The 144,179-nt window shown below is 39.2% G+C and overlaps 3 protein-coding genes across 4 annotated transcripts; 1 reads left to right on the plus strand and 2 right to left on the minus strand.

The window, feature by feature from the left end:
- The first annotated feature begins 283 nt into the window (after nucleotides 1–283).
- ufl1 (UFM1-specific ligase 1) lies at nucleotides 284–39,359 on the plus strand. Its single transcript, XM_079639278.1, has 19 exons — nucleotides 284–510; nucleotides 2,502–2,647; nucleotides 2,728–2,756; nucleotides 2,847–2,944; nucleotides 4,735–4,849; nucleotides 5,066–5,196; nucleotides 9,716–9,774; nucleotides 9,867–10,013; nucleotides 11,596–11,771; nucleotides 15,064–15,240; nucleotides 17,461–17,584; nucleotides 24,570–24,692; nucleotides 29,421–29,541; nucleotides 30,984–31,150; nucleotides 31,702–31,829; nucleotides 32,724–32,804; nucleotides 33,256–33,341; nucleotides 37,408–37,588; nucleotides 38,867–39,359. Exons 1-19 carry the CDS (start codon nucleotides 434–436, stop codon nucleotides 39,071–39,073), a joined length of 2,373 nt encoding a protein of 790 aa, XP_079495404.1. The 5' UTR covers nucleotides 284–433; the 3' UTR covers nucleotides 39,074–39,359.
- An 8,522-nt stretch (nucleotides 39,360–47,881) lies between these two features.
- Nucleotides 47,882–58,431, minus strand: gpr63 (G protein-coupled receptor 63). 2 transcript variants are annotated; one of them, XM_079639381.1, is made up of 2 exons: nucleotides 57,925–58,430; nucleotides 47,882–50,446 (listed from the first exon to the last, which is right to left on the minus strand). In XM_079639381.1, exon 2 carries the CDS (start codon nucleotides 50,358–50,360, stop codon nucleotides 49,125–49,127), a length of 1,236 nt encoding a protein of 411 aa, XP_079495507.1. In that variant the 5' UTR covers nucleotides 50,361–50,446; nucleotides 57,925–58,430; the 3' UTR covers nucleotides 47,882–49,124. The 2 variants fall into 2 exon arrangements, with proteins under 2 accessions (XP_079495507.1, XP_079495508.1); XM_079639382.1 differs by having other exon boundaries at nucleotides 47,888–50,446; nucleotides 58,368–58,431.
- Nucleotides 58,432–59,704: 1,273 nt separating this feature from the next.
- On the minus strand, nucleotides 59,705–65,538 carry ndufaf4 (NADH:ubiquinone oxidoreductase complex assembly factor 4). The gene is made up of 3 exons (XM_079639383.1): nucleotides 65,229–65,538; nucleotides 63,763–63,857; nucleotides 59,705–60,289 (listed from the first exon to the last, which is right to left on the minus strand). Exons 1-3 carry the CDS (start codon nucleotides 65,401–65,403, stop codon nucleotides 59,993–59,995), a joined length of 567 nt encoding a protein of 188 aa, XP_079495509.1. The 5' UTR covers nucleotides 65,404–65,538; the 3' UTR covers nucleotides 59,705–59,992.
- Between the last annotated feature and the right edge of the window lie 78,641 nt (nucleotides 65,539–144,179).

The raw sequence follows: 144,179 nt of genomic DNA on the forward strand, positions 1-144,179 counted from the left end.
AGTAATTTGATATAAAATGTTCTTATTTTAAATGTGATTTGTTTGATAGCTATAATAAATTAAATATATAGATGAATCATGCTAACTATTTTGATAATCTTTTTAATGCGTTATAATTCGGTTTGAGATTCCACTAAGATACACGCATTAAATACATATTTGGAACGGAAATAATATTAATATGAATTATATTTGTAACTTATAAGTAAAAATAACATTTTTTTTATAATTTGAATTGTGGGTGTCGCGCGCTCTGAAAACCGTTTGTCCCTTGTGCGTTTCCGTCTGACGTTTACAGTGGAGACTGACGTGTCTCTTCCTTCAATGCGGAACGAGTCTGTACAGCTGCAGTTTCAGCGTGAGAAGAGTTGGAACTACTTAATTAAATGCTTTAATAAAATAAGAACAACAGATTTGCACATTAAGTGAAGTGATGGCGGCAGACTGGGAGGAAATCAGGCGTTTGGCCGCGGACTTTCAGAGAGCTCAGTTTGCAGATACTGTTCAAAGGTAAAGTCACACTGTTGTTGCTGCTTCTGCAAGCTAAACAAATCAAACAAACTGCGCGTTACAGCCCGGCCCTAGTTTCTGCTGTCGTCAGTCACTCGTATAGCTGCTATCGTGCACAAGAATATGCAGACTGAGACGATTTTTGAGCCACTAAACATAGGCAAACTGATGACTAAAGTTTCTGCGACACGATCACCTGTCGCGCATTATAACGTCATTGGTGTATGGTGTTTATTATAACTGTAACGTTATATCGCGTCATAAATTAAAAAAAAAAAAAAAAAAAATTATATCGCGTCATAACTGATCATACACCTGCGTTGTAACATGTTACAGTGTCAAGCTCATATAGTACCATGCTAGCTCAAATGGTACTATATTATCAAAGCTCTGTACAGCCTGACATATGAAATAATAGTCAGAAAATATATTTAAATGGAGCAGTTTATTGAACCTATAGACAAATTATTTAAACAGTATATCTAAAAATAATTTTGCGTATATGTTTTATGTTTTGTATTAGGTCTATATTTGATACGTGATTCATGAGAATATGGAGCTCACAGACAAGGAGGAAACAAATCATAGGCTTTTAAATCATAGGCTGAATCTAAAACACAAATATGTAATTAGGTGTAAATATTATTATATGACCAAAAAGTAAGATGAAATGAAATGTAGATGACTTACAGATAACTTAAATAAAATCTATAGTAAGATAATAAATATTGAAGTGCTTATTTTTATGGCTCTTTTTTTTTTTTCTGAAGACAAACAATAAATAAAGAAGAAAGCCAAAATATTTAAATGTCATGACTGAGTAAATCCACTATTTTGTTGAGGATGTCAAAATTAAAATTTTCACTTGAGATCACCCTGTAAATTGGTACCAAATCACAGGTGAAAAATTTTACCCTCTACAAAATAGTGGATTGCTCCGTAAATAATCATTACATGTAACATTTTGGCTTTCTTCATTTATGCATTTCTTTCATCAGAAGAAAAAAATATCAATATACATTTTTAGCCAGGGACCTCTGGTTGAAATGACAGATAATGATCCAATACAATGATGATTGATAATATTTGATACATTTTAAACGTGATTTTTCTAAAAGATGATGTATAGATAATCCAGTAAACCTAAGCTGCTTCAGTCCAGTGCTCATTGACAATGAAAGTTATTCTTATGTTTACTTTATAAAAATCATTAAAGATTTCGGTAACACTTTATTTTAGGTTTCAATTCTCACTATTAACCAGTTGCTTTGCTTATTAGAATGCATATTACTAGGATATTGGCTGCTTATTAGCCTGGTTGTTATAAAAAAAAATGCATGACCTTATTCTACATCCCTAAATCCTATTCAATACCTAAACTTAACAACTACCTTACTAACTATTAATAAGCAGTAAATTAGGAGTTTATTAAGGCAAAAGTTGTTGTTAATTATTATTAAATGGCTATTAAATTATTAAATGCGGTCTGTTATTTCTTGATAACACACCGTTGCCATGAAAAACAGAGTGTTGCCATGGACACGGTGTTCTTTAACGGAAGCAATACAATAGTTTTTAAATCAATAAACTTCTTTTTAAATTAATATTTTGTGTCAAATTATTGATTTATTTGGTAGGTAGCCATGTAATAAGTGGGATAATGTATAGCGAGGCGGTTGTTATAGCGAATACAACCCCTTCAGGCTGATTCAAGACCCCGACGCGAAGATCAGCCTGTCGGGGTTGTATTCGCTATAACAATCGCCTCGCTCTACATTACCGAAGTAGAGTTCTAAAAGGCCTTTTACCTGCTAATAGAATTTAGCTAAAACACATTTTTTCAGCAAAGTTTTGATCATGTTTAGAAATGCATGTATCACTCACAAATTATACAGTAGGCATTATAGGGTTAATAAAAGGAAGTTCTATTGCACAGCATTCTGAGTAAGATAAGAAAAAAGCTGTATGTCATGTGTGTGTGTTGAATTCAGGTTGTCTGAGAGGAACTGCATTGAGATCGTGGCTAAGCTGGTGCTGGAGAAGAAGTTAGATGTGGTTCACACGCTGGATGGGAAAGAGTATGTGACTCCAGCGCAGATCAACCGAGAAGTGCGCGACGAGCTCTATATGCAGAGAGGTTAGTGAAATAGATCCTGCAGTCGACTCCTTTACCCTGTAATACGTTGAATAATCTAACAGTTTGCTTTGTATCTTAAGGGAGGATTAATGTTGTGGACCTTCAAAAGGTTGGTTTCTAGTCTTCATATTCATCTTGCACAGAAGCTGGGATATTATACATGAATACATTTCCAAGCGTTCTTTAATATTCCTCACAGATCATCAATGTTGATTTGGTCCATGTGGAGGGCAGAGCAAGTGAAATCGCCAAATCAGACAAAAGCACACAGCTCATACTGGGTCAGCTGATCGACAAGTGAGTGACCGACTAATGGCTGTTTCTTGAAGAATTAATGGGAAACTATTGAAAATGCTCATCGGTAGGGTTTTAGTCTTGGTCTCAGACTAAAGCCTCTTTCACACTGCCAGCGACTTTGTCCCTGTATGTCGATAGTCTCTGTACTGTGAAGTCGCTTGTGGGCGTTCCTAGTGCTGTCGCTCTAATGTTATTGGTAGACTGCACATCTGGCCATATCTATACAAGATACCATCACAAGTGATATACAACTATATCATTTAAATTTGACTAGGAATTAGGCTAAAAAGAAACCGTATGCTGTTGGAAGAGTGTTTTTATATTACCACAGCAGTGTTCAGTGGATTAAATCATTTACTAGGTTAATGATGATCAATCAACAAATTAAACTCACTCTTACTGTCATAAATTACTAAAACGTCATTTGAATTAGACAAATAATAAATGTTCTTGTCCCTAACAGTCAACATAATGCAGGGGAAACTGTAAAGTGAACTGCAGCAGTGCAAAACTTGCATCATAAAATTACAACACTCGAACTATAAATGTATGAATTAAACTCGCTGAGACTGTCGACAGTTTCTTTTTTTTTTCATGCATCATCGCCCTCAAAGTCTTCTGTCTTGACTGCACTCGGTGACGTGAGCTCCACAGAAAGTCTTCTTTCCTATTGGTTGTTTCTTGCGAAAATCGCTTCTCATTTGCATAAAGTTGACATTTTTGAACGTTTGTCGCGTGTCTCCCGTCGCTTTGCAAATTTTTTTTTTCTTTTCTTTTTTCTTCTAAATATCGATACAAAACTATTCCGAAATGACGCCGTTTCCATTAACCGATGTTATGCGACTAAAACTTAATTTTTCCGGTAATGGAAACGTGGCTACTGTCGCTCGTGTTGCCGGAAGTCGCCAGCGCTCCATTGAAATGAATGGGATCGTGTCGGTGGCGGTGTGAACGGGGACTCAGGAATTTATCTCAAGACCACAACTACGGGAATATCACGAAATTGCCAGTGCATTGACTGATTTATTTGTTAACATCATTACTTGGATTGGATATCTAATGCCATTAATAACTAATTCCTAATTTTATTTATTTTGTTACTGTTGTGCCTGGTCAGAAATGAATGGGGGATTGTGTCAGAAAAGTCATCATAATTAATACAAATGCCCAAAAAATTCAAGAAATGATCGCAAAATAGTACATGTATGAGATCCTGTTTTTTTTTTTTTTTTATACACTATATGATTAAGCAATATCACAAGAGCAAGAGAGCTGTTTTCACAAAAATGAGCACGATTACAAATGTGATTTTAATTTTAATACATTAATCTGAACATTATTTATGCAGTCGATAACAGCTTTATAGTGTCTTATTATTCGAATTGTATGTATTGTTTAAATATAAGACATTTCTCAGGCAGTAAATGTGGATATTTGAGGAATTCTGGGGCCAGTTGCATGAACACAGCCATTATGTTAAGACTGTTTTGTAAGAACTAGTACGTAACACTAGCAGTTAGTTAGGAGTAATCAGATCTTACATTTCGGTATCAAATTAGACCAGTCTAGGTTTTTATGTATCTGGCTTGAAAGAGATAGGAACAGTCTTAAAGAAACAAAACGATGTCTAATTTGTAAGACTTGTCTTAGCAGTTTATGCAACCGGCCTTGGCTTTCTTCTTGACTTGGGTTTCAACACTTCTCTTTAGTTCTGTCAACGTGTTAGTCTACTTTGTAGGTGGCAGATTGTCATGCACTTTACTGTCCTAAACGCTTGTTCTTCTATAAAGAACATACTTGGATCGGCTTGCTGAGGAGGTGAATGATAAACTACAGGAGGCGGGACAGGTGAACATTGCAGAGCTGAGCAAAACGTATGATCTACCTGGAGATTTCCTGACTGGGGTGAGTCCAGTCTGCAGGAAGGACTGTGATTCACAGAATGCATACTTAGGAGAAAGTCATTTTCATAGTGTGGCCTTTTGGCCTCAGTGGAGATATTTCAATATGGATGAGCTGCCACAAACATATGAGCTCATTTTCTTTTCCAGTTAGTAATTGTATCGTTACACATATGTCATGAAATGGTCTCTAACAGTTGTAACATGTTGCTTCTGCCAGGAGCTGAACGCGCGGCTGGGCAGAGTGATCATGGGCCAGATTGATCAGTGCAACAGGGGAGTGATCTTCACACAAGCTTTCGTCTCGAGACACAAAGCTCGCATATGTGGTCTTTTCAGTGCCATCACAAGGTAAACAGCTCCAGTTCATCATGGTCATTTTGCCAGCTATTTTTTTTATTTAGGGTGTATTCACACCAGGAAAGTCCGATAGTTCACTTACTTTGGTCCGGACCAAATATTTGTTTTAGTTTTTTTTTGTTTGGTACGGTTCGCTTTCACACTGCTCTTTTTGCAAGTGAACCAAAATGTGTAAACAAAACCACACGTGTGCTAAGGTCGTCCATTCATTGGACAAGGATTCTCAAGTAGAGAAATCAGGAAGTGCAAAAAAAAAAAAGGCTCTGAGATATACATTTTTTTTTTTTTTAATTAAAAATAAATTTGGAGATATTTCGTACTGCAATATTTGTTCTTTTACTGTTTTTGTGTTGTTCTCTACAAACGCAATATGAAGAAACTAATGAGTATCATATGACACAATGTCATCTATACAATGTTATAATTCGGATTTTGAGAAGACGACGATGTGCTGCAAGACGGTTCCGGCGGAGAGAAAATGCTCTCATGTGCGCCTACCATGGGATGCTGACAGTGTGTATAAAGTATAAAGTTTAGATTCACAGAGAGGGGCTATGTTCACACATTCAAATAATGATATTCTTATTGTATATACTGCTAACAAGTGCTGTCAACGTTAACGCTTGCGATTAAGTTTGACCAGTTTAACGTAAATTAACGCAGCACCCCCCCACACCCACCATCCCTGTATTGTAACTATCGTTACATTATATGAACTCGCTCGTATTCATGCAAATGCTTTTAAAGCATTTATGCGCGATTAGACTAAAGAGAACGCTCTGTATGTGAATGTCCTGATGCGCACACACTCCATTCATTCCATTCCAATGATCAGTGTTGTGCCAGTTCATACTTAAAAAGAACTAGCTCAAAGTTCAGTTCACACAGATGATTATGAACTAGTTCATGTTCATAGTTCTTTTTTTTTTTTAAATGAACTAAGTTCACGTTCATTTTGTTAAATTCTTTTAGCAAAGATGTAGTCTATTATTAATAATAATGTTATTTCAACACAATATCTCGTTATTTCGAAATAATATGTGTGCGTGCATCTGTAAATCCGGTGACGGGTGTATTGATTTTTATTAATAAACAAGTGTTTTCTCTAAAAGTGTCGACTCGGCTGCAAAGATGAATTTGATGATTGCCATCTCCGTGTGAACGCGCTTATAGAGAGAAATGCACATAAATAGGCTAAGCCTAATGGATTACATAATCAGAGAGTAGCCTTTTTCTTTTTTCGTTTTGAATTATTTAGTTTAAAGTCATTTCAAGCTTTGTGTATTTGGTGTATTTGTCATGTCTGTGTGAGGCATACACTGAGTTTCGTTAAGTTAGGATGTGCTCTAGTTCACGTTCAATGTAAGTGAGCGCGCGGGCGCCTCCGTTATATTTGTTTCGTCTGCCTATTCATTAAATACAGGCAATTGGTTGATGAAAAATTTATTAAAATTAAGATACAATTTATACAAAACGAAATTCACTTTAAAGAAAGGCTTTCTATAACAACTTCAACTTCAACGGTCAAAATCATGTCTTCAGTTCAGCGTTCGGCGAAAATATGAACGCGTTCAGTGAACGTCGTTTATTGAACGCGTTCATGCACAACACTGCCAATAATGCACACACGACGCGCAGAAAGACGCGCAACAGTAGTGGCCAGACAGTGCGCCGGAATGGAATTCTCTTTCGCACTTGAACGAACAATATTGGGTCGATATTGATATTGGGCCGATATTGGGTCGGTTCATGTTCACATCGTAAACGAACCGTACCAGAGTTCGTTTGGAACCGTACCGAGACCACCTCTTCAGCTGGGTCTTGGTTCGATTGTTTGGTCCGCACCAGAGTTCGATTGCTGTATTCACACCTGCCCAAAAGGTCCGCACCAAGAGGGGAAACGAACTAGAGTTCGATTCAATCGAACCAAACAAGGCAGGTGTGAATACACCCTAAATGTCTGAGCATTTTAGTCTAGTTTTAGTCAATGAAAATTTGCTGCAAAATTGTTAAATTGATAATCCCAATTATTTTGCTCAAAATGATAATCAATCATAAAAGATACAAATATTTTTTTCCATTTCAGTAGAATTATTGCACTTTTTTTACCCATAAGCACAAATCAAGAGGATTTTATTTGACCTCATCTAGTTTCCTGATTTGTAGGCTATTTATCATATAGGGCTACTGGTAAAACAAGAAACTTCCCTCAAAAATGAAAATGTTGAAATTCCTAATTGTAATCCAAATTACATCAATGTTTTTCTTTTAAAATGACAGCAAAAAAAGACTTCATTATCACTAATAAGGTTTGATCGCAGATTTAGCCGCAGCAAACAGCTCCTATTCGGTTTTACAGATCAGCCGCGCTTCTTCCGCAGCGTAGAGAGAGCATGCTTGCTAATTTTTAGTAAAACACCGGGTAGAAAACATTTTCTTAACAGACAAGCTCTGATTGGCGTTTTAAATTCTTGAAATCTGGCATCTGTTGGCATGAAAGCTGTAGCGGCTTGTTAACAACAGTCTGTAATGTTTTGTCTCTTTTATTCGACAAAAATAAAGTGTGATTTTGGTAAAGTTTTTATTTTTTAACTACTCTTTAGTCTCGTCTTTTTTTTGTCAACGATATTGCCTGTTGATATAGTCAGGGGTGCACATAACTTTTTCAGTGAGTTACTCAGGTGAGTACCAGGAGATGGTGTTTGGTACTCACCCCATAATGTAGCGTAGCCACAGCTGTCAATCATGACGTCACATTCCCGTTTTTATAGCATAAAATAACTAACTAAAACCAGACTAATTAAAAAAACTAACACTTAAATTTACATCAGCGTGGGGGGGGGACTACCTAAAATGATACCTTTGGAAAAGATTTATTTAAAGTATTATTTGATTGTTCAGATATATTTATTTGTATAAATTAAATATAATGAATCCTTATTAAAGATATTAAACAGCAGTGAATTTTCTCTTTTTATTTTGTTATTTGATCAATATTAAGTGTACAGAAGGCATTAGGTTTATTACGCACTGTCACTTTAAGACCGAGTGTGCAGAATGCAGATCCAATTGCTCTGATGCACTGTACGTTCTGTAAAGACATAACCGACTGTGTTTACGTGAATGCTCTCCAAAACTGACATTTAGACATAATGTTGTGTGTAGTTGTCCATTCAGATGCGAAAGAGAGCTCAATTCAGTCCTTGCGCGCTGTCTGTGTGCAGGACTGCACGCTTCGGGTCGCGTATGTGTGTGTGTTCGCACAGAAAAGCATACCGAATAAAGCTCTCTTTCGCGTCGTCTCTCTTATTCAGATCTATCCATGTCTGCTCTTCTCTTTATCCCAGACGTTTTTTAACGATTTGAGACATGCATCAAGCGCATGCCAACTCGTGTGCGCCGGGTAGATCAGCACGTTACAATTCAAATGTGCGCATCTACCACAAACGCAAATCAGTTCTGACTGGATCTCTTCCCCAATCGTCCCTCCCTAATTTCCGTCTAGTTTTTATTCGTTGACGTGGTCGTCATTTAAAACGTGAAAAAATTAAACGAACACTGCCTTTGTTGCATTTTGGCGACAGTTACCCTCAAAGTACGCAAAGGCGCCTAGTAACACAAGTGGCATTACGCATTCCTGATTTTTGTCGCGCATGCGTACCTGCGTACCAGTTATGTGCACCCCTGGATATAGTCACAGTTATCATTTGGTGTCGTCTCATCATGGTAAAAAAGGTTGATAACGACAAAATTTTCGTCATAGATTTCGTTAATGAAATAATGTAAACCGTGTAATGCTGGGTGTGCTGAAACTTTACTATGAGTTCTCCTGTGCTGTTATCAGCCTGTTGAATTAAAGGGTTAATTCAAGCAAAAATAAAAATTCTGTTATTTACTCGTTCCAAACCCATAATACTTTATTTTATCTTCTAAATGCAAATATATTGAATCCTGAGAGATTTCTGCCCCTCCATTGAAATTCCACTCACCCAAAACATTGACATTTAAAAAAAATCTCATTACTGAAGCTCAGATGTGTTTCGACACGCAAGAACAAACCTAAATAGAGCTTCTGTTTTCTGTTTGCCAGCTCTGAATTGATCTATGTACTTTAATCAATGTTTATATTGCAAATAAAAGCCTGTATGAAATCTGTTTATCATATGAAGCAATCGTGTCTGTTCATAAGGCTTGGGTTAAACGGCTCGATTCATATGACTTACTGTCACCATCTCTTTATGAAGTTTTAGGTGGACATACTTTCTTTGTAAGGACTCTCAGGTTTGTGTTAGGAAGATGAGCAAAAAATCTTATGGGTTTTGATTGAACAACATGATTAAATGATGGCAGAATTTAAAAAAGTGTGTTCAATCTATCCACATGACATTGCTTTTCAAATCTCTTAAGAATCTCTGCTATCGTGAATTTGTCAATGGAATACAATTTTTTTTTTTTAAAGATTGATTTCTCTGGAGTTTATTAACAGCTGTGATTTGATTTCCATCCCTAGGCCTACGCAGATCAACAACTTGCTAAATCTCTATGGTTTCCAGGAGAATTTGTTATACTGTAAGTATTGAAGTTGGCCTTTTTACACAATCATTTCTTATTTGTGCGTCCTGCATATAGACCTTTTGTGTGTGTTTGTTCTTGTTTATCAGCGGTGCTTGAAGAGCTGGTTAGCAGTGGCCGTTTGAAGGGATCCGTGACCGGAGGAAGGCAGGATAAAGCCATCTACGTCCCTGACATCTACTCCAAAGCCCAGAGCACTTGGGTGGAGTCCTTCCTCAAACAGAATGGATACTTAGGTGTGTTAATCTTAAATGACAAAGCCAACGTTTGACTTCGTTTTCAGAAAATATTGCTAATGCATTTACAATTTTTAGTCTCTCTGTTCTAGAAATAGTGACTCAGGAAAATCAATGACTCCCATTGCACTGCAGTCGCCAAATCAAATGCTTTCTAGAACGATAATGTCCCTTACACCCTGAATAATAAATGCCACCTGCCTCCAACTAAAGCTGCGTCCAACATCACTCACTTGATCACTCATTCACTGTTCCTATTTAGTGAATGGGGAGCGATTTTAAACACAGTGTTTGCTTTCAAATTTACTTTCCATTGGCGCAAATTAACAGTAACAGGCGTCATCATATAGTCTTCCTATATATAGATAGATTGTCTTCCATGTCAGTTGTAAATTGCAGTAAAAATTAAAAGGACTTCAGTGTTATTAGTGTAATATTTTTGCAGTGTTTGCTTTGTTCCTAGACCAATTGATTTGTACTTTATGAACTATTTTTCCTTATTGAAAGCTTTGGTTACACTATTTCAACGGTCCACTTTGGATATCCTACTAACTTGTACCTACCTACTATGTGTCTTTGCAACTACATGTCAACTAACTCTCATTAGAGTTTTAGTAAAGTGTTCGTGTTAGTAGAATAAGTTGACATGTAGTTGCAAAGTTACTTATAATCAGTAGAATTTCTGTTTCAGGAGCATCAAAATAAAGAGTTAGCAGATAATAAGCAGACAGTCTACATTTAATCATTTTAGCAGACACTTTAATCCATCTACTAATACTCTAATGAATGCTAGTTGACATGCAGTTTAACAATTGAAAATAGTGTTAGCAAAGCTTTAACATTATATATAGGTACAATTATAAAATTTATTTAACTCAGATGAATATTGTATGTCTGCGTGTTTAGTTATTTGCTGAGTAGCCCTGTATAAAATAGTCAAAAATTCAGTCAGATATTATGTCGTCAAAAATGACAGATGTTTTGTCAGTATCTGGGGTATTTGAAGGACTTGAAGGGTGCATATGCATAATAAGTACTATAAATCATGATTAATACCGTCACCATCTACACACGCACACTTATTTATTGTGTGTCCATTCCTTCAGAAGCCTACTGCTGTACTAATATTTTCAATTAATTAAATATATAGACATTGAACCGTACCTAATCTCAATTTTGACTGTTTTTCAGTTTATAATGAACACTTTTGAGACTATATAAATGTCTCATGCTGACCACTTGTGATCAGTTTATCTGAATTAAGTTGAGCATTGCCAAAAGAGTTTGTGGCATAATTATTTACCTAAAAAAAAAAAAAAAAAAATGGCAGATAAAGTACCAAGTACTAACATTGAAAGTAAACTCTGTTCTGAAGGGGTTAAAAGCCAAATTGTGAATTACTAAACCATTTATAATAATTGTTCAGGAAAAACTCTTTTGTAGTCTTTTGTATTTCATTTTTAGTTTTTGTTTAAATCAGGGACTGGTCAAAATAATTTTCTGTGGCAAAGCTGAATGTATGTTGACCTGAGAACAATCCTTTAAAGCTCTTCTCAGTCCAGTTGTGTCTTTTCTCCTGCAGAGTTTGAGCCACTGACTCGTTTGGGAATACCTGATCCAGTCAACTACATAAAGAAGAAGTTTAAGTCCAGCAAATTGCTTTTTCTCAAATCCGCGTGTGTTGGCCGAACTATTGTAGATCAGCTGGAGGCCTCAGTGGAGGAGGCCATCAACTCAGCCTCTTGGGTTGACCTGCAGGTGCAGTCATGCAAAAAAAAAAATAATAATAATAATACAGTCCCCTCCAAAAGTATTGGAACAGTGAGGCCAATTCATTTATTTGTTCTGTAGACTGAAACCATTTGGGTTAGACATCAAAAAATGAATATGAGACAAGAGATCAACATTTCAGCTTTTATTTCCAGGTATTTACATCTGGATCTGATACACAACTTAGAAGATATAACCTTTTGTTTGAACCCACCCATTGCTCATGCGACCAAAAGTATTGGAACAGATTAACTTAAAATTGATTAAAGTGAATAAGACTTAATATTTAGTTGCAAATCTCTTGCTTGCAATAACTGCATAAAGCCTGAGACCCATTGACATCACCAAACTTTTGCAATCTTCTTTTGTAATGCTTTTCCAAGCTTCTTTCAGTTGTTGTTTGTTTTGGGGGGTTACTACTAGTGATCGACCGATATTGATTTTTTAAAACCGATACCGATAACGATTATTTGCATGTTTACATGCCCGATAACCGATATGCAGAACCGATATTTATTTACTGTTATACTTCTGTTTTTGACACAATTATTAAAACACAACTGAACTGAACTGAACAAACAATTTTATTTATAACAATCACTCCCTCCTGTTTCCAAAAAAATAAATAAACTCATTTATACACCAATAAATAGAGAAGTCTGAGGGCAAAAAATTAAGTGCACTGTTACTAAAGTGTCTTTGTTTAAAAATAAAAGCTTTGATGAGGTAAAAAAAAAAAAAACGCGCTTCATGAGGCACACGCGCACGATCTCTTGCTCCCTCTCCCTCTCTGCCGTGAACGCGCTACGCGGTTTGAAGCACAGTCTCTGTCTCGCGGGCGCGCTCGCTCGTGATTCCGGGATATTTGAACTAATTTGAGATTTTAAAAGGCTATTTTGTTGGTGTCCCCTCAGCACTCGGTGGTGCCCTACGCACAGCGCGTGATGCGCCTGGTGGGAGCGGCGGCGCTGATTCGTGGAAATAATAAATAATGAATTTCCACAGAGCTGTGTTTATTTAGATGTGTATTAGCGAAATAATGGTTATGTAATAAGTGCTAATATCATTTAGGGTGTTTTAAACAAGTGAATATTGTTAAAAGTTTCATGCAGTGGCCATGAGCATTCCTGATCATCAACACAGTGAGTGCTCAGCAATATGAACAAACTTTGTTTACGCGACTAATGGTGAGAATACAACAGAGAGAATTAAATTCAGCGCTTTTATTTACAACATGCACTCATTCACGTCGGTTTTATTTAATTCATGTAAAGATACGTCTTTATTGAGACTGGACACAACGTTTTAGGCTGACTCCGTGATTTTTTTTTTTTTTAGAGCCGCCAAGCTGCATAAATAATTTACATATCAGGCATTTTTGTCTCAAATCTCATTCGTGCATTATGTCTGTTATGTAAAATAAGGTTGAATAATTGAAGCAAAGCAAGTAGTAGGCCTACATATAACCTACTTTACCTGTGCTGTGCACGCAGTTGTTGTCTCGTCTCTCCTCAGACGCGGTGCTGCAATGGCGAAATTATCAAAACGCCCACAAGATGGCGCCGTCTATCGGTGAATCCGATATTACAAAACCGATACCCGATTATGGGAAAATGCTTAAAAATCGGTTAAAATATCGGTAAACCGATAAATCGGTCGATCACTAGTTACTACCTTTAGTCTCTTTTTTAGCTGGTAAAATGCATGCTCTATAGGGTTTAAAGGAACACTCCGACTTTTTGGGACTTTAGCCTATTCAACTTATCCCCCAGTGTACAAAAAACAGTCATATGAGACACAGACATATTTTAACTGTATAAATACTGGGAACTATATTCTCTGAAGGCGAAGCACTGCTACTTGGGCTGCGGTGCTGCGGTTATCACTCCGCCCAAGTAGCAGTGCTTCGCCTTCAGGGAAATGAGGGAATATAGTTCCCAGTATTTATACAGTTAAAATATGTCTGTGTCTCATGTGACTGTTTTTTGTACACTCTGTGACTATACAAATCACAACATGTAAATAGGAAAATGTTTGCGTTATTTTGTCACTTATTTGGATTAGTATGCTAGCTGCAACCATTTACATCCAGTCTTTTTGCTAAGCTAGGCTAGCGGTGGGTGCGTCAAACAGACTTATAGCACGCACGGAGATGAAAAAGGTATGCATGGACTTATCTAACTCTGGGGGATAAGTTGAATAGGCTAAAGTCCCAAAAAGTCGGAGTGTTCCTTTAAGTCTGAAGATTGACTGGGCCAGTCTAAAACCTTCCACTTCTTGCCCTTGATGAACTCCTTTGTTGTTTTGGGGTCATTATCTTGTTGCATGATAAAGGATCTCCCAATCAGTTTGGTTGAATCTTTCTGTAAATTGGCAGACAAAATGTTTCTGTACACTTCTGATATCATTTTGCTGCTGCCATCATGTGTTCCATCATCAATAAAGATTAATGAGCCCATCCCAGAAGAAGCCATGCAAGCCTAAGCCATGACATTACCTCCACCGTGATTCACAGATGAGCTCGACGCCTCTGTACTTTTGTTCATGAAGTCTTCTGTGAACAGTAGATTGAGATACCTTCACTCCTGCCCTCTGGAGGTTGTTGCTGATGTCACTAACAGTTGTTTTAGGGTCTTTCTTTACAGCTCTCACAATCATTCTGTCATCAACTGCTGATGTTTTCCTTGTTCTACCCATTTGAGGTCTGGTACTTAGTACACCAGTGGTTTCTTTCTTCTTCAGGACATTCCAAATGGTTGTACCTGCTATGGCCAATGTTTGTGCAATGGCTCTGATTGATTTTCCATTTTCTCTCAGCTTCAAAATTGCTTGTTTTTCGCCCATAGACAGCTCTCTGGTTTTCATGTTGGTTACACGTCTAATTATAAATGCAGTCCCAACCCAAATCTGAAACTGAGCGCAGACATTCAGTGCTATTTATTGTTTGAATAATCAATGTAACAGGACACACCAGGGCAACAAAACACACCTGTCAGTCACATGTTCCAATACTTTTGGTCGCATGAGCAATGGGTGGGTTCAAACAAAAGGTTATATCTTCTAAGTTGTGTATCAGATCTAAATGTAAATACCTGGAAATAAAAGCTGAAATGTTAATCTCTTGTCTCATATAAATGTTTTGATGTCTAACCCAAATGGTTTCAGTCTACAGAACAAATAAATGAATTGGCCTCACTGTTCCAATACTTTTGGAGGGGACTGTATATATATATATATATATACATGCACAAATTTTACGAGGTGCTTTCTTCTCGTTCAGCCAATGCTCCCCAGCAGTCTGTCTGAGGAGGATGTAGGAATCCTGCTGAATGAAGTGCTGAGGGCCATGAACGTGCAGTCCAGTGCCAGGCTTCTCTCCACTTCTGTAGTCAGCGAAAAGTTCATCAGCGGATGCCTTGCTTTATTTGATGACATCATGCAACAGAAAGCACAGAAGGTGTGTGAGCTCGTCCTGCTACTGTCACCATACACACCTCGACAGGGTCAGAAATGCCAAAAAGTGATTTCCTGGGGCATTTTTTTCCTTTGTAAAGGCAATCTTTATAATTGGTTACCTTATTAAATATCTGTTGTTTTTATGTAAAATACTTATGTAATAAGTGAATTAAATAAATCCGAATACTAGAGTCTGTTACCAATAAAATTGTATAAGCATCTCATTGCCAAGAGGCTACATATGGCATGGCATGTTGATTTACACTTACACAGACTGTTTAATGCTAGTCAAACAGGGCTATTATTATTTACTGAAACAAACTATAACAAATATTTTTGTTCATTGGAATAATAAATAAAATATAAATTAAATAATAAGTTTGTAATGTGGCCTTGGCAGTTGGCAGCTAATAGAAATAGGTTAAAGCTATTTCTGGAAAACCGAATTCAAATTCAAACCGAAATTAAAATAAATCAGACCTAAATAGTAATATAAAAAAAAACACAAAATGACAGAAAATAGAAAAAATAATGAATTAATGAAAACTGAAAATGTCCAAATAAAAGCTAATTTAAAATATTAATAAACAATATAATAGTATATAAATAATAGTAAAGTAACACTTGTTTCAAACCTGTATTACTTTTTTACTACAACAAACACAAAAAATATAAATATGTATATTTTGAAGAAACATGCTTTGTTGACATGGATTCAAGGAGTTGCATGATATCTTATGCATCAACACATTAACAGGAAATCAGTAAAAAAAAAGTAGTGAATACACTGGCTTGAAAGGGAGCGTTGTTTCCGGCTGGCAAGAAATAGCGAGCATCTAGACTAGTGGGTCTCAAGGGGGGCGTTCAGAGAACAACCGGGGGCATTGGTTGCAAAATTTTTGAAAGGGGGGCGTTCACGAGTTTAAATATAACGCAAATTTTTGTTCATTTACTTTTATTCATTTTAAGCATTTAGTCATTTATTTGTAATAAACACTTTAAGTGGGCTATTTAAAAAGTGTTAGGACTATTTATATGTTAAATTATGTTTTTTAAAACATACGCGCACAGTGTAACATATTGTGTGTGCGCAGCTATGCGCGCAGCCACTCAAAAAAAAAAAAAAACATTTGTCCACAGCTGCTCTACTCCTGACCGCAAGTCCACCGTCAGTGTTGTATAACAGGTAGAAAGGCATTAGGCAGGTGTTTTGTGTTCATTTCTATTGCATTACGATGGAAAGCAGTATCAATTATATGCTATGATGTGCAGTCAGTTCGGGTGTGTGTATGCTGTTAAAATTAATGTTCTAACCGGTGTTGTTGTGATTCGCAGAGTTTTGACGAGTAGTATGGACTGGATATTATTTCTTATTCAAAAGTGGTGACCCCCCATTCTAAAACCTGCCAGTTTAATGCGACATGTAAGCTATGTATCGTTTCTTTTGCAACGACTCTATTATTTTTCCAGTCATAGACCAGCGCTCAAGCACTGACTAGAATCCAGCGCTGACAAGAATCACGCAGCGGAGGAATGGAAAGTAGACAAGCCATTAAAATGTATTGACTTAAGAAACACTTATATATTTTCTAATATTTTCTGTAAATCATGTTCCCATTCACTCCGGCGACGAATTTTAAAAATTAACTAAACTAAATTCTATTTATAAGGTAAAACTTTTACATTTTTAGGCAGTAACTAATCTAATGTCAATATCTAATGCCAAAATGTTGTCTTTGTTCACCAAGTAATTTACTGGTCAGGCATTATTGTTAACTCGCAAGACAGTAAGGAGAAATGTACAATTTGATGGATAATTTAAATATATTCTGTAATCACATTTTGGTGTTGTATTAATTCCGCAGTCACATCTGAGCGCGAAACGCTGCCTGGATAGTTTCAAGATGGTTAAAAATAATTAATAATACAATCATAATTGTATTGTTCCTATGTGTTTATTCTTGTTAGAAGATTTTTTTTGTACTGATTATGAACACAAATGAATCATGACAATCCAAATTAATTGTAATTGTATTAATTATACCATTGATGAAAACAAGCTGATACCCAGGTATTTTAGGCCTGCAATTCTAGCATAACAGGGACCTGGATATTGGATAGGGGGCGCTGGCCCAAAAAAGGTTGAGAACCACTGATCTAGACTAACAGGTTTGCAGACGATAGTCACTGGATGCATGTATCTTCTCTGCTCTATCAATAGGAAGTGAAGAATAACCCAGTGTTTCTGATAACCGAGGAGGATGTCAAACAAGCGTCTTTTTTATTGGAGACTTCAGCCTCTTCAAGGAAAGACAAAAGAGATGACCGGCGCAAGAAGGGTACAGGTAAAGAAAGTATTTTTCAGATAACTGCAAAATAGGACAGGAAACACTGATGATATAGATTGATTTTTAAGACCTCTATGAAATCAGAATTGGAGGTTTTTTTATGCTTTTGGTCCATGCCTGCTTCGTAGCCTATATACTAGTGTACACTGTAAAAAAAATAGTAAAATAACATTTAAATAACTGGCTGCCAAACAAAAAACATAAAATTAACAGGGTTCCCGCGGATCCTTAAAAAGTCTTAAATTAGATTTTTTTTTTTTAAGGCGAGACACTACAGGTGAATAGGGAAATATTTGTAACTAGCAGATATCACCATGAAACTTTCCCAGTTGATTACCTACATTAAGATGAGAAAAAAATGTATTACAAGTTTTCTGTAATTTATTGTTTAAATATGCAAATTAGGCATTATCTAATTAAATATGCGCTAATTTGCCTATATTTTAAAAAACGAAATCTCAGAATTGGATAAAGCCAGGTTCAAAATTCTTTTTTCATTGTGTTCACATATTAGATGGGAAAAAAATTACAGAGGGATTTATGGATATCTACTTTTGTTATCCTGTAAAACAGAATATACTGTCAATAGCCTTAAAAAATGTATTTTCGCCATGTTTTTTGGAATAAAATGTTATATAAATCAGGCTAGGAATAATATATTTACAAATCCCTCTGTAATTGTCTTCATAATATAACTAGGTACAAGACTGGAAAGTTTGGTGTGTATAGGTGCTACTGAAGAGGAGATTTCGGACTTAGAGTATGAGAGAAAAGTCATTTTGAGAAAAAGACATTTAAAGATTTGTACTGTAAAAAATCATACTTTTTTAGTGGAAACAACTATTTACTGACACAGTATCTTATCAAATCATTAGCAACAACAATACAAACGACCTAAATCACATCAAAACTTATAAACACAGCATTTATGGCCTTCAACTGAACAGAAAAACAGTCAAAAACACACATCTGAGTGTCAGAGCGCGTCACGTGATGCATCTGAACGAATCAGGTTGTCAGAAATTGACATCAGCCAATGAGATTTCGCTTTTAGGGTTAAATGCCCATTTTACTTTCACGATTGGTTACTGATTAAAAGGAAATGACCATATTTGGACCCGACAGCATTGTACAGAAGAGAGAGAGCTTCACAAACGTGTGCGTGATTAAAAGGAAGAACACAGAGATCGCGGAGCAGCGCGTTGATTTAGAACGCCAACTTTTGTTGAATTTCAGAGAAATCTACTGACGCAAATAGACAAAGTGTAGTGAAATAAAGACCTAAATGTGTATTTTGGACTTTTTTTCAGCACAAGTCTGAAAGAAAACATGTTATTGAAGACAAATAGCCCAAAATCTCAAAATTGACCAGTGAAAAAAAAACGATGTTTTTGCCTGCCGTGTCTCGCCTTAAGGCAATAAAAAGTCTTATTTTTACTTATGAAAGGTCTTGAATTTTAGATGACACTTTGACTTGGACGTATCTAAATGCTTTCCAAATATCTAATTAGTGTAGGTATACAGTGGGGAGAACAAGTATTTGATACACTGCCGATTTTGCTGGTTTTCCTAATGGTAAAGCATGTAGAGGTCTGTAATTTGTATCATAGGTACACTTCAACTGTGAGTGACGGAATCTAAATCACATTGTATGATTTTAAAATAATTAATTTGCATTTTATTGCATGACATAAGTATTTGATCACCTACCAACCAGTAAGAATTCCGGCTCTCACAGACCTGTTAGTTTTTCTTTAAGAAGCACTCCTGTTCTCCACTCATGACCTGTATGAACTGCACCTGTTTAAACTTGTTACCTGTATAAAAGACACCTGTCCACACACTCAATCAAACAGACTCCAACCTCTCCACAATGGCCAAGACCAGAAAGCTGTGTAAGGACATCAGGGATAAAATTGTGGACCTGCACAAGGCTGGGATTTATTTGAAAAAAGAACAAGTTCATATTGCATTTCTGCAGGAGACACACTTGACGGCAAATGAAGCGTGACGGGGTGGGGCAAGTGTTTTACTCATCCTTTAGTAAAAGCAGGGGTGTGGCTATTCTCATTCACAAACATCTTCCTCTATCAACTGTAAGTGTTCAGGCTGATACTGCAGGTCGATATGTGCTGCTGAGTGGAGAAACTATTACTTTATGTACCCCCCATTCAATCTTAATGATTTTATTACACAAATCTTCTGTAAATTTGCAGAATTACAGTGCGAGCACAGCGATATTGCTGGTGATTTGAATTGTGTTCTTTCACCTGATTTAGATAAATCTGCCTCGTCAAAGGTCAGGCGATCTAGCAGGGCTTGTGCCCTGGATGAGACGTGTCAGGAAATCGGTTTAATAGATACATGGCAGGCTTTACACCCTGGGCAGAGGGAATATACTTTCTTTTCTGGAGTACACAAAACCAGCAGTAGAAGATTATATTTGTTCACCTAAAGCTTCCCTTCATAATATATTGAATTGCAAGATAGGTAATATTGTAATATCTGATCATGCGGCCGTATTCCTTAATTTATCTCTCTCTAATGTTAAACATCATCGGGTGCATGGAGGTTTCCTTCTTGGCTTGCACATGACCCAAACTTTGAATGTTATCTTACTAAACTATTTTTCTCACACAATAAAACCTCTGGGGTATCTCCCAATCTGATATGGGACACTGCAAAGGCATATATCAGGGGGCTAATTATTTCATACGTGTCAAACCTGAAAAAGGAGAGCTTAGTAGATCAAAGAAAGCTTGAGTTTAAGCTCCACGATCTTCGAGTTAGAAACAATACATCCCCTTCAGATGAGTTACTGGCAGAAATCAAAACTGTACAAACTTCTCTTGAAGCTATTTTTGCAAAGGCGGCGGAGAAATCATTATTTTTCACAAAGCAACGGATGTATGAATTCGCTAATAAACTAAATAATATCTGGCCAACCTTTTACGCCGGTGCTCTCAGGCTCAAATCATCTCCATTATCAAAGACAATGCTGGAAATTTATGTCACGATAATGAAGCAATTAATAGAGCTTTTAGGGAATTCTATAGAGAACTCTACACTTCTCAGTTGGAGTCAGATACGGGTGAATTACTAACTAAGTTCTTTGCTAATGTATATGTTCCTACATTGTCTGAAGAGCAACGGCAAGTTCTAAATAGACCTATTGAAATTAGTGAAATTCTCAATTGTATAAGTGGACTGGTTAGTGGTAAAGCACCGGGGCCAGATGGCTTCACAGACGATTTTTTTTTTTAAAGTTCAAAGAATCTTTGGTTAATTCTATGCATGATATGATCAGTATTCCTATGAGTCTGGCAATCTGCCTAGTTCTTTGTTGGAAGCTAATATGTGTGTGCTCTTAAAGAAAGGCAAACCCCCTGAAGAATGTGGATCCTATCGCCCTATCTCTTTATTTAATGTAGATTTAAAAATACTAGCAAAAATTTTAGCTACTCGACTCGAGCTGGTGCTTCCCACTATTATTAATATAGATCAGACAGACTTTAAGGGTAGATCGTCATCCCATAACATTAGACGGTTACTTAATATTATTAACCGCTCAAATTTCTGTGCAAAGGGGGGTGTAGTCATTTCATTAGATACCGAGAAGGCATTCGATAGATTTGAGTGGCCATATATATTTTCGGTGTTAGATCGTTTTAACTTGGGGAATACTTTTGCTAAATGGGTCAAGATTTTATAAACACTCCCAACTTCCTCTATTGTCACAAATGGCATCCGATCATCTAAATGTGTCTTATCTCGAGGTGCTAGACAGGGGTGTCTGTTGTCACCATTATTATTTGTAATGGATTGAGCCATTAGCGATTGCCATCAGAGAAGACTGATATTAAAGGTATCGTTTTAGGGAAAAAGATCCATAAAATTTCACTTTATGCAGATGATATCTTAATCTATCTAGACTCACGCAGAACTGTTACTAAATTAATTGATTGGATCTCTGAATTCGGTGCCTTCTCTGGATATAGGATAAATTTAGCAAAATCTGAGACTATGCCGTTAAACAAAACTCACTCTTTGGGCTAGGAAATCTCCTTGCCGTTTAAGTGGTCTCCTTCTGGGCTGACATATCTAGGTATAAAGATTTCACCTAATTTGGACTGCCTTTACAAATGAAATTTTACCCCGATTATCAAATCCATTATTAATGATCTGGATAGATGGTGCAGTTTACTATTATCGTTAATAGGGCGTATTCACCTTGTCAAAATGAACACAGTACCACGTCTGTTATACCTCTTCCAGATGCTTCCCATTCTGCTTCCTGGTAAAGCTCTAAGACAACTACGCAGTTCAATTATATATTTTATTTGGCCAAAAAAAAAGGCCTAGACTTAGGTATAGCTTTCTCCCTCTCCCTAGTAGGTCTGGAGGTTTGGCAGCTCCCTCATTTGAATTATATAAATTATCTGCTCAATTAAAATATATACTGGAATGGCATTTAGACGACCTAAACTCGACAAGGGGTCAGTGCAGAAGTGGCAGGTATTGGTTCTAACCCTCTTCGCAATTTATTATATGTCATCTACTAAGTTGTCTGTTTTTATCAAAGGCAATATAAGTTTCAATAATATGATTAAAGTGTGGCGGATGGCTCGCAAAACGGAGGGTTATGCTACACACCTCTCGCCATACACAATAATCCAGATTTCCCACCTGGGTTGAGTGATGGGCTAGCACTCTGGAAAAAACAAGGGATTTGTGTTATAGGTGATGTAGTGGAAAACAATAAGTTGATGACCTTTGATCAGATTGTTTTAAAGTATAATATTGACAGGAAGCACATCTTTACATATAACCAAATACATAGCTTTGTATCAAAAAAGCTAAAGGACCATCCAGGCGGCCTTGGGACAATAGAAGAACAGCTTAACAAACTGTCATCTTCTCGATCAGTATTTAGCCGTTTTTATAATATTCTCACAAGTTCGAACAAGGATAATTCAGATAAAGTTAGGAGACTATGGGAAACTGATCTTGGGGTAGAAATACACAAAACGGACTGGGGAATGGTATGTGTAACACCGTACTTAGCAGACAATGCATCCTGGGAAATGCATTTTAAAATGCTGCACAGATTACATATCACTCCGGTTCGCAGACACAAAATGAACCCCAACTTTATCCAGCCTATGCAATAAATGCAAGACCGCAGAGGGAACCCTTATGCACTGCTTCTGGGGATGTTTTAAGGTTCAGCAATTATGGGCGGGGCTTTGTCTAGAAGTGGGTAAAATCTTGTCCTGTTCTTTACAATTAGGGCCTAAGATCTGTTTACTGAGACTTACAGAGGAACTCCCTCATGGTTTTAAGGGTGATCATCTCTTGCAAATATTATTACATTGTGCCCGCAAAAGTATTTTGTTACAATCGATAACTGACATAACCCCATCAGTGGCTCAGTGGATAAATATTGTTAAGGGCTTTATTCCTAATGAAGCCTTTTCCACTTCATCAAGAGGCAAACCCTTTAAATTCTACAGGATCTGGGGCCCCTTTCTAAAATACTTAGGGGTAGATGCGGAACATATGCTATCCTTGGGAATTAAAAATTTAGCTTGGAAGGGTAGAGGTAATTTTGGGTTGGCTGTTATTTTATTATACATTTTTTATTATTATGAGAGCTTGGAAATCTAATGTGTAGAGCCCAAATATAATGTGTAGAGCCCCTGGTGATACTTCGAGCACAGTTTTATGTTGTGTCAAGCAGCCTTAGTGTTTTAAAAAACGTGATTTTGATGCTATCATAGAAGTGCCCCATGCACTCCCATTCAAAAGGCATTTTTACCTAAAACGAAAATATGGTCAATCCTAAAAGTTTCTGTTCTAATTATGCTTTTACTCGAAAGTTTAACTCAGGTACATAAACAAAAAGAGCCTAGGTTCAATTTTCGCAACAGTTACCCTTTACAGTTCTGATCCCGCTTCTGTGTCACCTCTGCTCTGCAAAGATGGATTTTGATTTAATGATTTAATTTGACTGGTAACAGTGGTACTGTGTTATTATTCTAATAGAATTTAATTTGAACGTTAGAATTTGACATAAAAAAAGTGATGCATACATATAAATAAATAGTAAAATATAGGTGAAAATGCCCCTGGAAATCAATTTTTAGGTTGCAAATATTGCCCCTTAATAAAAATGTTAATCACTGCTGTGGACTGACCACTGCATAGAATATGAAAAATATGAATATCTTTGAGTCTGCAGTCAACAACGGGCCTAAACCAGCCATGGTACCTGTTCAAAAACACAATCAGTAAAATATCTAATTATCAACAAAACTTTGAAAATATCGATATATATTTTTGTCAGTATTGCGCACCCCTAATGTACGGTATTAATTTTGATTTCTTCAGCTCTTAAAAAGCCTTAAATTTGACTTAAGTGTGCAGCAACCCTGAATTAAAATAAAATATCCTAATTTGAATAAAATGCTGAAACTTTTACATAAACTTTCATTAAATGTTTTAAGAAAAATAGGTCTTTTCTGAATTATTATGATCAAACAATTTCACTGTAAAACGCAAATCTTTTGCAGTTTACTGTTAGCTAGCAATAAAGCGCAGGATCTACTTTCACACACAAAATAAGACAATACAGAAACCCTTTAAATCCCAACAGAACATTCCATATACAGTTGAGTATCCTTCTCAATTCAACAGCCTCAGCTCATCAAGAGGTTAATGGCTAGTGTCTAGACCAGTGTGTGATGTGTTCTTCCCAAACTTCCTGTTTCAATAGTAAAAACACAAGAAAGAAATGTATGGCTAGAAGAGCTCATCAGGCCATACGTAATTATTATAAACCACTCAGGCTGTTTATTATTATTATTATTATTATCATTTCCCTGTGATTTTCAAACTCAGCAGTAGTCATTATTGTAATATAAATGATTGTTGATTAAAAAATGATAATGAAACGCCTCTGCTGTTGGTGTTGTTCTTCTAGAGGGCAGCGGGAGTGTGAAAGGAGGTGGAGGCGGAAATGCCAGAGAGATCCGGATCCGCAAAACAAAAAAGAAGAGCAGGAGGGAGGAAGACAGCGATGAGGAGACATCACACACATCTCAGGGTATGAACACAGTTTCATATGTGCTCGTGTTACAAAAGATTCGCATGCATTTATGAATCTAGGTTACTGTTAAAGTATTGCTCTTTGTTATTTTATGTTAAACAGGGTTCCTACGGGGTTTGGAAAAGTATGGAATTTGATTTGAGTAATTTCCAGGTCTGGAAAAGTATGGAAAAAAGAAAGCAGAGTATGGAAAAATATTTGCATTTCCAGACTATTGCCCGTTTAGTTTTCTATAATAGAAAATCTAATGAATTTAAAATAATAATAATACAAAAATGCTGTGCATTCACGAGTTCACACAAACATGAAATCAGATATAGTAATTGATCCCCTCTTTGACTGGGATAGAAAACCAGCCAAGAGTGAGGTGATGGGGTGGTGGAGGGATGCTGTGAAACTGTCATGATGGGACACAGGTGATACCGGCTTAAATCCACTTTTTGGGGTGAAAATACTGACATGGCTAAGACTTTTGCACAGTAGTGTATATTATAAACTTTTTTGTGCCCTCGAGAAACTATTCACATGTGCACGTGAATTGTTTTGCATGCTTGCGCATTACAATTTCTGGTTTTATATATAACCTATGTCTACTGACACTACAGCAGAATATATAAATAACTGGCTTAAAATCATTTTTGGGGACTGAAAATACTAATTTTGCTTTGGAGATCTCCTACAAAAAACGCTTTCATTTATACATTGCATCAATATACATTGCACATCGCCACATTTTTCATGATTCTCACACAGGTTGATGATTCAGTCTCTTTAAATCCCTCCTTTTCACGAGCCTACTCTGCTGTGATTGGTCTACCAATTACAATGATTGTCGGAAGCCCACACCACTACTAAACCTACCCTAACCTACCCATGCGTGTCCTATGCACGTAAAAACGAATTCTCACGTATAAATTGCACGATAAACACAATAGGTGCTAGGGACGCATTTTGTGTGACCGGGTTGGTTACCCAGTGACGTGTATCCGTCACGGAAGTGGGATTCAAATTCCTGATGACTCGGTTTAGGTGGTTAAAAGTCGATTCTTTCTTTTGAGAAACAATAACTTAATTTATTGCGTGCTCTTTCATTTGCATACCTTTGCAGAGAGCTGCATTACACATAGCATGAAAGGGAATATTTGAAAAAGCATAATAGGGGCAATTTTAATATGGTCTGAAAATCTACAGAGAAGATTTGAAATTTGAGTCTGGAAAAGTATGGAATTTTGAAATGGAAAATGTGTAGGAACCCTGGTTAAAGCTGCAGTCCGGCACTTTTTTGGGTTTAAAAATATCAAAAAAGACATTTTTGAAAAAAAAACGTAACCAGCCAGTGTTCAAAACGATCTGCTTGCCTTACCTCGATTCAAAACGGTAAGCTTGTAATAATGATTTTAATTCCAGTGGTACTGGTGGATTTCCGCGGGAATTTCGAGCATGTCTTTGCGTCATTACGTCACTTCTGTACACATAGAGAAGGAGTGCCCGGCTAGCGTGTGTGGATGATGGAGGTGGAGGTTTAGCTTAGCACTTGGTATGGCGGATCCCGAAAGTTTAAAGCGACAATCACCAGTGACAACTGGAGATTCACCAGTTGTAAAACCCAAAGACTTAAAAAATATATATTTTTCACGTTTTGACGTGATATAAGCAATCGTTAGATTTAATCAGCATGATAGCCTACTGCAATGCTTCCCCCCACCCCCCGAATTTGGTCAGAACAAAAGTGAATGTTACTTACTTGTTCAGATGACATTTTCCGATGAAAATTCTAATGTTGACACTTTCAAAAAGTATACTCTGAGATTGCTGATGACATTAACGTTACAGTATCCACAGCGACGCGGCAGCCTCAATACATTGTGTTCATCCGCGCTGTTTCATGCCGATTTACTACCCACGCACAGTTAATAATTCCGCGAATAACTGCAATTGCAGATTTCTAACAGAGATGGCGACAAAGAGGAAAAACGACGGACTGCAGCTTTAACTATTGTTTCACTTAAAGGTGAAGTGTGTAGTTTCTGCGACACTAGTGGCATCTAGCAGAATTACAAAAATACAAATTTTTTTAAACAACCTTGCAAACGCAGAGACGACAAAAACAGCTCTTATGGGTGCTTATGAAGGCATGTCTCAACAGGTACAACTATGCTACTTTAAAATAAAAGGTCTGATATATTAGGAATACTTTTAGCTGTGTTGCTATGCGTCCTGAGTAAGCAACTGAGAAGGTACTAGCACTAGCAGTCTGTCTAGAGAAAACCTGAGCCTCTTACTTATAATAAACGTAACGCATTAACAGTTATTCAGCTACACAATAGCATAAAGAACATACCTGGGAGGCTGAATAAGCTAAATTAACATACGCCAGCCAGTCCAACAAGCAAGTTCACCAAGCTCCCGCAATCTCATTCCACAACACTGAATCCATTGACGACTTCATCCTCGGTGTCGCTTCTGAACAACTTCGCTAACTAGAGCGCCCTCTCGCGGCTGTAAGACATGGTGTTTGCAAAACTTACATTTCACAGGAATATTCTCCATCTGAAAATCTTAGAAAGTCGTGCAAATAGTTCCATTTTGCTGTAAACTTCACAGAGCGCAATAATTCTGACTAATATACATTTTGCTTGGAAAATGAATAGGCTATGCGATATCTTATAACACCAGAAATATCTTCTAATTATAATAATTTATCTTTAGGATGTTGGATCAGTTGCAGTGAACTTATATCTCATTAAACTCATATATTTTATACTTATAATAAAACAATTGAACAGAAGTAGGCCTAATTCAGGGAAGACATTTTTAAGAAACCAAATATAATAAAGATACAAAATATAGTTTTGAGTTTAGGACCTAAGCTACTTAAAAAAGATTACTTATACTTATTTAATTAGAATGCTGAGAATTACAGCTTTTAAAGCAATCTTTTTTTTTTTTTTTTTTTGGAGAAAGCAAGAATGTTTGGTTAGATTTAGTTTATACAGTGCATTATGGAGAGGATAACATGAAATTAAGAGTAAAAGTATACATTTTGAAAAGATATGTGCAACTCTAAAATCAAAGAATATTCCATAAAATAAATGAATACATATTAGCCTATAACTAAATAACCTTCCCTCCCTTAATTCTAGTTATTTGTTATTTTATTTATTTATTTAATATTTGATATTTAAATAATATTACTTTAATAACTTATTATGAATTATGTGTCATTATAAGAGTTTGATATAAATATGTGAATGTTTGATTTTTTCCATTTTTTTTTCATATGTAAAAGTGTCTAACTATGTACTTAATGGTTGTTCTAATTGTTTTTATGTGTTGGTGGGTATTATCACAAAAGAAAAAAGTAGAAGGAAAAATAAGATTTATTGGGGGAAAATATTATGTCTTTAAAGGAACTGTCCATTTGTATAATTTTGTTAAATGTATTTGAATTGAAAGACATAATAAAGTACATAAAATATATATATATATATATATATATATATATATATATGCTAAAATATTGATTGTTGGACATTAGATGTGCCTTATTTAGAATTTTAAACCTACAATTTAGTGTATTTTTAGGATAATAACTGTAAAGGGACTATTGTAATGGGGTAAATCAAGTGTAGGTTAATACAATTACTAAGCTCAGATTCATCTTACCAATGTATACTGTGCTTTTGTAATTATTTATTTTAAATGTTGTGTTTCATAAATTTTTAAAACTATCTAATTAAATCACAAAACATTCAGCCAGTAAGAAAAGAAAACCTGTAGGATATATATATATATGTATGTATGTATATATGTATGTATATATGTATGTATATATATATATATATATATATAAAATATAAAAACCCCGACATATATATGTTTTTAGGTCTATATTGTCTAATTTATCATTGTAGCCTTAAGTTGATTTTCTTTACTGTATATTTATTTTTGGACTTATAGTGGTCAAATAATGGTATGAGAGATTGTCAGTAATTGTGTTCCTATTGGTCAGTGTTAGAGGATCTGTGTAACAACTGAGGCTTAGCCTGACAGTTAGCCTGCCCTGGACCAGGCTAGTTTCCCAGCATAAGTTGCCAGGGTAACTGAGTTTGAACTATTTTAAGTTTGCTTTATGAAACAGAATCAACCGACAATAAGTCTGACTAACCAAAATAAGTCTGGCTTATAACTCTAATCTTGGTTTATGGAACAGCCCCCTGGTTCCTCTCGTCATAGTCGCGATGTTGCCCGTTACAGTTCAGATCAGAACAGACGTCTTCTTGCAGAAGATCTTCATTTGTGTGTAACAGAGGAATTCCTGATGCTGTTTTGACTCTGTTTTCACATTTTATAAGCTTTTTGTGTTAGTTCTCAGTTGTGAACTAGCTCATTTAGCGCACAGAACATTTTTGGATGTTCCGTGAGTTCTCCTGCAAAATATACATCATAAAAACTGTCCAATCAGGTTGTGACCTTATCCTTATGCCTTTTGTTTTGTATCTTGAAGGTCTGCGTTAAATATGACCGTGTGAACACTGCGTTAAATATGACTGTGTGAACACTAAGCGAACCAGGACTTAATGTATTATTTACTTTTTTGGTCCGAATCAAAAGAACCAAGAGAACCGAAGTACAAGTGTGAACACACCCTTAGTGTAATTTGTAATGGTAGTAGGAAATGAGCAGTTGTAAATCTGGTTTTGTGTGTGTGCATGTGTGTTACAGGTCGAAATAAGCTGGGAGACATGTCCTTCCTCTCAGTGGAGGAGATCATGCAGGTTCTGGAGAAGAAAGTGTGTGACAGCTCTGAGGAGATGCTGCAGGAACTAGCAGAACAGATACTAAGGTTCAAACCATGAGATTCAAGCTAATTGACACTAAAAGTACAGCACTGGCAAGTTCATAATGTCGAAAACAGCTTGAAGACCTATTCACACCAACACAAAGGTTCAGACCGAAAATGCACTCCGATTGTACAGCTCTATATATAATGTTGTATATCTATTCTATCCAACTTTATATGCATGTATACACTCACATAAGGTGATATACACCAAAAAGCAAAACATTTTATTTTGTTGCAAAATTTAACCGTAATTGGCCAGCTCTTTAAATAAAGTTGGAGATATGAGTATGTTCAACTTTATCCGCATGCATACAGCATACTTGCATAGGGTGTTACATACTGAATAGCAAATATCGGCTTGATTACTTGTTTTATTATTACCATTATCATAGCAAAATACAACCTATATTAATGCCAAGCTTTAATCTACCCAATGCAAACTTAAGGAAAGAAGATATAAACATATTATGAACATTAACATCATTGTTTCCTGTAAAGCTGCTTTAAAATAATGTGTTTTGTGAAAAATTAATACATTTTAGTTGACTTAACAACAGTGGCTCCAGGCTTGTGAGCAAAAGTGCAAATCATATTGGTTGGCCAGTTTTGGTCGCAGTGCTAAGAGATTTATCTTTTCACTGAACACGATGTTTGAATGGGACTGGAATTCACCACCTAGTGAAAGATATAATGACTTGTTTGCATCTCCAGTAACAGAGCGCAACAGTGAGAGCATTCATCCTCTTAACATTCACCACGCTTCAATGAATAAAGGAATATAAACAATAAATGAGTTCCTAACAAAGCTTTGGGAGAAACATGTACATTTAATTCCAAACAATCACCATTAGAATAAGCGCATGTAAGCAAAATTGGCATATAGGGCACATGACTGCCAAAACTTTTTGAGGGACACATTAAAAATAATCAAATATAACATTTATAATCTATTACCGGTACTTATTTATCAGTAAACAGGCTTTTTTAACAAGAATGAAGTGTTTGATAAAGTAAAAAAAAGTAATCTCATGCATACTGATTTGACTGGAATACATCATATTACAAATGTTTTAGCACATTCAAAACTCAAATGGGATCTGTACATTCTGCATCTCACACAGCTGCTGTATGACTTCTGATCTACCGGACGCTGTGTGAAGTGAAAGCTGGTGTTAGACTACCTCTCCTTAAAATGACCTCTCACATTAACAGTGTGTGATGTTTTTGGTCTGAACAAAATCTGAGCAGCTGTTCATTCAAATCTCACAGCATTTTTGCACCGAACATTCTTCTTGCTGTGAACAGGCTTTGAGGTTGTTGTTTTTTTAAAGGATTTGCTTTAGATAAAATCAACATCATTTGGAAAATGAAGTTGCCGAACCTCAACTTCTTTTTCTTCTTCTTCTTCATTTTTTTTTTTTTTTTTTTTTTTTTTTTGACAGGCCATTGAGTAAATTGTACCAGGAAGTGGTCAGTGCAGCTTTCATGTCCACAAGTTCAACCGGAGCAGGAGGAAGTCGTAAGAAAAACATGAAGGATCTTCAGGAGGAGATCAACAACTTGTACAACAACATCCGCCTCTTTGAGAAAGGAACCAAACTCTTCTCAGGTTTGCCTGATCGAGTCTTAAATAATGTTAAAAGCATGTTTCGCCTGTAGTGGAATTGTCTGTTTCAGCTTCTCAGTTGTTCTTTAGTTTTAAGTTGGTTCAGGCATCAAGCACACATAAGAGGCGCTTTCCCATCGCGGGGTCAAACAGCGCCGATCCAGCCCAGCCGGAAACGTTTTTTCCGTTTTCCACTGTGGATCTGATAACGAAGCACTTCAGAATGTAATAGACATGTGACGTAAATAAGATGTCAAAGTGACCGCGTTGTGGAATATGAGCAGATATTTATTTTAATTCTATTATAAATTTGTATTTACGTCGCTAAAATAGTGCTCTTAGCCAGCTACAGAGAAACTGGCAGCCAGGCAACAGACAGGTGACCAAACGCATTTCATCTTTCCAGTAAGGAACTGGAACCGTTCAGCTCGACGGTGGAAAAGCAGCTGAAGTTTTCAGCAAATGACTGCATAAAGTTGGCCGTACAGTATGTGTGTGATGTTTCTCTCTCTGTCTTAACGTTTCTGCTTCTTCTTTTTTTCTGCACACACCAGATGAGACGCAGGCTACCATCGCCAGGCATGTTTTGAAGACTGTATGTACGGATGTGACCAATGTGCTGCTGAGCCTTGTAGCAGCTGAGCACATGACCTCGGACAGCTCGACTGCCATCACCAGTGAGGTACAACCAACATTAAACGCCATTCACAGCACATTTAACTTCTGCACCCTGAAGCAAAATATTCATCATGCTGTCAAGTCGTCACCTTTATTTATATAGCGCTTTTTACAATACAGATTGTATCAAGGCAGCTTCACAGTTGATAACATGAAAATAATACAACAAAGTTTGTTTCTAGAAGAAAATGTGATCATCGTCCACCTTAAGTAAGGCAGATCAATAATATTGTTGAATAATAAATGTCCCCAACTAAGCCAGCCAAAAGCCAGAAAACAGTGGCAAGGAACCAAAACTCCATCAAGGTGACAGAATGGAGAAAAAAACCTTGGGAGAAACCAGGCTCAGTCGGGGGCCAGTTCTCCTCTGGCCATGAGCGAACAGTGTATGGTTATGATTTGGGCATTGTACTAGTTTTTCATTTATTCATCAGGATTTGATGGGATTGAGAAGCAGACTTAGGCTTTTCTGATTCCCTGTCATATGTTTGTATAAATTAGATCAGGAGCAGTGCATGAACAAAAACATTCATAATGGAAACAATTAACAAACCGCTCTGCTGAACTGAACCCTATGAAAAACACTCAATCATCATGGGTAGCAATCAGGAGTTGCAATATGTATCTTTATATGTATGAGAAGAAGCTTATCGTCGCTGTGGCTGTTAAAACACACATACACATACATACACACACACACACACACACACACACACACACACACACACACACACACACACACACACACACACACACATACACACACACACACACACACACACACACACACTGAGGGAGGTGGTAGATGAAGTTTACTCCTGGAAATTTAGATAGGAAAATCCTCTAAATATCTATCATTTTTACATGTGTTGTGTCTGTGTTTGTTACCATCTTGCAGATCAGGCTGAAGATTCTGGCTAAGCTCTCAGATGAAGTTAAGTGTCCTCTGATGAAGCTACACAACAGTCTCAATGGAAAGGTGCGTCAGTTTCTGTAGCTTTCCTGTAGCTCAAACAGTAGAGCGTTGCCGTTGGTCATGGGTTCGATTCCCAGGGAAAGCAAGAACTGATAAGAATGTAAATGTGTACCTTGAAATGCAATGCAAGTCGCTTTGGATAAAAGCGTCTGCCAAATGCATAAATGTAAACGTAATTTTCAAGCTCACATAACTTCTCAAATTTCAGCAGTTCTTCTTCTGTAATAATGATGTTTATGAAATATGAGTGTAGAGTAACATAATCAATGAATAATGAGTAAGATATTAAGTGCCTTTACGTTTAAATCCATTTCTGAGAATTCAACAGATTTTCCCCAAAATCATTTGGATTTTTTTTTTTTAATTACATTATATTTTTCAAAACATTGGATCAGCTGAGCTGTCAGTTGTCATAGGTTGTATGAATCAGGCTTTTATTTCTTGACACTTGCAGGCCATTGAAGAGTTTCTGTCATGTTTGGAGACGAGTGCAGAAGAGTGCGGGCTCCTTCTGAAGAAAGGTGACAAGAAAAGAGAAAGGTATAGCCTCTTCCTTTCTCCAACAATGCATCAGTATTGATCACGGAAAAACTGACATTGCGATATTTTTTTTTTCTGCGATACATATTAAAATGTGAAAACAGTTTCACCAGATGAATAGCTCTATTTGAACAGGGCTCAACATAAAAAAAAAATCCCCACTGGCCCCCAGGGCCAGTAGATCAGAGTTTTGCTGGCCCCTTCTATATTTTTACTGTCCCTGAAAGAAATATAAGGAAAAGCATGGGAAACCATTTCTGGCATATCAGAATGGGTGCTGAACATAATAAAACGAGGTTACTCGCTGCAGTTCGCTCGCAGACTGCCGCGCAGGACTTTCTGACCCACAGCAGCCCACCACATCCCACATCATAACACATTGGCTCATTAATGTGCAGAATAATTTTTAACACTACTCACTAATAGTAGTGAACACTACTCACTAATAGTAGTGAATACTCTCTACGCTATAGCATAACAATATTACACAATACAAAAATAAATGCTATTTAAACATTTATTTTAAATAACACAACACATATTAGATAATATTTGTAAAACAAAGGGAAAAACAAACAGAAGAACATTAAGACACACAACAATATTAATATAAATAAATAGTAGAAAATAAATGTAATATTATGATTTCCGTCATTTTTAAAATTTGTGTAGCCTTCCGAGTGGGCCGGCTCACATTGGCCAGTCCGCCCCTACGGTGAAAAGCGAAGTATCACATCTACTTGGCGCCGAAATAGCGAAACTGCTGGGAAAAGGGGCTATAAAGACCGTTCCTCTAACGCAGAGCGAGTCGGGCTTTTACAGACGCTACTTTCTCGTCCCCAAAAAGGGTGGTGGTCTCAGACTCATCCTAGACCTCAGACGAGACGTTTGAACAAGCGCTTATGAAATGCTCGTTCAAATTGCTGACAACCAATCCTCGCACAAATTCGCCTGTGAGATTGCATGTTTATCTCAGTGGATCTGAAAGACGCTTACTTTCAGATACAGATAGCATCCCGTCACAGGCCATTCTTGATATTCGCCTCCGAGGGTCGAGCTTATAAGTACAATGTCCTGACGTTCGGTCTGTCCCTAGCACCTCGCAGGCTCGCACGTTCACGAAGTGCATGGACACGGCGCGCGCGCGCGCGCTCGCCCCCCAACAACGGAGTATGCGAATACTGAACTACATCGACGATTGGTTGATTTTAGCTCAATCGGAGGCAGAGCTTATAATTCACAGCCGGAATATTAAATAACCTGAAGTAACATTGACACTCTTCGCGCCACTGTGTGTGTGACGAATTGCGGTTTGTTTTGCTGATGGCCAATCAACTAGCCCGACATACTCTTTTACTGGCCCCGGGCCATCGGGCCATTGCTTATGTCGAGCCCTGATTTGAAAATGATTCATCATTCTATAATGACTGGGGTGATTTTGTAGGAGAGTGAATCTGCATAGAAAATAATGAACTAATTTCAATCATAGATAAATACAATAGAACAAAATACATAAAAAGTGCTTTAGCCAATGTTTTTCAGGTTAGTCTAACAGTATTCAGGTACAGAAATGTAATAATCAATTATAAAATACAACTGCAAAGTCTTCAGTGTATACATTAAATATAATCAATCTTTGTTAAAGATTTAACAAACCTTTAACTTTGTTTGTTTTTCTTTATATTTTTATTTTGTTTGATTATTTGATTAACATTAATGACTCAAAGTGACAGCAGCCTAATATTCCCGCTGCTGTCTAAGACCAAATGCACGGATCCAATATGATACGCATCCCTTTCGTTCTCAATTGTTTGTTCACGTAAGCCATAAGCAGCTGTGTTTACGAGGATAGTCACCAAGACAGGCATTTTGACATAATTTTGTGTGTGTGTGTGTGTGTGTGTGTGTGTGTGTGTGTGTGTGTGTGTGTGTGTGTCGGTTCAGGCACAAATAGAAGCAAGAAGGAAGATCAAACTAGCTTCTTGTATCCACACCCCACAGTATGAACTGGTAGAAGATACAGAGTCCCAATATGCAACCTTTATCTTTGTGTTTTTTTTATCTTCTTGATAATAGTTTTTTTTATTACTAGTTATTATTATTTTTCTATTATATGTGATGCGATCTGGGAAAACCCGTCGGATGTCGCGCTGGCACGTTTTCAGTAAGGTCTAAAAATAGATTGAATGTCAGTTTTTTGTCAAAATTGGGTTTTCATTAAATTATTATTCTATAACATCTTGTCTATCATCTCTGAATATATCTTAGGAAAATTCGCTAGTTTAGTGCAGAAAAATGGCGATTTATAGTGGCAAGCTGAAAAGACTGTGTCTTTCTCTTTAAGAACTGCACGCACGGCGAAGCGGAGGTGCAAAAAAACGTAATCGCGCACAGCTCTCCTTCTCTTAACACTACAAAGACCATTCACCTATCAAAATAAACCACATACCAGAAAGGTCCCGCCAGTCCTGTGTAAACTACAAGGGCACGCAAGTTTTTATTTATTTATTTTTATCCAACGTTATTGTGTGATGTGGAGCAGAGCACAAGAGAACAACGGAGTCTGAAGTAGCTGCTTGTTTAAAAGATCTTGCTCGCCTATCAATCGTCCAATTTCAAAACGGTTTTCACTGGATGAATTTTGAGTTTATAAGTTTTCGAATGATACCTAATCTATGTTCATTACTAAAATATGTAATATGAAAAAAGGCAAAAAAAAAAAGAGTGCCAGTTGTCCCGGTAGAAGGACGCGACCGTTAATTAAATCTGTTTTCTCAAAATTCCGTTGTTGAAAATCATAGCGATCAGCCGATTTCAGATGACCATAACTTTTGTTACAGACAAACGATAAAAGAAATAAAAACAGATTTGGAAAGGGCTTGAAAACAGCTTTAATATGGGATCAAAACCTGTAATATGTCAAATTTTACCATGTGGTGGGTTTTCCCAGATCACATCACATATGTCTATGCAGCAACATGTAGTCCACAACAGATTTTCTTTTGAGGACAATATAGTATACTTTACTCTTTAAGAGAGCAGAAATCTGTGTTCCAAATTGAGTTCTCTTTCACATCTTTGTGAATTCAGATGGTTTAAAATTGCTTGAATGTTTAAACTGACAGGACCTAAAATATGTTTAAATGATAAACATTAAACTTTGCAGTTAATCTGAGAATCAGGTGCGTTTCGAACAGTGGTGCCTTGTCCGATTTTTACTGATAACCGATAGTTTGCCAACAAGGTTAAAGGAAAATTATACATTGCAAAGTCGAGGATGGAAACTTACCTTTCATCTTAAAGTGTTAGTTCACTTAAAATTTTTAATTATGTCATCATTAGGGTTGGGAATCGAAAATCGATTCCAGTTATGGAATTGGATACTTAAAAAATGTAATTCCGCTTGTCAACTCCTGTGTATGCATTTTAAAGTGATTTCAAACCATTTTTAAGCGCATGAAGATGCGTAAAAAGAACTCTGTTCGGTACTCGTGCGCTGTTGTCTGTGCTGGGCACATCCAGCGCGTGTGCACAGAGAGCCACCACTCATATAGCGAGTTCTTGTGCTTGAACGGACAAATACACACAAAAGGATGTGAAATTATCCTTGCAAACAGTTGATTGTTTTAAAGGTAGGGTAGGTCAGAATTGTCTAAAAAAAACTTTTATTCAAATATGTTTAAACTGTCTTTATATACCAATACATAATTAAAATGCAAGTACTCTGAAATAGAGAGTATAAAAAACTAGTGACTCTAGTATATTTAATCTTCAATAAACACAGCTCATTAATTCCATTCACTCCCACCTAAAAACGGGTGCGCGACATAGCGGCGGTAGTCATGGCGACGGAGAGTACAGTATATTAGATCTGTGCATTCGGTTTTAAAGTGACAGCAGCCTAATAAAACTGCCATCTGTCTCATTACTGTTAATCAAACAACAAAAGGCATAAAAATCACACACTTATCTTGCCAGAATGATGTTTGTAACTTTAATACCCAACCCTATTCATTATTTACTCACCCTCATGTCGTTCCTCGTGTGTGTGTGTGCGCGTGCGCAGGCAGGCTCTCTTTGTGCACCGTCAGGCTCTGTTGGAGCAGTTGAAAGATGCAGAAGACCCCGCGCTTGTGCTGCATCTGACCAGCATCTTGCTCTTCCAGAACGTCACACACTGCATGCTTCATGCACCGGGGCGCTGTGTGCCACATATCATCGGCTTCCTGCAAAGCAAGATTCCCGAGGTAACTGAGTCACTGAAACAAGTTCTTCACAGCTGTATACTACTGCCAACTGTTATACAAAAGCCCATTCAGAATAATCTTACACTGCATAAATGTGTAGTTCTGTTGGGTCACAGTCTAAAAATGGACTGTCTTTTTGTGATACAGCAGGGAAAAATAATGCAAAATATAAATACTAAAAGGCAGCGAATCATTTTCTTGTGCATAGTTAGTCGCCCTATATTTAATAATTGTATCCCTTAAAACTCATCTTTGATCACCATGATCACTTTGATGTTTTTTCCTTGAAAAACAATATCTTCATGCCTTTAAAATTGCTTGAATGTAACTCGACACCCTTGCCTCTTTTAGTATATGTGGTTCTATGAATATGCAAATGAGCCCCACCTCCACTCACTCACAGCAGCTCAGAGATCCACTCGTTGACGATCACACGTTGATCTGATTGGTTACAAGGTAGTTTGTGACGTCAGAAACGCCAGCGATTTCAAACCGTGTTTTTTAGACTGTCTTTGGTTTACTGCAGTTTTAAGAAGAGAATACTCCGCAATGGTGTCGACTTGTGAATTTGCACATGGTTTGTATTATTATTACATATTGCCTTCCCAAACAAAGTATTTTACAAAATGTTAATCAATGTATTGTTTTGTGAATGATTAGGCAGGATGATTTTCAGATCATTTTTAAGGAAAAACTCTAGGCGACAACCTCCATTACTCAAGAGTATTGTGAACACATATTTACTGTGTGTTTTGTGGCGTTATTTCAGACACTTTAATTTTTTGTTTTTTGAATAACCATGCATAAACATTATTCTCTCAAAAATACAAACATGTACATGCATGTTGCTCACATATTATGGTGGCCCTGTTTGTGATAAATAGAGTGTAATTACACCTTTGCCATTAATATGTTTATAAGCAACTGAAAAAAGTACAAATGTCAGGGCATGTCAGAACATCTCAAGGACCCCAAAAACACCTTGGTCCCCAGAGGGTTAAAGCCTTGATATACTTCAAGCTAAATCGAAGAATGCTCTGCTGTGATGCCATTTCGTATAGTTGGTTTGGTGTTTGTTTGAAACCGCTCTGGCTGGTAAACACCTTTAAGCTACGATTGATCTATGGCGATGATGTAATCGGTGGGTGTGGCGTCTTTGACATGGAAATCTTCTCTGGTTTATTTCTTCTGTTTAGTCCTTCGAGGTCAGACATCACAACACAGTGAATGTACAGAAACGCATAATAAACTACATGTTTGTCCCTGTGTGTGTTTTAGGACCAGCTGAAGCTGCTGTCTCAGTACCAGGGTCTGGTGGTCAAGCAGCTGGTAGTTCAGGGTCATGGCCTGGAGAAGAACAGCAGTCTGGGAGAGCAAGACAGTCCTGTTGTTCCTGATGATGTGGAGAGCCTTCAGAAAGAGCTTCACAGTCTCAGCAGAGACGTCAAAGACATCATCCTTGCTCAGAAAAAAGCCTCAGAGTAACCCAGCTGTTCGTGTGTCCTGTACATGATGTATTAGAGCTCGGTTTTAAAAGAGTAAAATTACTGACTGAATTTACATGTCACATTTCCTTTGGAGAGGGTGGACATCTGTATTGTTCTGACAATTACAGTGCTTTACCTGTTTAAAAAAAAGTGCTTAACCCTGAAAGCCCTTCAGCCCAGGCTGAGAATGATAATTATCAGGGAGTATTACCAAAATGATTTAGCATACTTTTGAAATGTTGCTTGTCTGTGACCCATTAAATAAAGTTAATTTAAATATTTTACCCCATTGGGCCTGTAAAATCATACATGACTGCTGAGATGTACAAATATAAAGGATTTACAGGACAGCATTTAAACTGTTACAGCACGGTGTATGTGATAGTTTGCACATCTCAAAACAAAGTGTTTCGATCTTAGGTTTTCTTTTTCCCACAAATAAATAGCTATATCAAATCAAACCTTTAAAAAGTGTATATTTTGCATCCTATTTAAAATGACTATAAACAAGCTCTTTAAAATAATATTAATCTAAAATGCCAATTGACTGTAAAACGGGCCAAATTCAGTATAATGTGAGTGCACAGTTGCTGCATTTTTTGTAATAAACATCAAATTTACCTCACCTTACTTTGTTCCGCATGCCAAGGTAAGTAAAATATAAACCTATTCAAGGGTTCACATCGAGAAAGTCAGTGCATTCCCACCACTAGCGGGATGTCCACTTTTTTCCTACGCCTCATGATGCTTAGTGCGAATTATGGAAACTATCAGCTAAAGTGATGTTCAAAAACAGGGTATAGTAAGATGACATTATTTTACTCACCCTTCAACCATAGAACATTAAAATTACATTTAAAAGTGTAAAAGCATTTACAAATGACTACTACAAACCATCATAACGCCCAAATTAATTTTCCGCAAGAATATTACTGACATGATGTGCATAATATCTGTATGTTATGTAACACGTTGATTAATCAAACATATTAATTACCTGAAACATTGAGTGATTTCAAAGTGCAATTTCCCTGCTTTAGAAACTTTCCAGTAAACTGGCTACATTGGAAGTGAAGGGTAAACAATTACAGGATCCGTGTGAAAAACCTTGAAAGTGAGGATTTGGGGAGAAAAACAAGAGACTCTGAATTCCAGTAAATAATGAATGGGATATTGTAAATTAAGTCGGGAGAGCAGACCTGGATCATAAGCTGAACACTCATTGTTTATGAGCATTCTCTCAAAGAAGGAAAAGGACAAAATAATGATTAAAATAATAATAATCCACTACACAAATATAACAAAGCAAATGTAATGAAAAATAGCGTATTGGGGATTTTTTTTTTTTTAAAGTGACCGCAGGAGTTTAAGTGACCTCCCCTGATTCTGATAGACCACGGCGGCTGCGTCTCAAATAAGTAATAATTTAACGACCGCTAAAAAAGTATGTTCTAGTATGAATCTAATCTGTGTAGTAGCCTATGAATTTATTCCGGACGCACTACATTTGCCATGTTATTATTATCATGTGACCTTCCTGATTTTCCACAAATTCTCTCTGTGGCCTCATGGGATAGGAAAGTGTCCATCGTATGCCGGAAGAAGTTAGGTACTAAGTCCAGGTACTTTCTGCCTACACATTTATGAATACTGAATTCAGACATACTTCTTTTACTAGTTTTTCACCTAGACCTACTGTATAGTAGGCATGTAGCCGGCCATCCTGTCAGCCGGAGCTGGCCCATGTGTGGCAACGATGGGTCTTTCCCCATATCAGGATTGTGACATTGGCCAATAAGTGCACTTAATGTAGTTGACTCGACTGATTTACAATTGACTTCGTTTGAAATGATAATGTTTCATCTGTTATGACCACTTTTCAAAGATACTTTTTAAACCGTACTACATTTAAAATATTGAATTCATTCAAATTTCTGTGATCATTTAACAATTATCATGCAGTATTTAATTAATTTTGTTTCTTATGGAGCATCATTTTATTAATATGCTGTCATTAAATACACCTTATTGTATGTCTGTGCTGCAATCCAAATATCGGGATATGATGCTTTGTGACAAACTTTTTTAGAGTGAGATTTAAAAAGTTTATGTGAATATTATAACAGTCTAATGCAGTTCATCGTAGCTTAAAAAGCAGCAAAGAAGAGCCTGTTGTTTGCATGTGGATCCACGTGTGATGTGGTGGATTTGTTGAACTCAGGTCTGAGAATTGAAGATTCATCATTTACTCTCTCTCTCAAGTTATTACAGGAACAGATCCAAATTCAAACTTTTATTCAGGTATATTTATCTCCTTCCCAGTGGCGCCTCCAGAAATTTTTCATAGGGGTGGCCAGATGGGGCCACTTAAAATCTTGGGGTGGCACACCAAAACTATAAACCATAATTTCAGAATTTTATTCTACTGTTGTAGTAACCCATTCAGAAATGTAATATATGACATATCCCTATATCGCTAGTGACGCCGTCATATATGTTAAATATAAGACAATATATTGCTATCACATATATACATATCTCTACATATATGTTGATATAGGTTTTTAACATATATAAATTTGACATATTAAATTAGTATATTGACATATATTAATATGATGTATATGATTATTATTTATATAATACTGTATGTTTTGACCATATATGTCACCGATATGTTTAATTTATATATGCCAAACTATTTACTATTTATTTCAAGTCTACAGATCAAGTCTACATATCCACATTTCATTTCAATTTCTATCTCATTATCCACATTTCATTTCAATTTCTATCTCATTTTCGAATCTTTTATAAATAAAATGTATTATTTATTATTATTTTACCTCTTCTTGACCAGCTCATAAAAACAAAACAAATACTACACAAATTCTATTTGAAAACTGATAATTATATATGTGACATGTATGTAAAAAAACCACTATTATACATACATCAAATATATGGGCTGGTTTTATATGTCAATTGTTCCATTTTCTAATAGGTTTTATATATGGGCATATATATTTTATATATGTGGATATATTTCATATATGTATATTTCATATACCTAGGCTATGTACATATATATTTCCGTATGGGTAAACTGGCCTGAAGAAAACTACCAGAAAGACTTAAGGAAACTCCCACTGATATACTTTGGTTTATTGTGTTATATTTAACGGACAGTGCATCACGTTGCATGAATTGGGCTACTGTGTGCGATCGAAAGTCAGCTTGCCTGCCTGGCTGTGCATTAGGGATGAAATGCATAACTGATGCTACTAAAATTTATACTGGCCAGTGGGGTGGCCAGTGGGGTGGCCAGGAGTCGGCCAGGGGTGGCCACGGCCACCCCTGGCCACCCCCTGGTGGCGCCATTGCTCCTTCCTCTCTACTGACCGTCAATTGACTCTACTGACTGTCAAATGATTGTCAGCTAAAATATCCCAATTTAAATAAAGTGCAAAAAACTTTAACAGAAAATTACTTTAAATGTTTAGGAAAACCAGTTGTTTTACAGTTATTTCCTGAATTAATTCAAAAGACTGGCAGCAACAGAACAGGCGCTGACATCTTGACAGATCTGTTCAATACAATCCAGTTTGACTTTATTCTCTCATACTAAAGTTCTTTTGGATGTCTTATAATAATAATTTAAAAAAAATAACAATAATAATTTGGTTACCGTTATGTTGATCAGTATTTGCTTTAGTTGGGGTCTTGACCCTTGACTTTTGAACTAGTTTTTCTTTTGCTGCTATAACCATGTGTCTGTTTTACTGATAACACGTTTATATTAGCTGAGTTTATGTAATATGTATAGGGTATATAATTGTATGTATTATATAGAGTATGTATAATTTCACATGATTTACAGTAGCCTTGTGATATTGGGGTATCAGTATTATAACAATCTGGTATTCAGTTTTTTATATATATATATATATATAATTATATTTTGAGATGTTTAGGTGCACAGAGACATCAAGTATCAACATATGAATTTCAACAATGGTGACAATCAACAAAGCTTTTTTTGTGACTTTAGTAGCTTGTTTTGTTGATGTTGAGTTGATCTGAATTGGTTTTTTTATCACCATTGTTACGATTCATACGCTGATTCTTGATGTCTGTGTGTCTACATGGTCCTGTCAACAAATTTGCTGTAAATAACTTCATAAAATATTTCAGAGTAACACAGCACTGTAGGAAGTTATACAGTAGTAATGACATGTAAAATGAACAAACTAATCACTAATATTAAACAGCTTAATCAGAGACTAGACTGGTATCTGAACCGGACCATTAAATGAAGACTCTACCATCAGTAAAAAGTGACCAACATTTGGTCAGATCTTGCATGTTCTGCCATAACAAACATGTGTCAGAAACACACATTTACAAAAGCTAGAGAAAAGGTTATGTTAACGAGTCAAGGTCTTGAGCCCAACTAAAGCAAAACACTCATTACTGGTGACATTAAACGTTACTATTTTCAATTAAACGTCAACATCTAAACCTGTTAATTCTCAATATGAACTTTAGTATTAAGAAATGAAGTCTGAATTGTAAAAAGATACTGTGATCTTGAGAGATCTGTTAGTGTTTAATGTTATTAAATTATTATTATTATTAGAGCCTGTGCTTCAGTCCAGGATAAGCCAGAAAACCTTGATGTTTGAGCAGTTGCTGATGCAGTGACATATAGTTGCATTAATTTGTGCATGTAGATCACTGCAAGAGATCGGCATTTTACAGTGAATGTGTTTGTTAGTTATAAGTCAGGAAATACCTGCGTGAAATAAGTGTTTATCTGTAAAAAAATGTTTGCACTTTATGTAAAATAGAATATTTTAAGGTTTTGGTTTGGCAGCCGTAGATGAGTCATTTACCGGGTTTTTCAAGACCTCAAGGCTATTATTGTAATGCTCTTCTGGGTGGTTGCCCTGCACGCTTAATAAACAAACTACAGCTAGTCCAAAATGCAGCAGCTTGAGTTCTTACCAGAACCAGGAAGTATGACCATATTAGCCCCGTTCTGTCAACACTGCATTGGCTCCCTATTAAACATCGTATAAGTTTTAACATATTGCTGATTACTTACAAAGCACTAAATGGCTCTGAAAGTACTTGAGCGAGCTCTTAAACGCATTATAGTCCTTCGCGTCAATTGCGATCTCAAAATTTCACAAAAAGTCAAAACAAAACTTTCGAACAGTCTTCCATTGTCCGGGAAGCAGACACACTCTGTCAGTTCAAAGCTAGATTAAAGACACATCTCTTTGACCTAGCATTCACATAATACATTATAGACTTCTATAACTCAATGTTAGGCTGCATAGATTAGGTCAGCCGGAACTGGGAACACCTTCTATAAATCCTGATGTACTCGTTACATCATAAGAAGAATGGCATCTATGCTCATTTTAGTGTCTTTGTTTATCCCGAGGGTTTCCCGCAGCCTGCGTGACCTAAATAAATATTTGGTCGCACCAGCAGGAAAAATGGTGGCAAAATGCGACCAATTGGTCGCAGTCTGGAGCCCAGGATATTTTTTTATATATAACACTGTGTGTTTGGCTGAAAGTCATAGATACCTAGGATGGGTTGAGGGTCAGTAATTTATGGGATAATTTACATTTTTAGGTGAACTAAATATCCAGTGAGCAACGTGGGGCTGCCTTCCCGTGGGCTCACCACCTACAGGAGAGACAGCAATGGGTCGGTGCTGAGAGGATCGGGCAGCAGTCGAAGGCGGGGCCCGCGACAACCCGATCCCTGGACACGGAAACTAGCGTATCTTACCCCGAAGTGATAAAATGCTGTATCAACATTTTAAGGCCAGACAAGTTTGTTAAGTCTTGGTTTGTAGGGAATCACAAACTTGCGCAAATATATTCAAATGCGCATAACTATAGAATTAATTCTTAATGCGCACGTGATAGCGCCTTCAGCGTTTCTCACAGGTTCGCGTTTAAAGTCTGTGTAGAGAGAAAGGTGTCGTCTTAGTAACTAATTTAATAACTAATGATCGCTGCGACGGAAGTGAATCAATCAAAACTAACTTTAGCTGAAAATATCTTTATTCAAGAACCGCTATAAAGCCAAAACAATCTCTGTTACCTTAAATTAACCGTTTATCACTGTAAAGCCGCTTTGAAAAAAATTACATTGTTAAAAGTGCTATATAAATGAAGATGATTTGTCTTGACTGTGTACCTTTTTTTCCTTCCTTTTTATTTTTACAGAAAAAAAATTCTACGTGATTTCAGATGCAGTCTACATGTGCTGTGGATTTGATAGAGAGTGAGAGGAGGCAATGCTGTATCTGAAAAGGAACTGAAATCTGATAATTAAAAAGTATATCTGAACTTCAGGTCACAAATAAAATATACACAAAATGTTGTAATAGTGTAGAAATTTTTTTTTTTTACCTAGAAAATGTATCCAGATAAAACTGGAACATGAATTTACATTAGATTAAAGAAACTGAGGACACTGCATATTGTTTTCAAACCACTGATTTATACATGTCAACCAATGTGCACCTGGCAGTGAGTGATTCTGTTTAGAAAGCGTTCATCTCAAGAGAGCCTTTTATCACTACATCAAGTGCCTGCTATTCGCTTCAGGTGCTGATGAAGGCCAGATGAAGATGAAGCCCACAGCTTCAGTAAACTATAATCATCTGGTATAGTAAGGGCATACGCATTAAAGTGTTACAGTCATGACAAGAATAAAATAAATGCCTGAGCTGTAGAGGCATTTGAAAGTGATTTAAAGCCACCATTCAGCTGTACTTAAAATAATGTACAGACCTCTAGCGATCCGTCTATATTCATCGTCGCTTAGGTCTGAGTGAATGTGAATGTGTGCTATAACCCTGTTCAGGCCTGAGGCATGCTGGGACCATACTTAGGATAACCAGGTATAGAAAATGGATTGATGGACAAATAATTCTCAGAAGGACTCATATTTCGGATTCTATAAATACAACAACAAACAGCGAGCCACATAATTATGATTTCACACCCGCCCACATTCCTGCAACCTGATTAAAATGTGCCGTCGTGTAAATGGATATTTTCTCGCAGAAGGGATTAACACCGCACTACATCTAATGGGTTTCAATTATAAATACACCGATTATTCTGAAAGCACATCAAGTACTTTTACAGTGAAATATTACATTTGATTGTTTACTTGATAATTGTAACCAGAAATACATTTTTATATCACTGATTTCAGACTGAAGAAAATTGGTGTGTGCATTGTGAGGTCTGATATGATGGCTCTAGATGGCTATTATTGTACATTGTATTATTATACTGTACACATTTTTGAAAGTTTGCCCTTTTCTTTGCAGTATTCAGGGACCGGTTTCTTATACTCTCTTGCTTCTTGTTGCCATGGGAATGGCAGGGAGATGATGTGTAACTTAGTTTTTTTTGAGAACAACAACAGAAGTTGAGAGTGAGAGTGTGAACGCAGTTAAATACCTGATAAGAACAATGTTAAGACCCTCTCCCAATGGACACACAAATACACTTCTAAAACTATAACACACTAAAGCTCAATTTAAAACAATACATGCACACACACACACACACACACACACACAGACAGCACAATATATGATGAAGCATATTCATAAAATATACTAGAATGAAAGTCATATTATAAACTGGCTCAGTGAAATCCCTGTTCCAGAAACACTCGGAAATGAATGGATATTAACATTAATCACTTTGCCCTCTCATGTCAAATGTTGATTAACTTCAAGACTTACAGAGATAAAAATGGTAGGTTAAGCTTATTAATCTCTGTTTGGACACATTTTAATACATGTGTTACTAACTAATAATTACTAACTATAGGCCTACTATTTCCTGAAACAGATGATAAAAGCCAGAGATTTATAATATAATGATATAGCCTATTTAATAATTAAATGATCAATGATCAATTATCATTAAGTGGTCAGGATGTGATAAATTTCCGGATGTGGCCAGGTTGGGAGGAATTTCCTACTAAATTCTGAAAGACTGGTATACAAATATGGACATGAACTTAGATGAATTAAGGATGAATTTAAAAAAAAAGACTACCCTCATATTGTTTAACCATGACTGACAAAACTGTACAATAACCACCATTGGAATGTAATAATTTACCTGCAATAAAACAACTGCATATTTTTTGCAACAAATTGTATTTTTTAAAAGTTTTGTCAACTATTATTTTCTAAATTCATTTAAATGTGTGTGCAAGATGGGGTGATCTAAATCATTGAATTATTGTTACAGACATTTCAAGATCCCAAAACACCCCTGAGAAACCATGTTAAAATGTCAATGTTATAGTAGCTTCTCCAAAAAACAAAAACTCCCACCAGAGAGTGTGCCAATTCTAAGTAACACAAGCTGGTTGCCAAGTAATACATACTGTTGCTAAGTAATAGAGTTCCACACATTGGGTCTGATGAGCTTCTAAAGCCCACAGCATCCTCATTAGCGGTGGCTGGAGAAATAATCAAGCCCACGAGGGACACTAGTGAAGGAACATTACCTTTCAGACTCACAAAGCTTCAAGGTTTACCTTTAGAAAGAAATCATCATCTGAATGAAGCGGCGCACTACAAAGGCTCACACGGACAACCCATCAGAAAACCCCCACACTGACCTTGTTCCAGTTGCAGCTGACAGAGGGATGAAACAGATCCTCGGATGCCTGCCGTTTGACATTTTAAAAAGATATAAGAAACATATCTGTGGTTGGTTGTTTGTTGTCGTTTTTGTTTATTGACTTTTAAAGCTGCCACCAACAAGCAGTTGGCCAGCTGTTGTTCATATGATATATACTGTATACACCTGTACTGTACTGTACACAAATACTGACAGGGTTCTCCCACTTTTGACCACTAAACTTCTGAGACATTTCCATTCATTCATGACACCAAGGGGAAAACAACCCTTTACAATTACACTCACAACAAGCCATAACTAGAATGGAATATCCATGAATTACGATTTGATTCATTTCCATGATTTTATTCAACTCCAGAAATGGAAATCACAATAAAAAAAAAATCACATAAAAATTATGTATATTTTCACAAAGTCTTATCAGATTGGAACATGCTGAATAGTCACCTCAGTTTGTCAATTGCCTTTTTCCTTTTTTTCACACTGAAAAGAATAGTAGGTATGCACAATATATCGGCCACCACATCGGTAATCAGCTGATATATGTTCCTTTTTTATTGTTATCGGTCCAATAAGTAAATATGACTAATATCTTAAAGCTGATAAATAACTAATTTTCTTATTTTATCCATGGCATATGCAATTTGATTCTTTATATGCAAGTATGTTGTTTATGACTTGTTTGAAATTATTTAAGCAGTTTAATTATTTTTTTTATTAGGAAAGTTGGCCAATTTTAAAACTTTTAAACTGTACTGCATATGTTTGATTTATGTTAAAGTGCTTGGGACATGGCTTTTAATGGTGAGACTTTTGTTTTTTGTAATCAAGCTCTCAAAAACTATATAAAAATTTGGATTTAGATTTAGAGGCCAATATATCAGTTATCGGCTTTCAAATATAAAAAATTGTCAAGTTATCGGTATCAGCAACAATGAATAATCGGTGCATCCCTTAAAATTTTTTTTAAAAAAAGGAACAGCTGAATATAAATAAAATTAAATAGAAATGTTAAAGTGTAAACCGGATCACAAAGCCAGGAAAAAAAAAAAACATATACAGCACACAAAATATAACATTCAATGGCATTAAACAGAAGATTGCACATTTTCACCAAAGATAGCAGCACCTGACTGATATGTACTGAACAAACTTCTAGTAAATTCTAAACCCTATTAAAAAACATTGTGCAATTAAAGTAGTTTAACTGTACAGGCTTCTCATCTGTACAATCTTTTACAGCTAAAACATCCTGCAGTTTTAAGAAAGACTAAACATATCACAGCTTGATTGTACCATACGAATTACAAAAGACGCTTCAGGGTTAAAAGAGGTCCTCCACTACACCACGGAGCGATGGTCCCCGCACACATAAACGGCACTGGGGCGGATCCGTCTCCTCGTGTGGCCCGGCAGCTGCGGCAGGAACTTGAAGTACTTGGGCATCAGGTCAAGGCAGGCGTCGCGAAACTTCTTGATACGCCAATAGTAGATCAGAGGATTCAGAGCTGATTTGAGGTAGCAAATCCACAGCAGCCACGTGCTGATCTCAAAAAAGTTCTGCCTGTAGTAGAAGGGGCGACTGAAGGTGGACAGCAGGCTGTAGGTGGCGAACGGAGCCCAGCACGCAGTGAACACCGAGAACAGAATGAGGATGGTGGTGAAGGCACGTGTTTTGAAACTCATGTCGACGTTCATCTGAAAGGGCTTTTGGAGGCTCATCAGACCCAGTTTGCTGGCCTGGCTGAGGCACACAGAGTCCGGGTGGGAGTGGATGCGTAGCGCGTTGTGGCGGAGTGTGCTCAAGATGCCCATGAACGTGTACAGCATCACCAGGAACGGTACAAAGAAGAACACCAGCATTATCAGCATCATGTAGGCATGGTAGCCCCGGTCCGCCGTGTACCCGAAAACACACTGTGGTGCTCTGGGGGGAATGTCCAGGGCCGGATGGCCAACAGAAAGAGGGAAAGAGAAGCAGAAAGACAGAGTCCACGAGACTGCGATCAAGACTTTGGCCCTGCGCGGACTTAGCTTGTCCTGCTTTTGCACGATGATTAGGAAACGGTCCACGCTGATGATCAGCAAAATCGCTACTCCCTCCATCACGAACATCCAGAAGAACATGGCTGACACGCGGCAAAACACCTCTCCGAAGATCCAGTGTGTGGTCACCATTGTGACCAGGGCAAAAGGCATGTTGAGGACCGCTAGCATCATGTCGGCAAAGGCAAGACTGGCCAGTAAGATGTTAATAGCGGAGCGCATGGCGGCTCTCTGGTAAACCATGGCACAGACCACCATGTTTCCGAGGAAGGCCAGCAGCAGCACGCAGATGATGACCGACCCGAAGAACACCTGAAGGGGCAGGTTCAGGCCCTGAACGGGGTCCGGCCCGACAGCTGGAGGCGTTTCATATCCCGATAGAGTCCGGAGCTCCAGAGAGCTGTTGGCTTTAGCGGAGGAGTTCTCCATGGCTCTTGTACCCGCTGGCTGGGTCAGCACCCTCGGTGGGGGGGGCAGGGTGGCGCTGGGCGGCCCTGAAGCCACAGGCAGACTAGTGGAGGAATAAAGCATTCTTCTTTTTGCAGTTACATGGTAAAGAGAGCAAGCTCAGCCTATCGGACAGGTCACTAGCACACATCTCAGCATGGAGGCAGAGCCTGGGGAAGCAGAGAAAAGGAATTAACTGTGCAAGGATTCACAACGTCACAAACAATCTAACATCTAACACAATATAGAGTCATAGTAAAGTGATGCTGCCAGCTGTTAAAAGCTGGTTTAGAGTATTTATTGTGAAATAGTTATACATCACACTATCCACATTGCATCCAGTCGCTTAATTGCTGACACCGGTCTACACCAGATGTGAGCATTGCGTTAAAAGCAAATAGAATTCATTATAGTCACTGTCTACACTGGAGTATACAGATGCGAGTTTAGTTTCTGATGTACTCCACACACCTGAGTCTGTCAACAACAGGACAAACGGAAGAGTTTATGTAGCTTGTTTTAGACCGTCTCAAACAAGCTACATAAACTCTTCCGTTTGTCCTGTTCCCCACAGGATTCCCCAGATTCAGGAACAAATGGATGGTTCATTTCATCCCAGATCGCATCAGAGGATTATATGCTTGTTCAAATCATTTGACTGCAGATTGTTTTGTAGACAATGAAGAGAGAGTTTGCAAAAAAAAAAAAAACCTAGTTGAAAAATTAAGCAGTCAACTATATTGGATCTGACAGCAGCTACATCGCAAACCGCAAGTAAACAATTTCATAATTATTTGTAAGACAATTTGATATGGATAATGTTTTCAAAATACATTATTTTAATTATAATAATCCGTCATGCCATGTCATCTACATTTAGCATTATTAATCAGTACTTCCTAATAAACAATGTTATAACCCTAGTTTTAGTTCACCACCTAAAAATAAAACAATTCAGTCTTAAATTAGTCTCATGTCGTTCCAAACCCATAAGACTTTCAATCATCTTTGCAACATTGAAATATCTCTGATTTAATTAAAAATATCTCCGAGTCTCCATTCATTGAAAGTCTATTCACCCAAAAGTCTCTAACGGTTAAAAACGGTTAATATTCAAAATTAATATGAAATCCATATGAATAGATTTATAAATGGAGCGATTTAATCTGAGTCTTCTGAAAAGACACGATCACTTTATGATTTAATTCAGGTTTTTGTTCACATAAACAATGATCAACGTCCACGTGCTGCGTAACACGAGAATGAACCTCATTGGTTCTTGAGAAGCTTAAACGTGCTGCGTAACACGAGAATGAACCTCATTGGTTCTTGAGAAGCTTAAACTTGCTGTGTAACACGAGAATGAACCTCATTGGTTCTTGAGAAGCTTAAAACATGCTGCTTAACACGAGAATGAACCTCATTGGTTCTTGAGAAGCTTAAACGTGCTGTGTAACACGAGAATGAACCTCATTGGTTCTTGAAAGGCTTAAACGTGCTGTGTAACACGAGAATGAACCTCATTGGTTCTTGAGAAGCTTAAACGTGCTGCGTAACACGAGAATGAACTTCATTGGTTCTTGAGAAGCTTAAAACATGCTGCGTAACACGAGAATGAACCTCATTGGTTCTTGAGAAGCTTAAACGTGCTGTGTAACACGAGAATGAACCTCATTGGTTCTTGAGAAGCTTAAACGTGCTGTGTAACACGAGAATGAACCTCATTGGTTCTTGCACGTCAAGCCCCTGAAGGGTAATGGTGATGAATTCTTTGTGAGTGAAAGGAAAGTTTCTCTGGGAAATGCAAACATTTTGCAAGTGAACACATTTGTAGTTGTGTGCAAAACCATGGTGGACATTATCGAGTGCACTCTTTTGAATCCCATAATGCATCGCAATGATGAGTGTACAAGCCAATGAACACAGTACACTCAACTAGCCACTAGCGCAGGGGTCCTTAAATAGCGGACCGTGGTCCGGTTCCGGACATCATTGCAACTGGGCCGCAAGACATAATGACAATGGTAGGACCATTTTACAGTTTCAGGAGTTTAAAGTGAGCAGCACATCAAAGCAATGGAGCAACTGACACTATTATTTTAACAACTCTAGCAAACTCTTGAACATGAGAATTTTTCTATTTCTTAGAATTTTTCTATAAATATTATTACTAGTATTAGGCTACTTTTATCTGTCATATTACTCCGACTGTACAATAAAAAATGTTTTTTTGACAGGACGTCTTTTTCATATACATTTAGCATTATCAATCAGCATTTCATAATAAACAATGCTATAATTGGGGAAATGATTTGTAGATGGAAAGACCACTAAAAGTTTGAAAGTACTAGTAATAGCTTTCTTTTCTGCTCATGAAGATAACGTTTTGATTATTGTGTGCATTGTTTATTTTTATAAGATACTTGTTTTGAGCAAAATATAAAAATGGTGCAGAGTTCATAAGGAAACCCTCATATGGTATATTTTCTGTCACATGGCCTTCTGCCATAGATACTGTATATTCTATAATTCAATGTTAGGCTGCATAGATTAGGTCAGCCGGAACTGGGAACACTTCCCATAAATCCTGATGTACTCGTTAAATCATAAGAAGAATGGCATCTATTTTAATTTTAGTGTCTTTGTTTATCCCGAGGTTTTCCTGCAGCCTGCCGGATCCAGGCCGTATCCAGATCTGACGAAGGATCTTCGCCTGGACCCGATGTGAAGGATCCCTTTACCACTCTACAGATAAAGCATTGTCGGATACGTTTGGTTTCGCGTATCTACCCCGAAGTGATAAAACTCTGTCTAAAAATGTTTAAGGCCAGACAAGTAGTTTGTTAAGTCTTGGTTTGTAGGGAATTACAAACTTTCGCATATATATTAGAATGCGCATAACTATAGAATTAATTCTTAATGTGCACATGAGCGTCATAAGTGTTTCTCACAGGTTCGCGTCTAAAGTCTGTGTAGAGAGAAACGGTGTCGTCTTAGCGGTCTCTAATTTAATAACTAATGATCGTTGCGACGGAAGTCAATCAATCAACTTTAGCTGGAAAATATTCACCGCTATAAAGCCAAAACAATCTGTTACCTTAAATCATCCGTTTATCACTGTAAAGCTGTTTTGAAAAAAAATCTACATTGTTAAAAGCGCTATATAAAGGAAGATGACTTGACTTAACTGTAGTTATCAAAATGTCAAAATTTTAATAGCCTGATAAAACATCTTACCCTTTAATATTCACATACAATTGGGCTCAACTGACTTTTTTATAGAAACACTATCAGACACCACTACTTTGGCTCATACTCATCTGAGATCACGATTTTGACTGTTGAGTTTTTTTTTTTCTTTTACAAAGTACTGCAGCCCAGATGGAAATCTATAACTATTCCAAGAAAATATTGTCCGGACCTCCGCTAGGAAGGAAATATAGGGAAGAAAACCCATCCAATGCTCAGGGGGATTTCAATTGAGTACAATCGATTAAGCAATTGACACGACCCAGGACGAGCTGTAGGACTGTGAAGCCTCGGGGCTGTTGATGGACTCGATCTACTCCATCTGTGTTTTGATCGGATCTGGATGTAGTCTTGGACAAAAATGTGATTTTCTCAGCTTTTTGCTCAAAATGTTGCTTTTTTTTAAAAAAACTTAGCAACATTCAAGTGTTGATAAAATAAGAATGCATGATGTTTTTTTTTTTTGGTTGTTAGTTTAAAAGCAGAGGGATGTTCTTTCTTTTGATATAATGCATGTTCAGATATTCAATACAACAATATATGTTGAGGGCTAAGGATCATCATTTATGTCCATCATTATGCCATGACACCTTCATTTATATAGCGCTTTTAACAATATAGATTGTTTCAAAGCAGCTTTACAGTGATAATAGGAAATTAAAGTAACAGAGATTGTTTTGTCCAAATTATCAAATATTTGGATTGAAGAAGTTTCTAAAATTATATTGATCTGACATGGATTTGCCCATATATTTTGACCTCTTTCACAGAAGAATCTAATACAATAATTGGTTTAGTTTTAACAGCTGTCCACCAGTCCATTAATAGCTAGATGTCATTTATTTGAGCCACATAGCTTTAATAGCAGGTTCACAAAAGTATATGACATTGACATCTGAAGAATAATCACAAACCTAAACCCAGCTAACAGGGAACCTTCTAACTTTGGCTGACGTTCTGACAGGGTTCTCTCAAAGTTCTTCCAGTAACATTAATAGAATGTTTGTTCAATCGTATTAAAGCTCTCAAAAGGTTACCACAAAAACAAAATTTACGCATTGTCTGTAAGGTTTTTTAATTGTTCTCATAATATTGGGATAAAACGTTCTTAGAACAACATTCTTGGAACATTCTTTAAACATTTAGAACTAACTTAAAATTAAAGGGTTAGTTCACCCAAAAATGAAAATAATGTCATTAATGACTCACCCTCATGTCGTTCTAAGCCCGTAAGACATCCGTTCATCTTCGGAACACAGTTTAAGATATTTTAGATTTAGTCCGAGAGCTTTCTGTCCCTCCATTGAAACTGTATGTACAGTCTACTGTCCATGTCCAGAAAGGTAATAAAAACATCATCAAAGTAGTCCATGTGACATCAGTGGGTTAGTTAGAAGTTTTTGAAGCATCGAAAATACTTTTTGGTCCAAAAATAACACAAAATAAGACTTTATTCAGCATTGTATTCTCTCCCGGGTCTGTTGTCAATCCGCGTTCAGGACTCCACAGTGACGCTGCTGACGTAAGACGCTGCTGACGTGTTATCCGGTGCGCGCGAGCTTCGTTTATAGACTGAGGGAGACGCACGCTATATTCAAGCTATTCTACATTGTTTGCATGGATATCATTTTTTTAATGGTGCGTAAGTGTGCATGTCACGGATGAGACACTTTTACAGCGTGCGTTTCCCTCAGTCTATCAACGAAGCTCGGGCGCACCAGATTACACGTCATCAGCGTCTTACGCCATCAGCGTAACTGTGAAGGATTGACAATAGGCCCGGGAGAGAATACAATGCTGAATAAAGTCTTATTTTGTGTTATTTTTGGACCAAAAATAATTTTCGATGCTTCAAAAACTTCTAACTAACCCACTGATGTCACATGGACTACTTTGATTATGTTTTTATTACCTTTCTGGACATGGACAGTAGACTGTACATACAGTTTCAATGGAGGAATAGAAAGCTCTCGGACTAAATCTAAAATATCTTAAACTGTGTTCCGAAGATGAACGGAGGTCTTACGGGCTTAGAACGACATGAGGGTGAGTCATTAATGACATTATTTTCATTTTTGGGTGAACTAACCCTTTAATAAGGTTGTGTGTGCTGTTATGCATGTTAAAATAACTTGGAACATGAGAAGGTTTTGTAGCCTGCCCCATAGTTACGGTTCCCAACTTTTCTCTTTAATTAATGTAAAGGTTATGCAAGTGTAAGAATTAAGTACTTTCAAAAACAATGTTCATGAAATCACAATATTTTGTAATTTGATGAATATTCTCATAATGTTTGCTGAAAACAATCTTTGAACATTCTTCGAACGTCTTTTAAATATTAAGGATCACAAAATTGTTGGCTTGAAAATGTCTCACGGTTGAATGCTACACAACAAAATCCCCTGTGTTTAACAGCGCTCAGTGTGACCATTAGTGAAGACACCTGATGTTAATGAGGAAATCACTGAAGGAAAGAGGAGTTCAGGATCAGTGTTTCTGTAGTTGAAACCATTCTTCAAATTATCTTTTTTTCCCGTTCTGCAGAAGAAAGAAAGTCTTGTTTGGAATAACATTTGGGTGAGTAAATGATGATATGATGGGTGAACAATCCCTTGTTGTTTTAATTTATAAATAATATTTATTCAAAACTTACAGCCAAAACAATAAACCACAAGAGGTTGTGTTTTTCATTGATTGTACCATAAATAATGCAGAACATAAAGTGGAGAGTGAGACAAAAAACAAATCACTAACACACAGCCTTGAGAGTCCAATTACTTTAGAACAGCTGTAACAGACATTGGTATTTTATATTTCTAAAAATAAAATGAAATGTATTAATAATCAGAATAAACATTTTTTTTTGTCAAGGATAGTTATTTAGCCTAACTAAAGGCTGATTTCAGTTACCAAGTAACATATCAACTGGGCACATTCATATAGAACTATATGCCCAAAAATATTATTTTCCATTTGGCCTAGTTGTTAATGGAGTTGAAAAGTCCTGGCTTAAAGTGTACATTTTTCACTGGCGGACAAAGACAGCATTTTATCTGGCAACCTGGCAAAAGGTTCCTCTACAAAGGCTAGGTTTAAAAGACTTTTAAAGGTGCCACTTTACCCAAATGCATCTATGAAAAACAACGAGAGAATAAGACACTTTTATGCTAAATATACTCACATGCAAGCACCCATGCATACTCGCACACACATAATTATCTTCACACACACACACACAAATGTCTGGTTCCCCATCTTTGAGGAGACTTCCATAGACGTAATGGTTTTTATACTGTACAAACTGTAGGCTATATGCACTAACCTGACCCCTAAAACTACCCATGACACAAAACTTTCTGCATTTTTACATAAATAAATAAAAACTCATTCTGTATGATTTAGCTATAAGCTTGTTTCCTCATTCCTAAATGTAGGTCCCCAGTCAGTGTGGATTCAGGTTTAAGTAACCACCGGAACAGAAAAAAACACACATACACACACACACACACACACACACACACACACACCAGGTGAAATCAGATTACTATTTCACCACAATCTTGAAATTGGCTTGTATCGACTCAAGAGTTTCCACCTTGACCTACATTCACAGGTCTTGGCTGATGATTTTCTAGAAAGAACATGTTTTTGAGAAGAATCCACGATATAACATGATATCAGACCAGTCTCAAATAAAAGGTTTCTGCATTGGAGGGTCTGAAGAAGTCAAACTGAAGTGGAAAGCATCTTACAGCAGACTATCAGTCATACAGTATAAGCTGAAACCATAGTGACAGCAGAGGAAACTCGTGAGCGAATGGCAGTCGTGTATACTGAATAGTTGTGGATCCTAGCAACAGGAATAAAATGATTAAGTGTCTCTTCATCTATGCTTGGGAAATGTAATGTATCCCTCCATTATGAAGCACAATCACTTCAAGAGGCCTCAACAGTAGTCCAAGACTGTTCGATGTTGTGAACCTAGAACATTCCTCCATTTCTAAAAGCAGCAGTTTTGAGACAGGAAAGGCCTAGGCCAGACCAGAAGAAGATACAGAATGAAAAGCTCAATGAATTCCAGATACTTTATGGATCAAAGGCTCCAGACTTTCATCTCAGATGAATAGGTGGGGAAACAATTGCAGAGATGTGATTCTTATTAGGATACACTTTGACTCCTTACAAATTGACTCCTTTTTTCTTTTCTTTTTTTGCACTGATGGTATATTTACCCAGAGAAAAGCTTTGCAAATTGCTTTAAATTTAGGATCTGAAAGATTCACATTGAAAGTGGATCAACTGATTTAAAATGGAGGAAAGAGTAGATAACATCACAATCATATTTAAATTGTTATATAGTGCTCTCTAAACATAATAATTAATAAAGTTGGTGTTTTACCTTGATTCTCCTTTGTCGCTTGTTTTAAATAAAGGATACCGCATCATTCATATCATTATTCGCTCAGATTCAGATTCACATCCTTCTCTCGCCAGATGTTTGAAGCTCCGACAACACAACATTAAAATATACTTATTTACAGATGTTAAACGCTTTATTTCTTCGCGCGTATTGGTTTAAAACCAGACTGACACGGCTTCGGTTTTAAAATACTAAACGTAAAAAAAAAAAGAAGCATTAAAACATTTGAATTCTGCCCGTTTTGGCGTGATGAATCAATCAGAAACCCCCGGTGTAAACAGATGTCTAATCTTAATAATCTAAAAAGACCTGCGAAAACTGCCTCGCTACTTTCCCGAATGCAAACGCTCGTTTTAAACGGAGAGAAATGCATGATACATTTTGTACCCGCGTCTCGTTTCTCATATGCATCCCAAACACACCGTGACGCTCGCGCTGTCCGCATTCACCGCACGCTGAGAGGAAACCAATGACATTTCAGTGCCGGGTTTGATTGACACGCCGTTGACCAATGAGAACGCAGGAGTCGCCCACTGGTGTCCTCACTGTGGCCAATGACCGCAGTCGGTGCAGCTGGGTTTGGTTGCGGCGGCGGGACCGGTCGGGTATCAATGGGACGGGAATGAAGTGGTAATGTTCAGTGGTTTCGAAATATAAAACAAAATAAAATAAACAACAGACACAGAAAGGCATAGTGTCCTGATTTAGTGCTGAGCGAAATGAAGTTATCTGCCCACACGAAAAAAAAAAGAAATCTGCTGCTATAGCGAGACATCAAAAATATAAAAAAACATAAGGGAAGGGGGGGGGGGGGGGGGGGGGGGGGTATGGACTTAGTTGTTTAAAAAAATAGAAAGACATGAAATGACACCACAGGCCAGAATAGATAGCAACAAAATGTAGGCCCAGATCCGGCCCAAATGGATTCAACGTGGGCCGGATCTGGGCCAACACATCATATTGCTGTCTGGGATTTATAGGCAAAACCAATTGATTTTCTTTCTTTCTTTTTTTCATTCACCAATCAATTGTAGTTTTTTTTTCCTTTTTTTTTACCAAACTTTGCATTAAAATGATTCTCAACTATGTTATGAAAGATATAACAGAATTAATTGATATACAATTTTACTTTCATTTTTTTCCCCATTCAATACAATGTATCTGTATAGTGTATTAGCATATTAATGTGTTCTTGGGTCAACATGTAATGAAAAAAAGTAGTGCAATAATGGGAGTAATAACTGGCAACAATTTCATAATAATATCTAATATTTAATAGGAATATTGATATATAATTTCTTTCCCTATTCACTTGTGTCTCCCAAAATGCCTGATAAACATGATGTACGGTAAGTCCAGGTGTCCTCACAGTGGACATGTATGAAATCAATGCCCTGTTTTGTAACAAAGTCATATTTTGATTAGAAACCCCCTAACATTTTACTGAGATGTTGATTAATGACAAACAATTTGAAAATATGATCATATTTCCATAAGAGTGCTACATTTGATCACTAAATTAATGTCAGTCATTTTTATCAAAGAGAAGTTAGTGTCATGGTGAAACCTCCAAACATTTGGTATCTCTGAAAAGCCCATAATGTGCTCTTTACAGGACATTTAGAAATTCACTAAAATATTATGTCCACCAGGAGGGCAAAAAGTATTAAAATCAAATATTCAAGTATGGCAGAGAGTAACTTTATAGAATGTTTCACCTTGTACAACTGAGTTAAATACAGTTCACTGGATCAAAATGCAAGGGCAGCTGATTTATTGTCTAACGGCAAACATAATATAGCATTTCTGAGCCAATTTCTTTATCGAGAAATATAATCTGTACTGATCTGATGACATAAGATTTCCAGAAACATTTACATTAATTTATATTAATGATCTTATACCTGAAACAACCATTGGGATATGCCATGCTTAAATAAGACAAACTATTAAATAGACAGGCCCTTCAAAAACAAACAATATACACAACAATCAAAATGTCAAAACAGCGACGACTCGAGTCTGTACAGAACGGCGCTCACTTGTGCTAAGAATCCTTAATCTGCTTCTTCGTCTCGGATTTTGGTGGAATGATTTTGACGTCAAAGGGAAAAAAGAAATCAGTGAGCGCTTTAGCATCTTTGGGATCCAGAGAGAACTCTAGTGCCAGCTTCTCTGGAGTCCATGTTTTAGGCATACGTTTGTGGTTATTCAGGCCGGTTAAAGCTTCCACAAGCAACAGTTTTCCTTTGGGAATATCAGTGACATCCGACATCCTGTACTTCAGCAGCCGGCGCTGGGTCTGAGTCTTGACCACCTTCACCGGAGCGGATGCTGCTTCACCCTACAGGAGCACAGAGTCAGTCACATCAGCAGAGGGCAGCAAACCACAACCTGAGCTGCTAACAAGTGGATATATGAGATTACAGAGGTGGACTGGGACATTAAACATCCTCAGCCGAACAGGTAAACTCATCGACTCACTAGTCCACTTTCACAGCTTCACAGGGCCCTATGATACACTCGGTGTAATGCAGCGCCAGGCGCGACGCAAGTGTTTTTTTCCGACGCAGTTATCATTTTCACATCCTGAGCCACGTTGCTTAAATAGCAAAGGCATCTGTTCGCTGCTGGTCTGAAAACGAGGTGTGTTGGCGTGTGCTATTATGAGGCAACTTTTTTTGGTTATTTAAAGGGCGTGTTAGTAATGTGCGTCTATAGGTGGGTCCACAACACGCGTACACTTTGTCCCGTAGATGGTCTGTTGCGCGCTTTAACCTCACGCACGAGCAGATCCGTTTCCTCACTAGAGAAGAGTTCAGTTTTCCCCCATATAAATAGTGAATCCGCCATGGCGCGAACACAACTGGCTTTTAAAGGGAATGGGAGATGAGACTCTGATTGGTTTATTGCGCATTACGCCCATTATGCTCATTAAGAGAATAGGGACAACCCTTTTAGACCATGCACCGGGCGCGCCGACCATTTTTCCTGTTGTTAAACTAGCAAAAGTGGATTCGACACACGCCATAAGTGCACTTGCGCCGTGCGCTTAGATTGTTAAAATAGGGCCCATTGAGTTTGTAACTCAAAATTTATTTTTAAATAAAGACTTCAAAGTCGAGCGACCATAGCACGAACTACACGCTTATAGCCAAAAGTTAGCTTTATATTTCTGGCAACTGAATTTAAGCTTCAAAATTCATAGTTGTGCTCATTTGTGAAAATGATCAAGACGGACAAAACGTGCAAGAAATTAGAATTATAAACTTTTGTTGGTCGCAGAGCTTATTTTATGCAGTAATCCAATTTGGGTTTGTGTTCAGGGAACCAAGGCAGGCTTTAAAGATTACGTGACATTTTAGCCCATACATCGGAGCCAAAAGCAGAAAGGACTTCCACAATCTCTTTGAAGCCTACTGTTAAGATATTTGGAATATAAATAACAATCCATAATGTCATACTTTTTTGCAGCAGAGCTACCTGTGCCATGCTTTGTAGTTCACTCGCTGAAGCTAAATTCAGAAAATCGTTCAAAAGAAAAGTCACACGCACATTAACAATTCTTTATGTAGACATTTCAGAAACCTGACGTCGGTTGCGCACTTAGAGAACATGCTAAGGCTGACTTTATGCAAAAATACATCATCACCACAGCAGTCCATTAGTGATGAAATCTGTCTGGCAATAACATACACATTGGGCCTCATTCATGAAACATTCGTAAATATACGAGTAAATATGTGAGTGATTTGCGCGTAAAGAGACCTTCCCGAACTCTTCTCCTGATTCACAAATAACGTAAACGTCAGATGTGATAGTGAAACGCGTGTGTGTGTGTTATGAATTCCAATCAGTCGTAATGGGACGCACGTGCACGCTCATTCTCAATTACCATAAATCCCGCCCATTAAATCCGACTGACAACTATATATGGGCATCATATTATGACACCAAACGAAGGATTTCAACATGTCTTCTCAAAAGCGAATGAAAAAGAACAATTTCTCAGATGCAGAAATTGAAGTTTTATTATCAGATGTTCATTAAAAACGCCACATTTTATTTTCAAGCGTAGCCTATAGTGGCGTATCAGGTCCTAAAAAAAGGAAGCTTGGCAGCATACAGATGCAGTTAATGGAGTTTCATCTGTTAATCGAACAGTCCCAGAAGTGAAAAGAAAATGGTTCAACATGAAGCGACTGCAAAAAACTAATTAGTTCACTTCGAAAAAAATAGCCCAGCCCTATTGAAAGCAATTAATTATTTTATTAAAGTGTACTGTTTGCAGATGCTATTACTGGCTCTCATAATAAAAGTAAAAAGAAAAAACATATGTATTGCTATATATAATAATATTTTTTCAAAATGCTGTGAAATACGAACATTTTAATGAATCCGAAAATTTACGCCAGAACCACTTTACACACGATTTACACAAAAATTAGTTCTGCTCGTGTTTCATGAATGAGACCCAATATGTGTAAAATGTCAACAACTAAATCAATCACAGCATCACTAACAGGGATTGTGTGAGCACACTTATTTCTTTTCTCCTAAAGGTTTTAGAGACCTAGTGCATAAATAAAATAAGTGCATTCCTCTAAATAGCATAAGCATTACATTTTAGTGCTGAAGACTGACAAAGCTTTGAGATCAATGAAACTTAATTATTTCTTTGAATTGTTAATGCAAACCACACTAAATAACCAGGGTGGAAATATCTGACAGATATAACTTTCTATTAACACAGATATTTTTATATTAAGACTTTATATTAACAGTGTTTATAATGCTTTTAAATTTGCTGAGTGGCAACGTCAATTAGTGACAGCAACGTGACATGCTAATGTCTACAATTCTTATTTAACATTGAGTTTTATGGCGAAATGAACACCCACGAAGCACCAAATGCAGGTACTTTTCTATTTGGCCTGTGAATTTCTCAGAACAAAGCATTAGAAAAACTGGCAGAGGCCACAGATCAAACTGAAGTGGGAAGGGTGCATGAACTCAGTTGTCTAAAACATGAGAGCACTTTACATGAAACGCTTCAAACAGCTCATAAACTCGTGGGCGGCGGATGCAAAATATTGCTGGCCTCTTCCAAGTTACTAAACACATGCATTATTTATTGTTGCTGAAATGTAATAAATTTTACTGCAATACAAATGTACTATATTTCATATAACTTAAAGGGTTAGTTCACCCGAAAATGAAAATTTATTCTCTCACCCTAAAGCCATCCTAGGTGTGTATGACTTTCTTCTTTCACAATCAGAGTTATAATAAAAAATATCCTGGCTCTTCCAAGCTTTTAAATGGGAGTGAATGGTAACTTAGATTTAGAAGCCCAAAATAATCTAAGGTACCATTCACTCCCATTGTAAAGCTTGGAAGAGCCAGGATATTTTTTTAATATAACTCTGATTGTGTCTGGCTAAAAGAATAAAGTCAAATAAGCCTAGGATGGCTTGATGGTGAGATAATCATGGGATAATTATCATTTTTTGGTGAACTAACCCTTTAATTGCCTGGATTTCACAGACAGGGCTTAGATTAAGCCAGGATTAGGCCTTAGTACAAATAGGACATTTAAGTAGCTTTTATAAGCATGCCTTAAAAAAAAAGTCAAATAGTTATGGCAGTGACATATTTTAAGTTGCTTTCAGTAAAAACAGCTCTAACATGCATTTTATTCTGGGACTAGATTAAGCCTTGTCTGTGAAAACGGACATAAGAATCTGAATTAATGTGATAATAATACAACTGATGACTATAATTGTACTGTTGGTGAAATGATCCCAATCTTCAAACCTGAGGAACTGGATCGTCAGACTCCACATAAACGTCCTTGAGCATTGACAGCAGTGGGTCATTCTTCTGGTGAATCTCTCCTGCAATGCTGGTCACTGCCACAAAAACACATACGTCGTCAGATCAAACAGAAAAATGTGTAACTTGTATTGCCAAAATTATGTTAACAGGTCTGGCTTTTTTGGCACAGCTACTCAATAAACACCTCTAGATCTACAAGCAACTGAGAACAAGGTGTTGAATCTGACCCAACTAAATCGCTAAGTGGGGAAAAACACACTGTTAAAGGGATAGTTCACTTTAAAATTAAAATTCTGTCATCATTTACTCACCCTCAAGTTGTTTCAAACCTGTATTAATTTATTTCTTCTGCTGAACACAAAGAAAGATATTTTGAAGAATGTCGGTAACCAAACAGTAGTCTGTACCCATTGACTTCCATAGTATTTTTTTTTCCTACTATGGAAGTCAATGGGTACAGACTACTGTTTGGTTACCGACATTCTTCAAAATATCTTTCTTTGTGTTCAGCAGAAGAAATAAATTAATACAGGTTTGAAACAACTTGAGGCTGAGTAAATGATGACAGAATTTTAATTTTAAAGTGAACTATCCCTTTAAAGCCGATGTCTACATGGTCATCCTCAATGCGATCCAAGAACTTAAGTAGACAAACAACATGTAAAGACAAGAATGCAAACAAAACAACATAATGTGCTTATGTCTCTTAAAAGAAAACACTTATCTTTGCAGTGGTTATATAGTTTTAATGTGATCTTTAGCAGAATGTTTTGTATCAGTAGGTTTATAGTTAAATGTTAAAGTGCAATCGAATGGCCATTCATGATCACACAATTGTTTCAATATATAATATTCCTATTACAAATATGAAGAAGAGATGATAAAAATTTGCCTTAATATCCAAGGACATACACAGATGAAAAAAAAAATATTTTTTCAATCTGTATACCATAGTAAAATGGGGTAAAGCATGTACTTCTGTGTATTTTTTTATTGGAATGCGACTCACATTTATTTTATTTTAAATACAACTGGATAACAAAACAAAAAGTGTTCTAGTTGCTCCATGTTTCAGTAGTGAAAGGAGGAGAAAAATGGATAACCGCGTCCAGTCCACTCTATTACTGCTAAGGGATGTCATTGTATGACACGCAATAATATTTGTTGTCATTGAAGAAGAAAAAAATCCCCTTATCGAAAGTGGGTGTCCACAAACTTTGGTGATGTAAGCAGGCTATTAACACAATTACACAAATAGTTTAAGCTAATTTTGAAATTAAACAACACCCGTTTTGAGTGTTAACTAATTTCTCACGGGTGTGATTATAAGTCATATCTTCTAAGAGACATTGGCATGGTCCTTCACCCCTAAACCAGTTCTTATGAGCACAGCACAGGTTATATGACTGTACTCTAGTCTAGCAAACTCTAACACAATATCTCACCCGCAGCTCCTTCTTGTGGAAAACTGCCTGATGTTGGATGCCGCGGTGCTGCCTGAGGTTTGGCTTTGCTTATTTCTCGGAAAGCGCGATTCTCTAAATTAAAGTTTCTAATCATGCGAGTTACTCTGGAGCCCATGCTTGAAAGATCTACACAGAGGACATTCCTCTTCTTCATTTAACTCTACAACCAGACACGGGAAGCTCATTACTGCCCTCGTCTGGCTGATTCTGCAGTTGACTCGCCAAATTTCTCTCAATGATTGATTATGGTGATCTGTTGCATGAATGCCCCATCAAAGTGTCTTCAGATGTTGGATGCTGTGTCTCATGGAGCTTTAAGGTTTATTTCAAATTGCAGACCCCTCACTCATCACTGTACACTTTATTCCACAGTTAATTTGCCCTCTCTGTCAAATCGCCGGCTTACTCACTTTTATATATTTATAAGGGCATCATAGGCAGGCTATCATGCTACAAATCCGAATTTCTTTCTTTTACACAGAGTACTTATGGTTTACGGTCCCAGAAAATTCTCTCATTGAATGTACCTCAAGCCCGGACAGAGTTTTTCAAAAAGTCTTTCATGTTTTTTGCACCTTCAACTTGGAATGACCTACAGAAAACAAACTACATCAGTGTCTAGTTTCCTTGAATGATTTTAAACGTTATGTTAAATCTATAGAACATGAGTCCATCCACATGTGCAAATGTTTTAAGTAATGGCACTTTTATTTAATTGAAATGCACTTGAGTAGTCTTTGCCTTTTTTGTATTTGTTTTGTGATTGTTTGATCTAATTTGTTCTGCTATCTTGGCCAGGTCTCTCTTTAAAAAGAGATTTTATATCTCAACGAGACTAACTTGGTTAAATAAAGGTAAAAAAAAAATGTTTTTTTTTCTTTTCTTTCTTAAAATGTTATAAATGTAACCCTGTTAAAATATATGCATTAGTATAAGATATATAAGTTTGAATAAATAATTTCATTAGTTTAATAAATATAATTTAAGGTTTAAAAAGTTAAGGTTCATTGACCAGCAATGAAGTTATAATTTTGCTCAATGAGAGAAATGTATATTGGGTAATGTTCATGTTTTACTGAATTCAGCATTTAAAATATTATAATTAATTTTAATTATTAATTATAATATTTTTTGGTTAATAATATTTGTGAAGATGCGTTAATGATGCCGGTAAGAATAGAAAGAAAGAGTTACAGCAATGTTTTGTGAATTTATTTTATTTTTGAAAGTTTTGTAATGAGCCAATCACGGTTGGGGTCGCAGAAAAGGGAAAGGTGAGAGAGACGCGAGTGGTGAGAGAGACGGAATGTTAACGTAGCTAATGCACCAGTTTTAGTGAAAGTGTTCAACAAGGACTCTTATAAGAAACTGTAATAGGACAATTCTGTCTGTGTAAGTGGCATACTCTGCACACGAAGACTGAAATTAGTGCTTAATGTTTTGCATAGACTTTGCTAACAAGCTAGCGACCAGCGACCTCGAGTAGTTAAGCCTGTGTGGAACTGTGAGATTGACGATGATCAAATGGCGCTTTTCCACTGCATGGTACGGCTCGGTTCGGCTCGGTACGGTTCGACTCGGCGCGGAACGGTTCGGCTCGCTTCGTTTTTCCACTGCGTGGTACGACTCGACTCGGTGCGGCACGGTTCGGTTCGCTTTAGCTCGGTTGCTTTTCCACTGCTGTTAGTACTGCTTCAAAGTGGGTGGGACTGATCGTTAATAGTAGTAGGTCCGGTGGTAGCCGTGTGCGGCTAAGAGCTGTGCTACTTTCGCTCCTCGGCAACCAACGAGAGGAACGTCTGCACCTCGTCCACTGACCACGATTCAGCCATTTCTTGTTTGATTTTTTTTTACTTCTTTTGTCAAGTAAATACTCTAAAAACAGGTGCTACCGCGTTGGCTGTTGTCTGGCTATTTAAATCTAGCGGGTTTAGTGTCTCGTGTCGCAAATACAATGACGCTGAAGTGACGATTCTATCTGACCAATCAGTGATCTGCAGTGTTTTCACGTCACATTTAGTATCGGTACGGTACGCTTGGAACCTCAACAGAGGTGGTACCATTTGAAGCGAGCCGAAGCAAGCCGTACCGTACCGTACCATGCAATGGAAATGCACCATAAGTGAGCCGTACCAAACCGAGCCGTACCGTACCATGCAGTGGAAAAGCGCCAAAGCGTGCCGTACCGAACCGTACCGTACCATGCAGTGGAAAAGCGCCTAAAGACCCTGACGGAGCCGGATAGCGTTACTGAGTGGTGGACTTTGCCCGCATCGTCGACCATGTCAAGTCAAGTCACCTTTATTTATATAACGCTTTTTACAATACAGATTGTATCAAAGCAGCTTCAGAGTGATAACATGAAAATAATACAAAAAACAATTTCATCATCGTCCACCTTTAAGGCAGATCTATAATATTGTTGAATATTAAATGTCCCCAACTAAGCAAGCCAGAAGGCAAGGCAACAGCGGCAAGGAACTAAAACTCCATCAGTTGACAGAATGGAGAAAAAACCTTGGGAGAACCCAGGCTCAGTCGGGGGCCAGTTCTCCTCTGGCCAATGAGTGAACAGTGTATGAAGTTCAGAATGAATCAGAGTATTTGTCCAGTTCCGGTTTGGTGAAGTCGGAGTGGAGAGGAGGAGAGACTGGTTGACACTTCAGGTCAGCGGCGTCGTCGTGTCCTGGCGCTGGTCCTTCATCAGAGGTTCCGGTGGACAGCGGTAAACCTCGGGATAGACAGAGAGACTAATATTAGCGTAGACGCCATTCTTCTTATGATGAACCAAGTACATCAGGATTTACGGGAAGTGTTCCCGGTCCCGGCTGTTCTAAACTATGCAGCCTAACATTGAATTATATAAGTCTATAATGTGTTATGTGTATGCTAGGCCGAAGAGATGTGTTTTTAGTCTAGATTTGAACTGACAGAGTGTGTCTGCTTCCCGGACAATGGTAGGAAGACTGTTCCAAAGTTTTGGTGCTAAGTAGGAAAAGGATCTACCGCCAGCAGTCGATTTTGATATTCTAGGTATTATTAACTGGCTGGAATTTTGAGATTGCAGTAGACGTGAAGGACTATAATGCGTTAAGAGCTCGCTCAAGTACTGCGGAGCTAAACCATTTAGTGCTTTGTAAGTGATCAGCAATATTTAAAAATTTATACGATGTTTAATAGGCAGCCAATGCAGTGTTGACAGAACGGGGCTAATATGGTCATACTTCCTGGTTCTAGTAAGAACTCGAGCTGCTGCGTTTTGAACTAGCTGTAGTTTGTTTATTAAGCGTGCAGGGCAACCACCCAGTAGAGCATTACAATAATCTAGCCTTGAGGTCATAAACGCATGAACTAATTGTTCTGCATTATTCATTGAGAGCATATGACGTAATTTAGATATATTTTTAAGATGGAAGAAAGCGGTTTTACAGATACTAGACTCATGATTTTCAAATGAAAGATTGGTATCAAAGAGCACACCCAGGTTCCTAACCGACGACGAAGACTTAACAGAGCAGCCATCAAGTGTTACAGTACTCTAGGTTATTACGTGTGGAAGTTTTTTGTCCAATAATTAGAATCTCTGTTTTTTCTGAATTTAGTAGTAGGAAATTACTAGTTATCCAATTTTTTATATCAGCTATGCATTCCGTTAATTTTGTGAATTGGTAGGTTTCGTTAGGTTTTGAAGAAATATACAGCTGAGTATCGTCGGCATAACAGTGAAAGCTAATTCCATGTTTCCTAATGATATCTCCTAATGGTAGCATATACAGAGTGAACAGCAGCGGTCCTAGTACTGAGCCTTGTGGTACGCCATACTTTCATTTGTGACTCTAACGAGAGCTGTCTCGGTACTATGGTACGGTCTAAATCTGGACTGAAAATCCTCGCAGATATCATTTCTTTCAAGAAAGGAACACAGTTGTGAGGATACTGCTTTTTCTAATATCTTTGACAGAAATGAGAGATTAGAGATCGGCCTGTAATTGACTAGTTTTGTAGGATCAAGTTGCTGTTTTTTAACAAGCGGTTTAATCATAGCTAGCTTAAAGGTTTTTGGTACGTATCCTAGAGACAAAGATGAATTAATAATATTAAGAAGAGGATCTATGACATCTGGAAGCATCTCTTTCAGCAGCTTAGTCTGTATAGGGTCTAACATGCACGTTGTCGATTTAGATGATTTGACGAGTTTGCAAAATTCTTCCTCTCCTATAGCAATGAATGAATCAAATTTTCCCTCCGGGAGACTACAATGCATTTCCTGATGCGATACTGTATTAGACGGTTGCATAGTTATAATTTTGTCCCTGATATTATCGATCTTATAAGTGAAGAAGTTCATAAAGTCATTTGTAACCCAGGTTATCAACAGAATTACCACCTGATCTAATGAAGTGAGCAGAACATTTATTTTCACTTATACAGTTTCACTTATAGTGGTACACTTATTTTCATGAGTATTAAAATAGTAAATTAAAATAATTTTTGTTTGTAAGACTGACCAATGAGAATTGAGGTTTTTAAAAAAAAAAAAAAAAAATTCAGTTTCCGGAATTCGCACGCGGTGAGAGCTCGCGCTCTCTTTGATTGGAAAAGCAGACGAGAGCAGTCGTGATTTGGATCTCTCCAAAGAGATTTGAGTAGGCTATTTGTTTGAAAAAATTGATTAGGATTGAAGTTATATGTGCCCAGAGACGATGTAGCGAAAAGAGAAGTAAATTTGATGTGAAAGAGACTATTAAATTGATTTTATAACGTGTGACGCAGTTGCGGAGAAGCAGCCTTGTTCACATATCAAAGAGTTGTTTGAGAAAACTCAATAACGATCAAAAAAGATCTATGATTGGAATTTATTTTTACGAGAGAGTTGAGCAAAGGAATGAGTGGTAGAAGAGTTCTTAAGACCTAAAAGGATTATATGCTCAAGTTCATCGGGTCTTGGTCAGGTTGTTTTGTTTTGTTTTCCCTGTTTTTCTTCTTTCTGCCTTTTCCTGATTTTATTTCATCATCATCATCTTGTCGAGTGCTTGCTGTGAATTGAGTTGATGCTGCATTGAAATCGTTGCTTTCCGGATTGGAGTTCCTGGATTCCTGGTATTCGTTCCAACTCTCGTGTTCGCGGAGGGAGTCGGGACTGGCGAGCCGCACGGACCTAACAGCGAGTCGTGATTGCATGGATCTGACATTAGTGTTGCCGATGGATAATGGATGGTAGGAAATTGAACTAACAGCACTTACATTTTTCACCGTTCAATTGGAAGGATTCAGCCACAAAGGAGAGACTGAGTAACGAACAATACTGTTGTCGTATAACGATTCACATTCACAAGGTTGTGAATATAATTTGAGAGACTCATTTTTGGAAACTGCTGGGTTTAATTCCAGTGAAGGGAATTAAGTGTGAATTTGTTGGGTTTATTAAATGTTTTGTTTGTTTGTTTATTAACGATGTTGCTTGTTCAAATGTGATTGCTTTTATATTCATTTTCCTTTTATATTGATTGAAAACTAAGAAGAAGAAAAAACGTATCCTACATAAATTTTCAAAAGGGATCAAATAAGGAGTTTAACTTAAATTGATTATATCCTAAATCAATATTTTCAGAAGGTGGTTTCACTGTGGTGATTAATTTTTTTTATTTTTTTATTTTTCCAAAGAAACGAGAGGTTAATGTATTAATTTACATAAACATTGTGACAAGTGATTATACTTGCCTTTTGAGTCTTTGAAACTCATTAAGAACAGACAAAAAGGTGTCTAAATAAATTATTTTATTTGTTTGAGAAACACACTTTGAATTTTATTTATTTTTTCTCTTTCCTGTATTTTTTTCTTTTTCTTCTTTCTCTTATACATTCAAGTTCAAATTCTAAACAAACCAATATATTTCAATTATACCTTATACCTTGTGTGAGTGACTCATTATTGTTGTGACATCCTTATTCTCTGCAGGCGAATTTAGTTCTTCTGATTTGACTGGTCCATACTCAGACTTTGTGTCTGTACGAAATTGAGTGAAGGGTTACACATTACTGCTGTGTTGCTTGGAAACTTCTGGGCTTGAAGCTTTCTTTTTCGTTAGTTTAGCCACTGTTTCAAATAAATACCTAGGATTATGTTTATTTTCTTCTAATAGGGTTGAAAAATAAGCAGCTCTAGCAGCTTTTAAAGCCTCTCTGTAAGCAATCGAGCTCTCCTTCCATGAAATCCGAAACACCTCTAGTTTTGTTTTCTTCCAGTTGCGCTCCATTTTTCTGGCTGCTCTCTTAAGGGCCTGAGTGTGCTCGTTGTGCCACGGCGTTGGACTATGTTCTTTAATCTTCTTTAAGCGCAGCGGAGCAACTGTGTCTAAAGTGCTGGAAAAGAGAGAGTTAAAAGTTTCTGTTGCAATATCAAGTTATTCTAAACTATCCGGGATGCTGAGAAGATGAAACTGATTTGGAAGATTATTGATAAAGCAATCTTTAGTGGCAGAAGTGATCGGTCTAACATATTTATAACACGGAGTTGGCTTTGCAGCCTTTGCTAAATGTAATTTACACGAGACTAGATAATGATCTGAGATGTCATCGCTCTGCTGCAGTATTTCAACGGCATCAACATCTATTCCATGTGAAACATCTACACTTCTAGATCTAGAGTATGATTACGACAATGAGTAGGTCCTGACACGTGTTGTCTAACTCCAATTGAGTTTATAATGTCTTTAAATGCCAATCCCAATGCATCTTTTTCATTATCTATGTGTATATTAAAGTCACCAACAATTAGTACTTTATCTGCAGCCAATACTAATTCTGATAGAAAGTCAGCAAATTCTTTGATAAAGTCTGTATGGTACCCCGGTGGCCTGTATACAGTAGCCAGTAGAATTTTCAAACGTGATTTATCGTTTACACTAGATATTTTTACATTAAGCACCAACACTTCAAAAGAATTATATTTACAACTAGATTTCTTAGTGGTTTTGAAATTATTACTATAAATTACAGCAACACCTCCTCCTTTGCGTTTCAGACGAGGTTCATGTTTATAACCGTAATCTTGTGGGGTTGACTCATTTAAAGCAATGTAATCGTTTGGTTTTAGCCAGGTTTCTGTTAAACACAGCACATCTAGGTAATAATCTGTAATCATATCATTAACTATTAGCGCTTTTGAAGTAAGAGATCGAATATTCAGCAACCCAAGCTTTATCATTTGCTCATCCGTATTATATCTGTTTTTTATTTGTTGAACATCAATTACATTTTTAACCTTAGATGGGTTTGAACGTTTTTTGGATTTCCAAGTTCGGGGAACAGACACAGTCTCTATATGAAGATATCTAGGTGAAAGAGTCTCTATGTGATGGGATTTATCTGACCTTGGTGACGTGAGGCCGCTAGCAGACGGTCGGTTAAGCCAGTCTGTCTGCTTCCTGACATGAGGCCCAGATTGTCTCATCACTCCTGCGAACAGGAAGGGGGCCAGAGAAAATTACAGTCCTTGACATCGTACTTGCAAGTTCACACACCTCTTTAATATTAATTTTGGTGATCTCCGACTGGCGGAGTCGAACATCATTAGTGCCGACGTGAATAATAATCTTAGAGAATTTACGTTTAGCATTAGCCAGCACTTTTAAATTTGCTTTGATGTCAGGCACTCTGGCTCCCGGCAAACATGTGACTATGGTGGCTGGTGTCTCTATTTTCACGTTCCGTGTAATAGAATCGCCAATAACTAGGGCACAATCAGAATAATTCTCAGTGGGTGTTTCACTGAGCGGGGCAAATCGATTTGTTATCGGAACGGAAAAGTGGTTTTTTGATCCGCGACTAGAGCGATCTCTCACTGTCACCCATCTGCCCTGCTGCACGGGCTCTACTTCAGCCGGAACCGACTCATGTAAAGAATTAAATAGGCTAGGCGCATCCAAAATAGTATCTAAAGCTCTAGCACTCTTCTTACTATTCTCGATTAAAGTTTGGATGCGTGTCTCTAGTTCTGAAATCTTCTCCGTCAGCCTGACTGTCTCCTTGCATTTATCACATATAAATCCTATATTGCCAACAGAGAAGGCTATGGTAAACATGTGACATGAAGTGCAGGTGACAATAACAGGAGAAGACATTACTCACCGTGTGACTTTTCTCTTCAACCATCTTCTCTTCTCTTCAACTTTTTACGTCCTGTTTCCTGTTGCTGATTCCTTTAATCCTGTCCGTGTGTGGTTGCATCTACGTTGAGTATAAGGTACCATTTTTTGTTTGGCCCGTGTGGTGAAGCAGCCATTTGGTTTAAGGCTACAACGTACCCGAGCTACATTCAGGCCTGCATCATTTGAACATTTGAAGGGTATTTCAAATTTAAACTAGAGTTTTGCCGGCTATTTTATTTTCTTGGGCCCTATTGTTTGAATGTGAATTTAAATGCCTTTGTGATCTGAAAAGTGAGTTTATTAATATCTTTTTATTTTCTGATACACTTTTTCTAAGAAAATCTGTCATATTTTTATAACTGTTGTGGTTACTGACTGATGTTTTAAGTTTATGAAGGAAAAGGGGTAATTTTTTTGTTATATGTGAAAGTGTGTATAAGATAAAAGTACTTTAAAGACATTTCATTTTCTGTTAAAGTATAGATATTACCCCTTACATAGTGATTGAGTTTTCCTCTTTAGGGAAAGAGTATTTCATACAATGAGTTAATAATTACACACACACAAGTTGAATACTGATACATTTATTGGTGAAACTCACATAGTTGATTGAAAAAAAATTGAAAGAACTCAGGATAGCCACCTCTCATTATAGTGAAACAAGCTAGAGAGGCGCTACATAAATTGGAGGCACCGCTGGGATCATTAGTGTGGGTTTCTTGTTTTTGTACATTTTACATTGAAGATTAGCATTCTGAAGCTTTAAATAGTGCTAACTGATAAGCTAATATGGAACGTATGAAAGAGCTAGTATCAGACTTAAAGGGATGGTGCCGTGGCGAGGCAGTAGACGAGGCTCATGCAGTCATGGTGCTCATTCAAGAAGATGTAGACCCAAGTGCAATAGAAGAGACAATGCAAACACTAAAAGTTCTGGGACGTGTGCGAGTCAGAGGCCGAACTTTCAACAGCCAACTAAACCGATACTTGGTCTTGTGTGAATGTAAGGAAGTAGTAAAAGGTGAAATCGTTCCCTTTGAAGTGCTTCCTATTGATGGTGGAGGGCCGTGGCCTGTTATAATAGCCAATGCAGCTACTAGAGCCAGTACACAAGTTGATATGTCCGGAACGCAACAAGCTCCAGGTAAACGCGTTGAGGACCTTCGCACTTTGTTCCCTGAAGATGAGGCTGCTGCTAAGTCAACAGAGGCCATTCTGCGAGCTTTGAGTGATTTACTTGATAAGACGTCCAAGTCCTCAGGTGAGCATGGAAGCTATTGCCGCCTACGAACTTTCTCTGGGTTGTTGCCCACCCCTGCTGGGGAAGAGCAGTTCGAACACTGGTTAGGTCTAGCATGGCTCATGGTGGAAGAGTGTGACTGCTCTCACAAAGAGAAGAGGCGGAGATTGATGGAAAGTCTTAGAGGCCCGGCACTTGACATTGTAAAAGCAGCACGAGCCAGTGATCCTGAGGTGAGCCCTGAAGACTGCTTAGAGGCACTGGAGCATGCTTTCGGGACAGCAGAGTCAGGAGAAGAGTTATATTTTGCATTTCGTTTACTGCAGCAACAACCAGATGAGAAGCTGTCTGACTTCCTCAGACGTCTAAAACAGTCGTTGAATAGGGTGATGCAGAGAGATGGTCTCCCCTTTGGATGTGCAGATAAAGCAAGACTCGACCAGTTGTTGCGTGGTGTGATAGCCTCTGATCTGATGTTAGTTAACCTTCGTCTGAGAGAGAGAAGAGCAAAGCCCCCCACCTTTCTCCAGCTGTTGAAGGAGATACGCACAGAAGAGGAATATGAGGCCTCACGAAAGAAGATTACTCCTGTCATGCAAGGTGGAAATGTAAGGCAGAATGCTGATGTGAAACAGACTGAAATTCAGAACTTGAAGACTGAGATCAAAGAACTAAAGGCCTTGGTTGCTGCTGTCGTGTCTAAGCCAGCACAAGACACCTCAGTTAGCAGTGAGAAAATTCCCCCAAATGTAGTATACAGTGAGTGCAGTTCGGAGAGTGAGATAGCATCTTTGAAAAAAACAAATAAAGCGCTTGCAACAGAAAGTCTCGAATAAAGTAGCTGAACCTCAAGCTGCCGTTTCTGCTGTGAATGCCTCAAAACCAGTAGCCAGCTCCCCACAACGATCATTCAAAGTATCGGAGGAACACTTCTGTTATCGATGTGGTGATAGTGGGCATTTTACAAGGAGGTGCCAAAGCCCAGAAAACCAGGCTAAAGTTATCAAGAGACTAATCCAAGCTCTGAAGCTGTCCAAAAACAACCAGCTGTCGAGTGATGCCACCGCTAATGCAGTTAACTGTTCTGTTGAGAAAAGTACAGCTGATATGTCGGAGAGTTTGCTTATTCCTGATGGGTTAGTTGGGCCGCCTAGCCTGGTACCGCTGAAGGTTAATGGACAACCCTGCACTGCTCTATTAGATGGTGGCTCTCAGGTGACGATCATTTTTTAACCCTGGTACCTGAAGTACTTGTCTGATATCCCCATTCAGCCAGTATCTGGTCTTTCCCTGTGGGGTTTAAGTGAGTCTGGAGCTAGCTACCCTTACCGTGGCTACGTGGTAGTTGATGTGGAGTATCCAGCTGAGGTGTTAGGAACCAGTCAGACTGTAACTGTCCTAGCTCTCATATGTCCTAACCCCAGGACTGAAGATAAGACGTCTGTCATTGTGGGCACCAATGCGAGCCATGTTAGACGCTTAGTGAGTCAATGCAAAGACAATGGCATTGATGTCACCCAAACACTAGGCCTTCGTGTTCGTGTTGAGGAAGATCAACCTACCCTAAAGGGTGTGTCAGTCACGGTCCAAGAGGAGGAGGCTGGCCGTGTCCGATGGATGGGTCAAGGCTCATTGGTCTTACCGCCTGATGGTGACACTCAGGTTGTGTGCAAAGTCGAGCTGATGAAGCCTGTTTCTCAAGAAATCCTGATGATAGACTCCTCACTAGCAGCTGTCTTACCTGCTGATGTGATTTTTCATCCCATGGTTGTGCCCAGTGGGGCATTGGATGTCAACAGTTTAAGAATACTCCTCAAAAATGAATCTTCAAGAGAAACTTCCATACCTGTGGGAACAGTGATTGGATGTGTGTACCACATTGATTCAGTTGCGACGATTCCCCCTAAGGAGACTGCTTCCTCTGACTTTGATGAGAGCATGATCAACTTTGGAGACTCTCCTATCTCAGAACAATGGAAGAACCGATTATGTAAGAAACTGGCTCAGAAGTCTCATGTCTTCTCAATGCACGAGTGGGACGTAGGATTAGCAAGAGGAGTAGAGCACAGAATCCGACTTTCTGATTCCCGGCCTTTCCGTCAACGATCACGCCGGCTAGCCTCTGCAGATATTGAAGACGTGAGAAATCATTTACAAGAACTGCTGCAGGCTGGGATCATAACAGAGTCGCGGAGCCCCTATGCATCCCCAATAGTTGTAGTCAGAAAGAAGACTGGGGCTATTAGGATGTGCATAGATTACCGACTATTGAATAGTCGAACCATACCTGACCAGTACACAACACCATGCATTGAAGATGCGCTGAATGCCTTAACAGGAAGTCAGTGGTTCTCTGTTCTGGATTTGCATTCAGGCTACTACCAGATAGCCATGTCCGAAGAGAACAAAGAGAAGACGGCATTAATTTGCCCGTTAGGATTTTTCCAGTTTGACCGAATGCCTCAAGGCATTACTGGGGCACCAGCAACCTTTCAAAGGTTGATGGAGAAGGCTGTCAGTGACATGAACCTCTTACAAGTGCTGGTGTACCTGGACGACATGATCGTGTTTGGAAAAACTCTTGAGGAACACGAAGAGAGACTGCTCAAGGTCCTAGATCGTCTCGGTGAAGTTGGGTTGAAACTCTCAGTTGACAAGTGCCAGATCTGTCTGCCAAGGGTCAAGTACCTGGGGCACATTGTGTCTGCAGATGGAGTTGCCCCAGATCCAAACAAGATTGAGGCCGTCACTGCATGGACCATGCCAACAAACCTGAAGACGTTACAATCTTTCCTAGGATTTTGCGGTTATTACCGTTGATTCATTCAGAACTATTCTGAAATTGTCAGACCACTGACTGAACTCACAAAGGGATATGCTCCAACTCAGAAGAGAAAGAAGTATGCCCAAGATGTGAACAAAGTCTACTTGAAAGAATCAGAACCGTTCGGGGAAAGATGGGACAAATCCTGTACAGATGCGTTTCATCACATAATTCACTGTCTGACACATGCGCCTGTCCCCATACATCAGCTGGAATTTTTGTCTCTGAAGTGGGCAGTAGTCGACAAATTCCACGACTATTTGTATGGGGCAAGGTTCACAGTACGTACTGACAACAACCCGCTGACGTACGTGCTGTCCACAGCCAAGCTCAATGCGGTGGGGCATCGTTGGCTAGCTGCCCTGTCGACATACGAGTTTGATGTGCAGTATCGCCCAGGCCGACAGAACATTGATGCCGACCTGTTGTCCAGGAACATGTCAGAGGAGGATGACAATGGCTGGGTGACTATACCTCAGTCTGGAGTGAAAACCATCTGCCAGAGAGTATGCATCCCAGAGTCTGCACATAGTACACCAGTCTGTGTGGCTCAGCTTGGAGCATCTCCCCACTGTGTTCCTGACCTGTATGCGTTTCCAACACACATGGAGTTAAAGTCCCTGGAACTCATGTCCAAAATGAGTCTCAGGAAGGCTCAGGAAGAGGATGAAGCCATTGGACCAACCATCCAAGCCATCAAGAGTGGGCACTGGCCAGAGGAGGGGGACATGAGTCCTGAGTTGTCCAGATTGAAAAGAGAAGCTGGGAAGCTGTCAATGAAAGATGGATTGCTGTATCGGTACACTAAGAGATCATCCGGAGATGTGGTCAGTCAACTCATCCTGCCAAGAGAGTTCCGGGATCTGGTTATGCAGGCGATGCATGATGACCTGGGGCACCTTGGACAAGAAAGAACTGTTGACCTGCTCCGAAGTAGATTCTTTTGGCCTAGGATGTCAAAGCAAGTGGAAGAATACATTAAGAACTGTGGGGATTGTGTGACTCACAAGACCCCCATACAGAGAGCTGCACCAGATCGTAAGTCAGGGGCCTATGGATTTAGTGTGCATGGACTTTTTTTCCATGGAGTCTGACTCCAAAGGCATAAGTAACGTGTTAGTGGTCACGGATCATTTCACGAGATACGCCCAGGCTTTCCCAACTAAAAGCCAGAAGGCCCATGTTGTGGCAAAGGTCCTGGTTGAGATATATTTCATACATTATGGACTGCCTTCAAGGATCCAGTCGGATCAAGGAAGAGATTTCGAGAGCCGTCTGATCCGAGAACTGTTGACCTTGATGGGGATACGCAAGTCGCGGACAACGCTGTATCATCCGCAAGGAGACCCGCAGCCAGAAAGGTTCAACCGGACTCTGCTCTCTATGCTTGGTACGTTAGGCCGGGAGAAGAAGCGTACGTGGAGTCAACATGTGCCTTACCTGGTCCACGCATACAACAGTACTAAGTGTGATGCCCCCGGGTACTCACCTTACCATCTAATGTTTGGCAGAGAGGCGAGACTTCCGGTTGACCTGTGCTTTGGAACGTCCCCAGATGGCATAGAAGAGGCATCTCACACCCGATATGTCACAAAGCTGAAGGAAGACTTGAAGCAAGCCTACAAGTTAGCCTCTGATGCTGCAGACAAACGACACCAGAGAAACAAGAGGTTGTATGATCGTCGGGTTACCTTTCAGTCCATAGAGATCGGCGACAGAGAACTGCTCCGGAATCTAGGCTTGAAAGGCAAGCACAAACTGGAAAGCAAGTGGAGTTCTGACCCGTATGTTGTCGTTGGAAAGATGCCAAACCTACCTGTGTTCAAGATCAAACGGGAAGATGGAAGGTTAGGGACAAAGACTATACACAGGGACCACCTTCTTCCGGTTGGACAGCTGGTGAGAATGCCACGTGCTGACCAGGATGTTGATCTGCCTGAGAAACCCAAGACCAGAGCAGACACTCGTAAGAGATATAAATATCATTAAGCACTTTTTTTTTTTTATATCTGACAAGATTTATTTTCTTGATGCTGTTATTATTTTTGCATTTTCCCTTGGATGTGTACTGGTATTGTAAGATGTTTACAGACCTTATTGTATTGTACCTTTAAAATTAAAGAGACAGTTAGATTGTTGACTCATTTTTGCTTCCACTCAACAGCAAATATGACCTGAATAAAATAAAATGGCTTTATTTTAAAATGTTCTATATACATGCATTTAAAAAAAATACTTGCAGTGGGGACATGCTATTAATCTATAAATTTAGGTTTAAAATCATCTGATTTAAAATGTTGTAAAATTAACTATTTTGTATGTAAAGAGAAACTCGGATAACTTAAGCATCCCATTTATGTAAATAATTACTCTTAACATATAACCTAACATAATCTGTTCTTATCATAATCTGTTCTTATCTGTATTGAAATGAAGGCACAGGATGATGATGGTTCCAAAGATGCCACGGCTGGCCACACCAGGCTCTTGGTCCGTTCACTTCTGGGGTTGGCTCACCACTGACCACCAGGGTCAGAATCAGATGGTTGTGTTTCATGGCAGCTTAAACCTCTCCTCGTCTTCAAAGAGATTGTGGAAGTCCTTTCTGCTTCTGGCTCCGATGTATGCGCTAAAATGTCACGTAAACTTTAAAGCATACAAAATTCAACTACGCAAAACCATTTTAGAGGAGAGGCGCAGGAGAATGGAATGCTGATTGAGTTTCGATAAACCATTAAGACTATATTTTCAGGGATCATTTCTATAGTTCTTTGCTTGGAAATGTGATTTGAAAGTGCTTGTCTCCCAACCCACGATGAAGAGTCATGATTCTCTGTGGGACCTCCCACAGCTGTAGGCAATGATGGCCTAATGGAAGTCACCATAAAATTGGGAACTCTGCTTCACTCAAGGCTAGATGGTTTTAAGTGCAGAATCCTTCAGTATGAGGTGCTGAAACACATGTTGCCTACAGCTGCCTGTGGGTGTAGGCATCATTTCCTACAGCTGTGGGTGGTTCCAAGTTCGGAGTGTGAGTAGGTGGAAAGGCTCATGATTGATGTATTTTCCAAGCCGGGAGCTGCTCCATTGGTCCAAGGCTCCTCTTTCCAATATTACCACAACGCATTAAAGAAAACCTTCTAAAACAATCTACTTTCTCAAAAGGCACAAATGTCAAACAACGCTTAGATCATACCCCTTTCTTCAACATCGACAAAAGCAACACAGAACCTTCATCAACGACACAAAGATGACATCCAACCAAAAAGTCACTCACCTACCGACAATTGCTAACGTAGGCATTTCAGAAACTTGACGTTGATGGCATTCTTGGAAAACTTGCAATGGCTGACCTCGAACTGAGCACTCTTTACCATAAACCCACTTTTTGCAACTGCTGTCTTACACAACACACAGTCCTGCATCATTGAAAACAAAGTAGCAAATGTATGTTGTAATGTGCCATTGATAATTAAACAAAACGCTTGACTTCAAATAAACAGTTACCTATCTAAGCATCAAGAATGGTAAAACATTTAACGCTGTCAGCCAAAGCTAGTGAGATTCGATCTCGCATCATTTGAAACTCCGCGATGCTCGTACTGTTGTGTTATCCATTGCGCTATCATCGGTCCGCTGATAAGCCCTTGCTCTTGCAAAGCCTCATTGATGTAGCCTAATATTTTTCTATTGCAATGTTTTGTGTTGAAATGTTTTCATTATTTATTAGATGTATTAGGCCTACATTTAATTTCAGTCTTGTGATTATATGAATTCATTTAACTACATGTTTAACTTGAATTTATCTGTTTTACCACATTTCAATCACTCTCAATAAACCGCGGCGCGGCGGCAGATTACGCAATAGAGAGAATAAACTGACACTTTTCAAAGTCTGTGATTGTAGCGCCTCTTAGCGGTCAAAGGCAGCAAATACACCCCCGCAATTTTACCGCCGCGGGAACGGCGGCGGTAAAAGTCTCATTCTGGTTGAGTACCATCTGTAGGTTCCTCCCGGGCTGTGGTATCAGTGCCTTCAGTTCAGATCAGTTCCCCACATCTGTTTCAATGCTAGGCCACCTTAAAGAGGAAGACAGAACTGAAGAAAGGCAAAATCATTAAAGATGTTGCAAGTCTAACTCTGTCTTCTTACTCTTTAGCCGGTTTCTCTCTTGGCCAACGTGTGCTTCAGCACCTCATACTGAAGGATGCTGTACTTAAAACCATCTAGCCTTGAGTGAAGCAGAGTTCCCAATTTTATGGTGACCTCCATTAGGCCATCATTGCCTACAGCTGTGGGTGGTTCCAAGTTCGGAGTGTGAGTAGGTGGAAAGGCTCATGATTGATGTATTTTCCAAGCTGGGAGCTGCTCCATTGGTCCAATGCTCCTCTTTCCAATATTGGATTACCAAAACGCATCCCAGAAAAACTTCTAAAACAATCTACTTTCTCAAAAGGCACAAATGTCAAACAACGCTCAGATCATACCCCTTTCTTCAACATCGACAAAAGCTACACAGAACCTTCATCAACGACACAGAGATGACATCCAACCAAAAAGTCACTCACCTACCGACAATTGCTAACGTAGGCATTTCAGAAACTTCATGTTGATGGCATTCTTGGAAAACTTGCAATGGCTGACCTCAAACTGAGCACTCTTTACCATAAACCCACTTTTTGCAACTGCTGTCTTACACAATACACAGTCCTGCATTATTGCAAACAGCTCTCCTTTTCAACAAAGTTTTCAACTTAAGACGCAAAAACAACTCCAAAATGAGACTTAAATTCCAACACCACTCAGAACATTCTCCTTTCTTCAATATTGCAAAAAGCAGTATTGAACGTTCATCAACGACACAGAGCTCACAACCAAAGTCGCCACTCTGCACCCAATTCACGCTCAGAAAGGAGAATCATGACTCTTCATCGTGGGTTGGGAGACAAGCACTTTCAAATCACATTTCCAAGCAAAGAACTATAGAAATGATCCCTGAAAATATAGTCTTAATGCTTTATCGAAGCTCAATCGGCATTCCATTCTCCTGCGCCTCTCCTCTAAAATGGTTTTGCGTAGTTGAATTTTTTATGCTTTAAAGTTTACGTGACATTTTAGCGCATACATCGGAGCCAAAAGCAGAAAGGACTTCCACAATCTCTTTGAAGCCTACTGTAAAGATATGTGGAATACAAACACAAATCCATAATGTCATACTTTTTTGCAGCAGAGCTACCTGTGCCATGCTTTGTAGTTCACTCGCTGAAGCTAAATTCAGAAAATCGTTGAAAAGAAAAGTCACACGCACATTAACAATTCTTTATGTAGACATTTCAGAAACCTGACATCGGTTTCTTAGAAAACATGCTATGGCTGACATCGAACTGTGAAAAGAACCTGTGTCAGGCCCGTTTTTTCAATAAAATCTGATTTTCTTATCTGCCGTCTTATCCGAGATGCAATACCACATCGCTGCAAACATTTCAAGTTTTTGCAGTGATGTGGTATTGTATCTTGGATGAGACAACGTTCGCTTCATACAAAGACCGCTGTGACACGGGCCCCAGGACGAGAAGAGGTTTAAGCTGCCACGCAACACAACCACAAGAGAGACGGGAGCCGGGTTAACATAAATGATCTTGTATTTAGCCAAGAACTTAGGAATTTAAACTGGAACTTAGGTTCCTCCCGGGCTGTGGTATGAGTGGCAGCTTTGTTCCCCACATCTGTTTCAATGCTAGGCCACCTTAAAGGGGAAGACAGAACTGAAGAAAGGCCAAATAATTAAAGATGTTGCAAGTCTAACTCTGTCTTCTTACTCTTCAGCCGGTTTCTCTCTTGGCCAACGTGTGGTTCAGCACCTCATACTGAAGGATTCGGTACTTAAAACCATCTAGCCTTGAGTGAAGCAGAGTTCCCAATTTTATGGTGACCTCCATTAGGCCATCATTGCCTACAGCTCTGGTTTGTTCAAAGATCGGAGTGTGAGTAGGTGGAAAGGCTCATGATTGATGTATTTTCCAAGCCGGGAGCTGCTCCATTGGTCCAAGGCTCCTCTTTCCAATATTGGATTACCACAATGCATCCCAGAAAAACTTCTAAAACAATCTAGATGACACAGAGATGACATCCAACCAAAAAGTCACTCACCTACCGACAATTGCTAACATAGGCATTTCAGAAACTTGACATTGATGGCATTCTTGGAAAACTTGCAATGGCTGACCTCGAACTGAGCACTCTTTACCATAAACCCACTTTTTGCAACTGCTGTCTTACACAACACACAGTCCTGCATCATTGAAAACAGTTCTCCATTTCAACAAAGTTTTAAACTTAAGAACTACAGATGCAAAAACAAAACAACTCCAAAATGAAACTTAAATTCCATCACCACTCAGAACATTCTCCTTTCTTCAATATTGCAAAAAGCATTATTGAACGATCATCAACGACACAGAGCTCACAACCAAAGTCGCCACTCTGCACCCAATTCACGCTCAGAAAGGAGAATCATGACTCTTCATCGTGGGTTGGGAGACAAGCACTTTCAAAACACATTTCCAAGCAAAGAACTATAGAAATGATCCCTGAAAATATAGTCTTAATGGTTTATCGAAACTCAATCGGCATTCCATTCTCCTGCGCCTCTCCTCTAAAATGGTTTTGCGTAGTTGAATTTTGTATGCTTTAAAGTTCACGTGAAATTTTAGCGCATACATCGGAGCCAAAAGCAGAAAGGACTTCCACAATCTCTTTGAAGCCTACTGTAAAGATATGTTGAATACAAACAGCAATCCATAATCTCATACTTTTTTGCAGCAGAGCTACCTGTGCCATGCTTTGTAGACTCGCTGAAGCTAAATTCAGAAAATCGTTGAAAAGAAAAGTCACACGCACATTAACAATTCTTTATGTAGACATTTCAGAAACCTGACGTCGGTTGCTTAGAAAACATGCTATGGCTGACATCGAAATGTGAAATGAACCCGTGTCAGGCCCGTTTTTTCAATAAAACCTGATTTTCTTATCTGCCGTCTTATCCGAGATGCAATACCACATCGCTGCAAACATTTCAAGTTTTTGCAGTGATATGGTATAGTATCTTGGATGAGACAACGTTCGCTTCATACAAAGGCCGCTGTGACACGGGCCCCAGGACGAGGAGAGGTTTAAGCTGCCACGCAACACAACCACAAGAGAGATGGGAGCCGGGTTAACAGAAATGATCTTGTATTTAGCCAAGAACTTAGGAATTTAAACTGGAACTTAGGTTCCTCACGGGCTGTGGTATCAGTGGCGGCTTTGTTCCCCACATCTGTTTCAATGCTAGGCCACCTTAAAGGGGAAGACAGAACTGAAGAAAGGCCAAATCATTAAATATGTTGCAAGTCTAACTCTGTCTTCTTACTCTTCAGCCGGTTTCTCTCTTGGCCAACGTGTGCTTCAGCACCTCATACTGAAGGATTCGGTACTTAAAACCATCTAGCCTTGAGTGAAGCAGAGTTCCCAATTTTATGGTGACCTCCTATAGGCCATCATTGCCTACAGCTCTGGGTGGTTCCAAGTTCGGAGTGTGAGTAGGTGGAAAGGCTCATGATTGATGTATTTTCCAAGCCGGGAGCTGCTCCATTGGTCCAAGGCTCCTCTTTCCAATATTACCACAACGCATTCCAGAAAACCTTCTAAAACAATCTACTTTCTCAAAAGTCACAAATGTCAAACAACGCTCAGATCATACCCCTTTCTTCAACATCGACAAAAGCAACACAGAACCTTCATCAACGGCACAGAGATGAAATCCAACCAAAAAGTCAATCACCTACCGACAATTGCTAACGTAGGTATTTCAGAAACTTGACGTTGATGGCATTCTTAGAAAACTTGCAATGGCTGACCTCGAACTGAGCACTCTTTTCCATAAAACCCACTTTTTGCAACTGCTGTCTTAAGGCGGGCGTACACGGTGCGATTTTTTGCTGTTTTACGAGATCGCAGATTATTTTTTCACTCGGGAGAAATCGAGTGCAAATCGGTGATGCTCGCATGGTCGCGGCTCGCAGCGTGTGAGAGGAATTACGAGCCGAGCCGAGCACGTTATGAGCACCTCCCCGACCTCCCGATCATTTTTAAACATGTTTAAAAAATTCGGGGAGTCGGCCCGATTTTCACCAGCGTATAGACTGTCCCCTATTGCCAAATCATACACAACCGCCTCACAGGCTAGATCGATGGGGCTATACCTCAGTGGCAGCAACCACACAGCGTGCGCATACACTGTCACACACACACACACACACACACACACACACACACACACACACACACACACACACACACACACACACACACACACACACACACACACACACACACACACTCTCTCTCTCTCTCTCATGTTTTTATGTTGAACGGAATGGCTACTGTCACAGTATCTGCATTTGCACACACATTTCTGTCATTTTTCTATCTTAAGCTATTGCCTGAAACATTGAAAGCTCTCACAGAGACTGTGTTTAACCGCCAGCTCGGGATAAAATTCGTGCAGGAGGACAGTCGTGCCGTGTACCAGCTGCTTTGACGCGATTATCAGTTTAACTGACTCGTAACGTGTGCAATATCTCACGACCTCCCGAGTGTCCGAACTCGCACCGTGTACGCCCGCCTTTACACAATACACAGTGCTGCATCATTGCAAACAGTTCTGCATTTCAACAAAGTTTTCAACTTAGGATCTACAGATGCAAAAACAAAACAACTCCAAAATGAGACTTAAATTCCATCACCACTCAGAACATATTTGAACGTTCATCAATGACACAGAGCTCATAACCAAAGTAGCCACTCTGCAGCCAATTCTCGCTTAGAAAGGAGAATCATGACTCTTCATCGTGGGTTGGGAGACAAGCACTTTCAAAACACATTTCCAAGCAAAGAACTATAGAAATGATTCCTGAAAATATAGTCTTAATGGTTTATAGAAACTCAATCGGTATTCCAGTCTCCTGCGCCTCTCCTCTAAAATGGTTTTGCGTAGTTGAATTTTGTATGCTTTAAAGTTCACGTGAAATTTTAGCGCATACATCGGAGCCAAAAGCAGAAAGGACTTCCACAATCTCTTTGAAGCCTACTGTAAAGATATGTTGAATACAAACAGCAATCCATAATCTCATACTTTTTTGCAGCAGAGCTACCTGTGCCATGCTTTGTAGACTCGCTGAAGCTAAATTCAGAAAATCGTTGAAAAGAAAAGTCACACGCACATTAACAATTCTTTATGTAGACATTTCAGAAACCTGACGTCGGTTGCTTAGAAAACATGCTATGGCTGACATCGAAATGTGAAATGAACCCGTGTCAGGCCCGTTTTTTCAATAAAACCTGATTTTCTTATCTGCCGTCTTATCCGAGATGCAATACCACATCGCTGCAAACATTTCAAGTTTTTGCAGTGATGTGGTATTGTATCTTGGATGAGATGCTGTGACACGGGCCCCAGGACGAGGAGAGGTTTAAGCTGCCACGCAACACAACCACAAGAGAGACGGGAGCCGGGTTAACAGAAATGATCTTGTATTTAGCCAAGAACTTAGGAATTTAAACTGGAACTTAGGTTCCTCCCGGGCTGTGGTGTCAGTGGCGGCTTTGTTCCCCACATCTGTTTCAATGCTAGGCCACCTTAAAGGGGAAGACAGAACTGAAGAAAGGCAAAATCATTAAAGATGTTGCAAGTCTAACTCTGTCTTCTTACTCTTCAGCCGGTTTCTCTCTTGGCCAACGTGTGCTTCAGCACCTCATACTGAAGGATTCGGTACTTAAAACCATCTAGCCTTGAGTGAAGCAGAGTTCCCAATTGTATGGTGACCTCCATTAGGCCATCATTGCCTAAAGCTCTGGGTGGTTCCAAGTTCGGAGTGTGAGTAGGTGGAAAGGCTCATGATTGATGTATTTTCCAAGCCGGGAGCTGCTCCATTGGTCCAAGGCTCCTCTTTCCAATATTACCACAACGCATTCCAGAAAACCTTCTAAAACAATCTTCTTTCTCAAAAGGCACAAATGTCAAACAACGCTCAGATCATACCCCTTTCTTCAACATCGACAAAAGCAACACAGAACCTTCATTAACGACACAGAGATGACATCCAACCAAAAAGTCACTCACCTACCGACAATTGCTAACATAGGCATTTCAGAAACTTGACGTTGATGGCATTCTTAGAAAACTTGCAATGGCTGACCTCGAACTGAGCACTCTTTACCGTTAAACCTACTTTTTGCAACAGCTGTCTCACACAATACACAGTGCTTAATCATTGCAAACAGTTCCGCATTTCAACAAAGTTTTCAACTTAGGACCTACAGACGCAAAAACAAAACAACTCCAAAATGAGACTTAAAAACCATCACCACTCAGAACAAACTCCTTTCTTCAATATTGCATAAAGTATTATCGAACATTCATCAACGACACAGAGCTCACAACCAAAGTCGCCGCTCTGCACCCAATTCACGCTCAGAAAGGAGAATCATGACTCTTCATCGTGGGTTGGGAGACAAGCACTTTCAAAACACATTTCCAAGCAAAGAACTATAGAAATGATCCCTGAAAATATAGTCTTAATAGTTTATCGAAACTCAATCGGCATTCCATTCTTCTGCGCCTCTCCTCTAAAATGGTTTTGCGTAGTTGAATTTTGTATGCTTTAAAGTTTACGTGACATTTTAGCGCATATATCGGAGCCAGAAGCAGAAAGGACTTCCACAATCTCTTTGAAGACGAGGAGAGGTTTAAGCTGCCATGAAACAAAACCACAAGAGAGATGGGAGCCGGGGTAACAGAAATGATCTTGTATTTAGCCAAGAACTTAGGAATTTAAACTGGAACATAGGTTCCTCCCGGGCTGTGGTATCAGTGGCGGCTTTGTTCCCCACATCTGTTTCAATGCTAGGCCACCTTAAAGAAGAAGACAGAACTGAAGAAAGGCAAAATCATTAAAGATGTTGCAAGTCTAACTCTGTCTTCTTACTCTACAGCCGGTTTCTGTCTTGGCCAACGTGTGCTTCAGCACCTTATACTGAAGGATTCGGTACTTAAAACCATCTAGCCTTGAGTGAAGCAGAGTTCCCAATTTTATGGTGACCTCCATTAGGCCATCATTGCCTACAGCTCTTGGTGGTTCAAAGTTCGGAGTGTGAGTAGGTGGAAAGGCTCATGATTGATGTATTTTCCAAGCTGGGAGCTGCTCCATTGGTCCAAGGCTCCTCTTTCCAATATTGGATTACCACAATGCATCCCAGAAAAACTTCTAAAACAATCTACTTTCTCAAAAGGCACAAATGTCAAACAACTCTCAGATCATACCCCTTTCTTCAACATCGACAAAAGCTACACAGAACCTTCATCAACGACACAGAGTTGACATCCAACCAAAAAGTCACTCACCTACCGACAATTGCTAACGTAGGCATTTCAGAAACTTGACGTTGATGGCATTCTTGGAAAACTTGCAATGGCTGACCTCGAACTGAGCACTCTTTACCATAAACCCACTTTTTGCAACTGCTGTCTTACACAACACACAGTCCTGCATCATTGCAAACAGTTCTCCATTTCAACAAAGTTTTCAACTTAAGAACTACAGGTGCAAAATCAAAACAACTCCAAACTGAGACTTAAATTCCATCACCACTCAGAACATTCTCCTTTCTTCAATATTGCAAAAAGCAGTATTGCACATTCATCAACGATACAGAGCTCACAACCAAAGTCACCACTCTGCACACAATTCACGCTCAGAAAGGAGAATCATGACTCTTCATCGTGGGTTGGGAGACAAGCACTTTCAAAACACATTTCCAAGCAAAGAACTATAGAAATGATCCCTGAAAATATAGTCTTAATGGTTTATCGAAACTCAATCGGCATTCCATTCTCCTGCACCTCTCCTCTAAAATGGTTTTGCGTAGTTGAATTTTGTATGCTTTAAAGTTTACGTGACATTTTAGCGCATACATCGGAGCCAAAAGCAGAAAGGACTTCCACAATCTCTTTGAAGACTACTGTAAAGATATGTGGAATACAAACACAAATCCACAATGTCTTACTTTTTTGCAGCAGAGCTACCTGTGCCATGCTTTGTAGTTCACTCGCTGAAGCTAAATCCAGAAATTCGTTGAAAAGAAAAGTCACACGCACATTAACAATTCTTTATGTAGACATTTCAGAAACCTGACATCGGTTTCTTAGAAAACATGCTATGGCTGACATCGAACTGTGAAAAGAACCAGTGTCAGGCCCGTTTTTTCAATAAAATCTGATTTTCTTATCTGCCGTCTTATCCGAGATGCAATACCACATCGCTGCAAACATTTCAAGTTTTTGCAGTGATGTGGTATTGTATCTTGGATGAGACAACGTTCGCTTCATACAAAGGCCGCTGTGACAAGGGCCCCAGGACGAGAAGAGGTTTAAGCTGCCACGCAACACAACCACAAGAGAGACGGGAGCCGGGTTAACAGAAATCATCTTGTATTTAGCCAAGAACTTAGGAATTTAAACTGGAACTTAGGTTCCTCCCGGGCTGTGGTGTGAGTGGCGGCTTTGTTCCCCACATCTGTTTCAATGCTAGGCCACCTTAAAGGGAAAGACAGAACTGAAGAAAGGACAAATAATTAAAGATGTTGCAAGTCTAACTCTGTCTTCTTACTCTTCAGCCGGTTTCTCTCTTGGCCAACGTGTGGTTCAGCACCTCATACTGAAGGATTCGGTACTTAAAACCATCTAGCCTTGAGTGAAGCAGAGTTCCCAATTTTATGGTGACCTCCATTAGGCCATCATTGCCTACAGCTCTGGGTTGTTCAAAGATCGGAGTGTGAGTAGGTGGAAAGGCTCATGATTGATGTATTTTCCAAGCCGGGAGCTGCTCCATTGGTCCAAGGCTCCTCTTTCCAATATTAGATTACCACAATGCATCCCAGAAAAACTTCTAAAACAATCTAGATGACACAGAGATGACATCCAACCAAAAAGTCACTCACCTACCGACAATTGCTAACATAGGCATTTCAGAAACTTGACATTGATGGCATTCTTGGAAAACTTGCAATGGCTGACCTCGAACTGAGCACTCTTTACCATAAACCCACTTTTTGCAACAGCTGTCTCACACAATACACAGTGCTTAATCATTGCAAACAGTTCCGCATTTCAACAAAGTTTTCAACTTAGGACCTACAGATGCAAAAACAAAATAACTCCAAAATGAGACTTAAAAACCATCACCACTCAGAACATACTCCTTTCTTCAATATTGCAAAAAGCATTATCGAACATTCATCAACGACACAGAGCTCACAACCAAAGTCGCCGCTCTGCACCCAATTCATGCTCAGAAAGGAGAATCATGACTCTTCATCGTGGGTTGGGAGACAAGCACTTTCAAAACACATTTCCAAGCAAAGAACTATAGAAATGATCCCTGAAAATATAGTCTTAATGGTTTATCGAAACTCAATCGGCATTCCATTCTTCTGCGCCTCTCCTCTAAAATGGTTTTGCGTAGTTGAATTTTGTACGCTTTAAAGTTTACGTGACATTTTAGCGCATATATCGGAGCCAGAAGCAGAAAGGACTTCCACAATCTCTTTGAAGACGAGGAGAGGTTTAAGCTGCCATGAAACAAAACCACAAGAGAGATGGGAGCCGGGGTAACAGAAATTATCTTGTATTTAGCCAAGAACTTAGGAATTTAAACTGGAACATAGGTTCCTCCCGGGCTGTGGTATCAGTGGCGGCTTTGTTCCCCACATCTGTTTCAATGCTAGGCCACCTTAAAGAAGAAGACAGAACTGAAGAAAGGCAAAATCATTAAAGATGTTGCAAGTCTAACTCTGTCTTCTTACTCGACAGCCGGTTTCTCTCTTGGCCAACGTGTGCTTCAGCACCTTATACTGAAGGATTCGGTACTTAAAACCATCTAGCCTTGAGTGAAGCAGAGTTCCCAATTTTATGGTGACCTCCATTAGGCCATCATTGCCTACAGCTCTTGGTGGTTCAAAGTTCGGAGTGTGAGTAGGTGGAAAGGCTCATGATTGATGTATTTTCCAAGCTGGGAGCTGCTCCATTGGTCCAAGGCTCCTCTTTCCAATATTGGATTACCACAATGCATCCCAGAAAAACTTCTAAAACAATCTAGATGACACAGAGATGACATCCAACCAAAAAGTCACTCACCTACCGACAATTGCTAACATAGGCATTTCAGAAACTTGACATTGATGGCATTCTAGGAAAACTTGCAATGGCTGACCTCGAACTGAGCACTCTTTACCATAAACCCACTTTTTGCAACTGCTGTCTTACACAACACACAGTCCTGCATCATTGCAAACAGTTCTCCATTTCAACAAAGTTTTCAACTTAAGAACTACAGATGCAAAAACAAAACAACTCCAAAATGAGACTTAAATTCCATCACCACTCAGAACATTCTCCTTTCTTCAATATTGCAAAAAGCAGTATTGAACGATCATCAACGACACAAAGCTCACAACCAAAGTCGCCACTCTGCACCCAATTCACGCTCAGAAAGGAGAATCATGACTCTTCATCGTGGGTTGGGAGACAAGCACTTTCAAAACACATTTCCAAGCAAAGAACTGTAGAAATGATCCCTGAAAATATAGTCTTAATGGTTTATCGAAACTCAATCGGAATTCCATTCTCCTGCGCCTCTCCTCTAAAATGGTTTTGCGTAGTTGAATTTTGTATGCTTTAAAGTTCTTGTGACATTTTAGCGCATACATCGGAGCCAAAAGCAGAAAGGACTTCCACAATCTCTTTGAAGCCTACTGTAAAGATATGTTGAATACAAACAGCAATCCATAATCTCATACTTTTTTGCAGCAGAGCTACCTGTGGCATGCTTTGTAGACTCGCTGAAGCTAAATTCAGAAAATCGTTGAAAAGAAAAGTCACACGCACATTAACAATTCTTTATGTAGACATTTCAGAAACCTGACGTCGGTTGCTTAGAAAACATGCTATGGCTGACATTGAAATGTGAAATGAACCCGTGTCAGGCCCGTTTTTTTAATAAAACCTGATTTTCTTATCTGCCGTCTTATCTGAGATGCAATACCACATCGCTGCAAACATTTCAAGTTTTTGCAGTGATGTGGTATTGTATCTTGGATGAGACAACGTTCGCTTCATACAAAGGCCGCTGTGACACGGGCCCCAGGACGAGGAGAGGTTTAAGCTGCCACGCAACACAACCACAAGAGAGACGGGAGCCGGGTTAACAGAAATGATCTTGTATTTAGCCAAGAACTTAGGAATTTAAACTGGAACTTAGGTTCCTCCCGGGCTGTGGTGTCAGTGGCGGCTTTGTTCCCCACATCTGTTTCAATGCTAGGCCACCTTAAAGGGGAAGACAGAACTGAAGAAAGGCAAAATCATTAAAGATGTTGCAAGTCTAACTCTGTCTTCTTACTCTTCAGCCGGTTTCTCTCTTGGCCAACGTGTGCTTCAGCACCTCATACTGAAGGATTCGGTACTTAAAACCATCTAGCCTTGAGTGAAGCAGAGTTCCCAATTGTATGGTGACCTCCATTAGGCCATCATTGCCTAAAGCTCTGGGTGGTTCCAAGTTCGGAGTGTGAGTAGGTGGAAAGGCTCATGATTGATGTATTTTCCAAGCCGGGAGCTGCTCCATTGGTCCAAGGCTCCTCTTTCCAATATTACCACAACGCATTCCAGAAAACCTTCTAAAACAATCTTCTTTCTCAAAAGGCACAAATGTCAAACAACGCTCAGATCATACCCCTTTCTTCAACATCGACAAAAGCAACACAGAACCTTCATCAACGACACAGAGATGACATCCAACCAAAAAGTCACTCACCTACCGACAATTGCTAACATAGGCATTTCAGAAACTTGACGTTGATGGCATTCTTAGAAAACTTGCAATGGCTGACCTCGAACTGAGCACTCTTTACCGTTAAACCCACTTTTTGCAACAGCTGTCTCACACAATACACAGTGCTTAATCATTGCAAACAGTTCCGCATTTCAACAAAATTTTCAACTTAAGACCTACAGACGCAAAAACAAAACAACTCCAAAATGAGACTTAAAAACCATCACCACTCAGAACAAACTCCTTTCTTCAATATTGCAAAAAGCATTATCGAACATTCATCAACGACACAGAGCTCACAACCAAAGTCGCCGCTCTGCACCCAATTCACGCTCAGAAAGGAGAATCATGACTCTTCATCGTGGGTTGGGAGACAAGCACTTTCAAAACACATTTCCAAGCAAAGAACTATAGAAATGATCCCTGAAAATATAGTCTTAATGGTTTATCGAAACTCAATCGGCATTCCATTCTTCTGCGCCTCTCCTCTAAAATGGTTTTGCGTAGTTGAATTTTGTATGCTTTAAAGTTTACGTGACATTTTAGCGCATATATCGGAGCCAGAAGCAGAAAGGACTTCCACAATCTCTTTGAAGACGAGGAGAGGTTTAAGCTGCCATGAAACAAAACCACAAGAGAGATGGGAGCCGGGGTAACAGAAATTATCTTGTATTTAGCCAAGAACTTAGGAATTTAAACTGGAACATAGGTTCCTCCCGGGCTGTGGTATCAGTGGCGGCTTTGTTCCCCACATCTGTTTCAATGCTAGGCCACCTTAAAGAAGAAGACAGAACTGAAGAAAGGCAAAATCATTAAAGATCTTGCAAGTCTAACTCTGTCTTCTTACTCTACAGCTGGTTTCTGTCTTGGCCAACGTGTGCTTCAGCACCTTATACTGAAGGATTCGGTACTTAAAACCATCTAGCCTTGAGTGAAGCAGAGTTCCCAATTTTATGGTGACCTCCATTAGGCCATCATTGCCTACAGCTCTTGGTGGTTCAAAGTTCGGAGTGTGAGTAGGTGGAAAGGCTCATGATTGATGTATTTTCCAAGCTGGGAGCTGCTCCATTAGTCCAAGGCTCCTCTTTCCAATATTGGATTACCACAATGCATCCCAGAAAAACTTCTAAAACAATCTACTTTCTCAAAAGGCACAAATGTCAAACAACTCTCAGATCATACCCCTTTCTTCAACATCGACAAAAGCTACACAGAACCTTCATCAACGACACAGAGTTGACATCCAACCAAAAAGTCACTCACCTACCGACAATTGCTAACGTAGGCATTTCAGAAACTTGACGTTGACGGCATTCTTGGAAAACTTGCAATGGCTGACCTCGAACTGAGCACTCTTTACCACAAACCCACTTTTTGCAACTGTTGTCTTACACAACACACAGTCCTGCATCATTGCAAACAGTTCTCCATTTCAACAAAGTTTTCAACTTAAGAACTACAGATGCAAAAACAAAACAACTCCAAAATGAGACTTAAATTCCATCACCACTCAGAACATTCTCCTTTCTTCAATATTGCAAAAAGCAGTATTGACCGATCATCAACGACACAGAGCTCACAACCAAAGTCACCACTCTGCACCCAATTCACGCTCAGAAAGGAGAATCATGACTCTTCATCGTGGGTTGGGAGACAAGCACTTTCAAAACACATTTCCAAGCAAAGAACTATAGAAATGATCCCTGAAAATATAGTCTTAATGGTTTATTGAAACTCAATCGGAATTTCATTCTCCTGCGCCTCTCCTCTAAAATGGTTTTGCGTAGTTGAATTTTGTATGCTTTAAAGTTCTTGTGACATTTTAGCGCATACATCGGAGCCAAAAGCAGAAAGGACTTCCACAATCTCTTTGAAGCCTACTGTAAAGATATGTTGAATACAAACAGCAATCCATAATCTCATACTTTTTTGCAGCAGAGCTACCTGTGCCATGCTTTGTAGACTCGCTGAAGCTAAATTCAGAAAATCGTTGAAAAGAAAAGTCACACGCACATTAACAATTCTTTATGTAGACATTTCAGAAACCTGACGTCGGTTGCTTAGAAAACATGCTATGGCTGACATCGGAATGTGAAATGAACCCGTGTCAGGCCCGTTTTTTCAATAAAACCTGATTTTCTTATCTGCCGTCTTATCCGAGATGCAATACCACATCGCTGCAAACATTTCAAGTTTTTGCAGTGATGTGGTATTGTATCTTGGATGAGACAACGTTCGCTTCATACAAAGGCCGCTGTGACACGGGCCCCAGGACGAGGAGAGGTTTAAGCTGCCACGCAACACAACCACAAGAGAGACGGGAGCCGGGTTAACAGAAATGATCTTGTATTTAGCCAAGAACTTAGGAATTTAAACTGGAACTTAGGTTCCTCCCGGGCTGTGGTGTCAGTGGCGGCTTTGTTCCCCACATCTGTTTCAATGCTAGGCCACCTTAAAGGGGAAGACAGAACTGAAGAAAGGCAAAATCATTAAAGATGTTGCAAGTCTAACTCTGTCTTCTTACTCTTCAGCCGGTTTCTCTCTTGGCCAACGTGTGCTTCAGCACCTCATACTGAAGGATTCGGTACTTAAAACCATCTAGCCTTGAGTGAAGCAGAGTTCCCAATTGTATGGTGACCTCCATTAGGCCATCATTGCCTAAAGCTCTGGGTGGTTCCAAGTTCGGAGTGTGAGTAGGTGGAAAGGCTCATGATTGATGTATTTTCCAAGCCGGGAGCTGCTCCATTGGTCCAAGGCTCCTCTTTCCAATATTACCACAACGCATTCCAGAAAACCTTCTAAAACAATCTTCTTTCTCAAAAGGCACAAATGTCAAACAACGCACAGATCATACCCCTTTCTTCAACATCGACAAAAGCAACACAGAACCTTCATCAACGACACAGAGATGACATCCAACCAAAAAGTCACTCACCTACCGACAATTGCTAACATAGGCATTTCAGAAACTTGACGTTGATGGCTTTCTTAGAAAACTTGCAATGGCTGACCTCGAACTGAGCACTCTTTACCGTTAAACCCACTTTTTGCAACAGCTGTCTCACACAATACACAGTGCTTAATCATTGCAAACAGTTCCGCATTTCAACAAAGTTTTCAACTTAGGACCTACAGACGCAAAAACAAAACAACTCCAAAATGAGACTTAAAAACCATCACCACTCAGAACAAACTCCTTTCTTCAATATTGCAAAAAGCATTATCGAACATTCATCAACGACACAGAGCTCACAACCAAAGTCGCCGCTCTGCACCCAATTCACGCTCAGAAAGGAGAATCATGACTCTTCATCGTGGGTTGGGAGACAAGCACTTTCAAAACACATTTCCAAGCAAAGAACTATAGAAATGATCCCTGAAAATATAGTCTTAATGGTTTATCGAAACTCAATCGGCATTCCATTCTTCTGCGCCTCTCCTCTAAAATGGTTTTGCGTAGTTGAATTTTGTATGCTTTAAAGTTTACGTGACATTTTAGCGCATATATCGGAGCCAGAAGCAGAAAGGACTTCCACAATCTCTTTGAAGACGAGGAGAGGTTTAAGCTGCCATGAAACAAAACCACAAGAGAGATGGGAGCCGGGGTAACAGAAATTATCTTGTATTTAGCCAAGAACTTAGGAATTTAAACTGGAACATAGGTTCCTCCCGGGCTGTGGTATCAGTGGCGGCTTTGTTCCCCACATCTGTTTCAATGCTAGGCCACCTTAAAGAAGAAGACAGAACTGAAGAAAGGCAAAATCATTAAAGATGTTGCAAGTCTAACTCTGTCTTCTTACTCTACAGCCGGTTTCTGTCTTGGCCAACGTGTGCTTCAGCACCTTATACTGAAGGATTCGGTACTTAAAACCATCTAGCCTTGAGTGAAGCAGAGTTCCCAATTTTATGGTGACCTCCATTAGGCCATCATTGCCTACAGCTCTTGGTGGTTCAAAGTTCGGAGTGTGAGTAGGTGGAAAGGCTCATGATTGATGTATTTTCCAAGCTGGGAGCTGCTCCATTGGTCCAAGGCTCCTCTTTCCAATATTGGATTACCACAATGCATCCCAGAAAAACTTCTAAAACAATCTACTTTCTCAAAAGGCACAAATGTCAAACAACTCTCAGATCATACCCCTTTCTTCAACATCGACAAAAGCTACACAGAACCTTCATCAACGACACAGAGTTGACATCCAACCAAAAAGTCACTCACCTACCGACAATTGCTAACGTAGGCATTTCAGAAACTTGACGTTGATGGCATTCTTGGAAAACTTGCAATGGCTGACCTCGAACTGAGCACTCTTTACCATAAACCCACTTTTTGCAACTGCTGTCTTACACAACACACAGTCCTGCATCATTGCAAACAGTTCTCCATTTCAACAAAGTTTTCAACTTAAGAACTACAGATGCAAAATCAAAACAACTCCAAACTGAGACTTAAATTCCATCACCACTCAGAACATTCTCCTTTCTTCAATATTGCAAAAAGCAGTATTGAACATTCATCAACGATACAGAGCTCACAACCAAAGTCACCACTCTGCACACAATTCACGCTCAGAAAGGAGAATAATGACTCTTCATCGTGGGTTGGGAGACAAGCACTTTCAAAACACATTTCCAAGCAAAGAACTATAGAAATGATCCCTGAAAATATAGTCTTAATGGTTTATCGAAACTCAATCGGCATTCCATTCTCCTGCACCTCTCCTCTAAAATGGTTTTGCGTAGTTGAATTTTGTATGCTTTAAAGTTCTTGTGACATTTTAGCGCATACATCGGAGCCAAAAGCAGAAAGGACTTCCACAATCTCTTTGAAGACTACTGTAAAGATATGTGGAATACAAACACAAATCCATAATGTCTTACTTTTTTGCAGCAGAGCTACCTGTGCCATGCTTTGTAGTTCACTCGCTGAAGCTAAATCCAGAAATTCGTTGAAAAGAAAAGTCACACGCACATTAACAATTCTTTATGTAGACATTTCAGAAACCTGACATCGGTTTCTTAGAAAACATGCTATGGCTGACATCGAACTGTGAAAAGAACCTGTGTCAGGCCCGTTTTTTCAATAAAATCTGATTTTCTTATCTGCCGTCTTATCCGAGATGCAATACCACATCGCTGCAAACATTTCAAGTTTTTGCAGTGATGTGGTATTGTATCTTGGATGAGACAACGTTCGCTTCATACAAAGGCCGCTGTGACAAGGGCCCCAGGACGAGAAGAGGTTTAAGCTGCCACGCAACACAACCACAAGAGAGACGGGAGCCGGGTTAACAGAAATCATCTTGTATTTAGCCAAGAACTTAGGAATTTAAACTGGAACTTAGGTTCCTCCCGGGCTGTGGTATGAGTGGCGGCTTTGTTCCCCACATCCGTTTCAATGCTAGGCCACCTTAAAGGGAAAGACAGAACTGAAGAAAGGACAAATAATTAAAGATGTTGCAAGTCTAACTCTGTCTTCTTACTCTTCAGCCGGTTTCTCTCTTGGCCAACGTGTGGTTCAGCACCTCATACTGAAGGATTCGGTACTTAAAACCATCTAGCCTTGAGTGAAGCAGAGTTCCCAATTTTATGGTGACCTCCATTAGGCCATCATTGCCTACAGCTCTGGGTTGTTCAAAGATCGGAGTGTGAGTAGGTGGAAAGGCTCATGATTGATGTATTTTCCAAGCCGGGAGCTGCTCCATTGGTCCAAGGCTCCTCTTTCCAATATTAGATTACCACAATGCATCCCAGAAAAACTTCTAAAACAATCTAGATGACACAGAGATGACATCCAACCAAAAAGTCACTCACCTACCGACAATTGCTAACATAGGCATTTCAGAAACTTGACATTGATGGCATTCTTGGAAAACTTGCAATGGCTGACCTCGAACTGAGCACTCTTTACCATAAACCCACTTTTTGCAACAGCTGTCTCACACAATACACAGTGCTTAATCATTGCAAACAGTTCCGCATTTCAACAAAGTTTTCAACTTAGGACCTACAGATGCAAAAACAAAATAACTCCAAAATGAGACTTAAAAACCATCACCACTCAGAACATACTCCTTTCTTCTATATTGCAAAAAGCATTATCGAACATTCATCAACGCCACAGAGCTCACAACCAAAGTCGCCGCTCTGCACCCAATTCATGCTCAGAAAGGAGAATCATGACTCTTCATCGTGGGTTGGGAGACAAGCACTTTCAAAACACATTTCCAAGCAAAGAACTATAGAAATGATCCCTGAAAATATAGTCTTAATGGTTTATCGAAACTCAATCGGCATTCCATTCTTCTGCGCCTCTCCTCTAAAATGGTTTTGCGTAGTTGAATTTTGTACGCTTTAAAGTTTACGTGACATTTTAGCGCATATATCGGAGCCAGAAGCAGAAAGGACTTCCACAATCTCTTTGAAGACGAGGAGAGGTTTAAGCTGCCATGAAACAAAACCACAAGAGAGACGGGAGCCGGGGTAACAGAAATTATCTTGTATTTAGCCAAGAACTTAGGAATTTAAACTGGAACATAGGTTCCTCCCGGGCTGTGGTATCAGTGGCGGCTTTGTTCCCCACATCTGTTTCAATGCTAGGCCACCTTAAAGAAGAAGACAGAACTGAAGAAAGGCAAAATCATTAAAGATGTTGCAAGTCTAACTCTGTCTTCTTACTCGACAGCCGGTTTCTCTCTTGGCCAACGTGTGCTTCAGCACCTTATACTGAAGGATTCGGTACTTAAAACAATCTAGCCTTGAGTGAAGCAGAGTTCCCAATTTTATGGTGACCTCCATTAGGCCATCATTGCCTACAGCTCTTGGTGGTTCAAAGTTCGGAGTGTGAGTAGGTGGAAAGGCTCATGATTGATGTATTTTCCAAGCTGGGAGCTGCTCCATTGGTCCAAGGCTCCTCTTTCCAATATTGGATTACCACAATGCATCCCAGAAAAACTTCTAAAACAATCTACTTTCTCAAAAGGCACAAATGTCAAACAACTCTCAGATCATACCCCTTTCTTCAACATCGACAAAAGCTACACAGAACCTTCATCAACGACACAGAGTTGACATCCAACCAAAAAGTCACTCACCTACCGACAATTGCTAACGTAGGCATTTCAGAAACTTGACGTTGATGGCATTCTTGGAAAACTTGCAATGGCTGACCTCGAACTGAGCACTCTTTACCATAAACCCACTTTTTGCAACTGCTGTCTTACACAACACACAGTCCTGCATCATTGCAAACAGTTCTCCATTTCAACAAAGTTTTCAACTTAAGAACTACAGATGCAAAATCAAAACAACTCCAAAATGAGACTTAAATTCCATCACCACTCAGAACATTCTCCTTTCTTCAATATTGCAAAAAGCAGTATTGAACATTCATCAACGATACAGAGCTCACAACCAAAGTCACCACTCTGCACACAATTCACGCTCAGAAAGGAGAATCATGACTCTTCATCGTGGGTTGGGAGACAAGCACTTTCAAAACACATTTCCAAGCAAAGAACTATAGAAATGATCCCTGAAAATATAGTCTTAATGGTTTATTGAAACTCAATCGGCATTCCATTCTCCTGCACCTCTCCTCTAAAATGGTTTTGCGTAGTTGAATTTTGTATGCTTTAAAGTTTACGTGACATTTTAGCGCATACATCGGAGCCAGAAGCAGAAAGGACTTCCACAATCTCTTTGAAGACGAGGAGAGGTTTAAGCTGCCATGAAACACAACCACAAGAGAGACGGGAGCCGGGTTAACAGAAATGATCTTGTATTTAGCCAAGAACTTAGGAATTTAAACTGGAACTTAGGTTCCTCCCGGGCTGTGTTGTCAGTGGCGGCTTTGTTCCCCACATCTGTTTCAATGCTAGGCCACCTTAAAGGGGAAGACAGAACTGAAGAAAGGCAAAATCATTAAAGATGTTGCAAGTCTAACTCTGTCTTCTTACTCTTCAGCCGGTTTCTCTCTTGGCCAACGTGTGCTTCAGCACCTCATACTGAAGGATTCGGTACTTAAAACCATCTAGCCTTGAGTGAAGCAGAGTTCCCAATTGTATGGTGACCTCCATTAGGCCATCATTGCCTAAAGCTCTGGGTGGTTCCAAGTTCGGAGTGTGAGTAGGTGGAAAGGCTCATGATTGATGTATTTTCCAAGCCGGGAGCTGCTCCATTGGTCCAAGGCTCCTCTTTCCAATATTACCACAACGCATTCCAGAAAACCTTCTAAAACAATCTTCCTTCTCAAAAGGCACAAATGTCAAACAACGCTCAGATCATACCCCTTTCTTCAACATCGACAAAAGCAACACAGAACCTTCATCAACGACACAGAGATGACATCCAACCAAAAAGTCACTCACCTACCGACAATTGCTAACATAGGCATTTCAGAAACTTGACGTTGATGGCATTCTTAGAAAACTTGCAATGGCTGACCTCGAACTGAGCACTCTTTACCGTTAAACCCACTTTTTGCAACAGCTGTCTCACACAATACACAGTGCTTAATCATTGCAAACAGTTCCGCATTTCAACAAAGTTTTCAACTTAGGACCTACAGACGCAAAAACAAAACAACTCCAAAATGAGACTTAAAAACCATCACCACTCAGAACAAACTCCTTTCTTTAATATTGCAAAAAGCATTATCGAACATTCATCAACGACACAGAGCTCACAACCAAAGTCGCCGCTCTGCACCCAATTCACGCTCAGAAAGGAGAATCATGACTCTTCATCGTGGGTTGGGAGACAAGCACTTTCAAAACACATTTCCAAGCAAAGAACTATAGACATGATCCCTGAAAATATAGTCTTAATGGTTTATCGAAACTCAATCGGCATTCCATTCTTCTGCGCCTCTCCTCTAAAATGGTTTTGCGTAGTTGAATTTTGTATGCTTTAAAGTTTACGTGACATTTTAGCGCATATATCGGAGCCAGAAGCAGAAAGGACTTCCACAATCTCTTTGAAGACGAGGAGAGGTTTAAGCTGCCATGAAACACAACCACAAGAGAGACGGGAGCCGGGTTAACAGAAATGATCTTGTATTTAGCCAAGAACTTAGGAATTTAAACTGGAACTTAGGTTCCTCCCGGGCTGTGGTGTCAGTGGCGGCTTTGTTCCCCACATCTGTTTCAATGCTAGGCCACCTTAAAGGGGAAGACAGAACTGAAGAAAGGCAAAATCATTAAAGATGTTGCAAGTCTAACTCTGTCTTCTTACTCTTCAGCCGGTTTCTCTCTTGGCCAACGTGTGCTTCAGCACCTCATACTGAAGGATTCGGTACTTAAAACCATCTAGCCTTGAGTGAAGCAGAGTTCCCAATTGTATGGTGACCTCCATTAGGCCATCATTGCCTAAAGCTCTGGGTGGTTCCAAGTTCGGAGTGTGAGTAGGTGGAAAGGCTCATGATTGATGTATTTTCCAAGCCGGGAGCTGCTCCATTGGTCCAAGGCTCCTCTTTCCAATATTACCACAACGCATTCCAGAAAACCTTCTAAAACAATCTTCTTTCTCAAAAGGCACTGTTGTGGCAAAAATTCATCAAACAAACATCACTGCGTAAGGGAGACTCAGAGTCAAATTATAAAATTAAAGTATTTATTCTTGCAAGAAGGAGCAGTCTAATACACAGCTGTTACCCTGTGCAGAAGAGTGACACACCCCCAGACAGACTGAATCAGCTTTTATCTAAGATTCAAGGTCTTCTTCTTCAGAGCCCTCCTCCCACAGTAGTTTTCCATCCAGTGGTTTTCCATAGACAAGGAAGCCATAACACTAGTTTCGATTCGTCACTAGAGCCAACTCCTAAGCCCTCCTTCACCAAATGGCCTTCTGACATCTAGGTCAGAGGTCCTCGTTCGTCTGTTCTCTGGAGTGTCTCTCCCTTCTGCCTTCCCAGGTACATAAACAGAATCTTCTCACACTAACAAGTGAGAGTCACACATGTGACATTCTTTGAATCATCTATATTTTACTAAAGATCAGTGAATATCATAAAATAGCCACTACACTCCTCACTTTTTATCATTATTAATCAAACATAATAATAATAACAATAATAATAAAATGCAAGTTCAAGTCATTACATCACCATCCTAAAAGATCAGTCTCCTTGAACCTGTGAAGAAAAAGTTTAGAATGAAGAAGCATAAGGCTGTTTTTTGTGGGGGAAAGCCCCATTAATTATTTAGCAAGCAAGTAAACAATTTACTAATGCCGGGCTCACTACCGCAGTCACACTAGTAAGGAAAAAGATTATAGCACAGTAGGAAAACAAACAGATAATAAATAAATAAATAAATAAAAATAAAAAATAAAAAAATCCCTCAGTTTCAAACCCTGTCCTTGTACGCCATCTCGTAACACGGATGACTGCTACTTTTAACCCTCTTTACATATCAATCGTTCTCAGAAAGAAAAAGAAAACATCAACACATTTAACTGTAATCTCTACTTGAATCATCTGCATAATTTTGTTCACCATCATCATCATCCAGATAGACTGTCATTTTCAATTGAACAGACATTCCAGTTTTCTCACATTCACCCATGAATAACAAAATTATCAGAATAACACATACAATCATAACTCCTACACATTCAACATTTTCCCCATATCCATTTCCCTAACCATATTTTGTTCTTTTACTTTTAATTCAATCAGGCAGTGGTTCTACTTAATAAGCTTCAATAATAATCCTCATAATTTACATGAATTAATAGATCTTCTCTTCCTCAAAACATTTGCCTTAAATATTTTCTAATGAATCAGTAACCAATCAAATCATTTGTCATATACCAATATCAATACTAAACCCTATTTTAATATAATCAGATAAAATCCTCAAAATCATCACAAAACCACATTCTTAATTCATTAGTTGGCCAACATCCTCTCGCCCCATGGACTAATGGGATGGTTGCGGCCTGTTGGTGTAGGTGAGCGGCTTGGACCCAGGTGTCACACTGATCTCCTGAGATCACAACCACACCCCCACCGGAATGAACCACTTCCTGCTTGCTGTCACCTGTGAATGGAGACTTTAAGTATTTTGTTAGTGACTGCTTGTCTTTCCCTCGTCCCTTTTGGTGTGACCTGTGGAATTTTCACCATCTGTTTACAAATTGAAACATATTATCATTAGACATTTCTTAATAAAGTCAGAGTCCTTTTCCCCTGAAAAACACATATCGTTCACAAGTCAATATTCATACATTTGGAAGCAGAATCAGTTCAGCTTGATGCAATCCATCCTGACATTCTGCAACAGGAAAATTTTAAAGTTATGCTCTGCCATTATTTCATTGGGCACATTTTGCCCTGTCTCCCAATCCTGCATGCTCTCTGTAAAGCAAAACAAATTTTCGAGGTTATCGTCAGATAGTAAAGTACGTAGTTTCCACGGCCTTCGATGTCCTGGCGTTTCCTGTTGAAACAATCCAGACAGCAATTTTGTTAGGCAGAAGAATGGCTTCTTTCAGGGCTTTTACCCAATTACCCCTAAATAAACCATATTTGGCAATTGTTATACCATCCCCCTTTTGATGGTCGACACAACTCGATCATCAATTTAACATAACATTTAACATAGTGTCTTCAGACAAATTTCCTCCAGACATCTTTCTCTGTCTCTGAAACAAAAATATTACATTCTTCACTTAAAGCCACAATTTCATTTTCTTATCGAAGTATTTGAAGGGCAACGGCCCTCAGTCTAACCGCGTATCCTGCTTTTCATTCCTGTTGTTTTGTCTCGCGACCATTTTTAAAAGTCATCAGTAGTTTCATCTCGTCAGGTCGTGCTGTACAGACTTGGTCAATGTCAGTCAAAAAAACATTCTCCTCTTGTTTACGATAATCATATATGGCTCTCTGCATAATTTGATATTGACTTAGCCAATGTGTCACATCTTTGTTGTTGCTGTCAAATCTATAACATCTTCTTTTATTTCAACCCATGATCTACAACTCCACAATTCCAATTTATATAAATACCTAAACTTATCCAAAAGTAATTCAAATCCACATCATAAATGACTAAAGTAATTACTACCAGACGGAGCGTGATCTTAAAGCTCGTCCCATGTTCTCTATCATCTTCTCATCAGATTCACTCAGCATTTGCCTTTACAATTTGTCACTTGCCTTAACACATCTGTAATGAAAAAACACTCTCCAGAGGTTAAAGACACAATATACTCACTATTCAGGCGGAATAGCTGCCCTACACTTAACACCTACAAGACATAAAGTGCTGTCCCCATCACACACACTCATGCTAGACACACATACAGCATGTTAACTGCTCATTTACAATGTTCGCTTTTTTTATATATTAACTCTAAAAGTATAATATTTAAGGTTTAAATAAGATTTAAACTTCACATCTTTCTGTAGCTTTTATATAATTTTACATGGCCTTTCAAACCATTTCAAATGTTCTATCTGTTCATTATTCATTTTTTTTTCTTTAGAAAAGTCAACTGGGTTGTTTTGGTTCATTATCATTATTTTGTTTAAGCTTGCCTTACCATGCCTGATAACAGAAAGACAAACAGCGTCCCAATCCCTTCCTCCACTCAGCAGTCTCTCTTACACAAATAATCTTTTCAAACAGCCTCCTAAGACTGAAACTTAATTAATCATAGAACCCTTAATAGTTCATAAATGTTAATATACAAATGTTTAACTCAAATTAGAACCATTACAATAATCTAAAATACATTATGCTCTGAGTATTTATAAGGTTATCTTTAGTTTGAATACTTGTATAAATTCTCAATTCACCTAACCTTTGTTATCCAAACTCTTACAAAAACTGTCTTAATCTTTAACCAGCACCATGTCTAACCTTCAGGAGTTAAAACCATCCTATAGACATATTAGTTCAAAATCAACTTCTTTAATTTTCCTTGCCCATAAGGCAACATGTTCCTGATATAAATTAATAAGTTATGTTACTGTCTCCCCAACAAATAATGACAATCAGATGGCCCCAGCCGGCTCTTGAAAGCACATTTCCCATCAGCTCTTTATCTATAATTTCCATCAGACTTGTCACAGTTGAAAACAAGCCATACAGTGAATTGCGAGGGGGGGTTTTCTCTGGTGAGTGGTATAGAGGAACTCACATTTTCTCGGTCAAACAATGCTCTGCTGACCCCACAATGCTCTGCTGACCCCAGTGGCCTCTGGTAATCAGCGCTCAACTCTCATACCTTCTCACATATAACACCTCCATCCGGAGATGCAGTGTCTGGGACCCCCTGCGTTAGAATGTCTCCTGGCCAGGAAAATCATCCCGTCTTTGAGTAGCCACGTACCCACTGGTGACCCGCTCGCATCACACAATCAGTTTCTTCAACAGAACTCAGCTGTTTTCTGGAGCTTAGGAAAGACACATTCAAGAGCCACCTCACCTCCACCTGGACTGCCTAATATTGTTAAGGGAGACAGGTTAATAACAACAGTATTTAATCACTCAAATCTGTTAGACATGTCCGAATCAACAAAATCTCAGTGAACAAAATTCACATCGTCTATTCAGTGTACATCTATAGCCATGGTCATAGGTCCTGTGTCACTGTCATGGTGAAGGCTAAGATCAGACAAATACGTTACTGGTCCTAAAATAACAAAGTACAAAAATGTCACTTCTGTCATTCAGGTCTACATTATTATTTTAAAGACTCCTTTAAAGTCATTCAGTTTTACAATCTAAAATATTTAAGTACTAATTGCCCTCTGAATGGCAATGATTTCCTTTAACATGATTTCTTTTAACATCTGTGTCTATAATTTTCAACTGAAACACTGTGCTTTACTAAATAGCTTATTGTCATGACAGGCTAAGATAACAGCCTTCTGACATTGAATGAGACAGAGACTCTGAGGCCTTCAGGACTTGGTACACTTTTTTGTCATACTAAACATTCTCTACTTTATCTTTTAATTCTGGCAGCTTAAGGCATCTTTGCCAGAAATTACATACGCTTTTCTATCAAAGAATAATTTTATAGTTGTCTTTTGCCCATACATCAGGGAATTTAGACATTACAAATTTTCCACTCATATGAGTCTGCCACACTGGCAGTTTCAGTCAAGTCCCAAAGCTTATCTTTTGAAACCAAAACATCATCTTCTAGCTCCTTCATGGTCAACACCAAGCTGTTTGTTTAATCAGATCCCTTTCTACAAAATTGTTTTTACATTTAGCAACCCAGTGCTACTGCTTCTGCTTATTTGATATTAAATACAAATAGTTATTCTATTTCTCAATAAGGTTTCATTATAACCTCTCAATTTTAGTTGTCAGATTCTCAATTACAATCTGCAAAAAAAAATGTTTAAGCGTTTCATTAAAAGACAATCATCTTTTTAGTTACCTTTACAAATATTTTCCCTATCTGTAATTCTACATTTACTGGTACTTTAGTTATTTTCCTTTTAAAAGGATTTCCTTACGACTTCCATCTATCAACTTTCTTTTTTCTTTCAAAAGTAATTACTTAGCCCTTTTCACTTTCCTTAGCACTGCATTCACATTCTTAGTTCTTTCTCAGACGAAAACTTTAATATCGTCTTCAAATCCTGTTCTACTTTCAAACCCACATTAATACGTCACTTTCATATTCCATCAACTTTCTTTTCTACCTTTCTGAGTGGTCATTTACAGTTACTGCTAAACGCAGCTGACCACAATTAAAACATTCTCTGTCCCCTTGCCTATAGTTCGATTACCTTGAGCTTTCTAGCAGCTCCAGCTTACTGACACCCTTGAAGCAGTGTGTCCCAATCAGAATGTAAACACAGTTGATAAGCAGTTTTCTCTATTCTTTGACAGTCCACCAGTGGCGGATTCTATCACACTAGCCAAATCATAATCTTCATCATTATTGGCAGAACATTCATTTCCATAAACTGCACAAATGTATAAATTGTTTCTAAGCGGCTTCACAAAGTTTCTGTTTAACTTTAACACTTGTCCAGGGAAATTATCCCCGACCCATAATGTCCTTTATAAAACAGACTATGTCTTTTTTTCCCTCAATGACTTAATATCAACAAAATATCCGACATTTTACATTATTGAATTCCAAAATATGTCTTTACATTTCTCTAATTCGTTATTATCATCAACAACACTGATTACAATAGCAAGTACACATTTAACATCCGGAAGCCGGGCTGAATAAGCACGCGCTGTTGCTGTACTCCCAGCATAGCTGGAGTCTTTAGGTTCAAAAGATAATGGTTGTCAAACCAAAAATAAACATAATTTCACTCTTTATTTTACCACTAAAATATAGAATTGTTCCCCATTTTGCTTAATGAAACATTCATTATCTTTATTTCATGTTAATCCCTGTTAATCATACTCAATACCTTATTATTTTTAATCTGAACCTCACTTTTCATACCATTTCTTAATCTGACTTAACAGGCGTTCATATATAGTTCCATAAATTTTATCAGAAATGTTATTTTCATAACATACATTTTCTACAGTTGTTTTCTTTTCAAAATGGTTAGTCTGCAGATTCAACAAGTATTATCATTACTGTCTCTGTCCCACTTATCCTACTTACTGTTTTTTACAGAAACCAAAATATAATATTACTCAAATCTCAATCCTTCACAAAGACAGCCTTATTGCTGCTTGCTACTTCAACTTTTGTTACAAACAAAATCTTCTGACATCTAATGTCATGCATCCATCTAATGGATGAAAAATAAAAACCCTTTTATCAGTTATATTCAATCTTACTATATGGCAATACATTCTACATCGACTCTTTTATCTTTTATCTGCTTCAAGCCAACAACTCATTGTCTTTTCACACTTTTACACACGTTGAACGCAGACACAACAACCTTTGTTTCTCTCTGCCCTGTTCAACTGATTCCCGCACCGTCTTTAATCTTGTTTCTCAATATCATACATTTCTGCCCTTAATTTCTATCTCATTTGACAAAACACCGGTGTACCAAATTTCGCAAGCTTGCTTTTGAGACTTCCCCATATTAGCCGCTCATCTGTTTTCTGTGGATTTCTCTTTTACGCGCGTTCTCTTTATTTGTCAAGCGTCCCCGACAAACCCGACCTTTCTTTTAACCCAGTCGGACGGGTTACACTATTAGTGTCACTATTAGTGTCCTCCTAATTACGGTTTACCAAAAAATCTGTTACGACTTTCTTGGCTCCCCCTAATTAGCCTCAGCACCCAAAAATAATTTGCTCCGTGGTGGAACAATTAATTTCCAGGTACCTATCTGTATGAAATGTCTTGGTCTGCCACAGTTCTCAATTAATTCCAGATTATTTATCTGCTTGAAATATCTTGTTCTGTCACAGACCTCAATTAATTTCAGATTATTTTCCTCGTATCTGTTTGAAATATCTTGATCTGTACGTAGATCTCAATTAATTTCAGATTACGTACCACAGAAAACAGTTCTCAGCCAATATGGTTCAATTTCACTCTTCCCCCAATTAAACTTAATTTCATTATACATTACCCAGAGATGTGTTGTTCTGAGCCACCTGAGTTCTTTGATTCCAGTGTCCGATCCTCCCGGGCTCTGACATCGGCCGGCCTCTCTCTCTTAAGTTTACGAGGTAGAGCTGGAACTTACTCAGTCCAGGTGGCCAAACACCGTCCGATCTCAGGTCCAGGAGGCATCGTCCAAGGAATCCCACTATTCTGACACCAAATTGTTGTGGCAAAAATTCATCAAACAAACATCACTGCGTAAGGGAGACTCAGAGTCAAATTATAAAATTAAAGTATTTATTCTTGCAAGAAGGAGCAGTCTAATACACAGCTGTTACCCTGTGCAGAAGAGTGACACACCCCCAGACAGACTGAATCAGCTTTTATCTAAGATTCAAGGTCTTCTTCTTCAGAGCCCTCCTCCCACAGTAGTTTTCCATCCAGTGGTTTTCCATAGACAAGGAAGCCATAACACTAGTTTCGATTCGTCACTAGAGCCAACTCCTAAGCCCTCCTTCACCAAATGGCCTTCTGACATCTAGGTCAGAGGTCCTCGTTCGTCTGTTCTCTGGAGTGTCTCTCCCTTCTGCCTTCCCAGGTACATAAACAGAATCTTCTCACACTAACAAGTGAGAGTCACACATGTGACATTCTTTGAATCATCTATATTTTACTAAAGATCAGTGAATATCATAAAATAGCCACTACAGCACAAATGTCAAACAACGCTCAGATCATACCCCTTTCTTCAACATCGACAAAAGCAACACAGAACCTTCATCAACGACACAGAGATGACATCCAACCAAAAAGTCACTCACCTACCGACAATTGCTAACGTAGGCATTTCAGAAACTTGACGTTGATGGCATTCTTGGAAAACTTGCAATGGCTGACCTCGAACTGAGCACTCTTTACCATAAACCCACTTTTTGCAACTGCTGTCTTACACAACACACAGTCCTGCTTCATTGCAAACAGTTCTCCATTTCAACAAAGTTTTCAACTTAAGAACTACAGATGCAATATCAAAACAACTCCAAAATGAGACTTAAATTCCATCACCACTCAGAACATTCTCCTTTCTTCAATATTGCAAAAAGCAGTATTGAACATTCATCAACGATACAGAGCTCACAACCAAAGTCACCACTCTGCACACAATTCACGCTCAGAAAGGAGAATCATGACTCTTCATCGTGGGTTGGGAGACAAGCACTTTCAAAACACATTTCCAAGCAAAGAACTATAGAAATGATCCCTGAAAATATAGTCTTAATGGTTTCTTCTTCTTCTGATTAATGGCGGATCATATCTCTACGATATATACCGCCACCTACTGGACTACTACACAGGAGTGTGTAAACAGGACGTTGGTAAATGACACCTTAAATCATAAAATAATAAAACAATAGCAAAACTCTCTTAATGGTTTATCGAAACTCAATCGGCATTCCATTCTCCTGCACCTCTCCTCTAAAATGGTTTTGTGTAGTTGAATTTTGTATGCTTTAAAGTTTACGTGACATTTTAGCGCATACATCGGAGCCAAAAGCAGAAAGGACTTCCACAATCTCTTTGAAGACTACTGTAAAGATATGTGGAATACAAACACAAATCCATAATGTCTTACTTTTTTGCAGTAGAGCTACCTGTGCCATGCTTTGTAGTTCACTCGCTGAAGCTAAATCCAGAAATTCGTTGAAAGGAAAAGTCACACGCACATTAACAATTCTTTATGTAGACATTTCAGAAACCTGACATCGGTTTCTTAGAAAACATGCTATGGCTGACATCGAACTGTGAAAAGAACCTGTGTCAGGCCCGTTTTTTCAATAAAATCTGATTTTCTTATCTGCCGTCTTATCCGAGATGCAATACCACATCGCTGCAAACATTTCAAGTTTTTGCAGTGATGTGGTATTGTATCTTGGATGAGACAACGTTCGCTTCATACAAAGGCCGCTGTGACACGGGCCCCAGGACGAGAAGAGGTTTAAGCTGCCACGCAACACAACCACAAGAGAGACGGGAGCCGGGTTAACAGAAATGATCTTGTATTTAGCCAAGAACTTAGGAATTTAAACTGGAACTTAGGTTCCTCCCGGGCTGTGGTATGAGTGGCGGCTTTGTTCCCCACATCTGTTTCAATGCTAGGCCACCTTAACCCTCAGGGGTCTGAGGTGTTTTCTGGGTCCTGGAGGTGTTCTGACATGCTCTAACATTTGTGCTTATTTCTGTTACTTGTGACATTTTCATGGCTAAGGTCTTATTACACTGCATTCAGCACAAACTCTGCTACAATAATATGTCAGCAGCATGTATGTAAAAGTTTGTAGTTTTGAGATAATAACATTTATGCGTGGTTTGTGAAAATTACCCAAAAAAAAGTCACTGAAATAATGTCATGAAAGACAAACTAATTATTTCGTCGCAAGGCTTTTGAAAATTGTATCACGTAGCCTAGAATATTTGCTCCAAAACTATGTGAAAATCATCCTGAATACTCATTCAGATAAGACAATATATTGATTTAAAATTTGTATGACATGTTTTGTGTAAGAAAGCTTTATGCGAGGAGGCGTTAACCACCATGAATATTGAGTGTTTCACACCTGAGAGAGACAAAGAGCCTCCCATAATGGCCCTATTAGGAGCTCTCAGGTACTATCATTACATTACCTTGCACAAAGAATGAGGAGATTTAAAAAAGAACGGCTTTTTGATTGTTTGAATTTATTTACAACACAACATCATCCAAAGATACACAACAAATGGCAAAAAGCACATTATTTAACACACTGAACTAAAGACAGAGACTTAACCAGTCACACACCTTTCCTTTCCTGAAACATAGTACATACCTGTAATTTCCAAGGTGTTTGATTTTTCACTTTACCTCCTCATGCTCATGTTGAAGTCAGCAGGACGGGTAGCTACCTAAAAAAAATATATATATATAAAAAAGCTGTGAGCATGCTGATATCAAGAAGAAACCAGGGCTGCATGATTGTGGGAATACATTTTAGATTTCTGGTGAAAATTCCTTTTTAAAATTTACAAAATACACACACACACATATATATATATACATATATATATATTTGTTGTGCCTTGTAGGCATATACCTGCACTGCAAAAAATGATTTTCTTACTTAGTATTTTTGTTTTGTTTCCAGTCCAAATATCTAAAAATTATTAAATCAAGAAGCATTTACTAGAGAAGTAAAATGACATAAGAAATTCTATTTTGTTTTAAGATAAAAATAAATTTAAGTAATTTTTGCTTAAAACGAGCAAAATTATCTGCCAATGGGGTAAGCAAAAAAATCTGAATTCGAATAGAAAACAAGAAAAAAAATCTTAATTCAAATGGAAACCAAGATTCAAATGGAATTTTTTGCTTACCCCATTGGCAGATAATTTTGCTCGTTTTAAGCAAAAATTACTTAAATTACTTTCTTTTTATCTTAAAACAAAATAGAATTTCTTATGTCATTTTACTTCTCTAGTAAACACTTCTTGGTTTAAGAATTTTTAGATATTTGGACTGGAAACAAAACAAAAATACTAACTAAGAAAGTATTTTTTGCAGCAGGGCTGAATCAAATAATAAGAACAGTATAGCAGGCATAGTTAAAAAGGAACACTTCAGTAACACTACACTAGAGAAAAACATATTGATTATCATATGTTACTTCAAATGTTTACATCGATATGACGTTATGAAATGAGATTGGAGTAAAATCATGGTTTGCTTTTCAAACGCACGTCGCGCGACTGCGTTTTCAAACTCTCACAGCGCGTGCAGGGATCATTCACTGAAGCATCGAGCAACAGTTCAATGGCAATATGAAGTTTATGCAACAATAACACTAACTAATATAATTCAGGATTATTTCTTACCTTAAAATCGTTCTTGTCTTCAAATCGCGATCTTCTTCTTCAGATGTAAACCCAATAATCTCACAGCATGTCTTCCAAACTCGACGACTGCAGAGGACTGATAAAGTTTGCCGCTTTGTTGTTGAGGTAATGGGGGCGTTCGCGCGACACATGGACGATTTGCAACTCTATATGTTTTGCGCGTGTGGGTGTGGTCACATTAAAACTAATGAGGAAGGGTTAGAGAAACTGAATATCTTGTTGGTTTTATACAAATTACTTAAACAGAGAATATTTGTTTTCGTTTTGAATCAGATAATTTAAAACTACACACTTAAATGATTATAAATATATAGAGCTCACAAATGTGTGACAAGTATTCGCTGAGTTTTTTAAATGTTTAGAGACGTGCTCAAGAAAAAAAAGTTCACGAGACGGAGAGGCAGAAAGCACACCCTGTTTAATTTCTTTATTTTACAAAAGCACAACGTTTTGTTTTGATTGTAAGTGGACACATACAAAAGAAGACATCTCACAGATTCTTTTTTCATTTTTATTAAGTCTGTATGACCACAAATGACGGAGTATTTTAAGTTTATTCAGCTGCTATGTGAAAAAAAACGCGCAAATCACGCCGGCGTGATTGCCGACCCCAGGGGGTTAAAGGGAAAGACAGAACTGAAGAAAGGCCAAATAATTAAAGATGTTGCAAGTCTAACTCTGTCTTCTTACTCTTCAGCCGGGTTCTCTCTTGGCCAACGTGTGGTTCAGCACCTCATACTGAAGGATTCGGTACTTAAAACCATCTAGCCTTGAGTGAAGCAGAGTTCCCAATTTTATGGTGACCTCCATTAGGCCATCATTGCCTACAGCTCTGGGTTGTTCAAAGATCGGAGTGTGAGTAGGTGGAAAGGCTCATGATTGATGTATTTTCCAAGCCGGGAGCTGCTCCATTGGCCCAAGGCTCCTCTTTCCAATATTAGATTACCACAATGCATCCCAGAAAAACTTCTAAAACAATCTAGATGACACAGAGATGACATCCAACCAAAAAGTCACTCACCTACCGACAATTGCTAACATAGGCATTTCAGAAACTTGACATTGATGGCATTCTTGGAAAACTTGCAATGGCTGACCTCGAACTGAGCACTCTTTACCATAAACCCACTTTTTGCAACAGCTGTCTCACACAATACACAGTGCTTAATCATTGCAAACAGTTCCGCATTTCAACAAAGTTTTCAACTTAGGACCAACAGATGCAAAAACAAAATAACTCCAAAATGAGACTTAAAAACCATCACCACTCAGAACATACTCCTTTCTTCAATATTGCAAAAAGCATTATCGAACATTCATCAACGACACAGAGCTCACAACCAAAGTCGCCGCTCTGCACCCAATTCACGCTCAGAAAGGAGAATCATGACTCTTCATCGTGGGTTGGGAGACAAGCACTTTCAAAGCACATTTCCAAGCAAAGAACTATAGAAATGATCCCTGAAAATATAGTCTTAATGGTTTATCGAAACTCAATCGGAATTCCATTCTCCTGCGCCTCTCCTCTAAAATGGTTTTGCGTAGTTGAATTTTGTATGCTTTAAAGTTCTTGTGACATTTTAGCGCATACAATGGAGCCAAAAGCAGAAAGGACTTCCACAATCTCTTTGAAGCCTACTGTAAAGATATGTTGAATACAAACAGCAATCCATAATCTCATACTTTTTTGCAGCAGAGCTACCTGTGCCATGCTTTGTAGACTCGCTGAAGCTAAATTCAGAAAATCGTTGAAAAGAAAAGTCACACGCACATTAACAATTCTTTATGTAGACATTTCAGAAACCTGACGTCGGTTGCTTAGAAAACATGCTATGGCTGACATCGAAATGTGAAATGAACCCGTGTCAGGCCCGTTTTTTCAATAAAACCTAATTTTCTTATCTGCCGTCTTATCCGAGATGCAATACCACATCGCTGCAAACATTTCAAGTTTTTGCAGTGATGTGGTATTGTATCTTGGATGAGACAACGTTCGCTTCATACAAAGGCCGCTGTGACACGGGCCCCAGGACGAGGAGAGGTTTAAGCTGCCACGCAACACAACCACAAGAGAGACGGGAGCCGGCTTAACAGAAATGATCTTGTATTTAGCCAAGAACTTAGGAATTTAAACTGGAACTTAGGTTCCTCCCGGGCTGTGGTGTCAGTGGCGGCTTTGTTCCCCACATCTGTTTCAATGCTAGGCCACCTTAAAGGGGAAGACAGAACTGAAGAAAGGCAAAATCATTAAAGATGTTGCAAGTCTAACTCTGTCTTCTTACTCTTCAGCCGGTTTCTCTCTTGGCCAATGTGTGCTTCAGCACCTCATACTGAAGGATTCGGTACTTAAAACCATCTAGCCTTGAGTGAAGCAGAGTTCCCAATTGTATGGTGACCTCCATTAGGCCATCATTGCCTAAAGCTCTGGGTGGTTCCAAGTTCGGAGTGTGAGTAGGTGGAAAGGCTCATGATTGATGTATTTTCCAAGCCGGGAGCTGCTCCATTGGTCCAAGGCTCCTATTTCCAATATTACCACAACGCATTCCAGAAAACCTTCTAAAACAATCTTCTTTCTCAAAAGGCACAAATGTCAAACAACGCTCAGATCATACCCCTTTCTTCAACATCGACAAAAGCAACACAGAACCTTCATCAACGACACAGAGATGACATCCAACCAAAAAGTCACTCACCTACCGACAATTGCTAACATAGGCATTTCAGAAACTTGACGTTGATGGCATTCTTAGAAAACTTGCAATGGCTGACCTCGAACTGAGCACTCTTTACCGTTAAACCTACTTTTTGCAACAGCTGTCTCACACAATACACAGTGCTTAATCATTGCAAACAGTTCCGCATTTCAACAAAGTTTTCAACTTAGGACCTACAGACGCAAAAACAAAACAACTCCAAAATGAGACTTAAAAACCATCACCACTCAGAACAAACTCCTTTCTTCAATATTGCAAAAAGCATTATCGAACATTCATCAACGACACAGAGCTCACAACCAAAGTCGCCGCTCTGCACCCAATTCACGCTCAGAAAGGAGAATCATGACTCTTCATCGTGGGTTGGGAGACAAGCACTTTCAAAACACATTTCCAAGCAAAGAACTATAGAAATGATCCCTGAAAATATAGTCTTAATAGTTTATCGAAACTCAATCGGCATTCCATTCTTCTGCGCCTCTCCTCTAAAATGGTTTTGCGTAGTTGAATTTTGTATGCTTTAAAGTTTACGTGACATTTTAGCGCATATATCGGAGCCAGAAGCAGAAAGGACTTCCACAATCTCTTTGAAGACGAGGAGAGGTTTAAGCTGCCATGAAACAAAACCACAAGAGAGATGGGAGCCGGGGTAACAGAAATGATCTTGTATTTAGCCAAGAACTTAGGAATTTAAACTGGAACATAGGTTCCTCCCGGGCTGTGGTATCAGTGGCGGCTTTGTTCCCCACATCTGTTTCAATGCTAGGCCACCTTAAAGAAGAAGACAGAACTGAAGAAAGGCAAAATCATTAAAGATGTTGCAAGTCTAACTCTGTCTTCTTACTCTACAGCCGGTTTCTGTCTTGGCCAACGTGTGCTTCAGCACCTTATACTGAAGGATTCGGTACTTAAAACCATCTAGCCTTGAGTGAAGCAGAGTTCCCAATTTTATGGTGACCTCCATTAGGCCATCATTGCCTACAGCTCTTGGTGGTTCAAAGTTCGGAGTGTGAGTAGGTGGAAAGGCTCATGATTGATGTATTTTCCAAGCTGGGAGCTGCTCCATTGGTCCAAGGCTCCTCTTTCCAATATTGGATTACCACAATGCATCCCAGAAAAACTTCTAAAACAATCTACTTTCTCAAAAGGCACAAATGTCAAACAACTCTCAGATCATACCCCTTTCTTCAACATCGACAAAAGCTACACAGAACCTTCATCAACGACACAGAGTTGACATCCAACCAAAAAGTCACTCACCTACCGACAATTGCTAACGTAGGCATTTCAGAAACTTGACGTTGATGGCATTCTTGGAAAACTTGCAATGGCTGACCTCGAACTGAGCACTCTTTACCATAAACCCACTTTTTGCAACTGCTGTCTTACACAACACACAGTCCTGCATCATTGCAAACAGTTCTACATTTCAACAAAGTTTTCAACTTAAGAACTACAGGTGCAAAATCAAAACAACTCCAAACTGAGACTTAAATTCCATCACCACTCAGAACATTCTCCTTTCTTCAATATTGCAAAAAGCAGTATTGCACATTCATCAACGATACAGAGCTCACAACCAAAGTCACCACTCTGCACACAATTCACGCTCAGAAAGGAGAATCATGACTCTTCATCGTGGGTTGGGAGACAAGCACTTTCAAAACACAATTCCAAGCAAAGAACTATAGAAATGATCCCTGAAAATATAGTCTTAATGGTTTAACGAAACTCAATCGGCATTCCATTCTCCTGCACCTCTCCTCTAAAATGGTTTTGCGTAGTTGAATTTTGTATGCTTTAAAGTTTACGTGACATTTTAGCGCATACATCGGAGCCAAAAGCAGAAAGGACTTCCACAATCTCTTTGAAGACTACTGTAAAGATATGTGGAATACAAACACAAATCCATAATGTCTTACTTTTTTGCAGCAGAGCTACCTGTGCCATGCTTTGTAGTTCACTCGCTGAAGCTAAATCCAGAAATTCGTTGAAAAGAAAAGTCACACGCACATTAACAATTCTTTATGTAGACATTTCAGAAACCTGACATCGGTTTCTTAGAAAACATGCTATGGCTGACATCGAACTGTGAAAAGAACCAGTGTCAGGCCCGTTTTTTCAATAAAATCTGATTTTCTTATCTGCCGTCTTATCCGAGATGCAATACCACATCGCTGCAAACATTTCAAGTTTTTGCAGTGATGTGGTATTGTATCTTGGATGAGACAACGTTCGCTTCATACAAAGGCCGCTGTGACAAGGGCCCCAGGACGAGAAGAGGTTTAAGCTGCCACGCAACACAACCACAAGAGAGACGGGAGCCGGGTTAACAGAAATCATCTTGTATTTAGCCAAGAACTTAGTAATTTAAACTGGAACTTAGGTTCCTCCCGGGCTGTGGTGTGAGTGGCGGCTTTGTTCCCCACATCTGTTTCAATGCTAGGCCACCTTAAAGGGAAAGACAGAACTGAAGAAAGGACAAATAATTAAAGATGTTGCAAGTCTAACTCTGTCTTCTTACTCTTCAGCCGGTTTCTCTCTTGGCCAACGTGTGGTTCAGCACCTCATACTGAAGGATTCGGTACTTAAAACCATCTAGCCTTGAGTGAAGCAGAGTTCCCAATTTTATGGTGACCTCCATTAGGCCATCATTGCCTACAGCTCTGGGTTGTTCAAAGATCGGAGTGTGAGTAGGTGGAAAGGCTCATGATTGATGTATTTTCCAAGCCGGGAGCTGCTCCATTGGTCCAAGGCTCCTCTTTCCAATATTAGATTACCACAATGCATCCCAGAAAAACTTCTAAAACAATCTAGATGACACAGAGATGACATCCAACCAAAAAGTCACTCACCTACCGACAATTGCTAACATAGGCATTTCAGAAACTTGACATTGATGGCATTCTTGAAAAAACTTGCAATGGCTGACCTCGAACTGAGCACTCTTTACCATAAACCCACTTTTTGCAACAGCTGTCTCACACAATACACAGTGCTTAATCATTGCAAACAGTTCCGCATTTCAACAAAGTTTTCAACTTAGGACCTACAGATGCAAAAACAAAATAACTCCAAAATGAGACTTAAAAACCATCACCACTCAGAACATACTCCTTTCTTCTATATTGCAAAAAGCATTATCGAACATTCATCAACGACACAGAGCTCACAACCAAAGTCGCCGCTCTGCACCCAATTCATGCTCAGAAAGGAGAATCATGACTCTTCATCGTGGGTTGGGAGACAAGCACTTTCAAAACACATTTCCAAGCAAAGAACTATAGAAATGATCCCTGAAAACATAGTCTTAATGGTTTATCGAAACTCAATCGGCATTCCATTCTTCTGCGCCTCTCCTCTAAAATGGTTTTGCGTAGTTGAATTTTGTACGCTTTAAAGTTTACGTGACATTTTAGCGCATATATCGGAGCCAGAAGCAGAAAGGACTTCCACAATCTCTTTGAAGACGAGGAGAGGTTTAAGCTGCCATGAAACAAAACCACAAGAGAGACGGGAGCCGGGGTAACAGAAATTATCTTGTATTTAGCCAAGAACTTAGGAATTTAAACTGGAACATAGGTTCCTCCCGGGCTGTGGTATCAGTGGCGGCTTTGTTCCCCACATCTGTTTCAATGCTAGGCCACCTTAAAGAAGAAGACAGAACTGAAGAAAGGCAAAATCATTAAAGATGTTGCAAGTCTAACTCTGTCTTCTTACTCGACAGCCGGTTTCTCTCTTGGCCAACGTGTGCTTCAGCACCTTATACTGAAGGATTCGGTACTTAAAACAATCTAGCCTTGAGTGAAGCAGAGTTCCCAATTTTATGGTGACCTCCATTAGGCCATCATTGCCTACAGCTCTTGGTGGTTCAAAGTTCGGAGTGTGAGTAGGTGGAAAGGCTCATGATTGATGTATTTTCCAAGCTGGGAGCTGCTCCATTGGTCCAAGGCTCCTCTTTCCAATATTGGATTACCACAATGCATCCCAGAAAAACTTCTAAAACAATCTAGATGACACAGAGATGACATCCAACCAAAAAGTCACTCACCTACCGACAATTGCTAACATAGGCATTTCAGAAACTTGACATTGATGGCATTCTAGGAAAACTTGCAATGGCTGACCTCGAACTGAGCACTCTTTACCATAAACCCACTTTTTGCAACTGCTGTCTTACACAACACACAGTCCTGCATCATTGCAAACAGTTCTCCATTTCAACAAAGTTTTCAACTTAAGAACTACAGATGCAAAAACAAAACAACTCCAAAATGAGACTTAAATTCCATCACCACTCAGAACATTCTCCTTTCTTCAATATTGCAAAAAGCAGAATTGAACGATCATCAACGACACAGAGCTCACAACCAAAGTCGCCACTCTGCACCCAATTCACGCTCAGAAAGGAGAATCATGACTCTTCATCGTGGGTTGGGAGACAAGCACTTTCAAAACACATTTCCAAGCAAAGAACTGTAGAAATGATCCCTGAAAATATAGTCTTAATGGTTTATCGAAACTCAATCGGAATTCCATTCTCCTGCGCCTCTCCTCTAAAATGGTTTTGCGTAGTTGAATTTTGTATGCTTTAAAGTTCTTGTGACATTTTAGCGCATACATCGGAGCCAAAAGCAGAAAGGACTTCCACAATCTCTTTGAAGCCTACTGTAAAGATATGTTGAATACAAACAGCAATCCATAATCTCATACTTTTTTGCAGCAGAGCTACCTGTGCCATGCTTTGTAGACTCGCTGAAGCTAAATTCAGAAAATCGTTGAAAAGAAAAGTCACACGCACATTAACAATTCTTTATGTAGACATTTCAGAAACCTGACGTCGGTTGCTTAGAAAACATGCTATGGCTGACATCGAAATGTGAAATGAACCCGTGTCAGGCCCGTTTTTTCAATAAAACCTGATTTTCTTATCTGCCGTCTTATCCGAGATGCAATACCACATCGCTGCAAACATTTCAAGTTTTTGCAGTGATGTGGTATTGTATCTTGGATGAGACAACGTTCGCTTCATACAAAGGCCGCTGTGACACGGGCCCCAGGACGAGGAGAGGTTTAAGCTGCCACGCAACACAACCACAAGAGAGACGGGAGCCGGGTTAACAGAAATGATCTTGTATTTAGCCAAGAACTTAGGAATTTAAACTGGAACTTAGGTTCCTCCCGGGCTGTGGTGTCAGTGGCGGCTTTGTTCCCCACATCTGTTTCAATGCTAGGCCACCTTAAAGGGGAAGACAGAACTGAAGAAAGGCAAAATCATTAAAGATGTTGCAAGTCTAACTCTGTCTTCTTACTCTTCAGCCGGTTTCTCTCTTGGCCAACGTGTGCTTCAGCACCTCATACTGAAGGATTCGGTACTTAAAACCATCTAGCCTTGAGTGAAGCAGAGTTCCCAATTGTATGGTGACCTCCATTAGGCCATCATTGCCTAAAGCTCTGGGTGGTTCCAAGTTCGGAGTGTGAGTAGGTGGAAAGGCTCATGATTGATGTATTTTCCAAGCCGGGAGCTGCTCCATTGGTCCAAGGCTCCTCTTTCCAATATTACCACAACGCATTCCAGAAAACCTTCTAAAACAATCTTCTTTCTCAAAAGGCACAAATGTCAAACAACGCACAGATCATACCCCTTTCTTCAACATCGACAAAAGCAACACAGAACCTTCATCAACGACACAGAGATGACATCCAACCAAAAAGTCACTCACCTACCGACAATTGCTAACATAGGCATTTCAGAAACTTGACGTTGATGGCATTCTTAGAAAACTTGCAATGGCTGACCTCGAACTGAGCACTCTTTACCGTTAAACCCACTTTTTGCAACAGCTGTCTCACACAATACACAGTGCTTAATCATTGCAAACAGTTCCGCATTTCAACAAAGTTTTCAACTTAGGACCTACAGACGCAAAAACAAAACAACTCCAAAATGAGACTTAAAAACCATCACCACTCAGAACAAACTCCTTTCTTCAATATTGCAAAAAGCATTATCGAACATTCATCAACGACACAGAGCTCACAACCAAAGTCGCCGCTCTGCACCCAATTCACGCTCAGAAAGGAGAATCATGACTCTTCATCGTGGGTTGGGAGACAAGCACTTTCAAAACACATTTCCAAGCAAAGAACTATAGAAATGATCCCTGAAAATATAGTCTTAATGGTTTATCGAAACTCAATCGGCATTCCATTCTTCTGCGCCTCTCCTCTAAAATGGTTTTGCGTAGTTGAATTTTGTATGCTTTAAAGTTTACGTGACATTTTAGCGCATATATCGGAGCCAGAAGCAGAAAGGACTTCCACAATCTCTTTGAAGACGAGGAGAGGTTTAAGCTGCCATGAAACAAAACCACAAGAGAGATGGGAGCCGGGGTAACAGAAATTATCTTGTATTTAGCCAAGAACTTAGGAATTTAAACTGGAACATAGGTTCCTCCCGGGCTGTGGTATCAGTGGCGGCTTTGTTCCCCACATCTGTTTCAATGCTAGGCCACCTTAAAGAAGAAGACAGAACTGAAGAAAGGCAAAATCATTAAAGATGTTGCAAGTCTAACTCTGTCTTCTTACTCTACAGCCGGTTTCTGTCTTGGCCAACGTGTGCTTCAGCACCTTATACTGAAGGATTCGGTACTTAAAACCATCTAGCCTTGAGTGAAGCAGAGTTCCCAATTTTATGGTGACCTCCATTAGGCCATCATTGCCTACAGCTCTTGGTGGTTCAAAGTTCGGAGTGTGAGTAGGTGGAAAGGCTCATGATTGATGTATTTTCCAAGCTGGGAGCTGCTCCATTGGTCCAAGGCTCCTCTTTCCAATATTGGATTACCACAATGCATCCCAGAAAAACTTCTAAAACAATCTACTTTCTCAAAAGGCACAAATGTCAAACAACTCTCAGATCATACCCCTTTCTTCAACATCGACAAAAGCTACACAGAACCTTCATCAACGACACAGAGTTGACATCCAACCAAAAAGTCACTCACCTACCGACAATTGCTAACGTAGGCATTTCAGAAACTTGACGTTGATGGCATTCTTGGAAAACTTGCAATGGCTGACCTCGAACTGAGCACTCTTTACCATAAACCCACTTTTTGCAACTGCTGTCTTACACAACACACAGTCCTGCATCATTGCAAACAGTTCTCCATTTCAACAAAGTTTTCAACTTAAGAACTACAGATGCAAAATCAAAACAACTCCAAACTGAGACTTAAATTCCATCACCACTCAGAACATTCTCCTTTCTTCAACATTGCAAAAAGCAGTATTGAACATTCATCAACGATACAGAGCTCACAACCAAAGTCACCACTCTGCACACAATTCACGCTCAGAAAGGAGAATAATGACTCTTCATCGTGGGTTGGGAGACAAGCACTTTCAAAACACATTTCCAAGCAAAGAACTATAGAAATGATCCCTGAAAATATAGTCTTAATGGTTTATCGAAACTCAATCGGCATTCCATTCTCCTGCACCTCTCCTCTAAAATGGTTTTGCGTAGTTGAATTTTGTATGCTTTAAAGTTTACGTGACATTTTAGCGCATACATCGGAGCCAAAAGCAGAAAGGACTTCCACAATCTCTTTGAAGACTACTGTAAAGATATGTGGAATACAAACACAAATCCATAATGTCTTACTTTTTTGCAGCAGAGCTACCTGTGCCATGCTTTGTAGTTCACTCGCTGAAGCTAAATCCAGAAATTCGTTGAAAAGAAAAGTCACACGCACATTAACAATTCTTTATGTAGACATTTCAGAAACCTGACATCGGTTTCTTAGAAAACATGCTATGGCTGACATCGAACTGTGAAAAGAACCTGTGTCAGGCCCGTTTTTTCAATAAAATCTGATTTTCTTATCTGCCGTCTTATCCGAGATGCAATACCACATCGCTGCAAACATTTCAAGTTTTTGCAGTGATGTGGTATTGTATCTTGGATGAGACAACGTTCGCTTCATACAAAGGCCGCTGTGACAAGGGCCCCAGGACGAGAAGAGGTTTAAGCTGCCACGCAACACAACCACAAGAGAGACGGGAGCCGGGTTAACAGAAATCATCTTGTATTTAGCCAAGAACTTAGGAATTTAAACTGGAACTTAGGTTCCTCCCGGGCTGTGGTATGAGTGGCGGCTTTGTTCCCCACATCTGTTTCAATGCTAGGCCACCTTAAAGGGAAAGACAGAACTGAAGAAAGGACAAATAATTAAAGATGTTGCAAGTCTAACTCTGTCTTCTTACTCTTCAGCCGGTTTCTCTCTTGGCCAACGTGTGGTTCAGCACCTCATACTGAAGGATTCGGTACTTAAAACCATCTAGCCTTGAGTGAAGCAGAGTTCCCAATTTTATGGTGACCTCCATTAGGCCATCATTGCCTACAGCTCTGGGTTGTTCAAAGATCGGAGTGTGAGTAGGTGGAAAGGCTCATGATTGATGTATTTTCCAAGCCGGGAGCTGCTCCATTGGTCCAAGGCTCCTCTTTCCAATATTAGATTACCACAATGCATCCCAGAAAAACTTCTAAAACAATCTAGATGACACAGAGATGACATCCAACCAAAAAGTCACTCACCTACCGACAATTGCTAACATAGGCATTTCAGAAACTTGACATTGATGGCATTCTTGAAAAAACTTGCAATGGCTGACCTCGAACTGAGCACTCTTTACCATAAACCCACTTTTTGCAACAGCTGTCTCACACAATACACAGTGCTTAATCATTGCAAACAGTTCCGCATTTCAACAAAGTTTTCAACTTAGGACCTACAGATGCAAAAACAAAATAACTCCAAAATGAGACTTAAAAACCATCACCACTCAGAACATACTCCTTTCTTCTATATTGCAAAAAGCATTATCGAACATTCATCAACGACACAGAGCTCACAACCAAAGTCGCCGCTCTGCACCCAATTCATGCTCAGAAAGGAGAATCATGACTTTTCATCGTGGGTTGGGAGACAAGCACTTTCAAAACACATTTCCAAGCAAAGAACTATAGAAATGATCCCTGAAAATATAGTCTTAATGGTTTATCGAAACTCAATCGGCATTCCATTCTTCTGCGCCTCTCCTCTAAAATGGTTTTGCGTAGTTGAATTTTGTACGCTTTAAAGTTTACGTGACATTTTAGCGCATATATCGGAGCCAGAAGCAGAAAGGACTTCCACAATCTCTTTGAAGACGAGGAGAGGTTTAAGCTGCCATGAAACAAAACCACAAGAGAGACGGGAGCCGGGGTAACAGAAATTATCTTGTATTTAGCCAAGAACTTAGGAATTTAAACTGGAACATAGGTTCCTCCCGGGCTGTGGTATCAGTGGCGGCTTTGTTCCCCACATCTGTTTCAATGCTAGGCCACCTTAAAGAAGAAGACAGAACTGAAGAAAGGCAAAATCATTAAAGATGTTGCAAGTCTAACTCTGTCTTCTTACTCGACAGCCGGTTTCTCTCTTGGCCAACGTGTGCTTCAGCACCTTATACTGAAGGATTCGGTACTTAAAACAATCTAGCCTTGAGTGAAGCAGAGTTCCCAATTTTATGGTGACCTCCATTAGGCCATCATTGCCTACAGCTCTTGGTGGTTCAAAGTTCGGAGTGTGAGTAGGTGGAAAGGCTCATGATTGATGTATTTTCCAAGCTGGGAGCTGCTCCATTGGTCCAAGGCTCCTCTTTCCAATATTGGATTACCACAATGCATCCCAGAAAAACTTCTAAAACAATCTAGATGACACAGAGATGACATCCAACCAAAAAGTCACTCACCTACCGACAATTGCTAACATAGGCATTTCAGAAACTTGACATTGATGGCATTCTAGGAAAACTTGCAATGGCTGACCTCGAACTGAGCACTCTTTACCATAAACCCACTTTTTGCAACTGCTGTCTTACACAACACACAGTCCTGCATCATTGCAAACAGTTCTCCATTTCAACAAAGTTTTCAACTTAAGAACTACAGATGCAAAAACAAAACAACTCCAAAATGAGACTTAAATTCCATCACCACTCAGAACATTCTCCTTTCTTCAATATTGCAAAAAGCAGAATTGAACGATCATCAACGACACAGAGCTCACAACCAAAGTCGCCACTCTGCACCCAATTCACGCTCAGAAAGGAGAATCATGACTCTTCATCGTGGGTTGGGAGACAAGCACTTTCAAAACACATTTCCAAGCAAAGAACTGTAGAAATGATCCCTGAAAATATAGTCTTAATGGTTTATCGAAACTCAATCGGAATTCCATTCTCCTGCGCCTCTCCTCTAAAATGGTTTTGCGTAGTTGAATTTTGTATGCTTTAAAGTTCTTGTGACATTTTAGCGCATACATCGGAGCCAAAAGCAGAAAGGACTTCCACAATCTCTTTGAAGCCTACTGTAAAGATATGTTGAATACAAACAGCAATCCATAATCTCATACTTTTTTGCAGCAGAGCTACCTGTGCCATGCTTTGTAGACTCGCTGAAGCTAAATTCAGAAAATCGTTGAAAAGAAAAGTCACACGCACATTAACAATTCTTTATGTAGACATTTCAGAAACCTGACGTCGGTTGCTTAGAAAACATGCTATGGCTGACATCGAAATGTGAAATGAACCCGTGTCAGGCCCGTTTTTTCAATAAAACCTGATTTTCTTATCTGCCGTCTTATCCGAGATGCAATACCACATCGCTGCAAACATTTCAAGTTTTTGCAGTGATGTGGTATTGTATCTTGGATGAGACAACGTTCGCTTCATACAAAGGCCGCTGTGACACGGGCCCCGGGACGAGGAGAGGTTTAAGCTGCCACGCAACACAACCACAAGAGAGACGGGAGCCGGGTTAACAGAAATGATCTTGTATTTAGCCAAGAACTTAGGAATTTAAACTGGAACTTAGGTTCCTCCCGGGCTGTGGTGTCAGTGGCGGCTTTGTTCCCCACATCTGTTTCAATGCTAGGCCACCTTAAAGGGGAAGACAGAACTGAAGAAAGGCAAAATCATTAAAGATGTTGCAAGTCTAACTCTGTCTTCTTACTCTTCAGCCGGTTTCTCTCTTGGCCAACGTGTGCTTCAGCACCTCATACTGAAGGATTCGGTACTTAAAACCATCTAGCCTTGAGTGAAGCAGAGTTCCCAATTGTATGGTGACCTCCATTAGGCCATCATTGCCTAAAGCTCTGGGTGGTTCCACGTTCGGAGTGTGAGTAGGTGGAAAGGCTCATGATTGATGTATTTTCCAAGCCGGGAGCTGCTCCATTGGTCCAAGGCTCCTCTTTCCAATATTACCACAACGCATTCCAGAAAACCTTCTAAAACAATCTTCTTTCTCAAAAGGCACAAATGTCAAACAACGCACAGATCATACCCCTTTCTTCAACATCGACAAAAGCAACACAGAACCTTCATCAACGACACAGAGATGACATCCAACCAAAAAGTCACTCACCTACCGACAATTGCTAACATAGGCATTTCAGAAACTTGACGTTGATGGCATTCTTAGAAAACTTGCAATGGCTGACCTCGAACTGAGCACTCTTTACCGTTAAACCCACTTTTTGCAACAGCTGTCTCACACAATACACAGTGCTTAATCATTGCAAACAGTTCCGCATTTCAACAAAGTTTTCAACTTAGGACCTACAGACGCAAAAACAAAACAACTCCAAAATGAGACTTAAAAACCATCACCACTCAGAACAAACTCCTTTCTTCAATATTGCAAAAAGCATTATCGAACATTCATCAACGACACAGAGCTCACAACCAAAGTCGCCGCTCTGCACCCAATTCACGCTCAGAAAGGAGAATCATGACTCTTCATCGTGGGTTGGGAGACAAGCACTTTCAAAACACATTTCCAAGCAAAGAACTATAGAAATGATCCCTGAAAATATAGTCTTAATGGTTTATCGAAACTCAATCGGCATTCCATTCTTCTGCGCCTCTCCTCTAAAATGGTTTTGCGTAGTTGAATTTTGTATGCTTTAAAGTTTACGTGACATTTTAGCGCATATATCGGAGCCAGAAGCAGAAAGGACTTCCACAATCTCTTTGAAGACGAGGAGAGGTTTAAGCTGCCATGAAACAAAACCACAAGAGAGATGGGAGCCGGGGTAACAGAAATTATCTTGTATTTAGCCAAGAACTTAGGAATTTAAACTGGAACATAGGTTCCTCCCGGGCTGTGGTATCAGTGGCGGCTTTGTTCCCCACATCTGTTTCAATGCTAGGCCACCTTAAAGAAGAAGACAGAACTGAAGAAAGGCAAAATCATTAAAGATGTTGCAAGTCTAACTCTGTCTTCTTACTCTACAGCCGGTTTCTGTCTTGGCCAACGTGTGCTTCAGCACCTTATACTGAAGGATTCGGTACTTAAAACCATCTAGCCTTGAGTGAAGCAGAGTTCCCAATTTTATGGTGACCTCCATTAGGCCATCATTGCCTACAGCTCTTGGTGGTTCAAAGTTCGGAGTGTGAGTAGGTGGAAAGGCTCATGATTGATGTATTTTCCAAGCTGGGAGCTGCTCCATTGGTCCAAGGCTCCTCTTTCCAATATTGGATTACCACAATGCATCCCAGAAAAACTTCTAAAACAATCTACTTTCTCAAAAGGCACAAATGTCAAACAACTCTCAGATCATACCCCTTTCTTCAACATCGACAAAAGCTACACAGAACCTTCATCAACGACACAGAGTTGACATCCAACCAAAAAGTCACTCACCTACCGACAATTGCTAACGTAGGCATTTCAGAAACTTGACGTTGATGGCATTCTTGGAAAACTTGCAATGGCTGACCTCGAACTGAGCACTCTTTACCATAAACCCACTTTTTGCAACTGCTGTCTTACACAACACACAGTCCTGCATCATTGCAAACAGTTCTCCATTTCAACAAAGTTTTCAACTTAAGAACTACAGATGCAAAATCAAAACAACTCCAAACTGAGACTTAAATTCCATCACCACTCAGAACATTCTCCTTTCTTCAATATTGCAAAAAGCAGTATTGAACATTCATCAACGATACAGAGCTCACAACCAAAGTCACCACTCTGCACACAATTCACGCTCAGAAAGGAGAATAATGACTCTTCATCGTGGGTTGGGAGACAAGCACTTTCAAAACACATTTCCAAGCAAAGAACTATAGAAATGATCCCTGAAAATATAGTCTTAATGGTTTATCGAAACTCAATCGGCATTCCATTCTCCTGCACCTCTCCTCTAAAATGGTTTTGCGTAGTTGAATTTTGTATGCTTTAAAGTTTACGTGACATTTTAGCGCATACATCGGAGCCAAAAGCAGAAAGGACTTCCACAATCTCTTTGAAGACTACTGTAAAGATATGTGGAATACAAACACAAATCCATAATGTCTTACTTTTTTGCAGCAGAGCTACCTGTGCCATGCTTTGTAGTTCACTCGCTGAAGCTAAATCCAGAAATTCGTTGAAAAGAAAAGTCACACGCACATTAACAATTCTTTATGTAGACATTTCAGAAACCTGACATCGGTTTCTTAGAAAACATGCTATGGCTGACATCGAACTGTGAAAAGAACCTGTGTCAGGCCCGTTTTTTCAATAAAATCTGATTTTCTTATCTGCCGTCTTATCCGAGATGCAATACCACATCGCTGCAAACATTTCAAGTTTTTGCAGTGATGTGGTATTGTATCTTGGATGAGACAACGTTCGCTTCATACAAAGGCCGCTGTGACAAGGGCCCCAGGACGAGAAGAGGTTTAAGCTGCCACGCAACACAACCACAAGAGAGACGGGAGCCGGGTTAACAGAAATCATCTTGTATTTAGCCAAGAACTTAGGAATTTAAACTGGAACTTAGGTTCCTCCCGGGCTGTGGTATGAGTGGCGGCTTTGTTCCCCACATCTGTTTCAATGCTAGGCCACCTTAAAGGGAAAGACAGAACTGAAGAAAGGACAAATAATTAAAGATGTTGCAAGTCTAACTCTGTCTTCTTACTCTTCAGCCGGTTTCTCTCTTGGCCAACGTGTGGTTCAGCACCTCATACTGAAGGATTCGGTACTTAAAACCATCTAGCCTTGAGTGAAGCAGAGTTCCCAATTTTATGGTGACCTCCATTAGGCCATCATTGCCTACAGCTCTGGGTTGTTCAAAGATCGGAGTGTGAGTAGGTGGAAAGGCTCATGATTGATGTATTTTCCAAGCCGGGAGCTGCTCCATTGGTCCAAGGCTCCTCTTTCCAATATTAGATTACCACAATGCATCCCAGAAAAACTTCTAAAACAATCTAGATGACACAGAGATGACATCCAACCAAAAAGTCACTCACCTACCGACAATTGCTAACATAGGCATTTCAGAAACTTGACATTGATGGCATTCTTGAAAAAACTTGCAATGGCTGACCTCGAACTGAGCACTCTTTACCATAAACCCACTTTTTGCAACAGCTGTCTCACACAATACACAGTGCTTAATCATTGCAAACAGTTCCGCATTTCAACAAAGTTTTCAACTTAGGACCTACAGATGCAAAAACAAAATAACTCCAAAATGAGACTTAAAAACCATCACCACTCAGAACATACTCCTTTCTTCTATATTGCAAAAAGCATTATCGAACATTCATCAACGACACAGAGCTCACAACCAAAGTCGCCGCTCTGCACCCAATTCATGCTCAGAAAGGAGAATCATGACTCTTCATCGTGGGTTGGGAGACAAGCACTTTCAAAACACATTTCCAAGCAAAGAACTATAGAAATGATCCCTGAAAATATAGTCTTAATGGTTTATCGAAACTCAATCGGCATTCCATTCTTCTGCGCCTCTCCTCTAAAATGGTTTTGCGTAGTTGAATTTTGTACGCTTTAAAGTTTACGTGACATTTTAGCGCATATATCGGAGCCAGAAGCAGAAAGGACTTCCACAATCTCTTTGAAGACGAGGAGAGGTTTAAGCTGCCATGAAACAAAACCACAAGAGAGACGGGAGCCGGGGTAACAGAAATTATCTTGTATTTAGCCAAGAACTTAGGAATTTAAACTGGAACATAGGTTCCTCCCGGGCTGTGGTATCAGTGGCGGCTTTGTTCCCCACATCTGTTTCAATGCTAGGCCACCTTAAAGAAGAAGACAGAACTGAAGAAAGGCAAAATCATTAAAGATGTTGCAAGTCTAACTCTGTCTTCTTACTCGACAGCCGGTTTCTCTCTTGGCCAACGTGTGCTTCAGCACCTTATACTGAAGGATTCGGTACTTAAAACAATCTAGCCTTGAGTGAAGCAGAGTTCCCAATTTTATGGTGACCTCCATTAGGCCATCATTGCCTACAGCTCTTGGTGGTTCAAAGTTCGGAGTGTGAGTAGGTGGAAAGGCTCATGATTGATGTATTTTCCAAGCTGGGAGCTGCTCCATTGGTCCAAGGCTCCTCTTTCCAATATTGGATTACCACAATGCATCCCAGAAAAACTTCTAAAACAATCTAGATGACACAGAGATGACATCCAACCAAAAAGTCACTCACCTACCGACAATTGCTAACATAGGCATTTCAGAAACTTGACATTGATGGCATTCTAGGAAAACTTGCAATGGCTGACCTCGAACTGAGCACTCTTTACCATAAACCCACTTTTTGCAACTGCTGTCTTACACAACACACAGTCCTGCATCATTGCAAACAGTTCTCCATTTCAACAAAGTTTTCAACTTAAGAACTACAGATGCAAAAACAAAACAACTCCAAAATGAGACTTAAATTCCATCACCACTCAGAACATTCTCCTTTCTTCAATATTGCAAAAAGCAGAATTGAACGATCATCAACGACACAGAGCTCACAACCAAAGTCGCCACTCTGCACCCAATTCACGCTCAGAAAGGAGAATCATGACTCTTCATCGTGGGTTGGGAGACAAGCACTTTCAAAACACATTTCCAAGCAAAGAACTGTAGAAATGATCCCTGAAAATATAGTCTTAATGGTTTATCGAAACTCAATCGGAATTCCATTCTCCTGCGCCTCTCCTCTAAAATGGTTTTGCGTAGTTGAATTTTGTATGCTTTAAAGTTCTTGTGACATTTTAGCGCATACATCGGAGCCAAAAGCAGAAAGGACTTCCACAATCTCTTTGAAGCCTACTGTAAAGATATGTTGAATACAAACAGCAATCCATAATCTCATACTTTTTTGCAGCAGAGCTACCTGTGCCATGCTTTGTAGACTCGCTGAAGCTAAATTCAGAAAATCGTTGAAAAGAAAAGTCACACGCACATTAACAATTCTTTATGTAGACATTTCAGAAACCTGACGTCGGTTGCTTAGAAAACATGCTATGGCTGACATCGAAATGTGAAATGAACCCGTGTCAGGCCCGTTTTTTCAATAAAACCTGATTTTCTTATCTGCCGTCTTATCCGAGATGCAATACCACATCGCTGCAAACATTTCAAGTTTTTGCAGTGATGTGGTATTGTATCTTGGATGAGACAACGTTCGCTTCATACAAAGGCCGCTGTGACACGGGCCCCAGGACGAGGAGAGGTTTAAGCTGCCACGCAACACAACCACAAGAGAGACGGGAGCCGGGTTAACAGAAATGATCTTGTATTTAGCCAAGAACTTAGGAATTTAAACTGGAACTTAGGTTCCTCCCGGGCTGTGGTGTCAGTGGCGGCTTTGTTCCCCACATCTGTTTCAATGCTAGGCCACCTTAAAGGGGAAGACAGAACTGAAGAAAGGCAAAATCATTAAAGATGTTGCAAGTCTAACTCTGTCTTCTTACTCTTCAGCCGGTTTCTCTCTTGGCCAACGTGTGCTTCAGCACCTCATACTGAAGGATTCGGTACTTAAAACCATCTAGCCTTGAGTGAAGCAGAGTTCCCAATTGTATGGTGACCTCCATTAGGCCATCATTGCCTAAAGCTCTGGGTGGTTCCAAGTTCGGAGTGTGAGTAGGTGGAAAGGCTCATGATTGATGTATTTTCCAAGCCGGGAGCTGCTCCATTGGTCCAAGGCTCCTCTTTCCAATATTACCACAACGCATTCCAGAAAACCTTCTAAAACAATCTTCTTTCTCAAAAGGCACAAATGTCAAACAACGCACAGATCATACCCCTTTCTTCAACATCGACAAAAGCAACACAGAACCTTCATCAACGACACAGAGATGACATCCAACCAAAAAGTCACTCACCTACCGACAATTGCTAACATAGGCATTTCAGAAACTTGACGTTGATGGCATTCTTAGAAAACTTGCAATGGCTGACCTCGAACTGAGCACTCTTTACCGTTAAACCCACTTTTTGCAACAGCTGTCTCACACAATACACAGTGCTTAATCATTGCAAACAGTTCCGCATTTCAACAAAGTTTTCAACTTAGGACCTACAGACGCAAAAACAAAACAACTCCAAAATGAGACTTAAAAACCATCACCACTCAGAACAAACTCCTTTCTTCAATATTGCAAAAAGCATTATCGAACATTCATCAACGACACAGAGCTCACAACCAAAGTCGCCGCTCTGCACCCAATTCACGCTCAGAAAGGAGAATCATGACTCTTCATCGTGGGTTGGGAGACAAGCACTTTCAAAACACATTTCCAAGCAAAGAACTATAGAAATGATCCCTGAAAATATAGTCTTAATGGTTTATCGAAACTCAATCGGCATTCCATTCTTCTGCGCCTCTCCTCTAAAATGGTTTTGCGTAGTTGAATTTTGTATGCTTTAAAGTTTACGTGACATTTTAGCGCATATATCGGAGCCAGAAGCAGAAAGGACTTCCACAATCTCTTTGAAGACGAGGAGAGGTTTAAGCTGCCATGAAACAAAACCACAAGAGAGATGGGAGCCGGGGTAACAGAAATTATCTTGTATTTAGCCAAGAACTTAGGAATTTAAACTGGAACATAGGTTCCTCCCGGGCTGTGGTATCAGTGGCGGCTTTGTTCCCCACATCTGTTTCAATGCTAGGCCACCTTAAAGAAGAAGACAGAACTGAAGAAAGGCAAAATCATTAAAGATGTTGCAAGTCTAACTCTGTCTTCTTACTCTACAGCCGGTTTCTGTCTTGGCCAACGTGTGCTTCAGCACCTTATACTGAAGGATTCGGTACTTAAAACCATCTAGCCTTGAGTGAAGCAGAGTTCCCAATTTTATGGTGACCTCCATTAGGCCATCATTGCCTACAGCTCTTGGTGGTTCAAAGTTCGGAGTGTGAGTAGGTGGAAAGGCTCATGATTGATGTATTTTCCGAGCTGGGAGCTGCTCCATTGGTCCAAGGCTCCTCTTTCCAATATTGGATTACCACAATGCATCCCAGAAAAACTTCTAAAACAATCTACTTTCTCAAAAGGCACAAATGTCAAACAACTCTCAGATCATACCCCTTTCTTCAACATCGACAAAAGCTACACAGAACCTTCATCAACGACACAGAGTTGACATCCAACCAAAAAGTCACTCACCTACCGACAATTGCTAACGTAGGCATTTCAGAAACTTGACGTTGATGGCATTCTTGGAAAACTTGCAATGGCTGACCTCGAACTGAGCACTCTTTACCATAAACCCACTTTTTGCAACTGCTGTCTTACACAACACACAGTCCTGCATCATTGCAAACAGTTCTCCATTTCAACAAAGTTTTCAACTTAAGAACTACAGATGCAAAATCAAAACAACTCCAAACTGAGACTTAAATTCCATCACCACTCAGAACATTCTCCTTTCTTCAATATTGCAAAAAGCAGTATTGAACATTCATCAACGATACAGAGCTCACAACCAAAGTCACCACTCTGCACACAATTCACGCTCAGAAAGGAGAATAATGACTCTTCATCGTGGGTTGGGAGACAAGCACTTTCAAAACACATTTCCAAGCAAAGAACTATAGAAATGATCCCTGAAAATATAGTCTTAATGGTTTATCGAAACTCAATCGGCATTCCATTCTCCTGCACCTCTCCTCTAAAATGGTTTTGCGTAGTTGAATTTTGTATGCTTTAAAGTTTACGTGACATTTTAGCGCATACATCGGAGCCAAAAGCAGAAAGGACTTCCACAATCTCTTTGAAGACTACTGTAAAGATATGTGGAATACAAACACAAATCCATAATGTCTTACTTTTTTGCAGCAGAGCTACCTGTGCCATGCTTTGTAGTTCACTCGCTGAAGCTAAATCCAGAAATTCGTTGAAAAGAAAAGTCACACGCACATTAACAATTCTTTATGTAGACATTTCAGAAACCTGACATCGGTTTCTTAGAAAACATGCTATGGCTGACATCGAACTGTGAAAAGAACCTGTGTCAGGCCCGTTTTTTCAATAAAATCTGATTTTCTTATCTGCCGTCTTATCCGAGATGCAATACCACATCGCTGCAAACATTTCAAGTTTTTGCAGTGATGTGGTATTGTATCTTGGATGAGACAACGTTCGCTTCATACAAAGGCCGCTGTGACAAGGGCCCCAGGACGAGAAGAGGTTTAAGCTGCCACGCAACACAACCACAAGAGAGACGGGAGCCGGGTTAACAGAAATCATCTTGTATTTAGCCAAGAACTTAGGAATTTAAACTGGAACTTAGGTTCCTCCCGGGCTGTGGTATGAGTGGCGGCTTTGTTCCCCACATCTGTTTCAATGCTAGGCCACCTTAAAGGGAAAGACAGAACTGAAGAAAGGACAAATAATTAAAGATGTTGCAAGTCTAACTCTGTCTTCTTACTCTTCAGCCGGTTTCTCTCTTGGCCAACGTGTGGTTCAGCACCTCATACTGAAGGATTCGGTACTTAAAACCATCTAGCCTTGAGTGAAGCAGAGTTCCCAATTTTATGGTGACCTCCATTAGGCCATCATTGCCTACAGCTCTGGGTTGTTCAAAGATCGGAGTGTGAGTAGGTGGAAAGGCTCATGATTGATGTATTTTCCAAGCCGGGAGCTGCTCCATTGGTCCAAGGCTCCTCTTTCCAATATTAGATTACCACAATGCATCCCAGAAAAAATTCTAAAACAATCTAGATGACACAGAGATGACATCCAACCAAAAAGTCACTCACCTACCGACAATTGCTAACATAGGCATTTCAGAAACTTGACATTGATGGCATTCTTGAAAAAACTTGCAATGGCTGACCTCGAACTGAGCACTCTTTACCATAAACCCACTTTTTGCAACAGCTGTCTCACACAATACACAGTGCTTAATCATTGCAAACAGTTCCGCATTTCAACAAAGTTTTCAACTTAGGACCTACAGATGCAAAAACAAAATAACTCCAAAATGAGACTTAAAAACCATCACCACTCAGAACATACTCCTTTCTTCTATATTGCAAAAAGCATTATCGAACATTCATCAACGACACAGAGCTCACAACCAAAGTCGCCGCTCTGCACCCAATTCATGCTCAGAAAGGAGAATCATGACTCTTCATCGTGGGTTGGGAGACAAGCACTTTCAAAACACATTTCCAAGCAAAGAACTATAGAAATGATCCCTGAAAATATAGTCTTAATGGTTTATCGAAACTCAATCGGCATTCCATTCTTCTGCGCCTCTCCTCTAAAATGGTTTTGCGTAGTTGAATTTTGTACGCTTTAAAGTTTACGTGACATTTTAGCGCATATATCGGAGCCAGAAGCAGAAAGGACTTCCACAATCTCTTTGAAGACGAGGAGAGGTTTAAGCTGCCATGAAACAAAACCACAAGAGAGACGGGAGCCGGGGTAACAGAAATTATCTTGTATTTAGCCAAGAACTTAGGAATTTAAACTGGAACATAGGTTCCTCCCGGGCTGTGGTATCAGTGGCGGCTTTGTTCCCCACATCTGTTTCAATGCTAGGCCACCTTAAAGAAGAAGACAGAACTGAAGAAAGGCAAAATCATTAAAGATGTTGCAAGTCTAACTCTGTCTTCTTACTCGACAGCCGGTTTCTCTCTTGGCCAACGTGTGCTTCAGCACCTTATACTGAAGGATTCGGTACTTAAAACAATCTAGCCTTGAGTGAAGCAGAGTTCCCAATTTTATGGTGACCTCCATTAGGCCATCATTGCCTACAGCTCTTGGTGGTTCAAAGTTCGGAGTGTGAGTAGGTGGAAAGGCTCATGATTGATGTATTTTCCAAGCTGGGAGCTGCTCCATTGGTCCAAGGCTCCTCTTTCCAATATTGGATTACCACAATGCATCCCAGAAAAACTTCTAAAACAATCTAGATGACACAGAGATGACATCCAACCAAAAAGTCACTCACCTACCGACAATTGCTAACATAGGCATTTCAGAAACTTGACATTGATGGCATTCTAGGAAAACTTGCAATGGCTGACCTCGAACTGAGCACTCTTTACCATAAACCCACTTTTTGCAACTGCTGTCTTACACAACACACAGTCCTGCATCATTGCAAACAGTTCTCCATTTCAACAAAGTTTTCAACTTAAGAACTACAGATGCAAAAACAAAACAACTCCAAAATGAGACTTAAATTCCATCACCACTCAGAACATTCTCCTTTCTTCAATATTGCAAAAAGCAGAATTGAACGATCATCAACGACACAGAGCTCACAACCAAAGTCGCCACTCTGCACCCAATTCACGCTCAGAAAGGAGAATCATGACTCTTCATCGTGGGTTGGGAGACAAGCACTTTCAAAACACATTTCCAAGCAAAGAACTGTAGAAATGATCCCTGAAAATATAGTCTTAATGGTTTATCGAAACTCAATCGGAATTCCATTCTCCTGCGCCTCTCCTCTAAAATGGTTTTGCGTAGTTGAATTTTGTATGCTTTAAAGTTCTTGTGACATTTTAGCGCATACATCGGAGCCAAAAGCAGAAAGGACTTCCACAATCTCTTTGAAGCCTACTGTAAAGATATGTTGAATACAAACAGCAATCCATAATCTCATACTTTTTTGCAGCAGAGCTACCTGTGCCATGCTTTGTAGACTCGCTGAAGCTAAATTCAGAAAATCGTTGAAAAGAAAAGTCACACGCACATTAACAATTCTTTATGTAGACATTTCAGAAACCTGACGTCGGTTGCTTAGAAAACATGCTATGGCTGACATCGAAATGTGAAATGAACCCGTGTCAGGCCCGTTTTTTCAATAAAACCTGATTTTCTTATCTGCCGTCTTATCCGAGATGCAATACCACATCGCTGCAAACATTTCAAGTTTTTGCAGTGATGTGGTATTGTATCTTGGATGAGACAACGTTCGCTTCATACAAAGGCCGCTGTGACACGGGCCCCAGGACGAGGAGAGGTTTAAGCTGCCACGCAACACAACCACAAGAGAGACGGGAGCCGGGTTAACAGAAATGATCTTGTATTTAGCCAAGAACTTAGGAATTTAAACTGGAACTTAGGTTCCTCCCGGGCTGTGGTGTCAGTGGCGGCTTTGTTCCCCACATCTGTTTCAATGCTAGGCCACCTTAAAGGGGAAGACAGAACTGAAGAAAGGCAAAATCATTAAAGATGTTGCAAGTCTAACTCTGTCTTCTTACTCTTCAGCCGGTTTCTCTCTTGGCCAACGTGTGCTTCAGCACCTCATACTGAAGGATTCGGTACTTAAAACCATCTAGCCTTGAGTGAAGCAGAGTTCCCAATTGTATGGTGACCTCCATTAGGCCATCATTGCCTAAAGCTCTGGGTGGTTCCAAGTTCGGAGTGTGAGTAGGTGGAAAGGCTCATGATTGATGTATTTTCCAAGCCGGGAGCTGCTCCATTGGTCCAAGGCTCCTCTTTCCAATATTACCACAACGCATTCCAGAAAACCTTCTAAAACAATCTTCTTTCTCAAAAGGCACAAATGTCAAACAACGCACAGATCATACCCCTTTCTTCAACATCGACAAAAGCAACACAGAACCTTCATCAACGACACAGAGATGACATCCAACCAAAAAGTCACTCACCTACCGACAATTGCTAACATAGGCATTTCAGAAACTTGACGTTGATGGCATTCTTAGAAAACTTGCAATGGCTGACCTCGAACTGAGCACTCTTTACCGTTAAACCCACTTTTTGCAACAGCTGTCTCACACAATACACAGTGCTTAATCATTGCAAACAGTTCCGCATTTCAACAAAGTTTTCAACTTAGGACCTACAGACGCAAAAACAAAACAACTCCAAAATGAGACTTAAAAACCATCACCACTCAGAACAAACTCCTTTCTTCAATATTGCAAAAAGCATTATCGAACATTCATCAACGACACAGAGCTCACAACCAAAGTCGCCGCTCTGCACCCAATTCACGCTCAGAAAGGAGAATCATGACTCTTCATCGTGGGTTGGGAGACAAGCACTTTCAAAACACATTTCCAAGCAAAGAACTATAGAAATGATCCCTGAAAATATAGTCTTAATGGTTTATCGAAACTCAATCGGCATTCCATTCTTCTGCGCCTCTCCTCTAAAATGGTTTTGCGTAGTTGAATTTTGTATGCTTTAAAGTTTACGTGACATTTTAGCGCATATATCGGAGCCAGAAGCAGAAAGGACTTCCACAATCTCTTTGAAGACGAGGAGAGGTTTAAGCTGCCATGAAACAAAACCACAAGAGAGATGGGAGCCGGGGTAACAGAAATTATCTTGTATTTAGCCAAGAACTTAGGAATTTAAACTGGAACATAGGTTCCTCCCGGGCTGTGGTATCAGTGGCGGCTTTGTTCCCCACATCTGTTTCAATGCTAGGCCACCTTAAAGAAGAAGACAGAACTGAAGAAAGGCAAAATCATTAAAGATGTTGCAAGTCTAACTCTGTCTTCTTACTCTACAGCCGGTTTCTGTCTTGGCCAACGTGTGCTTCAGCACCTTATACTGAAGGATTCGGTACTTAAAACCATCTAGCCTTGAGTGAAGCAGAGTTCCCAATTTTATGGTGACCTCCATTAGGCCATCATTGCCTACAGCTCTTGGTGGTTCAAAGTTCGGAGTGTGAGTAGGTGGAAAGGCTCATGATTGATGTATTTTCCGAGCTGGGAGCTGCTCCATTGGTCCAAGGCTCCTCTTTCCAATATTGGATTACCACAATGCATCCCAGAAAAACTTCTAAAACAATCTACTTTCTCAAAAGGCACAAATGTCAAACAACTCTCAGATCATACCCCTTTCTTCAACATCGACAAAAGCTACACAGAACCTTCATCAACGACACAGAGTTGACATCCAACCAAAAAGTCACTCACCTACCGACAATTGCTAACGTAGGCATTTCAGAAACTTGACGTTGATGGCATTCTTGGAAAACTTGCAATGGCTGACCTCGAACTGAGCACTCTTTACCATAAACCCACTTTTTGCAACTGCTGTCTTACACAACACACAGTCCTGCATCATTGCAAACAGTTCTCCATTTCAACAAAGTTTTCAACTTAAGAACTACAGATGCAAAATCAAAACAACTCCAAACTGAGACTTAAATTCCATCACCACTCAGAACATTCTCCTTTCTTCAATATTGCAAAAAGCAGTATTGAACATTCATCAACGATACAGAGCTCACAACCAAAGTCACCACTCTGCACACAATTCACGCTCAGAAAGGAGAATAATGACTCTTCATCGTGGGTTGGGAGACAAGCACTTTCAAAACACATTTCCAAGCAAAGAACTATAGAAATGATCCCTGAAAATATAGTCTTAATGGTTTATCGAAACTCAATCGGCATTCCATTCTCCTGCACCTCTCCTCTAAAATGGTTTTGCGTAGTTGAATTTTGTATGCTTTAAAGTTTACGTGACATTTTAGCGCATACATCGGAGCCAAAAGCAGAAAGGACTTCCACAATCTCTTTGAAGACTACTGTAAAGATATGTGGAATACAAACACAAATCCATAATGTCTTACTTTTTTGCAGCAGAGCTACCTGTGCCATGCTTTGTAGTTCACTCGCTGAAGCTAAATCCAGAAATTCGTTGAAAAGAAAAGTCACACGCACATTAACAATTCTTTATGTAGACATTTCAGAAACCTGACATCGGTTTCTTAGAAAACATGCTATGGCTGACATCGAACTGTGAAAAGAACCTGTGTCAGGCCCGTTTTTTCAATAAAATCTGATTTTCTTATCTGCCGTCTTATCCGAGATGCAATACCACATCGCTGCAAACATTTCAAGTTTTTGCAGTGATGTGGTATTGTATCTTGGATGAGACAACGTTCGCTTCATACAAAGGCCGCTGTGACAAGGGCCCCAGGACGAGAAGAGGTTTAAGCTGCCACGCAACACAACCACAAGAGAGACGGGAGCCGGGTTAACAGAAATCATCTTGTATTTAGCCAAGAACTTAGGAATTTAAACTGGAACTTAGGTTCCTCCCGGGCTGTGGTATGAGTGGCGGCTTTGTTCCCCACATCTGTTTCAATGCTAGGCCACCTTAAAGGGAAAGACAGAACTGAAGAAAGGACAAATAATTAAAGATGTTGCAAGTCTAACTCTGTCTTCTTACTCTTCAGCCGGTTTCTCTCTTGGCCAACGTGTGGTTCAGCACCTCATACTGAAGGATTCGGTACTTAAAACCATCTAGCCTTGAGTGAAGCAGAGTTCCCAATTTTATGGTGACCTCCATTAGGCCATCATTGCCTACAGCTCTGGGTTGTTCAAAGATCGGAGTGTGAGTAGGTGGAAAGGCTCATGATTGATGTATTTTCCAAGCCGGGAGCTGCTCCATTGGTCCAAGGCTCCTCTTTCCAATATTAGATTACCACAATGCATCCCAGAAAAAATTCTAAAACAATCTAGATGACACAGAGATGACATCCAACCAAAAAGTCACTCACCTACCGACAATTGCTAACATAGGCATTTCAGAAACTTGACATTGATGGCATTCTTGAAAAAACTTGCAATGGCTGACCTCGAACTGAGCACTCTTTACCATAAACCCACTTTTTGCAACAGCTGTCTCACACAATACACAGTGCTTAATCATTGCAAACAGTTCCGCATTTCAACAAAGTTTTCAACTTAGGACCTACAGATGCAAAAACAAAATAACTCCAAAATGAGACTTAAAAACCATCACCACTCAGAACATACTCCTTTCTTCTATATTGCAAAAAGCATTATCGAACATTCATCAACGACACAGAGCTCACAACCAAAGTCGCCGCTCTGCACCCAATTCATGCTCAGAAAGGAGAATCATGACTCTTCATCGTGGGTTGGGAGACAAGCACTTTCAAAACACATTTCCAAGCAAAGAACTATAGAAATGATCCCTGAAAATATAGTCTTAATGGTTTATCGAAACTCAATCGGCATTCCATTCTTCTGCGCCTCTCCTCTAAAATGGTTTTGCGTAGTTGAATTTTGTACGCTTTAAAGTTTACGTGACATTTTAGCGCATATATCGGAGCCAGAAGCAGAAAGGACTTCCACAATCTCTTTGAAGACGAGGAGAGGTTTAAGCTGCCATGAAACAAAACCACAAGAGAGACGGGAGCCGGGGTAACAGAAATTATCTTGTATTTAGCCAAGAACTTAGGAATTTAAACTGGAACATAGGTTCCTCCCGGGCTGTGGTATCAGTGGCGGCTTTGTTCCCCACATCTGTTTCAATGCTAGGCCACCTTAAAGAAGAAGACAGAACTGAAGAAAGGCAAAATCATTAAAGATGTTGCAAGTCTAACTCTGTCTTCTTACTCGACAGCCGGTTTCTCTCTTGGCCAACGTGTGCTTCAGCACCTTATACTGAAGGATTCGGTACTTAAAACAATCTAGCCTTGAGTGAAGCAGAGTTCCCAATTTTATGGTGACCTCCATTAGGCCATCATTGCCTACAGCTCTTGGTGGTTCAAAGTTCGGAGTGTGAGTAGGTGGAAAGGCTCATGATTGATGTATTTTCCAAGCTGGGAGCTGCTCCATTGGTCCAAGGCTCCTCTTTCCAATATTGGATTACCACAATGCATCCCAGAAAAACTTCTAAAACAATCTAGATGACACAGAGATGACATCCAACCAAAAAGTCACTCACCTACCGACAATTGCTAACATAGGCATTTCAGAAACTTGACATTGATGGCATTCTAGGAAAACTTGCAATGGCTGACCTCAAACTGAGCACTCTTTACCATAAACCCACTTTTTGCAACTGCTGTCTTACACAACACACAGTCCTGCATCATTGCAAACAGTTCTCCATTTCAACAAAGTTTTCAACTTAAGAACTACAGATGCAAAAACAAAACAACTCCAAAATGAGACTTAAATTCCATCACCACTCAGAACATTCTCCTTTCTTCAATATTGCAAAAAGCAGAATTGAACGATCATCAACGACACAGAGCTCACAACCAAAGTCGCCACTCTGCACCCAATTCACGCTCAGAAAGGAGAATCATGACTCTTCATCGTGGGTTGGGAGACAAGCACTTTCAAAACACATTTCCAAGCAAAGAACTGTAGAAATGATCCCTGAAAATATAGTCTTAATGGTTTATCGAAACTCAATCGGAATTCCATTCTCCTGCGCCTCTCCTCTAAAATGGTTTTGCGTAGTTGAATTTTGTATGCTTTAAAGTTCTTGTGACATTTTAGCGCATACATCGGAGCCAAAAGCAGAAAGGACTTCCACAATCTCTTTGAAGCCTAC

Source organism: Phoxinus phoxinus, assembly GCF_949152265.1.
Source record: "Phoxinus phoxinus genome assembly, chromosome: 16".
NCBI lineage: Eukaryota > Metazoa > Chordata > Actinopteri > Cypriniformes > Leuciscidae > Phoxinus > Phoxinus phoxinus.

Coding starts and splice junctions, on each gene's coding strand:
- ufl1 (XM_079639278.1), top strand. CDS start 434: ATGGCGGCAGACTGGGAGGAAATCAGGCGTTTGGCCGCGGACTTTCAG. Junction 10,014..11,595: donor CAAACAGAATGGATACTTAG/GTGTGTTAATCT, acceptor TTTCTCCTGCAG/AGTTTGAGCCACTGACTCGT. Junction 31,151..31,701: donor AGGAACCAAACTCTTCTCAG/GTTTGCCTGATC, acceptor TGCACACACCAG/ATGAGACGCAGGCTACCATC.
- gpr63 (XM_079639381.1), bottom strand. CDS start 50,360: ATGCTTTATTCCTCCACTAGTCTGCCTGTGGCTTCAGGGCCGCCCAGC.
- ndufaf4 (XM_079639383.1), bottom strand. CDS start 65,403: ATGAAGAAGAGGAATGTCCTCTGTGTAGATCTTTCAAGCATGGGCTCC. Junction 63,858..65,228: donor TCCACAAGAAGGAGCTGCGG/GTGAGATATTGT, acceptor TTTTTGTGGCAG/TGACCAGCATTGCAGGAGAG. Junction 60,290..63,762: donor CTGACGATCCAGTTCCTCAG/GTTTGAAGATTG, acceptor GTGCTCCTGTAG/GGTGAAGCAGCATCCGCTCC.